The 144,179-nt window shown below is 35.4% G+C and overlaps 1 protein-coding gene across 2 annotated transcripts; it reads left to right on the forward strand.

Moving 5' to 3' along the window:
* Positions 1-11,953: 11,953 nt before the first annotated feature.
* Positions 11,954-112,716, forward strand: LOC148949007 (epimerase family protein SDR39U1). 2 transcript variants are annotated; one of them, XM_089094172.1, is made up of 5 exons: positions 11,954-12,042; positions 56,558-56,664; positions 57,168-57,375; positions 76,179-76,325; positions 112,206-112,716. In XM_089094172.1, exons 1-5 carry the CDS (start codon positions 12,015-12,017, stop codon positions 112,634-112,636), a joined length of 921 nt encoding a protein of 306 aa, XP_088950298.1. In that variant the 5' UTR covers positions 11,954-12,014; the 3' UTR covers positions 112,637-112,716. The 2 variants fall into 2 exon arrangements, with proteins under 2 accessions (XP_088950298.1, XP_088950297.1); XM_089094171.1 differs by lacking the exon at positions 11,954-12,042 and adding an exon at positions 26,424-26,563.
* Positions 112,717-144,179: the final 31,463 nt, after the last annotated feature.

A 144,179-nucleotide genomic window follows, 5' to 3' on the forward strand; every position in this document is an offset into this window, starting at 1 on the left:
TTGTTCATTTATTTACGTGATGTGGACTTTTATTTTTTTTTTAGAAGGAAAAATTTTGAAATAGAGATTATGGTGTTATTTTGTGAATTTATAATTTAGGACATTATTTTGATAATTTTATTTGTATACACGATTCCTTCCATAGTTGTCTGTATTTAGTTTGAATATTGACGTATCTCTCGGTAATACGTTACGTGTTTATAAAAACGCTAGCATAGTATTAAGTCGATGAACTTCCCATGATGACACATTTGTACTGAAGAACTTTAGTTCAAACACCATGTTATTTTCATTATTCCTATCTGTGTCTAAATGCATCAAATAGACCAACAGCTCATTCGGAAGGTCCAGGTCTTTTAATGTGTTCGGTATATCTCTCTTTTGCATATTTTCACGAATTACTTTGCGACACTGTTCAGCTGAGGAAAGTTGATTATTTATGACTTTTACTACTCTAAATTAATTGTATATGCGACTCATTACAACATTTTTGTTCACGTACAATAATATCAAAACCAGGGAATACTTTAGATCCAAAATTTTCATCTTCTTCAAAGAAGTTTAATGTTATCTTTTTTATATCGTTATAATCTCGCGCGGTAACTTCGAATGTGCTGGATTTTGTTTCTGGGTTTATACCATCAAAGTTCCAGGAATTTTTATACAGCTTCTTAAGAAAATTTCCTCCATTTAGTAGGTTGTATCCTTGATCTATTAATAGTGTCAGGAATCGAAGGGGCCAAATGCTAATAATACCATCTGTATCTTGAAATTGCCGAAGATTTTCTGCGATAAATTCAGCAATTAGGGTATATTTTGACATTGGAATTTTTTGTATTGAATTTTGAACGCCATGTTGGCCGCTAATCTTGTGCAATAGGGTGACGTTAACATCTCCCATGTACTAAAGTTGCAATATACTAAGCTTGCTACTACTCTTAAGATTACTCTATCTTCCAGGGGACTTCTAGGTGATTTTAGGAGGAAATGTAGTGTGGTGAAATTTAGTTCTTCCACTACTTTTACTAATACATATTTGCTCAATGCTTTATTTATGTTATTCATACTATGACATTTTTTATGCGCAAGAAAACACTGTGGGGACATAAAACGTATATTTTCTGATGTTAGGTCTGGTTTATATAATTGTGGAAAATTAGGGAATTTTATCATGTTGTATTTTTTTGTTAAAAAGTTAATTTTCTACCTAGTGGAGTTAGTAACGTTCCTTGTAGGTTATCTCTTTCCGATTTTTGCCGGGCCAGCAATGACTATACGCGAGAGGTCGTCAGAGGTCAGTTTATATTTGGAAATACGTGATTTAAATTTTAACGAATGATGCATTTTAGTAGAAATTAAGATAATTTATTATTATTGAGGTTCCTAAGGGGATTATAATTTTTGGAGCATTGGCTTTCATTTCATTTTTTTTGTTAGGTTTAGAGTTTAGAATCTTCTTTTAATTTTCTTGTTATTATCTTTATAGGCTTCTCTTTTTTTGGTATGTTTCCATACGCTTCAGAAATTATTTATTACCTAGGGATTGGTATTCCTCAGGTTCAAGGTCGAATAAAATTTGTTTATAATATTTGATTTCCAACAAGGTAGCTGCTACGTATATAATGCTCTCCTTTGCGTTCGCTATTTGTATGCTATTAATATAGATGTGATTAGGTTTACCTCACCCCGTGCTAAAAATATTCCGTTTCGATAATTACGCATTTTTTACACCAACAATTTGTTGTAATATTATCTATATAAAGTTGTGGGATAATGACCCAAAACGGAACCAACGTTATCCTGAGTCAAACCTCACCCAAAACCTACTACAACATAGGGTTTATCACTTTAATTTTAATGACATCACGCGATAAGGAAGGGGAAAATGGGCCTCATGGGTCACTTTTTGTAAAAATGTTTGGTTGATTTTCATAGAGGAGTTTAGGCACCGTCTTTCCCAGGCACAGGACAAAATATCGCTTATTGGCGAGTCGGAACACAAGCTTCCCGCGAAACAGAATCCGTGTATTTAATTTCAACATACCAGGTTTATTCTGGGTTGTTATAATGATTGAGTAACACATATTTGTAGTTGGAGTAATTGGGGGAAGGGCACTCGTAATTTACTTTTGTAGAGGTATAGTTGTTTCTCACAAGAAAACTACCCGTTAGGCGGAATGTTCCAAATAGGACTTTAAACACCAATTGTCATCATCAGCCGACCACGCGCTTCCTACATCGGACCTTTCTCATTAATCACTAATGTTTTGATATCACCTGTATCCCTTTATGTTCGCTAATATTGATTGGGTGAATTTACTCGTGTGCTTTTGAACTTATTCTTGTAGGTTATTTCTGTAGACCTATAAGTTAATTTTCACAATGAATTTAAAACCCACCTCCGTCAACTAACGATAAAAAAAAACTATTCGTTGATGGCTCTGGGCACAATCTTCCTACGACAAGAATACGCAAGCTCCCGTGGCAATAGCATTTTTGATTTTGCATTAACTAGAGGTATTTCCATCTGTCAGGTTTTCTAATCGTTCTTCCCGATTGTGTCGTTACTGTTTCCTCGGTTTCTTGCGGTTTTTTCTTTTTAAGTTTTGCTAGCGATATAAGATCAAACTTTTTGTATTGTTTTTTAAAGAATTCCTGTCCTTTTAATTTTGTTTGTTTTGCATGCGTGGTCACTGAGGTTGGTTTTGATTTCCCTGTTTCTTTGACTGTCATCTGGTCTGATTTACCGTCAGACTCTTCTGTAATGATTTCCGATGAGTCCGCATTAGAACTTTTAAAAGTGGCACTTTGCGATTTTGAGGCAGAAACTGCCCTTCCTTCGTTGATTTCTACTCCTCTGGAAGTAGTAGGTTTATTCTCCCAATCCTCGTTTTGAGTTCTCAACTCAGGAGACTTGAAAGACTCTTGCGAGCTCTGAGAGGAATCAAAGGTTTTTGCAGGGTTCCTCCATTGTTTAAATGTCATGTCTTCAGGGGGATGAGTTATTTTTTGCACTAGTGTTTCCCTCCACGAAGACCATTCTTTAGGCTTAACCTTGGATACGGTTATGTCGTGATACTGTCCTTGCTGGGTAACCTTGGGAGTTTGATTCCAAGGCAGTGTAATTTCCCTCGTTTTTATGGGTAAATTTATTAAATCCATAGCTTCTCGCAGATTTGTTTTAATCGAATCTTTGGGAGGAATTTTCTTTATAATATTGCCCGGAGTTTCTACAGCTCTGTTTAATTCCTCCTGTAGCGATAAGGAAATCTTTTGGGGGGATAAGGGGTCGAAATTATATCAGGAAAAAAATGATTTTTTGGAGATAGGGTATAATCTAATTCTCCCGCGCTCTCCGATGATGAACTTTTTGGACTTTTTGGCTTTTTGTTCTCACTGGTATTGTTCTCACTTTTGGAAATAACTAGGTTTTTCATAGCTATGATTTCTTCAAAGTTTTCCTCGTCACTATCATTTTCAAAATAATCTTGCTTGAAATTAAAAGGTTTTAACTCGGCTAACCGTGACCTAGGGGGTTCACCTTCCGCGTCGGACGAATACGCAGATGAGGGTCGCAATACCCATCTTTCTGGAAATTAGGCTCTTTTTATTCGACTAACATATGCCTTATAAGTTCTTCCATTATCGGGGTTTGCCATTTCACAAAGAAAACCGTTATCGTATTTTTTTATTATTCTATACAGTCCAGAGTATTTTATTGGAAAGTTTTTTGCCTACCATCTTTGACTCATTCTTTAGGTAGACGCAATCTCCTATCTTAAAATTTATTTTCCCCTTGACTTTGGGTAGGTTTCTTAGCTCTTGGCTTATTTTACATTTTTCCAACTCTTGCCTACCTATCTTGAAAGTTTTCCTCATCCTATTTATGAACTCTTGTTTGCAATCATCAGTGTTATTATAATGTTGTCGGGACTCAACAATATCATCATGCAGTATTCTGAAGTCGCGACCAAATAACAAATAAAAAGGACTTTCTTTAGTGGTCTCCGAAAAAGCAGTATTTATTATGTTGGTCAAATAAGGTAGGAATTGATCCCAGTCATTCTTGTTGTCTTTTGTACAAATTCTTTAGATAATAGAAAATATTTTATGTCAATTTTAGGTTTTAACAATAGCTTTTGGGTGATAATAAGAAGTCACCAATTTCTATATGTTAAGAAAACTCATTAAATCTTTTGTTACCTAAGAAACAAAACTACTTTCGTTATCGCTTATAACCTTGTTAGGAATACCAAATTTTAAAATAATTTCGTTAACGCTTTACACGTGGCGTACGCGCCTTGATTTTTTAAAGCTTTAGCAAAAGTAAACCTAGAAAAGTGATCTATAACTGAAAGAATACAAGTATGGTCCCTTTTGGAAACAGGTAAGCCTCCAATAGTTCCGTTTGAATCAAATGAGATAATATCGAAGGGGAACCTCGCTGTTGTGACTCTTCCCATTGGGGGGTTAGGATAAGCTTGGGTTTTTTTTCTCAAGCTACACGCTTTGCATGTACTTACAAAGTCTTTAAGTTTTGTTAATGCCGACGGGACACAGAAATATTGTTTTAGTTTATAGAAGGTTTTAATTATTCCAAAATGTTCACCTATGTCTGAATGAAAGTATTCAAAGGCAGGTATTATTAAGTTTTTGGGTAATACAGGTATTACTGAGGTTTGGTTTCTATTTGCCTCAGCTGTCTTAACTCTGCATAAGATTTCTTCGTCAATATCATAATAAAAATTATCTATTTCTTTTCTAAGAGTTTTGAATTTATCTGGTAACACATCATCGTTCACAAAATAATTAATAAGTGCTTGACATATTTCATCATCATTTTTATTTCTTTTTATATTATCCAAGGATAAGGGACAATAGTTGTTCTTATTTTCTTTTATTCTGTCTTTGACTTTGTTTTTCTTGTATTCGCGTTCACTCTTAGTATTGATAGCATTAATTTCGTCCTGCTCGGCTTCCGACGGAATATTTTCTGGGAATCTACTCAAGAAATCACAAGCTGCATTTTGTTTACCCTTTAAATATTCAAATTCGTAATCTAGGTCTTGATTTTCATAATCCATCTAGCTAGAATTCCAGTAGGGTTTTTAAAATTGCGCAAGTATTGCAGGCTTTTATCGTCTAAGCATAGCTTAAATTTTCTACCAATTAAATAGTGTCTAAATTTATCCAAGTGGTGGATTATAGATAATAGTTCTTAGTTTTTTGGTGGAATAATTACTTTCGCCTTTTGATAAAGTTCTGCTCGAATAGCATATAACTCCTTTTTTTGATTAGACGGTTCCTGTAGAGGGTCAGGGTTTTCTACCGGAATTATTTGAGATAGAATAGGACCAATCCCTTTTGAACTGGCATCAGTTGTAACCGCGAATTGTCCGTTTTCGAAATCAGGCAACGATAATATTGACTCAGAAGTGAGTGCGTTTTTGAGATGGTCTAGGGAAGTTTGAGCTTCCTGGGACCAGGTAATATTTTGGGAACTATTATTTTGATTTTTCCCTTTAGTTAATTCTGTTAGGGGGTTCACAATTTGGGCATAATTGAGTACTAATTTTCTGAAGTAGCCAAAAAGACCTAGAATTCCTCTTAATCCCTTCATAGTTCGAGTGGGTTTAAGATTTTCAACACATTTTATCTTGTCAGGGTCTGGATATATCTCTCCTTGAGACACCACTACTCCTAAAAATTTAATTTTAGGTTGAAATAATTTTACTTTTTCAGGCTGGCATTTTAAATTGCTTTTTCTGAATTTCTTAAACACTTTAGCTATTATTGCTAAATATTTTACTGCATTTTCAACTGCGCATACCACATCATCAACGAAGTGAATAATGTTTTTTAATCCTCTTAATAGGTGTAATAGGGATCTACATAGCGCGCTTGAACTTATTTTAAGTCCAAAAGGTACTATTAAGTATTCATAGGAACCCAATTCGGTTGTAGAAAACACAGTTTTATAGACATCTTCCTCTGCTATTTTTACTTGGTGATAGCCTTGGGTAAGATCTAAGGAAGTAAAAATTTTGTTTTTACTTGAGATAGAGTCAAGAATTTCGTCTATTCTCGGTAAAGAAAATTTATCACTGACTACTTACTTGTTAAGGGCTCTATAATCTACTACAAGCCTCTGGTCGCCATTCTTTTTTTGCACTAAGATGACAGGAGCGGAATACGGACTTATACTGGGACGTATAATATTATTTTTTTCTAATTCGTGAATCTTATTTTTCAACCACTCTTTACGCTTGTACGTTATATGATATGGCTGTTTCGCAACAGGATTACCGGTCGTTAAGGTTGAATTTTAATAGAACGGTATTATTCCGATGTCGTCTTCAGATGCGGAAAACATATCTTTAAAATTCCATAATAACTCGCATAATTTTTCCTTGAGTTCCAAGTCATTAATATGATCCATATTAAATTTGTTTAAAAACTGCGACTTAGTTAGGGGATATTTGTTATTTGAGGTATTAATGCCTTTAATTAGGTTTCTTTTAGATTTATTCCACTTATGTAAATCATTTTCCGAGGTAACTCGGATCTGAACTAGACATATTCCCGTTTTTATCGTAATCGTATCATTTTCATGATTATTAGTTACCCAAATAAAACTTTCTCCTTTTTCGTAAGATATAATCTGTTCTTCGCATAACAGATTTTCGGGAATTCCGTCGTACGGAATCGCAAAACATATTTCGGATTTGCAATTCACGGGTTCGATCATTTGTGATATTTGAATTCTTTGCATCGTTTTAGGAGGGATTTTTGTTTTTCGGATTGTGAACCCGTAATATATCTCTTCACTTTTATTGTCTATTAAATTTAGACTGGCGCTGTGTTTCTTCATGGCTTCCGCCAATAACGTTGGTTGCGCATGAACCGTGTTGGGGTTTACTACTTTTTTCCATAATTTCACTATTTCCTTGAGTTCGTTCGACCTATATCGTCACATATCTCCTATTTTTATTTTTCCAGATTCAATCCATTTATTATTTAAATTTACTTCCTTATTCTGGGAGGAGGGCAAATTTCAGGCAATACAATGTCCTCTTGGTGGCGAGAAATGAGGTTCAAAAGATTGTATTCTATTCACTGTTACATTCTCTTCCCCTACACTATTATCCTTTTTCACACCGACGGGTGGGGGAGAAGATTTTGCCGGGTATAAAAGCCTTTAATTCGCTACGTCTAAAATTACTTTATTTGACTTTAAAAAATTAGCGCCTATAATGGCTTCATACGGAAAATTTTTGCATATTATAAAATTTGTCGGAAAAAACTATTATCCTTTTTCACATATAGGCTAATTGAACCTTTTGCATCCAATTTATGCCCTGTTACACTAGTCAAATTGGGATTACTAAAATTCTTCCGTCGCTTAATATGCAGAGATAACTTATTAAATACGCATGAGTTTATTATGTTAACTGTTGCGCCATAGTCGAATAGTGCTTTAAAGTAAATATTTGCCACACAAAAATCATTGAATATAGGTAAAATATTATTATTATCACTAAAGGACGATACTATTATTGGGTAGGACCTATAAGAGATTCTGGCTCCCTTCTGGGTCCATTTTATTCTTCTGAGGGACCTGACGCGTTTCCCTGCGGGTTTATTTCATATGTTGGTGCTTGCAATAGAGATTCCATGGGCACTTCACCGGCTAATTGATTGACATTTGTCTGCTGATGTTGCCATGTATTATTACGGTGGTTCCGATTTCTTCCCAACCCGCATATCGTCTGTTCGTTTTGCGTTGTCGAAAAATTAGCATTTTCCGTCGGCATGTTTTCTGTATTTCTATTGAATCTCGTAGGATATACGATTCTTGCCCTATTCTGGTTTTGCCGAGTCTTTGAGTTTTGGAATCGATAATTATTTTGTCTGTTGGGGGGAGGGTTCGTGTACATTTGCCGGTTTGATGTATACAAATTCTGTTGGTACGCATTGTGAGGTAATGTTAGGTGTAATCCTCCACGCCTATACCCTTGTGCGCCACTGGCATTTAAATTTGTTCTCCCGAACAAATGGTTGCCATAATTTGGTGCCGTCGGGAATGACGAGTCAGTTACGGTCCTGATCCTAGAAAGGCACTCTCTTGCGATATGCCCGGGACGATTACAAATATAGCATTTTATTACCGTTGGATTGTTTCAATAATTAATTGGTTTAGTGGGCTGAAAACGTACTGTTTTGTGCCTAGTGGGTTCTTGTGTTTTATTTTTGTGTGGCACTGGCGAATTATCCCTTGAAAAGAAAGTTGGGTAAATCTCGTTTAACGGTCTTGCGGTTGATTCGCCTATGCTATTTATTCTTGATTTATTGTGGTTTGCTATAATCGTGTCAATTTCAATCATTCGTTTGACCTCCTGAACTGTCAGGTCTAACGTTTGAATATTTTTGGATATTACCATTCGATATAATTTTGGGGTAAGCCTTTGTAAAAAGGCATGTAATATAATTTTTTCATACATTTCTCCTGAACCTTTTCCAAATTTTGCTTCGGCTGAAACCCTTACACTATGTTTATATTCTCTCACATTTTGTGTTTGGTCAAAGCATACTGTCCCGTGTTTTAATTTATTTGTTGAACTTGTTTCAATAAATCTGTGTCGGAATGCTTTTAGTAATTTGTCAACCGTATATATTGGTATATTGTCATCATCCCCTACAGTATTTTCAATTTGCTTTAGGAAGGTTAAAGCCTATCCTCTTAATCTTAGGAGGAGCATGCTTATTAATGTTTTTAGCTTTGTTTTAGTTATCTCTACAAATTTGGCCAATTGGATATTAAATTAATCGACATCTGATTTTCCATCATATTGAGGAATAGATTTTGTTATTTCAACATTTTTCGCGACTAGTTTTTGCGCAATTACTAGTTCACTTATTTCCTCTGACATATTTTCAGTTTTTTTTAAATAATTAAACCAACTTTACAAAATTACACAGTCACAATTAATTGACTCTTTTCACTTAACCTATTCAGGGGAGAACTACTTATCTCCATATGAGATCTACTAAGAGGGTGTCTCTATTCATAGCTTAGGGGTTCTAGGCTTAGACTTTTTTTGTTATAAGTCTGTATCTATCCATTGATTTAAAATGAAAGAAAAAAAGTTTCTGTAGCATAACTAGTTCGCGTGATTCCTCCAAGCTTACGACCACGCCACTTGTAGTGGGTAGCTTTTTTTATTTGCTACGTGTAATTTGGGAGTAATAGTTCAATGAGGAATTAATTTGGATTGGGGAACCATCAGTCTAAGAGCGTAATCACATTTCCTAGGGTTATCTCCTCGTCAAGTACCTCTAATGTTGCGTAGAAATCAAATTCCCTGAGAGAGCGTTTTCCAATGGAGTACAGATGAACTAGTTACCTACTTTGCAGTGAGATACAGACATATATAAAGAACAAATGCAAATATAAAAGTAATAGATTTATTGAGACTTACATCTGGGTATACAGCAATGTACGAATATAGACAAGCTTCAAATCAATCGTTGCATACAGAATAATCTTTCCTCAGTCATTTCTATATTCTTAATGATCTCCAAATAATTTCTACATTCATTATGATGCCGAAAAACACTTTTTCCTACCATATAACACGGGTTCTGATTCTGAGCATTAATCACTATTTCACGATTGGCCCAACTCCTGTTGGAGGATTTCCCACCTTATTCTTATGCTTACAAAATACGATTATTATGCTGTCTGAAAGTCCAATAGTTTATTCGCAATATTTTGATCATTGAATGCTCACACTCCTAAGAGAACTTCAAACTTTGTGTAAAACAATGTCGTATGATTTTTGTCAAGTATTTTCGTGAAATTCAAAACCTGTCTCATTTGCTTTGTACCGCAATTCAACGAGCAGCTTTTTACATCTGTCTAGAGCCTTTGAGAATACCTCTCTATTGTTCTGTAAAACAAAGCGTGTGGAATGCTGCGAAGTATTACTATGTATTTTTGGAATTTATCGAGCTCTTATGCGAATATAATCATCTTTTTTTACTTGGTACCTTAAAGGGATATTTGGCTGAGAATAAAATGAGGTTTTCTTTTCCTGATTAGGAATTCAGACGAAAGTTTGAAATGGGATTTAAACTCAATTAGGGGAGTTTAATTTATATCGGAAGCATTTTTAAAAGGAAATAAGTTTTTCATATTTTAAGTAAATATTACATATTACTCACGCTACAATTGCAGATGCACTATTTTGATAAACTGGAATCACATAATATCTTTTGATTTAATTGAACATTTCCCTCAACATTCCTTGAAGTTTCAACTAAATACTCCGAGTCGTATCCGATCCAAATTCAATATGCGCTTTTTGACAACTTAGATGCATATAGTGCGCACATACGTTATTTTGACAGCATAAATATGCATAGCCTCTTTTGTATTAGATCAAACTACCCCTCACCATGTCTTGAAAATTTTAACTTAATACCCTTAGCTACTCGTGAGATGTTGTAGATACGCCTTTTTGAAAACCTGAGTACACATCATGTCTTTTGATTTAATTCAGCATCTCTCTGAACATTCCATGAAGTTTCAACTAAATATCCTTAGCTATATTTTAATGGATTTCAATGAGCCCTTTTGACAACTTGGATGAACATAGTGCCTTTTGATTCACTTCAACATTTTCCGGAATTTTGTAACTTCATGCTGTTAGCCGTTCTTGAAATATTGCACATACGCTATTTTGACAACATAGATGTACATAGCTTCGTTTGATTTATTTCAACCTTGCCCTTCCCATGTCCTGAAAGTTTCAGCTTAATACCCTTAGCTTCTCCTAAGATTTTGTAAGCAAGCCCTTTTGACAACCTGAATGTGCTTGGTGTCTTTTCATTTGGTTCAATGTCTCCCTCAACGTTCCTTGAAAGTTTCAACTGAATACCCTTAGCCATTCCTAAGATGTTGCAGATATGAAATTTTGACATCCTGTATGTGCAGAGTGTCTTTTGATTTAGTTCAACAGCCACCTGAACATGTGCTTAAGAATGAAACTTAGTAGCCTCTATTATAAGAATTTGTAACTAAATAATCATAGCCGTTCCTAGGATATGGAAAATATGCTCTTTTGACAAACAAGATACACATAGTATCCTATGAGTCATTTTAATATCCTTCTTGACATCACTAAAGTTTTAAAATAATAACCTCAGTCTTCTCAGACACACTCAGGATCAAACATCCTCCTTCCTAATAATAAATCTTGTGTGTCAGCAATGGGTGGTGTGCATAATTTATAACTCTTGTTACAGGGCTCTAGTGATTTCATCATCCCTTAGGGTATAGTAATTGGACACTATGAATATTTTGAACAAAATAGCAAATTCAAAATTTTTGAGTAATGTTAAAGGGGAGGCAGTTAAAAAAGGCGACAAGGGAGGCTGGTTGCCCGCCAGTCACTTTGTACTCTTTAAAAAGCCACTAAAACTTTTAATTTAAAATCCAACAAGCCCCCCACCAAAAAGCTTGTTGGATTTTCAATTAAAAGTTTTCGTTTCAAAACAAATATTCGGCAGCACCAGGATACTCCATCCCGAAGGAGTTAGGACTTCGTTTTTTAGTACAGATATTGACAAGGTAGTTTTCGGAAAATGCACAAACAACATCAGATTTTTGGCGTGCTGCCCATCAGATTTTGGTGGCGCGCCGTCAAAAATGTTTTCGGCTCTTATGTGCCAAATATTGCAGGGTGACGCCTGTGAATCAGAATTGTTCCAGGAACTTCCAAAAAAAATTTCTCCAGGTTTTGGAGATTATTTCTATGACTAGTCAGCTTAAATTAATCCGCTAAACAGCACCAAGATTTTGTTAGATTTGAGCTGATAGGGCACATTGATTTGAGTGGGGCTGTCACCTTATATCGGGCCCGCTGATAAGTTCTTCAGGTGAGCATTGGCAACTTAATAAAACCGATTTAAATATCGGCAAATGTAGCTATTTTAGCGAAAAATAAATTCTAATGCAGAAGAGTGGGCTTGTGCTAATAGGTATTTTTCTAAATTATTTAAAGCTCTGTTAAAATTGAATCAAAATAGTCTATTCTTAATCAGATTATTAAAGGGCAGAGTTTTTTATTTAGAAGCTCTATGTTATGTAATAAAAGATAAGCTAGCCTACCTAAGCTGATGAGTTGCTTCTCAGACCCTATGTTTCTTATCTTTCTTTTAAATTCAAATAAGGAACAATATTTTGGCTATACTTTTGTACATTACCTGTTTGGAACTCTAAGAATGAAAGAAAAATAGCCTGATTTAACTCCTATCTGATTTTCAGTTTTGAAATGTTGGCTAGCCTAGGCTAATGGTAACCAAGGTAATAGGGGCAGATCCAGGATTTTCTGGTAAAATTCTACTTTAGCTACTTTTGGCTATCTAGGAAAGGGGCTAGGTTAGGAAAATGAAACTTTCAGGGATGGGTCTAGATGGTGAAGTATGTGCCAGGAAGGTATTTTCAAGTAGCCTACCTACCTCAACTCCTCCCTCTAGAGGGTCCTGAAATTTGCCCACATGACAGGTCTATACCTAGCCTATTGAAATTTTGACAAAACAACATTTTACCTTAATTTTCAGTTATCAGTTTCTTTTTCTCTGGCTTTAGTTCTGAAAATGCAATTCCAGATATTTGAGTAGCCTAGAATTTTAAGCCATATCAATTATTTTTTTCAAAATTCAGGAAATGTTCTGAATATCTTTAAAACCTTATAGCCTAAATTGGGATTGAGCAAAGTTGTGAAGCTGAAAACAATTTTGATCTACTTCATTCAAGCAGAAGATCTATTTTGCAAAGTTTTACTTTATAACACACGGATTTTTAAAGGTCATCAAAGGTCAGGACCCTCTAGAGGGAGAAGGAGTGGAGGTAGGTACTTCTAAATACCTTCCCAGGACATACTTTAGCCTTTAGGCCCATCCCTGAAAGTTTCATTTTCCTAACCTAGCCTCTTTCCAAGATAGCCAAAAGTAGCTAAAGTAGAATTTTACTCAATTTTCTTTAACAGGGGGCACATAATAGGTTGCTCCAATAAACTTGCAAACAAAGAAATACTGGTAATTTGAAGGGAATATCTACAATTGTGCATTGTAGGCAGCCTAGGGAGCAGTAATACTAGGCTTACTGCTAACAGCTCATTGCAGCACTAAGCCACCTGAGGCCAACACCACTATGCACTCTCCTCTTCCATCCCTCTTTACTCCCTCCCAGGAAGTTCCCATTTCCTTTAAATCTTTCTTTTTGACATCCTCCCACTCCAACAGCAGACAACCTGGTTTCTGTTTAGTCCTAGATGGTTGGTCAAAAAGGACAATCTTAGGCAATTGGTCATCCTTCATCCACAGAATGTGCCCTAGCCATCTCAACCTTTCTCTCAATCTCAACCTTTTTGTACAGCCTACTATTTGAAATACAGTCAGTCATCTGGGTATCTGGAACAATTCATAGAGATATTCTCTAGAAAACATATAGCAAATCTTCATCTGCTTTTTGGTATGGTAGTGGAAATGGTCTTAAATTTAATCTAAAATCTGGTGAGGGTTAAGGTTCCGTCCCTTCCAAAAAATAGTAAGTTATAAAAAACACCCCACCATAAAAAAGCTGCTCACCCTTGACAGGAAAATATGATATTTAATATTTTCTGCATAATGTTTAGTATTTGCACTTCTGACCACTATAGTAAGTTAAGCTTTGTATTGTAAAAAAATGGCCTTGACCCATCTTTTAGAGTCATGCATTCTTTGTGACTATTTGTATTGGTCAATCCAATCAGCATCTCTCTTAACTATGTGGTATTGCTTTGTAAGTATGATGGTAACAAAGAGTAGGAAATGAGTACTAAGATTAAACTTGTATTCTTCAATGCAAGTATTTCATTTAATATTTTCAGCCCTAAAGATTCATTGCTTTGTCCAAAAAAAGATGAGAATTTGCAACATATTGGCTCAATCTTTGATTTAAAAGTTTGAAGATCAGGTGCAGAAATCTAAACTTCAAGGGAGTAACACATTAAGTGAATAACATGTCATTGATGCTTTTGAGAATCTGTTGGGCATGTCAGTAATAATGTAATACTGAATATAAACAGCTTTTTCCCAATAAAGGTAGACATTGTCTTGGTCATCTTGTGAGACAGTGGGGTAATTTGATTTTTTATTTTTTTTGCCAGTCATAGAATACAGAGTCATGTCCATTGCTTCCATAGCTTTCTCTGCATATTCAAATATAATCTGGAATACTTTATCATTCTCCCTCTTTTTATTTAAAAACTTTAGGGTTTTGGATATTTTATTTCTTTGGCTGAAAATAAATGTAATGTTTCAGTCTGCAGTAATCTGCTTAGTACAAGAGTTGTGCCAGTTATATCACTCAAATAGTAAACAGTAATAATAAAGTCAAAGGTTAGAATTGTGCACAGCAAGCAATTTGCTTTAGCTGATGAATAACTTTCACACCATGAAAACACAATTCTAAGAGCTTCAACTATTTTAGGCATATCATCTCTGAATTGCAATATACTTCTGTGACATTCAACCCAATGAGCAATCTTGTATATGATAACCTAAGACATTTTTAAGGACAAAATGTTGTTATGCTGATGCACTAAAAGAACTTGCAACTTCTTTAGTACCACCTACAGCATTCTTGACATTGGCTTTTAGTGCTCTTGGAAATCAATAGGTTAAGAGCATGATTTTTACAGCAACAGAGGCTGCTTCTTTTAGCAACTTTTTGGATCCCTGATACTGCCATTCACATTTCAGAAATATTGATACTGCATCTAGCACAGCTCATGACAACACAATTGTCAATTTTGATTATTCCAATGCCTTTCATTAGCTTGATGATTAATCCAATGTCTTCAATTAGCTTGAGCAAAGACTTGCCTAAAATTTCACCTGTAATGTTTGGTTCATGTTCAGTTATACCCTTATAGTTTGTTTTGGGAAGGTCCATAGATCCAACAAAGTCTTCTAAAATACTGCTGTAATTCACATAGTACAGAGAAGACTAAGTTGTGAGATATGTCATGTGTGGTAAGGTGATTCTTATGGTATTTAGGTGATGTAGTGGTAGATGTCTTTACTCTCCCTTTATAGGGGAGATAAACTCTGGCCCTAAGGTATTTAAGCTTTGATAGCGTGCCTTAGGCTATGACCAGACTAATGAGGCATACTAGCTGGGTATTTTCAAGAAACTAAATGTAGATTGTAGAGAGGTTGGCTGTAACACAATACTTTTATTCAGTTAACATATACTAATACAAGGTTTAATGAGATATATATATATTCTACTGGGACTGGTTGTCCCAAGTAGACCACAAGTCTCAGAAAACTATAATAATATATAATAAGATGCTTATAATAAGACACTTACAATAATCCGACAATATTCCAAGGTATTTCTAATAAGATAATAAATGGACAGAGATTCACCCTGCAAGTCAAAGAGTCCAACCCCAGTCTCAAAGATCTGAGTATATATATGAAAAACCAACCACATCCATCCAGCTCATTGACACACTTAGCCAGGAAATTGGTTATTGAGCAAGTTCCCTCCAAGCTTACACATTCCAGGATGTGTATCTTTATCTTAATAAAAAGTGGTATTTCGAAACTTTTGTATTTGCGTCATAATATTTTTACTAAATTCCAAATTGACTTAATTAGAAAGCTTTACCACAGATGAATCTGTGGTTTCATCCTATATCACACTATAAAATTGAGCTTTGTGGATTCTTTTTTTTTTATAGTACTTGAAGTTTCTTCAGCACAAAATTGTATCAAGTCATTTGCTGTCATCTTTCTAATATACCCCAACCCTGCCACTTCATTAGGGGGGAGCCCTCCCCCACCAACCTGGATCTGCCACTGCATTGTAAAGGTTTTTGACAATTCATCTTCAGTCCCCCTCTAATGGTCTCTTAATTTTTATATAGATTAGGGCTATAAAGGTCTAAAATTAGGACCATTGAGAAGGAAACATGTTAAGAAAATAATTCTTACTTCATATTATACAGATTAATTGTAACTAATATATTTTAACTACAGCTCCACTATACTTTACCCCTATCCCCCCCTCTATTTTTCAAATATATAGCCCAAATTATGTATTTCCAATGTTTTCTACCATGCATGTCTCTTGTTTCAACCCCTGTACCCATAAATTGAATCAACTGTGATGAAATAAGAACCAGAAAAAACAAGGGTGATGCATGGCAGAATCAAAGGGAAATATGTAATTTGGGCTATATACTTGCACATTTGGAGGGCTTGGGGATAAAGTGTAGTAGTGCTGCAGTCAAAACGTGTTAGTTACAATTTTTGTGCATATTATGATTTAAGAAGTCTTTTCTGTTTATGTTTCCTTCTCAATAGCCCTAATCCTAGACCAGTACCTTCAAGACCATTAGGCAGGGGGAGGGAGGGTTAGGGATGATTTGTCAAAAACACAAAACCATACACATTAGCATAAACTTGGCAATCTAAAAGTGCCTCTCTCTTTGTTCTAGCATGATTCCTTCTGAAGAGTGGCTATTCTAGACCTATACTGGTTACTAGCATGACAATTACATTCCAACCCTCCCCCATCCAACAGGGCTAGGTATAGCCATTTTATATCATATTTGTATGTTTTTTATCTTTTTGTGTTATTTTTTAGTATAAAAACTTTATATTTTAGCAATAAAATTTCACTGTCTTAACTTAAGGTCTTATCAATCATTTGATTTTCATTTTAATGGAAAAGCAGTATAGTCTAAGAAATCACTTTTTATTTTATTGTTTTTCCTTCTCTTTTCTTTTGTTTGTTTTTCCTTTCTTTTTTTCTTGTGTTAACATGTTTAATCTAGTTTTCTTTTCTCTCTCCTTTTTTCCTGTTGATAAAAACTTTTGAATTTTGAGCTGAACATTCAAACTTTCATATTATATTTATTTCAAGAAAATTTTGAAGTTCTTTTTGTGTTTTTTTCTCATTTTCTATGTTCCAGTACAAAGATTATGTGTAACTTGTAAAAATGGGAACTGACATCAAAACAAAAACTATCAATGTCATTGAGTATTTGGTGATACTTGGCATTTTTTCAGTGTAATAATAAAGATAGTCAATTTAATTAGTGTTAAAATTAAAGCAGTAATAATTGGTAAAATTAAAGCAGTAATAAGTGTCTGATCTCAGTTCCTAACAGACAAATGATTAAACAGCTTGAAAAAATGGCAAGTTTCACCAGACACTAGATGGCATTGATTGTTATTTTTTTGTTGTTTTTATACTAGTGCCAGTTTCCACACCTACAAGTTACCCATACTCTTTGTTCCAGTATGTGTTAACTTGTTTAATTGAATTAGTTTTTCTCCTTTTTTTCTATTGATAAAAGCTTCTAGATGGGAAATTGAATATTTAGACTTTCATTAGCATTTGTATGAAAAAGTTTTTTGTTTTTTTTTATTTGGGGGCAGGATTTTCATCTTTTTATGTTGTTTTCTAGTATGTTTTTGTTTTTGTTTTTCTTTTTCTTTTTCTCATTTATGAAGACTTGGCGCAAGGGGTTTCGTTTCTTCAATGGTAACTGTTTTAATTAAAAGCTTCACCTGTTAAACCTACCAGTACTATGTTTTATTTAATTTTAACTATAAAAATAGATAAGAAAAAAGAAGCACAGAAAAAGAATAAAAAAGAAAAAAAAAGCTATAATCTCCTAAGCTTAAATTAGGCTACCCAAAACATTCCAGCACAAAAATGATAAAGCATAAACTAGGTGAGGCCCTGTCTTTGGAAACTAGTGTTGTAACTGGTAAAATTGGTCACTGTAAAATTGGGTGTTTTGTATATTTTATTGTAATTTTATGGACCCCTGTAAAATTGGTATTTTACAAGTATTTTAATTATATCTTACATATTTTACTGAAATATTTTATAATGCCTTGCAATTTTCAGAGCACAAAAGCATGAAGAGGCTGGCAGAAAAAGGATTGAATATAATTTTGTTTTGTGTATAGCTGTTCCCTGGTTTAAAAAGCTGTCTGTCTGACTTAGGTCTCTTGTTATCAGAACAATAAAGTCAGGGCTGTAGAAAGGGCTATTGGAACGGTTGGGCCCAATCAGGCCCTGCATTTGAAAGGGTTCCGCGCCTCCATCAAAATGAACAATTGGTATTCGAAATAGTAAAATATTCTTGACAATTCCAGTAAGCACTGCTTCTGGAGAAGGATCATTTTCCAGGCTAAAACCAATACAAAAAAACTATGTGACATCAATAATACATCAGGATAGACTAAATAGTTTAGTAATCATGTTGACGGGAAGTGAAAAAACAAGATAAAATAGATCTTAAAACACTATTTTAGAAGCATTTGCAGAGCAAAAATTTAGAAATATGTAAATTTATGTGCCCATGTTCGGTGATATAAATTTCAAAAGGCATTTTCAGCACTTTAAAGGGTAGTAGATGTTATAATGTTATAAGGCATTTTCAGCAGTTTCATAATATCTAGGGAAGACAAACGTAAATTAACATAAGCACAAAATGAGTGCAAAAAAGAACAAAAGAGGACAAAAACGTAAGCTCAACATGAACAAATGGACCATCAAATGAGACAAGATCAAGAGGACGACCAGATAGATTAAAATGTATGGGTGATAATCAGCAACCTAGACCATCAAAAGTGACAAGACCAATCCAAGCAACTAAGACAAAAGGCACTAAAAAAATGTCTGAAGCAATGATAAACAAAAATTCAAACTTAAGCATAAAGGGCGATGTATTGAGGAGGGGGTATCTCCCCTCAGATACAGAATAATTTCTGTTAATTTTATTTCTAATCGTTTTTCAAACATTACCGGGAAATCCACCTCCCCCTCCAAGGGAAATTGCTTCCTGTATACCCGTTAATTTTATTTCTAATCGTTTTTCAAACACTACCAGGAAATCCATCTCCCCCTCAAAGGGAAATTGCTTCCCTGGAATTCCTCCATGAAATGTTTCTCCTGCATAATACCCCCTCCTTGGGCAATTCCATCCTTGCTGAACCCCCCCCCCCCAGAAATTTGTCTTGCAGAAAATTTGCCTCAAATTTCTCCTTTCCCTACTTTTATTTAAAAAAGACTTGGTTTTCATTTAGTTTCTAATTGTTTTTCAAATCATGCCAGAAATTCCTTCCTCTGCGGAATATTTTTCCTGGAAATCCCCCTCCAATGGAATAAACTCTCAGAAAATTCCAACCTCTTTGAAAATTTCCCCAGAACATCTTCAGATGTGAAATTGAGTCGGCAATGAGAAAATAGGATAAATAAAATTAATTTCGTGTAGGAATTTTGGCAAATCCCCCTGTAAAAGTTACCGTTGAAATTTCGTCTCCGGAAACTTCCGTCTCCATGGAAATTCATCTCTGTAGAAAATACCCCTACCCCTCCGCATAAAATTATTTTGCCCCGAAAATTGTCTGTTTACTTCCCAATAACAAATATTATATGTAAACAACAGGCAAATTTCATAGCTTGCAGCCCTTTATCCAGGGGTTGTAGGGGCTCATGTCATCTCCAGAACCATGGTTATTTTCATCATATTTTGTTATATTTCATTAGAATTGACCTAACTTTACTTCTCATGTGTGTACCATTATGTATACAAGTACCAAAAAAAATATTATGTTAGAAGAACAGCACCATCACAATCTGCAATACCAACAAATTGTGGCATAAAGCCCAGTAAAAACCTACAAAGATACTGTAAACTACCCAAGTGCTATTTGTAAGTCATTGGGACCCTTCAACTCCGTATGTGTTCACTGTGGAGTCCTCCAATATCCCACAGGAAAAGTAGCCAACAAAGATGAATTGCTTGGGGTCTGCTGCCTGCTTGGTCGAATTGCATTCCTGCATCAACAATTTCCAAATAAATTTGTTTGACCTGTTATAAGACATCACTGTCTCTCTAAAGAGTTCCACAAACAAATATGAAACTGGAACTCGTGTTTTGCTTTAGCTTCATTCAACGTTTTTGTCAATATTTTTGTCAGGGACTTCTGCTCAGCCGTCTTCAGTGCTCAAAAAAAATAAAGGAAAACTATACTTTTGAATTATCTTTAACTGAGCAGAAGAAAGACTGTTTGATTGCCTTCCTAAAATAATGTATAAAACTCTTTCCTTCAAACATTAAAGTTGCCTCATCAAAAGAACTACACGATCTGGATTATCAACAATGTGGAGGGCCAAAGTAGAATCAATATCCTCATTTTTATTCTAGATTTCACATCTTAGAGAAGTTTTGTATTCATGACTTCTTTTCTCTGGGAGTGGGCGTTTAACCCCCCCCCCCCCACACACACACAGACACGCACTGAAAATACCCCCCTCGGAATATTCGCCCTGCCCCGCGGAAAATTCCCCCCCACCTATTTTCCCCTTGGATAATTCTGGATTTTCATTAGAAGGGTATTGAAATTTCTACTCTCCTGTTTAAGTCAGGGGCAATCGTATTGCATGACATATAGTAAAAACCCATAAGGGTTCAATGTATTAATATTCGTTTGTTTGTTTTTTCCCAGCGTGTGGAAGGGGTAGTTGAATTAGCTTTGAAGGGGGCTTGGTCAATTGGAACTTGAAAGTTTCAGTGCCCTTTTCTAAGGTTTAGCCTGCTTATCAACCAATTGCTACCAAATGAGTTGTTACTGACTAGAGCGTCTTCAGATAAGTACAGAGTTAGGTCTATGGGAGGTAGAAATTGATATATAATCCTCAAGGCCTTATCTAAAACTTTGGTTTGGGGATGGGGGAGGGAGACTTTGGAACAGGCACGGTCACCTGAATCAGAATCTAAGACTGGAGGAGAGGAACTAGATTTGCTAGCAAATCCCATTAATGACAGTCTTAATGACTGTGAAAGGGACTGAATGTTCTGCTATTATGATCCTGTACTTAGTTAATCTAAGTCATCAAAGTTTTAAAAACCTCTTTTTTGCTTGTATTCGGTACTTTTATAAACAAATGAAAAATAGCATGTATTTGATATGAGGAATGTGGCTGAATACGGCTATTTAATATATGCAAGGCTGTTAGGGTAACAGTTCTTAGGTTTAAGTGTAGAAAAGAATTACTACCATAGTATGATTTTACTCCTCCAAATAATAGTAATTTTTTTTTTTTTTTTTTTTTACGAAATGAATGTCCGAAATCAGGAAATGTCCAATTGTTGAGGTATCATTCTAGGCACAAGATAACCAAAGGGATAAACTAGACAGTTGATTAAATTGATGAAACTCTAGATGAAGGGGCATTATCTTTTTTAAGCCCAGGAAAATCAGTATCATTAAAAAATTCTATTAAAAGCTGTAAGTGGTGCTGAAAAAGAAATGCTCAACTGTGTTGTAGCTACAGGACAACTCTGAAATACCAATTTTACCCTGTGTTTCCTAGGAAGTATCTTATTTTACCAATTTCACCTTGTTTTACCAATTTTACTTACCAAATTTTTATTTTACGGCAATTTTACAACACTATTTGAAACCACTGTTACTGTTGTTATCAGGGCTGTCATGTATGCATCTCATATATACCAAATAAGGAAAGTGGATAAATGACCCTCCTTCCCCTTGGATTTTGGAATATACCTGTTTTTATCTTAATTTATTCAAAAATCCATGTCCCCGTATATTATAGTCAACTAGCACCACTTAGTATACTGTGGCAAGATGCAATCACTGTTAAATATCAGTAAATATCAGAGTTTAAATATCAGTCTGTTCTGCAGAGACTGAACAAAATGAGTTAAGGGACAACTAAAAAGATAATTAGTTGTTTATCCTCTCATACATGGCTTGATAAATATCATTATGATTCACTGTCTTATCCATATTCAATATTATCTGAGGGATATCCAGGGCTCTGGCTCTCTATGGCTCCTGGGATCTTATCACACTTGTCAGTTTAGGTTTCTGTATGCTTCATGTCGATGTAAGAAAACATTTCAATTGAATTTGAGGCTAATTTGGCTTAATTTTTCAAGTTCCGTTTAGTGCAAAGAAGATGTTTCAGTTTTTTTTAATTAGGAAGCAATTTTTGGGATCCAGTCATGGACAGTGGAAACCTATTTGATGTACAAATGCAGCCCCTGATGTGTAAATTTTTAAACTAGGCTACTTCTTTGCATTTCCAATACCGGTACTTGCAGAGTGATTTTTTCTTTCTCTGCGTTGTTTTGTCTTATAATAAGTTGTCTTTTATGCATACTGATTTAAGAAGACGAAATCTTTCTTACAGAAGAAAAGAACAGAGCTTTTAAAACAAGCAAAATTATGGGTTGGCACAAGATATATTATGGCACAATTGGCACAATTGTGGTTGGCACAATTATGGATTGCACAAGATATATCTACAAAAATGGCTCAAATAAACTGACTTGTGGCAGTTTCCAATATCTGTAGAACTGTAAAAACTAGCCCTTTACAAAAAACACAAAATAGGCCTAGGCCCTGAGACAAGGTCGTATCCGGGGGAAGGTACTAGGTTTTAACCCCTCTGAAACTATTGTATGGCTCATAAAAAATTAAAAGAATGCATATGAAGAAATTTTTGATATCTTTTTTTTAAAGTTTTTTTTTGTATTTCTACCGCAATCAGAATCCCGGATACGCCCTCGCCCCCAGAATATAGGATATTCTCTTACGAGCAGAAAGTTCTATGACAAGGCAACACAAAACATAGTACAGCTTTTAGTATAGAAATTAAGTTAAAAAACAATTTTTTCAAATAAAAGTAAGGAGCAAAATTAAAAATTATCAGTACCTCGCTCTTTAAACTAAAGTTTGACTTCTTTCCCAATTCTTTAGGAGGGCTGCTGAAACACAAAGGCCGTTGAATTGGAATAAGAAGCTTTTTTAAAGCATTAAAAAACTTTGGCCATATTTCGTATGTGGGGGAGAATACCCCCTCCTCAGTACCTTGCTCTTCACGCTAAAGCTCTTTTGTAGTTAATAAATGCTTCTTATTCTAATTAAACGGCCCTTGTATTTCAGGTGTCGCTCTTAAAGAATTGAGATTAGAATTCAAACTTTAGCATAAAGGGCAATGTATTGAGGTGGGGGTATCTCCCCTCAGATACAGAATAGTTTCTGTTAATTTTATTTCTAATCGTTTTTCAAACATTACCGGGAAATCCATCTCCCCCTCCAAGGGAAATTACTTCCCGAATACTCGTTAATTTTATTTCTAATCGTTTTTCAAACACTATCGGGAAATCCATCTCCCCCACAAAGGGAAATTGCTTCCCTGGAATTCCTCCATGAACCGTTTCTCCTGCATAATACCCCCTCCTTGGGCAATTCCATCCTTGCTTAAAATCCCCCCCCCCCCCATAAATTTGTCTTGCAGAAAATTTTGCCTGAAATTTCTCCTTTCCCTACTTTCATTTAAAAAAAGACTTGGTTTTCATTTAGTTTCTAATCGTTTTTCAAATCATACCAGAAATTCCTTCCTCTGCGGAATATTTTTCCTGGAAATCCCCCTCCGATGGAAAAAACCCTCAGAAAATTCCAACCTCTTTGAAAATTTCCCCAGAACATCTTCACATGTGAAATTGAGTCGGCAATGAGAAAGTAAGATAAATAAAATGAATTTCGTGTAGGACTTTTGGCAACTTCCCCTGTAAAAGTTACCCTTGAATTTTTTCTCTCTGGAAACTTCCGTCTCCATGGAAATTCATCTCCGTAGAAAATACCCCTACCCCTCCGCAAAAAATTATTTTGCCCCGAAAATTGTCTGTTTACTTCCCAATAACAAATACTATATGTAAACAACAGGCAAATTTCATCTACAGATTTAGAAATCTTCTTCAGATTTGCTAAATATCTCCTACATTTGACCGCTTGGACAAGAAATCATAAAATTGTTCGATTGTATAAGCTATCTGACCATAATTTTAGCATTAATAAACCTGTATCGTATTTTCAAAGTATGTTCCATCATTCATGGTCACCAATTTGTTCATAATAGTTTTTTTATATTAATGTAATGCATATAGTCACTGTTCGTATTAATGCTATGAAGAGTTTTCTTTTGTCAGGTGGTTGAATTTTCAATGTGTGTTTGTGTCCTTCTTCTTCTTTTTTCTTTCTTTTTTGTTTTCTTTAGTGATTACTCTGTCTACTGTACCTTTTGTACCTTTTTTTGACGGGCAATAAATGAATAATAATAATAATAATAATAATCTTACAGCCCTTTATCCAGGGGTTGTAGGGGCTCATGTCATCTCCAGAGGCATGGTTATTGGACATTTCAACTGTGCTGAACAAAATGGCTGTCTCGAAATTTTGGATGGATTACTTTGAGGAAAAAGGGTGTTGGAGGGGGCTAGTTGCCTTCCAATCGTTTAGGTCGCTTAAAAAGGGTAGTAGATGTTATAATTTCCGTTCAACAAGCCCTCTCCCGGTCTTCTAGGACTAGTGGTTCGATACGATCACCTTAGCGAAAAACAAATAAAACAAAAATAATTATGCATCCGTGATCTTTTTGCTGGCAAAAAATTCAAAATTCCACATTTTTGCAGATGGGATCTTGATATTTCTATAGTAGGGTTCTCGAATATGCTGAGTTTGATGATGCGATTTCCATTAAGATTCCTTGAGTTTTAAAGGGTGTTTCCCCCTTTTTTTTAGAAAATCAAGTAAATTTTCTCAGGCTCATAGCTTCTGATGGCTATAAAAAGAAACTCAAGCAACCTCACCTTTCAGTAAAGTGCTTCTTTTAGAATTTTACAAATATTTGAAAATATTGCGAGTCAGTTTATTTGAGCTAGTTTTGTAAAATATCTTGTGAAATCAGCATAGCAATAATTTTTGTTCGTTTTAAGTTCCAACGTCGCTGTTTCCTTCCATAAGATTTTTTTTAGATATACGCAATAAGCTTTAGTAAATGATGGGTTTGTAAGGGCATTAGATATAGGTTTTACTTCTTACATCTTTTAAATTTTTGCGCTAGATATGTGCAACTTTGCCATGTAAAAAAAAAACTCGAAGGGATTTCGTTTTCGCTTTATTAAATTAAAAAAAAATTTCAACTGAAAGTAAGGAGCAACATTAAAACTTAAAACGAAAAGACATTAGAAAAAAATTCAAACATGAAATTAAAAAAAATCAAACATTGGGAAAATGAGCGTGGGAGGAGGCCTAATTGCCCTCCAATACTTGGATCACTTAAAAAGTGCACTAGAACTTTTAATTTCCGTTCGAATGAGCCCTTTCGCGATATTGTAGGACCACTGGGTCGATGCGATCACCCCTGGAAAAAAACGCGCATCCGTTATCTTTCTTATGGCAAAAAATACAAATTCCCCATTTTTGCAGATAGGAGCTTGAAACTCCTACGGCAGGGTTCTCTTATACGCTGAATCTGATGGTGTGAATTCCATTGCTATTCTATTACTTTTAGGGGTTTCCCCTTTTTCGAAAATAAGGCAAATTAGCATAAAATTACGATTTTTTTTATGTTTTGGTATCAAAATTCCGTCTTTTAAAGTTTTGGTTACTATTGAGCCGGGTTGGTCCTCACAATTTTCAGAATTCACTACTAAAAATTTTCGACTCAAAAAGAAAGATTTAAGGATTCATAGCTATATTTTTGAGAGCATAAATACAAGTGAGATCATATTTAGTGAAGTATGTTAAGCCACATTTACCCTTCAAGAGTCGAGAACATTCAAATCTAGAACAAATATGCGAAGAAACACACTTTTTTTTGTCTAAAAAAGAAAGAAAGACGCCTGATCAATATCCTCCCCACTCAAGACTCATTCCTAGATCTTATCCTAGATGTAGCTAGACGTCGCAGTATCCTAGACGTGGTAACATTTCGCTCCCACGAACTGTTTGATTTAAGACTTTGCAAATAAAAACTCAATTATTTTCATGGAAATGAACAGATGCCATTTTATTCATTAAGTAGCTTTTTCCCCCAAAGCGTGTTTTTTAGTTATCACTTTCTAAGTGGATTGGGAGAGGGAGTATACAAAAAGGTGGATTGCAAGCCTCCGGTTAAGGATGTTCGACCAAGGTAAATAAAATAGTACCATCGCCATGCATCCCAGCCTTTCTGATCTGGGAAAAGCCCCAAAAAGTGCCGTGTGACAGTAGGGGACTTTATGAAGGAGTTATGAAGCTGAATTTTAGCTTTGGATTAAGCCAATAAACTTATCTCACCAATCTTTGCGGTAGCCTGCTATTCATTGCGGAAAATTTCAGACCTGACTAACTGTATAATGCTAACAATTATAGTACGGTACGCATGCGCTGTTCGAACACCTAGCTTTGTTATTCGAGATAATTTTGTTCCAACAGTATGTCCTCAAATCACTATGGAAAGGACTAGTTATATTTGCGCGCATAAAGAATAACCCAATACTGTGCAATTTGTGTAGACTTATAACCATATACCATGTTCTTAGCAAGTTACTTGAAAAACTAATGTATCAATTTCTGCGAGATGAATGTGATTTTGGGGACTATCAATTTGGTTTCAGACAAGAATTAGGTATACAAATTATAAATTCTGTATTTTGTCTAAAATTAAACGACATAAGATGATGAAGAAGAGTCTACGTATGCGTAAATCAATAGCCTACGTAATTAACCTACGTATGCGTAGTTGACATGTCTAAAGCTTTTGACTCCATTTTACATTCACAATCATTAGTTGCTTTATTAAATAGTGGAACTAGTGGTTTTATGTGTGCGTGCCTTTGGAATAGGTACCAGAATTCGATAGTCCGGATCCGTTCTCGTGATGGATTGGAAAATCCTATTCCCGTGAAGCGTGGGGTAAAGCAATGCTTAGTCTTTAAGTCCATTAATTTTCAACAACGCACTTAAAAAACAGCGACGAGAAATATTCGACCCTATATCAGGGGCGCCATTTGGGGGGGGGGGCAGGGGGGGCCATTGCCCACCCTAATTTTGCTGGGGGGCCCAAGCTTCTTCCCAAAAAGGCCTTTTTTTTCTTTTACAAAATATACAGGAACAAAATTACAATTAGCAATTAGTCAAAATTTTGAATCTGTTACATTTATATGTAGATTAACTTAGATAATAGTGTGATTAATAGTGCAACTGGGTCGTGCAAGGGTTGAAGTGACAGATCAGTGTCTGATTTTATTGATTCAACATCTTTCCTATGTGCTATCATGAGCATTGTTTCCACTTTTACTTATTTTGGTAGTAGAATACTTATTTTTGGACTATTCTGCTTCCAAATATTAAATCTACTTATCTACTTATTTTTGGAGGCTTAAGTTTTCTTGCCGGCCAAGTATTTCGGTTTTGATTCCGTTGAATTGTAATCCTATAATGTCTTATAGAATGGAAGGGTGAAATTGTTTCTAGAAGCGGCATCTTTGTCGGGAGTGGAATCTTTGTGGGGAGCGGCCAAAAGGAAATTTGAGAGATTATAAAGATCAGTTTAAATGAATGAATTTGTTCAAAACTGTAAGACCATCCATATATAACCCATGTATTATTCGCCCAGTTCGCCAGTTTACTATCTTATATCATTAGTTGAAGAGCCATTGAGAATTCATGAGTTTGCCAGGAGCTCAAGAACGTAAATTGGCAGCAGTGAAGAAGGAGACAGAAGCAGAAAAGCGAGTTTCTCTGAACAGATGGATTAAAAAGCAAAAGCCAAGTGAAACAGCTGGGCAAGTAAGTAACCTAAAGTATTTGTGATTTATTAAGTCGTTTGTTTTTTTCCACTATATTTTTGACCAAATTTTATATTCTGAAACGCGTTGCGTATTTTATATTGTGTTAAGGGGATGCGGTACCTTAAATGTTCACCCTATCTCGCCCATTATAGACTTTTTTAGTTTGTCTGGCCAAACTATTTAGAATTGATTGGGCAGTCTTGTCCTGGCTTGTGGAGCTGTGATAAGAAATTCGAATAATTCCCAAAAAATTAAAAGTCGACACCTACTTTCCCAGATACCTTTGAAAACCCATTTCAATTCTAGCAGTTTTTCCCGGAGATAGAGGTGTTCAGTTTTAATGAAACATAAATAATCGGAAAGCCTATCCTATATTTTTTCTATTAATCAGAGTAAATTTTCTTCTTGAAGTTGAGGAAAGGAGAGTTCCTCAAAATGTTCCAGCATACCTGCTAGGAAAACGCCGAAAATCACCTCAAAGGGATTATCAGTTGACCAGCTTGGTCCCTTTGGGAACTCCCTATGGCGCTAAAAAAAATCTAATTCTTTTTACTGTTGTAAAAAAGCTAATTCAGAAGTTAGGTAGCCTCTTTTACTTTCTAGTTTTCTCCTTAGATCTTTCCTTTTTTTCTGCCATTTAATTCTTCTTTAATAAAAGAAAAATTATAGCCCCTCAACCAATGCAGTATAGTTATCTTTAAAATTAACTAGCCTTTTAATGAAAAATAATAAATACAAAATAATATTGGATATGCAGTAGACCTGGTTTCCAATAAATTAAATAAAAAAACAAGTTTTTTAAACTGAAAGTAAGGAGTGACATTAAAACTGAAAACGAATAGAAATTGTTCCGTATATGAAAGGGGCTGTCCCCTCCTCAACGCTTCGCTCTTTACGCTAAAGTTTTTTATTGTTTAAAAAAATAAAGTTGTGAGACAGAGTCAAACTTTAGCGTAAAGAGTGAGGCGTTGTGGAGGGGATAGCCCCTTTCATATAAGGAATAATTACTGTTGATTTTAAGTTTTAATGTCGCTCCTTACTTTCAGTTTAAAAAAACTTGTTTTTTTTTATTTAATTTCTGATCGTTCTTTAGTCAATGCAGCTTTTATTTTAGCTCACCGTCATTAAATAAGTAAACAAAATTTGCATAAAAATTTTACTTTTCTTTTGCTAAATGGATGTCTCTAAATTTGGTTATGACGTAATTTACAAATTAACTTACGTAACTAACTTCTATATTCGTATATTTTTCTTCTGGCAAAGAATACAAAGTTGCAGATTTTTGTAGATATGAGCTTGAAACCTATGTAATAGGGTTTTCTGATACGCTGAATCTGACGGTGTGATTTTCATTAAAATTTTTTCACTTGTAGGGGATGTTTCCCCCCTTTTTAAAAAAATCGGGTAAATTTTCTCAGGCTCGTAGCCTTTGATGAGTAATACTAAACTTAATAAAATTTATATATTTAGAATCAGCATTATAAACCCATTATTTTGATACATTTATTTACATCAAAATTCCATTTTTAAAAGTTTCGATTACTATTGAGCCGTATCGCTTGTTTTTTTTATTGTTTTTTTTATTACGGCTATGTTATTACGTATATGAGGGGGTTCTCCCCTTAGTCAATATCACGCTCCTATGTTAAATGTTAAAAAAATTTTAATTCACAAACCCTTGAATCACAAAGGCCGTTTAATTAGAATAGATAGCTCTTTTGAAAGTACTAAAAAAAACTGTAGCGTAAAGAGCGAGGTATTGACTTGGGGGAGAACCCCCTCATATACGTTATAGTTTCTGTTCGTTTTATGATGTAATGTTGCTTCTTACTTTCAGTTGAAAAAACTTTTTTCTTAATTTAATTTCTGATCGTTTTTTAAATAATGCTTGGAAATCTGGCGCTCCCTTCACAGAAATGTCCCTTACCCCAAAGAAACATCCTCCTCGGAAAGATTCTCCCGAGTAACCCCCTCCTCCAGCCCCCCCCCCTCCAGAAAAAAAATCCTTCCTGAAAATGTCTGTATACTTCCCAATAACCAATAAATAATGCTGGCAAGTCCAGCGCCCCTTTCATGGTAATTTCCCTTCCCCCATAAAAAATTCCTTCATGGACAGATCCTCCAACATAACCCCCGACCCCCCCCCCATTACCAGAAAAAAACCCTCCTAAAAACTTCTGTATACTTCCCAATAACCAATACTATATGTTAACATTGGGTTAAGTTAGTAGGGACCTATCATGAGTTCCTAGATACACTGCGTGCTGCCATCTACAATTTATTCTAATGCTGACAGTACATAATTTATGCATATTTTTATGGTTTTTGTCACTGAGAATGAAAAAACAGGGTTTTTCTCACTTTGGTGTATTTTCATGGTCGATTTATTTGTTGTTGTTCGTCCAGGTGTACGCTAGGGGGAATTTTTTTCTATGGTTTTTGTCACTGAGAATGAAAAAACAGGATTTTTCTCACTTTGATGTATTTTCATGGTTTCGTTCTGTTTGATGGTTAAGATACAGAGGGGAATGCATATGGCTTCACTTAGGGGAAGAGATGTATTGATCTAGGACTCGAGGGGGAAGTGAATATCCTAGAACTTTATTTGCAAAATCGAGGGGAATTATTGATTCACGAAAGAGGAATTAATTTGTTGTTTCTAAGGGGAATTATTGATTTACGAAATGGGAATTAAGAAACAAATACGGCTTCTTTGATCTTAGGTCTGAGGGATAAACGATCTTTAGGTCAGAGATAAAAATTTATATTCTATTTTTAAATATGGGTTCATTGATCTTTAGTGTAAGGAATTAGAAATGACATCACTTGTTATCTTGGAATTATGTGAGAGTCTCAAGAGATAAATTAATATTCTATTTTTTTAATACTGTTTCTTTGATCTTTAAGTCAGAGGGATAAGTTGTTATTCCATCAAAACCTTAATAGAGTAGGTAGGAATATCTAGAGGATGAAGCGATTAACGTTGGGAAGTGTTTACTAGGAATTTCAAATGTGAAAGCGCAGGGAAGCCAAAACAAAAGGAACACACAGAAATTACTTTTAGGGGATTATTTGGGTGAAACCGTTTTGAGACATTTTAGAAAATGATTTGGGCGAAACCGTTTGAGCCATTTTAGAAGATAATTTGGGGTGAAACTCTGTGGCCGTTATAATATACAAGTTCTATTTGAACAGTGTTGTGAGGTCCCCTACCTTAACAACCCCTAACCCCAAAGGGCCCTCCTACCCCAACCCCAAAGGGCCCCCCCCCAACCCCAATGTACCCCCCGAGCCCCCAAAGGACCCCCGCACCCCCAAAGCCCCACCGAGCCCCTCCCTTCCTCCCTCCCTTATTGATTTTTTTTAAGTTTTTTCGGACTGAATTTTTAAGACTTAGAAATTATCCAACATTTTTCCGGGTTTTTCTTTAACCTATTGGCATAGAGTTTTAGCTTAGAGTCTTAGCTTAGAGTTTTTGTTAGAGTTCTAGTTTACTTTAGTTTTAGTTAAGAGTTTAGAGTTTTACCTTAGAGTCTTAGCTTAGAGTTTTAGTTAGAGTTGAAGTTTACTTTAGTTTTAGTTAAGAGTTTGGAGTTTTAGCTTAGACTCTTAGGTTAGAGTTTTTGTTAGAGTTCTAGTTTAGTTTAGTAATAGTTAAGAGTTTAGTTTTTAGCTTAGAGTCTTAGCTTAGAGTTTTAGGAGGAGTTGAATTTTACTTTAGTTTTAGTTGAGAGTTTAGAGTTTTAGCTTAGAGTATAGTCTTAGAGTTTTTTTAGAGTTATTTTTTAGTTTAGTAATAGTTAAAAGTTTAGTTTTTAGATTAGAATATTTGCTTATAGTTTTTGTTGAAGTTCTAGTTTAGTTTGGTTTTAGTAAAGAGTTTAGAGTTTTAGCTTAGAGTTTTACATAGAGGTGAAGTTAAGTTCAGTAATAGTTAAGAGTTTTAGCTTTGAGTATTAGCTTATAGTTTCAGTTGAAGTTATAGTTTTAGTTAAGTTTTAGTTAAGAATTTAGAGTTTTACCTTATAGTCTTAACTTAAAGCCTTTGTTGGGGTTGTAGTTTAGTTTAGTTATAGTTGAGAGTTTAGAGTTTTAGCTTAAAGTCTTAGCTTAGAGTTTTGTTAGAGTTCTTGTTTAGTTTAGTAATAGTTAAGAGTTTAGTTTTTAGCTTAGAGTCTTAGCTTAGAGTGTTCGTTAGAGTTCTAGCTTAGTTTAGTAATAGTTAAGAGTTTAGTTTTTAGCTTAGAGTCTTAGCTTGGAGTTTTAGTTAGAGTTTAGAGTTTTAGCTTAGAGTCTTAGCTTAGAGTTTTTGTTAGAGTTCTAGTTTAGTTTAGTAATCGTTAAGAGTTTAGTTTTTAGCTTAGAGTCTTAGCTTAGAGTTTTTGTTGAAGTTCTAGTTTAGTTAGTTTTAGTTAAGAGTTTAGAGTTTTAGCTTAGAGTTTTAGTTAGAGTTGAATTTTTGTTTAGTAATAGTTAAGAGTTTAGAGTTTTATCTTAGAGTCATAGCTTAGACTTTTAGTTAGAGTTGTAGTTTTAGATAAGAGTTTAGACTTTTAGCCTAGAGTCTTAGCTTAGAGTTTTTGTTGAAGTTCTAGTTTAGTTTTAGTTAAGAGTTTAGAGTTTTACCTTAGAGTCTTAGCTTAGAGTTTTTGTTAGAGTTCTAGTTTACTTTGGTTTTAGTTTACAGTTTAGAGTCTTAGCTTAGAGTTTTGTTGAAGTTCTAGTTTAGTTTAATTTTAGTTAAGAGTTTATAGTTTTTACCTTCGGGTCTTAGCTTATAGTTTTAGTTAGAGTTGAAGTTTAGTTTAGTTATAGTTAAGAGTTTAGAGTTTTAACTTAGAGTATAAGCGTAGAGTTTTAGTTAGAGTTGAAGTTTACTTTAGTTTTAGTTAAGAGTTTAGAGTTTTAGCTTACAGTCTTAGCTTAGAGTTTTAGTTAGAGTTCAAGTTTAGTTTAGTTATAGTTAATAGTTTAGATTTCATCTTAGAGTCTTAGCTTAGAGTTTTTGTTGAAGTTTTAGTGTATTTTAGTTTTAGTTAAGAGTTTAGAGTCTTAGCTTAGAGTCTTAGATTATAGTTTTAGTTAGAGTTGAATTTTAGTTTACTTATAGTTAAGAATTTTCAGTTTAGCTGAGAGTCATAGCTTAGAGTTTTTGTTAGAGCTCTAGTTTAGTTTTAGTTTAGATTTTCGAGTTTTAAATTAGATTACTAGCTTATACTTATATTTATAGTTCTATTTTAGTTTAATTAAGAGTTTAGAGTTATAGTTAAGAATTTAGAGTTTTAGCTGAGACTCCTAGCTTAGAGTTTTAGTTAAAGTTGTAGTTTAGTTAAGTTTTAGTTAAGAGTTTAGAGTTTTAGCCTAGAGTCTTAGCTTAGAGTTTTAGCTTAGAGTTTTTGTTGAAGTTCCATTTAAGTTCTAGTTAAGAGTTTAGAGTTTTAGCCTAGAGTCTTAGCTTAGAGTTTTTGTTGAAGTTCTAGTTTACTTTAGTTTGACTTAAGAGTTTAGAGTTTTAGCTTAGAGTCTTAGCTTAGAGTTTTTGTTAGAGTTCTAGTTTAGTTTTAGGTAAGAGTTTAGAGTTTTTAGCATAGAATCTTAGCTTAGAGTTTTTGTAGAAGTTCTAGTTTAGTTTAGTTTTAGTTAAGAGTTTTAGCTTAGAGTCTTAGCTTAGAGTTTTAGTTAGAGTTGAAGTTTAGTTTAGTAATAGTTAAGAGTTTAGAGTTTTAGCTTAGAGTTTCTTAGAGTTCTATTTTAGTTTTAGTTATGAGTTTAGAGCTTTACCTTAGAGTCTCAGCTTAGAGTTTTAGTTAGAGTTGAAGTTTAGTTTAATTATAGTTACGCATTTGGAGTTTTAGCTTATATTTGTATCTTATACATTTAGTTAAAGTTGTAGTTTAGTTAAGTTTTAGTTGAGTTTAGAGTTTTAGCCTAGAGTCTTAGCTTAGAGGTTTAGTTAGTGTTGAAGTTTAGTTTAGTTATAGTTAAGAGTTTAGAGTTTTTAGCTTAGAGTCTTAGCTTAAAGTTTCTGTTAGAGTTCTAGTTTAGTCTAGTTTTCTATAAGAGTTTAGAGTTTTGCCTTAGAGTCTTAGCTTGAAGTTTTAGTTAGAGCTGAAGTTTAGTTCAGTTCAGTTTTACTTTATAGTTTTAGATTAGAGTTCTAGTTTAGTTTAGTTTTAGTTGAGTTTAGAGTTTTAGCTTAGAGTCTTAGCTTAAAGTTTTAGTTAGAGTTGAAGATTAGTTATCGTTATAGTTAAGAATTTAGAGTCTTAGCTTAGAGTTTTAGTTAGAGTTCTAGTTTAGTTTAGTTTTGGTTATGATTTTTAGCCTAGAGTCTTAGCTTAGAGTTTAGTTAGAGTTGAAGTTTAGTTATAGTCAAGAATTTAGAGTTTTAGTTTAGAGTCTTAGCTTAGAGTTTTAGTTAGAGTTGAAGTTTAGTTTAGTTATGGTTAGGAATTTAGAGTTTTTAGCTTAGATCATAGCGTAGAGTTCTAGCTTAGAGTTTTTGTTAGAGTTCTAGTTTAGTTTTAGTTTAGAGTTTTACCCTAGAATCTTAGCTTAGAGTTTTATTTAGAGTTATAGTTTAGTTTAGTTTTGGTTAAGATTTTTATACTATAGTTTTATCTTAGAGTTTAGTTATAGTTGTAGTTTATTTATATTTAAGAATTTAGAGTTTTAGCTTAGACTCCTAGCTTAGAGTTTTAGTTAAAGTTGTAGTTTAGTTAAGTTTTAGTTAAGAGGTTAGAGTTTTAGCCTAGAGTCTTAGCTTAGAGTTTTAGCTTAGAGTTTTTGTTGAAGTTCTATTTAAGTTTTATTTAAGAGTTTATAGTTTTAGACTAGAGTCTTAGCTTAGAGTTTTTGTTAGAGTTCTAGTTTAGTTTAATTTTAGTTAAGAGTTTAGAGTCTTAGCTTAGAGTTGTTATTGAAGTTCTAGTTTACTTTAGTTTTAGTTAAGAGTTTTAGCGTAGAGTCTTAGCTTAGAGTTTTGTTGAGTTCTAGTTTACTATAGTTTTAGTTAAGAGTTTTAGCGTAGAGTCTTAGCTTAGAGTTGTTATTGAAGTTCTAGTTTAGTTTAGTTTTAGTTAAGAGTTTTAGCTTAGAGTCTTAACTTAGAGTTTTAGTTAGAGTTGAAGTTTAGTTTAGTAATAGTTAAGAGTTTAGAGTTTTAGCTTAGAGTTTTTTAGAGTTCTAGTTTAGTTTAGTTTTAGTTATGAGTTTAGAGCTTTACCTTAGAGTCTCAGCTTAGAGTTTTAGTTAGAGTTGAAGTTTAGTTTAGTAATAGTTAAGAATTTAGAGTTTTAGCTTAGAGTAATATCTTAGACTTTTAGTTAAAGTTGTAATTTAGTTAAGTTTTAGTTGAGTTTAGAGTTTTAGCCTAGAGTCTTAGCTTAGAGGTTTAGTTAGTGTTGAAGTTTAGTTTAGTTATAGTTAAGAGTTTAGAGTTTTTAGCTTAGAGTCTTAGCTTAGAGTTTCTGTTTGAGTTATAGTTTAGTTTTAGTTAAGAGTTTAGAGTTTTGCCTTAGAGTCTTAGCTTGAAGTTTTAGTTAGAGTTGAAGTTTAGTTCAGTTTAGTTTTACTTTATAGTTTTAGATTATAGTTCTAGTTTAGTTTAGTTTTAGTTAAGAGTTTATAGTGTTAGCTTAGAGTCTTAGCTTAGAGTTTTAGTTAGAGTTGAAGTTTAGTTAGTTATAGTTAAGAGTTTAGAGTTTTAGCTTAGAGTTTTAGTTAGAGTTGAAGTTTAGTTTAGTTATAGTTAAGAGTTGAGAGTTTTTAGCTTAGAGTCATAGCGTAGAGTCTTAGCTTAGAGTTTTTGTTAGAGTTCTAGTTTAGTTTAGTTTTGGTTATGAGTTTTAGCCTAGTCTTAGCTTAGAGTTTAGTTAGAGTTGAAGTTTAGTTATAGTTAAGAGTTTAGAGTCTTAGCTTAGAGTTTTAGTTAGAGTTGAAGTTTAGTTTAGTTAAGAGTTTAGAGTTTTTAGCTTTGAGTCATAGCGTAGAGCCTTAGCTTATAGTTTTTGTTCGAGTTCTAGTTTAGTTTAGTTTTAGTTTAGAGTTTTACATTAGAGTTTTAGTTAGAGATGAAGCATATTTTATTTTTGTTTAGGACGTTAGAAACTCAGCTAAAAGTTTTAGTTATAGTTCTAGTTTAGTTTAGTTTAGTTTAGGCTAAGAGTTTTAGAATGGAGTCTTTGCGTAAAGTTTAGATAGATTTGAAGTTTAGTGGCAGTCAAGAATTTAGAGTTTTAGCTTAGAATTATAGTTAGAGTTGAAGTTATTTTAGTTATAGTTATGAGTTTAGAGTTTTTAGCTTAGAGTCATAGCTTAGATTTTTTGAGAGAGTTGAAGTTTAGTTTAGTTTTAGTTAAGAGTTTAGAGTTTTTCCTTTGGGTGTTATAATAAAGTTTTATTGAGATTTTTATTTTATTTTTTTGGTTTTTATAGATTTGTGTATTATCTTAGAGTATTAGTTTGAGTTCTCCTTTAGTTTAGTTTTAGTTAATAGTTTATAGTTTTAGATTATATTTTTATTTAAATTTATATTTTAGTTTTATTTAATATTTTATACTTTTACCTTAGAGTCTTAGCTTAGAGTTTTAGTTAGGATTGAATTTTAGTTGAGTTATAGCTAAGAGTTTAGAGTTTTACCTTAGAGTCTTAGCTTATAGATTTTTCTTAGAAGTAACAATTTTTTCGTTTATGAGAGCAAGTTTTCTGTCAGAAGTAGCAATTTTTCCTATCACAATAACAAATTTTCTCATCAAAGTAACAATTTTTTCCTTAACACTAACAGAGTTTTAGTAACACTAAAAAATTTTCTCATCGAATCAACAACTTTTTCCTCAATACTAACGAACTTCTACTTAAAATTATCAAATTTTTATTAGAAGCATAATTTTTTTTCCGTTGATGATAAAAAGTTTTAAGTCAAAAGTAGCAAGTACTTAACACTTAAAAATTTTCTTATCAAAGTAACAATTTTTTTCTTAACACTAACGGAGTTTTAATTATAGCTATCAAATTTCCCTTAGAAGTAATAATTTTTCGTCAGTGATAACAAATTTTCTGTTAGAACTAACAAGTTTTATGACAAAGATACCAAATATTTCGTCAGTGATAACAATTTTTTGATTGTGATAACAAGTTTTCTGTCAGAAGTAGCAAGTTTTCTGTTAAAGATACCAAATCTGTATTAAGATTAACGATTTTTCGTAATTTATTACACAATTTCTGCTAGAACTAGCAAGTTGTCCAGGAAATATAAAAATTTTTTCATAGAAGTAGCGAATTCCTTGCACCAGCACCAAATTTTCTGTCAAAGATTACAAATCTTCTCTTCGAAGTAACAACTTTTTCTTAATACTAACAAACCTTTACTTAACACACCCAATTTCTCTTGGAAGTTACATTTTTTCATCAGTGATAACACGTTTTTCTGCTTGAGCTTGCAAGTTCTCTCTCAAAGATACCAATGTTTTTCATAGATGTAGCAATTTTCATTATGATGACAAGTTATCTGTTAGAAATAACAAGTTTTAAGTCAAACATACCAAATTTTTTTTGGAATTAACAATTTTTTCGTTGATGATAACAATTTTTTCTGTCAGAAGTAGCAAGTTTTGCTTAACACTAACAAATCTTTGCATCGAAGTAACAACTTTTTCTTAATACTAATAAACTTTTACTTAACACTATCATATTTCTCTTAGAAGTAACAGGTTTTTAACAAGTTTTCTTTCAAAGTTAGCTTTCACTACGTTTAAGTTAGGTTCATCTAACCTCCAAAACCATAGGTTAGGTTAGGTTGAGTATAAATAAATATTAATAAATAAATATAAACATTTCATCATGTTTAATTTAGGTTAGGTTAAGCTTATCATGAGCGCTCATGATAAGCCAACCAAACCTAACTTAAACATGGTACAAAGTCGACCTGGGGGGATTTTCCGGCGAGTATGGTTAGGTTAGGTTAGATTAAGTTAGGTTAGGTTAGCCTACGTACTAGCGCGTACGTAGGCTAACCTAACTTAATCTAACCTAACCTAACCATACTCGCCGGAAAATCCCCCCGGTCGACTTTGTACCTTGTTTAAGTTAGGTTAGCTTATCATGAGCGCTCATGATAAGCTAACCTAACCTAACTTAAACATGATGAAATGTTTCTATTTATTTATTAATATTTATTTATACTTAACCTAACTTATGGTTTTGGAGGTTAGATGAACCTAACTTAAACGTAGTGAAAGCTAACTTTGAAAGAAAACTTGTTAAAAACCTGTTACTTCTAAGAGAAATTTTATAGTGTTAAGTAAAAGTTTATTAGTATTAAGAAAAAGTTGTTACTTTGATGCGAAGATTTGTTAGTGTTAAGCAAAACTTGATACTTTTGACAGAAAAAATTGTTATCATCAAAGAAAAAATTGTTAACTCCTAGAAAAATTTGGTATGTTTGACTTAAAACTTGTTATTTCTAACGGATAACTTGTCATCATAATGAAAATTGCTATTTCTAAGAAAAAAATTGGTATCTTTGAGAGAAAACTTGCAAGCTCAAGCAGAAAACGTGTTATCACTGATGAAAAAATGTAACTTCCAAGAGAAATTGGGTGTGTTAAGTAAAGGTTTGTTAGTATTAAGGAAAAAGTTGTTACTTCGAAGAGAAGATTTGTTATCTTTGATGGAAAACATGGTGTTGTTAGAAGAAATTTGCTACTTCTAAGAAAAATTTGTTATCTTTGCTGGACAACTTGCTAGTTCTAGCAGAAATTGTGTTATCAGTGACGAAAAATTGTTACTTTTAAGAAAGAATTGGTATCTTTGACACAAAACTTGCTACTTCTGACAGAAAACCTGTTATCACAATCACAAAATTGTTATCACTGACGAAAAATTTGGTATCTTTGACATAAAATTTGTTAGTTCTAACAGAAAATTTGTTATCACTGACGAAAAATTATTACTTTTAAGAGAAATTTGATAGCTGTAATTAAAACTCCGTTAGTGTTAAGGAAAAATTGTTACTTTGATGAGAAAATTTGTAAGTGTTAAGGAAAACTTGCTACTTTTGACTGAAAACTTTTTATCATCAATGGAAAAAAAATTATGCTTCTTAGAAAAATTTGATATCTTTAAGTAGAAGTTTGTTAGTATTGAGGAAACAGGTGTTGATTCGATGAGAGAATTTTTTAGTGTTACTAAAACTCTGTTAGTGTTAAGGAATAAATTGTTACTTCGATGAGAAAATTTGTTAGTGTGAAAGGAAAAATTGGTACTTCTGACAGAAAACTTGCTCTCATAAACGAAAAAATTTTACTTCTAAGAAAAATTTCTAAGCTAAGACTCTAAGGTAAAATTTTAAACTCTTAACTAAATCTAAACTAAACTAGAACTCTAATAATAACTCTAAGCTAAGACTTCAAAATAAAACTCTAAACTATTAACTAAAACTAAACTAGAATTCTAACTAAAACTAAGTTCAGACTCTAAGGTAAAACTCAAAACTCTTAACTAAAACTAAACTAAAGAAGCCCTCTAACTAAAACTAAACTAAACTAGAACTCTAACTAAAACTCTAAGCTAAAACTCTAAAATCTAAAATATAACTAAACTAAACTTCAACTCTAAATAGAGCTTTAGGCTAAAACTGTAAGGTAAAACTCTAAACTCTTAGCTAAAACTGAACTAAAATTTAACTGTATCAACAACTATAAGCTATGACTCTAAGCTAAAAACTCTAAACTGTTAGCTATAACTAAACTAAACTTTAACTCTAACTAAAACTCTAAGCTAAGACTCTAAACTAAAACTCTAAACTCTTAACTATAACTAAACTTCAACTCTAACTAAACTCTAAGCTGAAACTCTTAACATAAGCTAAAACTAAAATAGAACTTTAACTAAAATTGTAGGCTAAAGCTCTAAAGAGTTAACCTAAACTAAACTTAACTTCTATAGTCATTAAAACTATATGGTAAAACTCTTGGCTAAAACTCTTAGCTAAGGCTCTACGCTATGAATCTAAGATAAAAACTCAAAAATCATAACTATAACTAAACTAGACTTAAACTATATCTAAGACTTAAAGCCAAGAATCTAAACTCTTAAATATAAATAAACTTCAACTCTAACTAAACTCTAAGCTAAGACTCTTGGCTAAAACTATTAACCAAACTAAACTAGACTAGAACTCTTAATTATACTCTAAGCTAAAACTCTAAATCCTTAACTATAACTATAACTAAACTTCAACTCTAACTAAAACTCTAAGCTAAGATTCTAAGCTAAAACTCTAAACTCAACTAAAACTAAACTAAACTAGAACTCTAAGCTAAAACTATAAAGTAAAACTAAACTAAACTAAAATTCAACTCTAACTAAAACTTCAAGCTAAGACTCAAAACAAAACTCAAGGCAAAACTCTAAACTCTTAACTAAAACTAAACTATAACTCTAACAAAAACTATAAGCTATGACTCTGATCTAAAAACTATAAACTCTTAGCTACTATTAAACTAGACTACAACTCTAACTAAAGCTCTAAGCTAAGACTCTAAGGTAAAACTCTAAACTCTTAACTAAAACTTAACAAACTACAACTTTAATTACAACTCTAAGCTACTAATCTAAGCTAAAACTCTAAATGCTTAACTATAATTAAACTAAACTTCAACTCTAACCAACACTCTAAGCTAAGACTCTAAGGTAAAACTCTAAACTCATAACTAAAACTAAACTAGAACTCTAAAAGACTCTAGGCTAAAACTCTAAACTCTTAACTATTACTAAACTAAACTTCAACTCTAACTAAAACTCTAAGTTAAGACTCTAAGCTAAAACTCTAAACTCTTAACTAAACTAAACTAAAACTTCAATAACAACTCTAAGCTAAGACTCTAAGCTAAAAACTCTTAACTAAAACTAAACTAAACTAGAACTCTAACAAAAATTCTAAGCTAAGACTCTAAGCTAAAACTCTAAACTCTTAACTAAAACTAAAGTAAACTAGAACTTCAACAAAAACTCTAAGCTAAGACTCTAGGCTAAAACTCTAAACTCTTAACTAGAACTTAACTGGAACTTCAAAAAAAACTATAAGCTAAGACTCTAGGCTAAGACTCTAAACTCTTAACTAAAACTTAACTAAACTACAACTTTAACTGAAACTCTAAGCTAGGAGTCTAAGCTAAAACTCTAAATTCTTAACTATAACTAAACTAAACTTCAACTCTAACTAAAACTCAAAGCTAAAACTCAAAACTCTGAACTATAGCTAAACTAAACTTCAACTCTAACTAAACTCTAAGCTAAGAATCTAGGCTAAAACTCTCAAATCTTAACTATAACTAAACTAAACTTCAACTCTAACTAAAACTCTAAGCTAAGACTCTTAGCTAAGACTCTAGGCTAAACCTCTTAACTATAACTAAACTAAACTTCAGCTCTAACTAAAACTCTAAGCTAAGACTCAAAGCTAAAACTTCAAACTCTTAACTATAACTAAACTAAACTTCAACTCTAACTAAAACTCTAAGCTAAAACTCTAGGCTAAAACTCTAAACTCTTAACTAAAACTTAATTAAACTATAACTTTAACTAAAACTTCAATTTATGATTCTAAGCTATAACTCTAAATATTTAACTATAACTAAACTAAACTAAACTTCAACTCTAACTAAAACTCTAAGCTAAGGCTCAAAGCTAAAACTTCAAACTCTTAACTATAGCTAAACTAAACTTCAACTCTAACTAAAACTCTAAGCTAAGACTTTAAGGTGAAACTCTAAACTCTTAAGTAAAACTTAACGAAACTACAACTTTAACTAAAAGTCTAAGCTACTACTCTAAGCTAAAACTCTAAATTCTTAACTATAACTAAACTAAACTTCAACTCTAACTAAAACTCTAAGCTAAGACTCTAATGTAAAACTCTAAACTCATAACTAAAAATAAACTAAACTAGAACTCTAAAAGACTCTAGGCTATAACTCTAAACTCCTAACTATTACTAAACTAAACTTCAACTCTAACTAAAACTCTAAGTTAATACTCTAAGCTAAAACTCTAAACTCTTAACTAAAACTAAACTAAACTAGAACTTCAATAACAACTCTAAGCTAAGACTCTATGCTAAAAACTCTAAACTCTTACCTAAAACTAAACTAAACTCTAACAAAAACTCTAAGCTAAGACTCTAAGCTAAAACTCTAAACTCTTAAGTCAAACTAAAGTAAACTAGAACTTCAACAAAAACTCTAAGCTAAGACTCTAGGCTAAAACTCTAAACTCTTAACTAAAACTTAACTAGAACTTCAACAAAAACTATAAGCTAAGACTCTAGGCTAAAACTCTAAACTATTAACTAAAACTTAACTAAACTACAACTTTAACTGAAACTCTAAGCTAGGAATCTAAGCTAAAATTCTAAATTCTTAACTATAACTAAACTAAACTTCAACTCCAACTAGATCTCTAAAATCAGATTCTCAAAACTTTTATCTATAGATAAAATATACTTCAACCGCACCTAAATTTTGAACTAGTACATTAGGCTAGAACTCTCAACTTTCAAATATAGATAAGCTAAAATTGAGCTCTAAATAAAACTATAATCACAAACACTATGCTAAAACTCTCAACTCTTAACTATAACTAAACTAAACTTCAGCTCTAACTAAAACTCTAAGCTAAAACATCAAACTCTTAACTATAACTAAACTAAACTTTAACTCTAACTAAAACTCTAAGCTAAGACTCTAGGCTAAAACTCTAAACTCTTAACTAAAACTTAATTAAACTATAACTTTAACTAAAACTTCAATTTATGATTCTAAGCTATAACTCTAAATATTTAACTATAACTAAACTAAACTTCAACTCTAACTAAAACTCTAAGCTAAGACTCAAAGCTAAAACTTCAAAATCTTAACTATAGCTAAACTAAACTTCAACTCTAACTAAAACTCTAAGCTAAGACTTTAAGGTGAAACTCTAAACTCTAAAAACTTAACGAAACTTCAACTCTAACTAAAACTCTAATCTAAGACTCTAAGGTAAAACTCTAAACTCTTAACTAAAACTAAACGAAACTACAACTTTAACTAAAAGTCTAAGCTACTAATCTAAGCTAAAACTCTAAATGCTTAACTATAACTAAACTAAACTTCAACTCTAACTAAAACTCTAAGCTAAGACTCTAAGGTAAAACTCTAAACTCATAACTAAAACTAAACTAAACTAGAACTCTAAAAGACTCTAAGCTAAAACTCTAAACTCTTAACTATTACTAAACTAAACTTCAACTCTAACTAAAACTCTAAGTTAAGACTCTAAGCTAAAACTCTAAGCTAAAACTCTAAACTCTTAACTAAAACTAAACTAAACTAAACTAGAACTTCAATAACAACTCTACGCTAAGACTCTAAGCTAAAAACTCTAAACTCTTAACTAAAACTAAACTAAACTAGAACTCTAACAAAAACTCTAAGCTAAGACTCTAACTAAAACTCTAAGCTAAGACTCTAGGCTAAAACTCTAAACTCTTAACTAAAACTTATCTAGAACTTCAACAAAAACTCTAAGCTAAGACTCTAGGCTAAAACTCTAAACTCTTAACTAAAACTGAACTAAACTACAACTTTAACTAAAATTCTAAGATACTACTCTAATCTAAAACTCTAAATGATTAAATATAACTAAAATAAAATTAAACTCTAAATAAAACTATAAGATAAGACTCTAATTTAAAAATATAAACTCTTAAATAAAACTAAAATAAAATATAAATATAAAAGACTCTAGGCTAAAACTCTAAACTCTTAACTATTACTAAACTAAACTTCAACTCTAACTAAAACTCTAAGCTAAGACTCTATGCTAACAACTCTAAACTCTTACCTAAAACTAGACTAAACTAGAACTCTAAGCTAAGACTCTAAGCTAAAACTCTAAACTCTTAACTAAAACTAAAGTAAACTAGAACTTCAACAAAAACTCTAGGCTAAGACTCTAGGCTAAAACTCTAAACTCTTAACTAGAACTTAACTAGAACTTAAAAAAAAACTCTAAGCTAAGACTCTAGGCTAAAACTCTAAACTCTTAACTAAAACTTAACTAAACTACAACTTTAACTAAAACTCTAAGCTAGGAGTCTAAGCTAAAACTCTAAATTCTTAACTATAACTAAACTAAACTTCAACTGTAACTAAAACTCAAAGCTAAAACTCCAAACTCTTAACTATAGCTAAATTAAACTTCAACTCTAACTAAACTCTAAGCTAAGACTCTAGGCTAAAACTCTCAACTCTTAAATATAACTAAAATAAAAATCAACCATAACTAAAACTATAATTTAAGACTCTAGTCTAAAACTAGTAACTAAAACTAAAGTAAACTTCAACTCTAACTAAAACTCTAAGCTAAGACTCTAGGCTAAAACTCTAAACTCTTAACTAAAACTTAATTAAACTATAACTTTAACTAAAACTTCAAGCTATGATTCTAAGCTATAACTCTAAATATTTAACTATAACTAAAAAAAACTTCAACTCTAATTAAAACTCTAAGTCAAGACTCTAAGCTAAAACTCTAAACTCTTAACTAAAACTAAACTAAACTAGAACTTCAATAACAACTCTAAGCTAAGACTCTAAGCTAAAAACTCTTAACTAAACTAAACTAGAACTCTAACAAAAACTCTAAGCTAAAACTCTAAACTCTTAACTAAAACTAAAGTAAACTAGAACTTCAACAAAAACTCTATGCTAAGACTCTAGACTAAAACTATAAACTCTTAACTAAAACTTAACTAGAACTTCAACAAAAACTCTAAGCTAAGACTCTAGGCTAAAACTCTGAACTCTTAACTAAATCTTAACTAAACTACAACTTTAACTAAAACTATAAGCTAGGAGTCTAAGCTAAAACTCTAAATTCTTAACTATAACTAAACTAAACTTCAACTGTAACTAAAACTCAAAGCTAAAACTCCAAACTCTGAACTATAGCTAAAATAAACTTCAACTCTAACTAAACTCTAAGCTAAGAATCTAGGCTAAAACTCTCAACTCTTAACTATAACTAAACTAGACTTCAACTCTAACTAAAACTCTAAGCTAAGACTCTAGGCTAAAACTCTAAACTCTTAACTATAACTAAACTAAACTTCAGCTCTAACTAAAACTCTAAGCTATGACTCAAAGCTAAAACTTCAAACTCTTAACTAAAACTAAACTAAACTTTAACTCTAACTAAAACTATAAGATAAAACTCTTGGCTAAAACTCTAAACTCTTAACTAAAACTTAATTAAACTATAACTTTAACTAAAACTTCAAGCTATGATTCTAAGCTATAACTCTAAATATTTAACTATAACTAAACTAAACTAAACTTCAACTCTAACTAAAACTCTAAGCTAAGGCTCAAAGCTAAAACTTCAAACTCTTAACTATAGCTAAACTAAACTTCAACTCTAACTAAAACTCTAAGCTAAGACTTTAAGGTGAAACTATAAAATCTTAACTAAAACTAAATTAGACTATAACTCTAACAAAAAAACTCTAATTTAAGACTAAGCTAAAACTCTAAACTCTTAACTATTACTAAACTAAATTAGAACTCTAACTAAAACTCTAAGCTAAGACTCTAAGGTAAAACTCTAAACTATTAACTAAAACTAAACTAAACTAGAACTTCAACAAAAACTCTAAGCTAAGACTCTAAGGTAAAACTCTTAACTATAACTAAACTAAACTACAACTCTAACTAAAACTCTAAGCTAGGAGTCTAGGCTAAAACTCTAAACTCTGAATTAAATTAAACTAGAACTCTAACTAAAACTCTAAGCTAAGACTCTAAGGTAAAAACTCTAAACTCTTAACTAAAACTAAACTTGAACTCTAACAAAAACTCTAAGCTATGACTCTAAGCTAAACTGTAAACTCTTAACTATAACTAAACTAAACTTCAACTGTAACTAAAACTCTAAGCTAAGACTCTAAGGTAAAACTCTAAACTCTTAACTAAAACTAAACTAGAACTTCAACAAAAACTCTAAGCTAAGACTCTAAGCTAAAAACTAAACTCTTAACTATAAATAAAATGAGCTTCAACTCTAACTAAAACTCTAAGCTAAGATTGTAAGTTAAAACTCTAAATTCTTAACTAAAACTAAAGTAAACTTCAACTCTAACTAAAACTCTGAGCTAAGACTCTAAGGTAAAACTCTTAACTATAACTAAACTAAACTTCAACCCTAACTAAAACTCTAAGCTAAGACTCTAGGCTAAAACTCTAAACTCTTAACTAAAACTAAACTAGAACTTCAACAAAAACTCTAAGATAAGACTGTAAGGTAAAACTCTAAAATCTTAACTAAAACTAAAGTAAACTAGAACTCTAACAAAAACTCTAAGCTAAGACTCTAAGGTAAAACTCAAAACTCTTAACTAAAACTAAACTAAAATAGAACTTCAACAAAAACTCTAAGCTAAGACTCTAGGCTAAAACTCTAAGCTAAGACTATAAGCTAAAACTCTAAACTCTTAACTATTACTAAACTAAAATTCGACTATAACTAAAACTCTAAGCTAAAACTCTTAACTAAAACTAAACTAAACTAGAACTTCAACAAAAAATTTCTAAGGTAAGACTCTAAGCTAAAAACTAAACTTTAAACTATAACTCAAATGAACTAGAACTATAAAAAAAACTCTAAGCTAAGACTCTAAGCTGAAAACTCTAATATATCCAGTATAGCAAAATTAAACTTAAACTATAACTAAAAATCTAAGCTAAGACTCTAAGCTAAAAACTAACTTCTTAACTATTACTAAACTAAACTAGAACTCTAACAAAAACTCTAAGCTAAGACTAAGCTAAAAACTAAACTCTCAACTATTACTAAACTAAACTAGAACTCTAAGTGAAACTCTAAGCTAAAACTATAAACTATTAACTAAATTCAACTTCAACTCTAACTAAAACTCTAAGCTAAGACTCTAAGGTAAAACTCTAAACTCTTAACTAAAACTAAACTAAAACTACAACTTTAGCTAAAACTCCAAGTTAAGACTCTCAGCTAAAACTCTAAACTCTTAACTATTACTGAACTAAATTTAAACTCTAACTAAAACTCTAATCTAAAACTCTAAACTCTTAACTAAATCTAAACTAAACTAGAACTTCAACAAAAACACTATTCTAAGATTCTAAGCTAAAAACTAAACTAAACTAACTAAACTAAACTAGAACTCTAACAAAAACTCTAGGCTAAAACTCTAAACGAAGCCGGTGGCCCTTTGGGGGCTCGGGGGGCCCATTGGGGTTGGGGGGGGCCTTTGGGGTTGGGATAGGAGGGCCCTTTGGGGCTGGGGTAGGGGGGTTGTTAAGGTAGGGGACCTCACAGAACTGTTCAAATAGAACTTGTGTATTACAACGACCACGGAGTTTCACCCTCAAATCATCTTCTAAAATGGCTGAAACGGTTTCGCCCAAATCATCTTCTAAAATATCTCAAAACGGTTTCGCCCAAATAATCCCCTAAAAATAATTTCTGTGTGTTCCTTTTGTTTTGGCATCCCTGCGTTGTCACATTTAAAATTCCTAGGAAACCTTTTCCCACGTTAATTTCTTAGTCCTCTAGATATTCCTACCTACACTATTAAGGTTTTGATGGATATCAACTTATCCCTCTGACTTAAAGATCAAAGAAGCAGTATTTAAAAAATAGAATATTTATTAATTTATATTTTTAGCCTCCCTCATAATTCCAAGATAACAAGTGATGTCATTTCTAATTCCTTACACTAAAGATTAATGAAGCCATATTTAAAAATAGAATATTAATTTTTCTCTCTGACCTAAAGATCGTTTATCCCTCAGACCTAAAATCAAAGAAGCCATATTTGTTTCCTAATTCCCCTTAGAAACAACAAATTAATTCCCCTTTCGTGAATCAATAATTCCCCTCGATTATGCGAATCAATTTCTCGGAAATTCACTTCCCCCTCGAGTCCTAGATCAATACATCTCTTCCCCTAAGTGAAGCCATATGTATTCCCCTCTGTATCTTAACCATCAAACAGAACGAAGCCATGAAAATACATCAAAGTGAGAAAAATCCTGTTTTTTCATTCTCAGTGACAAAAACCATAAAAAAACATTCCCCCTAGCGTACACCTGGACGAACAACAACAACAAATAAATCGACCATGAAAATACATCAAAGTGAGAAAAATCCTGTTTTTTCATTCTCAGTGACAAAAACTATAAAAATATACATAAATTATGTATTTTCAGCAATAGACTTAATTGTAGATGGCAGCACGCAGTGTATGTAGGAGCTCGTGATAGGTCCCTACTTAAGTTCATAACTTTTAGCCCTTCCCCCGGGGACTTCGGGGGATTAAGTCATCCTAAAAGACATAGTTATCATATTTTCGACCATGCTGAACAAAATGACTATCTCAAATTTTGGTCGGGTGACTTTGGGAAAAAAATGAGCGTGGGAGGGGGCCTAGTTGGCCTGCATTTTTTTTGGTCACTTAAAAAGGGCACTAGAACCTTTAATTTCCGTTCTAATGAGCCCTCCCACGATATTCTAGGACCACTGGGTCGATACGATCACCCCTGGAAAAAAAAAACACGCATCCGTGATCTTTCTTATGGAGAAAAAAATGCAAAATTCTACATTTTTGTAGATAGGAGCTTGAAACCTCTACAGTAGGGTTCTCTGATACGCTGAATATGATGGTGTGATGTTCATTAAGGTTCCATAACTTTTAGGGGTCTTTTCCCTTTTTTTGAAAATCAGCCAAATTTTCTCAGGCGCGTAACTTTTGATGGGTAGAACCAAACTTGATAAAAGTTATATATTTGAAATCAGCATTGAAATTTGATTCTTTTTATGTACCTATTGGTATAAAAAACCCGTTTTCTAGAGTTTCGGTTACCATTGAGCCGGGTCGCTCCTTACTTACAGTTCGTTACCACGAACTGTTTCGTTAAGATTACCTCTATGTTGTTTTGTTTTGTTCTTTTTTCTTCTGCAAAGCACTTTTAATTTTATGGATAACAATACTCCAGGAGTTGAGGTGCATAAGTCAAAGATTGTTGTTTTTTTTCTTTTCTTTCTTTTTTTATATTGATGGAACCCCACAGTTTGTCAGTGCTGATAATTTTATGGATAACAATGCTAATAGGATTGAAGGAGCATAAACCAAAGATTGTCGTTTTTTTTCTTTTTTTTATTGATGGAACCACAAAGCTTGGCAGTGCTTAGAGCATTCTATTTGATACAATGCCGACTGGTGATATGAAGCCGCATTCGATTTGCTGTAGTCACGCTTCACGTTTTGCCATTCGGTCCAAAATTATGAACCTGTTTGGTGATCACATTATCAGTAGTTCTTCAGGCTAAATGGGAAAACGTCGCAGAAAAAATGCAAATAAGCCCACAACGGAGAAGGACGTGACTGAAACTACAGCAAATCGAACGCGCCTTTAGCTTATTTGCGATGTCATGACACCCAAATCATTCGTTCAAGGACTACTGCAAAAGCTTTTTGCGATTTGGGTTGCTATTGCATTAAGTCCAAAATTTCTATTATTGTCTTTACGGGTAGATAAAGATCAACGCATGCATAATCATCCGAAAAACGCCCTCTCTGGCTTTGCTGAAATTTCCTGTTTTTTCCGAATTTTGACATACTTTAGTAAACTGTCACACCATGGAGGAGTTCTAGCACTATTTTTCCCGAACTGCTGTGCCAAAAGCGGAAACTGCTACGCAGTTTAGACTTAACATACTAAAAAAAAGCAACTGTTTAAATGTTGAAAATGAGTTCAATAGTGCTTCAAAGGAACAAGAGTGGCTTTTAACCTTTGTTTATATCTTTCAGGTGCCTCACTCAGCACTCGAACAATCCATTGCCGTCGCTTTGGGTCCTTCGAAGGACGTGGTGGTCGGTCAGATCGAGCTAGTAGAAAACGAGGCGACTCAAAGAGACACTGCACCAGTCACTGCTCAAGAGGCACAATCTGCACGAGATACGACTCGAGATGAAGAACACCATCGTTCAAGTGGTCCTACTGATATTTCTTCATCCTCCCACGACCATCCATGTCAACCACAGCTACTACGGTACCCTGCACAGGTTTCAGCAAACGGCAAGCTAAGACGGTCATTTAATATTTCGTATTATGGAAAGTATCCTTGGCTTGAGTACTCAGTTAAGGAAAATTCGGTTTTCTGTTTCTGCTGCACACATTTTGGCGGCACGTCGACCCTTCGCGGACAGAGATACGGGGCGAGGCCTTTCATCGAGACCGGTGTTAGAAGATGGAAGGACATCTCAAGCGTTCTAGAAGAGCATGTAAAAAGTGACCGCCGCAGGGACAGTGCTGTTTCGTGGACGAAGTTCAAAGCTATACAAGCCAAGGAGATGCAACCCATCGAATCTTTTTTGTCAACGAAAATTATCAAAGATACTAATGAAAACACGGAATGTGTAAGTAACCTAACAACAGTAAAAGCCCTGCTTAGGTAACAGGATACAGTTTTTCATAGCCGCGATGGGACCGGCTCTTCGGCACTAAAAAGAAATATCTTTAAAACTTTCAATAATCTCGTTGATTCTTATTCCACGCTTTTCAACAAGCTACAAAGATGATACGGCCACTATACGTCCCACGAATTCCAGAACGATCTAATTTCAGTTATCGGATCTAGGCTTCGGTCTACAATAGTGCAAGAAGTTAAGCGTGCCAAATACTTTACTGTTCTTGTCGACGAGACAAAAGATAATTCGAAGAAAGAACAGCTCGACATTCTTCTGAGGTACTTCGACGAGGGAAAAGCACGAGAAAGGCCAATAGGATGCTACCATATGAAAAGCCTGGATGCTGACAGTTAAGCTAGCTTCATTCACGACACCGTGGTAAAACTTGGTCTCGACTGGAACTATTGTGTTGCTAAGTGCTACAACGAAGCAAGTGTAATGAGTTGGCCCTTCTCTAGTGTTCAAACGCGACTGAGAGCGAAAGCGCCACAAGCAATATACATTCATTGCCATGCGCATAGACTAAATTTGGTCCTTGCAAATTGCGTTGAAGGTGTTGGGACTGTTGGCCCATTTTTTTTCGTTACTCCAAAATCTTTACACGTTCATTTCCAGCAATAACCCCAGACATCAGTTGTGAGTTAAGTCTCAAAAGGCTACTCAACTGCCAGTCCTGGAATTAGAAAGGAGTGCTGTGACGAGATGGTCATACTGGCATCGATAAATATCGAAGATAAGGCTCCGATATGAATGTATTCTGGATTTACTGTCTGCAGTGAGTGAGGGAGCTGATAGTGAAGCTCGAGCAGAAGCAGCTGGGCTCCAGAGAAAAATGGAATCTTTCACAGTGATATTCCAGTTGCTCTATATGGAAGCAATTCCGAGGACGACAAACTCCCTTTCTGAGCAGCTTCAGGCAGTTGGTCTGGTAATATCTAGGTCCCGCACCTTGATTCAAGCAACAAGGAAGGAAATAGCTGAACTGCGCTCTGACACTTCATTTGCATCGATTTTGGAGAAGGCAAAAGAGTTTGCTGAAGGTCTTGAAATTGAAGTACATGACGTGAATGGACCCGCGACCGGATCCTCCTCTGCGGGTCAGAAGGGACGACCTAGAAGAACCCAAAAAATTATCAAACACCTGAAAGAAATCATGACCACTTTGACGTTAGGAAAAACTTTGTTGAATCCGACAATAGAGCTCCAACTCTAGCGGAAGAACTGAAAAGAGAATACCTGGAGACTTTCGATCGTCTGAGTGCGGAATTCGACAGACGGTTTACAGATAACCTTCCAGTGCTCAGTACACTCAAAGCTCTGGACCCCAGCTCTACCAAGTTCATGGATGCAGGGCTCCTCAAGCAATTCTCTGAACTTTATTCTGAAATGGACATTGACCAGATATTTCTTGAGGCCCAAGCTGGTATTGCCAAACGGTTTTTGCTCGAGGAGGAGGTAAAGCCGAAGAACTTCATGGACGTCATCGATAATATCGAGACACTTCCAGTGGCCTATTCAGAAATTATCAAAGTTCTTCATATTACTGCCACACTTCCTGTCACGACAGCCAGCAATAAACGCTTGTTTTCTGGGCTGGAAATAGTGAAGAACTATCTGCCCTCGACCACAGGAGACGATCTTCTTAGTCACCTGCTTTTGATATTTGCAGAAGGATTTAATTAAAAACTTGGATTTCGACCAGCTTGTTGACGACTCTGCGAAGATGAAACCACGACGGTTCCCCTTGTTGCCTTGAGTTTTCACTGATCTGTTTCAAAATTTTGTTGCATTTTTGATTTTGTAAATATACTTGATTGAGCAAAGTTTTGCATCAACATAGCCGGAGCGTGACTGACTTGGACTAAAGTATTTACTGTAAGCAGTGAACTAAAGAATTCGGCTACCGAATATACTTTAGTCAAAGCGTGAGTTTTTACAGAGGTTCGGCTTTCGTCAAGTTATAGGTTCTGAAAAGTGGAAGATTCCCAAACGGCTGTTTTTATAACATCCCACATACCGTTTCCGCATTCTTCAGATATCTGGCCTTTTCCGAACCTATGGCATAAGAGCGAAAGAAGGAAAGGCAAAGCAATTGAGACAATTTCCTTAATTTTTACGGTAACTCCCACGGAAGGCAGGTTTTTCCGGATAAAGCTAGAGGCAATTCTTTTTTTTTTATACAAGCCTGCTTCGGGGCCCATGTCGATTGCTTGCCCACCCTAAGATTTGGCTGAAATGGCGCCTCTGCCCTATATTGTTGATATTAGTCACTGTTTTATGCAGATGACATACTCCTTCTCGCTGGACTCAGTCGTCAATGGAAAGAGCTGTTGAGCTGAGACTCTTCGGAGTAGTTTGTCTATGACTGGCCTTGCTATTGAATCGTCTAAGACAGAGTTTATGATTGTAAACCCGAATGAAAAGCCACAATCAGAGTCGCTTAAAATATCCTCGATTACTGTTCCTTGATCGGAGTCTCTGGATTATTAATGAGTTAAAAAAGAAACTCCATAAAACATATGGTCTGCTGGCAAAAATTAAAGGGCATTTTGACAAATATACGTTAGGAAAGCTTTACAACACCATATTTGCACCGCATCTGTCTTTTTTATCAATTCGTTTTGGAATCTGTTCTCTATAACTGATAAAAAAGAACAATTAGGTTTTATGCTAATGTTTTAACAATTAGGTTTTATGCTGTTTAGGTTTTATGCTAATTAGGTTTATGCTAAGTATTTTATTGGTAACCCTCTGTGGTTCCGAAATTCATACATTAGTAAAACAAAATACCGTTGTTTTTTATATCTGTGTGAAGATGGAGGAATTGTTGGCTCGTTTTGAAGATCGGTGCAGGAAAATATAAATTTTCCACTTAACCATCCATTATTTTAAATAAAAAAAGTTTAAATATAAAAAGTTTTTTCAACTGAAAGTAAAGAGCGATATTAAAACTTAAAACGAACAGAAATTATTCCGTATATGAAAGGGGCTGACGCCTCCTCAACATCTCAATCTTTACGCTAAAGTTTGTTAATGTTTCAAAAAGTAGAGTTGTGATAAACAGTCAAATTTTAGCGTAAAGAGCGAGGCGTCGAGGAGGGGTTTCCCCCTTTAGATATGTGATATTTCCTGTTCGTTTTACTTTTTTTTTTCAATATGGTTATACCTAATGGCTCAAATATTTTCTTTATTTTTATAAGCCACTTTTTTTGTAAATCTCCGAATATAATTATTATTGCAATGCTCCACTTTTTCTTGGTTAAATAATTTATCAGTCTCAAACAACTATTTAGAATCCCAGTTCTGTACTTTTCAGTGAAACAACTCAATGATCAGTGTATAGCAAAGTATAATCACCTACGAAACAAGTACTGACAAAACTCTCCAAAAGTGACCCCGCGTACCTCAGCGCCTCTAGACGTAAAATGTTGTACTACTTAATCGCTCCGAGCCAAAGTACTTTGCTCCGGCCAATCAAACAGTTCGTGGTAACGAGCAGTAAGTAAGGAGTGACCCGGCTCAATAGTAACCGAAACTCTAAAAGACCAAATTTTGATATAAGTAAATACATCAAAATAATCAGAATTTCGTTTTTGTTTCAAATATATAAGTTGCATCAAGTTTAATCTTAATTAACAAAATTTACACACCTGAGAAAATTTGGCTGATTTTCGAAAAAAGGGGGAAAGACCCCCTAAAAGCTATAGAACCTTAATGAAAATCACACCATCATATTCAGCGTATCAGAGTACCCTACTGTAGAGGTTTCAAGCTCCTATCTACAAAAATTACGGAATTTTGCATTTTTTGCCAGAAGAAAGATCACGGATGCGTGTTTATTTGTTTTTTTGTTTTTCTTTTCTTTTCCCCAGGGGTGATCGTATCGCCCCAGTGGTCCTAGAATATCGTGGGAGAGCTCATTGGAACGGAAATTAAAAGTTCTAGTGCCATTTTTAAGTGACCAAAAAAATGGAGGACAACTAGACCCCCTCCCATGCTCATTTTTTTCCCAAAGTCACCCAATCAAAATTTTTAGATAGCTATTTTGTTCAGCATAGTCAAAAATTTAATAACTATGTCTTTTAGGATGACTTAATCGATCGAAGTCACCAGGGGGAGGGCTTAAAGTTATGAACTTTACCCAATGTTAACATATAGTATTGGGTATTGGGAAGTATACAGACGTTTTCAGGGGGATTTTTTCGGGTAGTGGGGGGGTGGGGGTGGGTCGGGGTTTATTTGGGAGGATCTTTTCATGAAGGAAGTTTTCATGGGGGGACATTGCTAAGAAGGGGCGCCGGATTTCCCTTCATTATTAAAAAAATCAGAAATTAAATATAAAGAAACAAATTTTTCAACTGAAAGTAAGGAGCAACATCAAAACTTAAAACGAACAAAAAAATATTAGCTATATGATTGGGTTCACCTTCTAGTCAATGCCTCCCTCTTTAAGCCAAAGATTTTATAGTACTTTCATAAGAGCTATTTATTCTAATTAACGGCCTTTGTGATTAAGGGGTCATTTTTAAAGAATTGGAACAAAATTTTGTTTACTTATTCAATGACGGTGAACCAAAATAAAAGCTGCATTAACTAAAAAATGATCAGAAATTAAATTAAAAAAAATAAGTTTTTTAAACTGAAAGTAAGGAGCGACATTAAAACTTAAAACGAACAGAAATTATTCCGTATATGAAAGGGGCTGTCCCATCCTCAACGCCTTGCTCTCTACGCTAAAGTTTGACTCTGTCTCACAACTTTATTTTTTAAAACAATAAAAAACTTTTGCGTAAAGAGCAAGGCGTTGAGGAGGGGACAGCCCCTTTCATATACGGAATAATTTCTGTTCGTTTTAAGTTTTAATGTCGCTCCTTACTTTCAGTTTAAAAAACTTGTTTTTTTATTTATTTAATAATTATGCTAGAGCGTGATTCAGGCGACGAGTGACTGGGATGAATTGTGTAAATATGGTTTTTAGTTGCCAGGTTCGCATAGGTATACAAAGGGTCACTTTTTTTGTGTGGAGAGGATAGGTTTCGTCAGTACTTGTTCCGTAGGTGATTATACTTTGGTGTATAGCTAATCGTTTCAGCCAAGCTTCAATCGAAGCATACCATGTATTTAGTAGGCGAATCGAGTTAGGCAAAAAAATCGAGAACAGGCAAAAAACAAAATCAAAATGACTGTAGAACTTTGTGAGAGAGCTAAAGAAACGAAAACTGCTGCCACGGAACATCGAGAAAAGAGGAAGAAGGCTATATAAACAAAATCAGAGTAAATTTATATTCAAGGGGGATGTAATATACTTTGTTGGGGATCTAGTTAAAAAATAAAGTTAAAATGATTGTAAGGGCCCTAGTAACCCTTTACATTTTAAATCAAGACCATCAGTTAATTTTACTCTATAATAGTTACAATGTGATTATTGAATTGAATTTATATATTCCCCGTTGTAAACACAATAACAAACGGAGTATAAGAGAAGAAAAAGACAGACAATGACAAATGAAATTCATAAAATAAGCACACAAGCGCAATAATTAAGTAAATGATAACACAGTTTACATAAAAGGCGCAATAATTAAAAAAAAAAAACAGAAAGAAACAAAGAGATGCGATACTGTTAAAAATAACAGTAAATGGGATGTTCCCATTTACTGTTTTAAAAGGAAACACCATGGGTGTTTGGCTCCGTTACTCTCTATAATACCGTGTCTCCTATTGACCCAAGAATTACTTGCCCAAGGGGCAGGCCGAGGACATATTTAGCATACCCGTAATAAATTCGCCTCGCCGGAGTTGCTTTAGTTCCATTGCCGAAAATGTACGCCAATAAGGTGACGGTGTAATGTACAAAAATATATATTAAATTTATTAAAATTAATTACTATATTAAATTTAATTATAGTATGTCTATTAAAATTACTTTTTCCTTTTTATACATTTGTAAAGATTTTGATAATTTGTTTTGAAAAACTGCTGTTAAGTTGTCCATACAACAAGTTGATGAATAATCGCCTAAGATGCAGTTTTCTCCTATATTATTCTCCTTTTAGTAAATTGCTCATCACTCTGCCCCCTAAAGGTAGGGCCTTTGTATACTTGTAATTTAAATTATTTATAAACTTGGATAATTAATACAAATTTAAAACTTCTCCTGTAATTTCTGTTCTAAATTTATTCACTGGGTCAGTGTAAAAATTGACTTGTAATAAAGCTAATCTGGTCGTTTGGTCTTTTTTTTTTTTTTTAATTTAACTTCTCTGTTACTCAATTACAGGTGGTGGAAGTGGTTTCATTGGAACTCAACTGCAAAAAACCCTTAGAAAGAAAAATTATGATGTCATAGTTGTGTCTCGGAAGCCAGGAAATCAACGAATTTCATGGGTATTTCTTTTTGTTTAATTTAAGCGTTTTTTTCTGAATATTCCTATTTGATTATTTATTTTAGTATTTGCTTATTTTTCCATTTTGGTTAGGTTGCTGATTGTTACTAGAGCCTAAAATGCTCTCTCTCTCTCTCTCTCTCTCTCTCTCTCTCTCTCTCTCTCTCTCTCTCTCTCTCTTTCTCTCTCTCTCTCTTTCTCTCCCCTCCGCCTCTCTCTGTTCCCTTTGTCTGTCCCGTTGCAGTAATAGTTTATCTATAACCCAGTCTAAAATTCAAGTAAAAATGGAGTAAAGAAATACAGAGAAAAAAGGAAACAATATAAACAACTAGTTGAAAACATGGGAAGAATCCAAGATTTTGGTGAAATCGTAGTGAAGTCGGCAGAGTTGTGACGTGTTGCGTCGCAGTCTATATGAATTTTTTTTTGTTGATCTTCTCATTTATTTCTGCTAATTTTGCTTGTTCTATGAAATTGAACAGCAGATAAGAATGATATTTTCAGGGTGACTTGTCAAAATGCGGATTGCCAAAGGGTACAACAGCTGTAGTTAACCTAGCCGGTCAAAATGTCTTAGATCCAATGCGTCGGTGGAGCCCTGGTTTCAAGCAGAATGTTTGGGCGAGTCGTGTCAATACAACAAAATCATTATCGAAGGCCATTCTAGAAGCTGAAAAAAAGCCGAAAGTATTTGTTTCACAATCTGGTGTGGGTATGTTAATATTCTTCACTGTTATTCTAAAACTAATTCAAGACGAATGTTGTTCTATTGCTGTTCTTTGCTGTTCACTTCAAAGCGTTTCTAAAATTAATTCAAGAAGGGTACAACACAAGGTTTACTTGAATAAAGCATTCGCTCACGAAGCCGGTATTTCTATGTAGGGATTCTAATTGGAGGTTGTTTGGGAGGGAGAACAAGCAAAGGGATGAAGACACAATTAGTTTTTAATAGTCGCTTTTTTGTCAAAACTCTTTAATCGCAAAAACAAGTTGTTTTATTTTTCGTACTGTCATCATTGCCTCACAGAAGCTCAAAATTCAATGAGAGAAGTCAAGCATTGTCAAGATTATGATAAGAAGTCAAGATTATGATCGCCTTTTGTCAAAACTCTTAAATCACAGAAACAAAAAGTTATCTTTCTGGATATATAAATTAGTTTTATAACCTAAAAGGATTAGCTTGGAGTAATTAACTTGAATAGTTTCTTTGATTTAATAATTATAGTTAACTAAATGGAATTCTTTTATAGTAAGGTCAAGACTTGAATGTTGTAGTAGTCATTATGGAGTGAGAGTGACAACTTTTGAGTTCCTGTCTATTCTGAATGATTTTAGCGTATTTTGTATTTAAATTCTCAATGAACGAAATTTTATACTTGTGGTGCTTCAAAGAAAGCATGTTTCTGGTACTTTAAAAGAGTAGGGTACGTACCAGTCTTCTTGGACTATTGGGCTTCACTTTTAGAAGATAAAAGTATATTTGGACGCCTGGACTTAAACCAGAAAAAAAGGTTAGTCTTAGGTAGACATGGTTCGTTTGGAGGCATTTAAGTTCAAAGTTATAAACTGAAATTGATTGACACTGCCAACCAATTTCAGGGCTGTGGAGTCGGAATCGGAGATTTAGTAAATTTTTGCTGAATGTAGTCGGAGTTATTTATGACTTGTAAAATCTAATTAAATAAAGGTTTAAAACAGGGCTGTGGAGTCGGAGTTTTAGTAATTTTTTCTGAATGCAGTCGGAGCTGGAGCCAGTATATTGAAAATGCCTGGAGTCGCAGTCGGTAATAACTTGTAAAATCTAGTTAAATTAAGCTTTAAAACAGGGTTGTGGAGTCGGCGTTTTATTAAATTTTTGCTGAATGGAGTTGGAGTCGGTATATCGAAAGTGTGTGCATTCGGAGTCGGTTATAACTTCTAAAATCTAGTTAAATAAAGGTTTAAAACAGGGCTGTGGGGTCGAAGTTTTAGTAAATTTTTGCTGAATGGAGTTGGAGTCGGTATATCGAAAATGTGTGCATTCGGAGTCGGTTCTAAATTCTAAAATCTAGTTAAATAAAGGTTTAAAAAAGGGCTATGGAGTCGAAGGTTTAGTAAATTTTTGCTAAATGGGATCGGAGTCGGTATATTGAAAATGCCCGGAGTCGGAGTCGGTTATCATAGGTACAGCAATTCATAGGCAGAGAAATAGCGCTGCTTAAGTAAAGAACGATATTGGCACAATGTATTTTTTTTTTTTTTTTTTTTTTTTTTTAGACCAGGGCACTTCGTATCGAAGGAGTTGTGGTAGAAACTTCGAAAAGGGCTCATTCGATTGGAAATCGGGAAGGGTTTGTGCTCTTTTTACTAGTCGAAAGTGATTGGAGGAAAACTAACACCCCTCTCACACCCACCGTTTCTCCAAACGCATCCAATCAAATTTTGAGATAGCCATTTTGTTCAACGTAGTTGAAATTTTTGGCAATTTGGTCTTTGTGGATGCCCCCCCCCCCCCCCCCACAGCTCTCGGTGCAAGGGTTGTAAGTTATGCCCTGGGGGCATATAAGGTTTTTATAGAAAGGCAGAAACTTAAAAAAGGGTTCACTCGACTGAAAATTGAAAGGGCTAGTGCCCTTTTCAATAGTCGAAAGTGATTGAAGGGCAACTAACCCCGCTCTTATGCCCACCATCTCCCCAAACACATCCAATAAAAATTTTGAGATAACCATTTTGTTCAACGTAGTTAAAAGTTCTGGAAATTTGGTTTTTGAGGATGACACCCCCCCCCCAAAAAAAAAAACTCAGGGCAAGGGTTGTAAGTTATACCCTGGGGGCATATAAGGTTTATATTGAAAGCTTTGTCGTAGCAACTTCAAAAAGGGCTCATTTGGTTGGAAATTGAAAGAGCTAATGCCCTTTTTAAAATTCGAAAGTGATTGGAGGGCAACTAATCCCCTCTCACGCCCACCATTTCCCCGAACACATCCAATCAAAATTTTGAGATAGCCATTTTGTTCAATGTACAGGGTGGGCGGAAAGTAACTCCCTATTTTGATTAATAAAACAATGTACATTATATTTATTTATTCTCAAAAAAATTAATCATACAAGGTAGGCATAAATGGTAAGTTATCTCTAATATTCAATATGTGCCCCAGATCTTTCCACCAGCTGCTGCAAACGTTCAGGAATGGCATCCACTGACTTTCTCAGAAACTCCGCTGGGATGGTGGACATGACTCCCTTAATTCGATCCTCCAGTTCTTCGAGTGTCTTTGGTTTGGAGCGGTAGACTTCTTCCTTTACCCAACCCCAAAGAAAAAAGTCGCAGGGTGTCAAATCTGGGCTCCTGGATGGCCATTCATGTGGACCACGACGTCCCAACCAACGCCCCGGAAAGCGAGCATCCAGCCATTCGCGGAAAACAAGAGCAAAGTGTGGTGGGGTGCCATCTTGCATAAATATCAACTCGTCGATGTTCTCCCATGTGCTGACAACTGGCCAGACTCTATCACGCAACATATCAAGGTATCGTTCAGCATTCATGGCGTTGCGCAGAAGAAATGGGCCCACAACCTGATCTGAGGTGATACTACACCACACCGTTACTTTGGGTCGATTTTGCTGTTTTTCAACTGTCATCATAGGATCCTCTCCTGCCCAGTAGTGGCAGTTGTGACGGTTGACAAAGCCTCCGACGTGAAATACAGCCTCATCAGTCCAGAGGATGTTGCGGAAGAGATGAGGCCACTCTTCATGCCCAGCCAGCATGATTTCTCCGAACTCCTTGCGAATGTCACAGTCCTCATCCGAGAGTGATTGGCAGTAGTGCGGCTTCCACGCACTCCAGTTCAACTCTTTCTTGAGCACAGTTCGCACTGTGTAGCGGGTGAGTCCACTTTCCCGAGCTGCCTGGCGAGTTGACTTTCCTGGACTACGCTGGAACATTGCTTGGACTGCGTGCACTGTCTCCTGGGTCGTGGATGTCGAAGGGCGTCCACTTCTGCGAACATCTACCACAGATCCTGTGGTCATGAGCTTCGCGTGATAGTTTCTTATTGTTTTTGGTTCCACTTGGGCACGTGGTTCATGAATAGTCCGCCACCATCGTTGAACTCGTACGACAGATTGCCAAACTTCATATCGTGACGCCAGCTGGGCACGCTCCTGAAGTGTTAACTGCTGAGCCATGTTATGGTTTTATCAGAAATCAAAAACAAAACTATCAATAAAATTGTACCATTTGAGAGAATTAATCATAAAAATATGACAAAGCAGTAACAAATTATATACAATTTATAAGTAATTTAAAATAGGGAGTTACTTTCCGCCCACCCTGTAGTTGAAAGGTCCGGAAAGTATATCTTTGAGGATGACAAACCCCCCATAGCCCCCAGGGCAAAGGTTGTAAGTTATGCCCTGGGGGCATATAAGGTATTTATAGAAAGCTTTATCGTAAAATTTGAAAAAGAGCTCATCCAATTGGAAATTGAGAGGGCTGTTGCCATTATGAATAGTCAAAAGTGATCGGAGGCTGGAGGCCCCCCTCCCCACGCCCATCATTTCCCCAAACACTGCCGATTAACAATTTTTATATAGCCATTTTGTTGAACGCAGTTGAAGGGTCTGGAAATTATGTCTTTGAGTGTGACTACCCCCCTTCGCCCCCTCCCATAGCCTTCAGGGCTAAGATTGTAAGTTATGCCCTTGGGGCATATAAGGTATTTATAGAAAGTGTTATCGTAAAAAAGGGCTCAGTCGATTGGAAATCGAGAGGGCTATTGCCCTTTTAATAGTCGAAGGTAATCGAAGGGAGAATCACCGCCTCCCACAGCCCCCAGGGCAAAGGCTGTAAGTCATGCCCTGAGGGCATATGAGGTTTTTATAGAAAGTGTTGTCGTAGATACTTCAAAAAGAGCTGATTCAATCGGGAATTGAGCGGGCTACTGTCCTTATTAATAGTCAAAAGTGATAGGAGGGCGAATGCCCCTCCCCCCAGGCCTATCATTTCTCCAAACATTTCCGATCATCATTTTGATCTGGGCATTATGTTCAACGTAATTGAAAGGTCTGGAACTTATTTCTTTGAGGATGACCCCCCCTTCCCCATAGCCTTCAGGACAAGGGTCGTAAGTTATGCCCCTGGGACATGTAAGGTTTTTATAGACAGTTTTGTTGTAGAAGCTTCAAAAAGGGCTCATTTAATTGGAAATAGAGAGGATTAGTGCCTTTTTTATTAGTTAAAAATGATCCGAGGGCAAATGCCTCCACCCCCACGCCCATTATTTCCCCAAACACTTCCAATCAAAATTTTGAGATAGTCATTTTGTTTTACGTATTTGAAAGGTCTGGAAATTATATCTTTGAGGATAACAAAGCCCTCTAGCCCTTAGGGGAAGGGTTGTAAGTTATGGCCTGGGGGCATATAAGGTTTTTATAGAAAGTGTGGTCTTATAAACTTTGGAGGGGGCTCATTGGATTGGTAATCAGACGCTCTAGTGCTCTTTTTAAGAGTCAAAGTGATTTGAGGGCAGCTACCACCCCCCCCCCCCACATACACAGACGTCGTATTGCCCCGAAATGCATCTAATAGAAATTTTGAGATAGCCATTCAATTTGATAAAGTCTAAATATCATATAACACGGCTTTTGGGGTTGAAACAAACCCCAGAGATTTGGGGCAAGGGTTGTATGTTATGCCCAGGGGGTATTTAAGGTCTTTATGGAAGGGAAGGTTGTTTAACTTTAGAAGAGGCTAATTTGGTTGAAAATTGAAAATTCTAGTCCCTTTTTAAGCATGAAAAGTTTTGGACGGCATTTATCCCCCCCTTCTTCTACAATCCCTCCTTTCACCAAACGCGTCTGATTGAAATTATGAGATAGCGATTTTTTTTCAAAATAGTCCAAAGAACATATAATAATGTCTCTTGGGAAGACACAACCCCCAGCGCCCCTGGGATAGGGTTTAAGTTGTTTTATGAGGACATACTATGTTTTTACTGAACGGGCTGATGTGTAAACGTCAAACAGGGCTTATTTGATTTGAAATTGAAAGCTAAAGTGGTCTTTTTAAGAGTCAAAGTAATTTGAGAGCAAACAGCCCCCTCCACGCTCATCATTTGCCTCAACACCACCATTCAAAATTTCGAAATAACAATTTTATTCATCGTAGTTGAAGGTTTCGGAAATTATGTCTTTGAGAAAGACAGCCCCCCTCCCCTTCCCCCCCGCCCTACAGCTCTCAGGGAAAGGGTTGTAAGTTATGCCCTTAGTCATATAAAGTTCTTATAAAAGGGTGGTCGTATATGCTTTGGAGGGGACTCATTGAATTGGTAATCACAATTTAAGAGTCAAAGTGATCAGATTGCAGCTACCCACCACACACACACATACACACAAACACGTCGTGTTTTCCTTAGATATATCCAATAGATATTTTGAGGCGTTTCTTTTATTCAAAATAGTCCAAATATCATATAACAAGGCTTTTGAGGTTAATACAAACCACCAGAGCTTGACGAAGAGGTTTGTAAGTTATGCCCCTGGGGCATTTAAGGTTCTTATGGAAGGGATGGTTGTATAAGCTTTAGAGGTTGCTCATTTGGTTGTAATTGGTAGATCTAGTTCCCTTTTAAGAGTCAATACTGATGGTGGTCAAGTAGTACCCCCCACCCAAATACCCCTCTTTTCACCAAATGCATCTGATCGAAATTATGGGATGACAATTTTTTTTAAAATAGTTCAAAGAACATATAACATATGCTTTCAGAGTTGGCACAACCTCCAAGAGCTTTAAGTTATACCCTGGGGACATATAAGGTTTTAATGGAATCGGTGGTTGTATTAAATTCAGATGGGACCTATTTGATGTTAAATTGGAAGTCAGAGTGCCCTTTTAAGAGTAATTTGAGAGAGCCTTCCCCCCCCCTCCCACGCCCATCATTTCCCATAACAAATATCTAAACACAGTTTTGAGATATCAATTTTTTCAGCATTGTTGAAAGGTCCAGTACTTATGCGTAGCAATAGTTGTAGTACCTTTTTTGTACCTTTTTTTCAACATCCCCTTCAATGCGCGAAGGGATTGTTTACTTAATACCGTCAACCAGTACTGAACTATGGTTTATACAACTTCTCGACACCTGTTGTTGGTACAATTTGTTTCGATCTATTTTAATACAATTACAATATTGGCCAAAATTTTTGCCTGAATACCCTTAAGTTTATTAGTTGTAGTAGTAGCAGCAGTAAATATAGTAGTAGCAGTGGGAGTACAGTTAATAGTAGTAGTCTTAGCTTTAGTAGCAGTAATAGTAATATTAGCAGTAGTTGTAGGAGTAGAAGCACTAGTATTATGATGCATATATTGTCTTTTGGTTAGTTCAACGTACCCCAGGTACAACTTGGCAGGTACAACGTACCTGCATACGGATGGCAGGTTGTCATCGGTTAACAGAAATATTCTCTGAAAATTTCACCTTCATATCTTTATAGGCTGTGGGTTTTTAGCTAGCCAGAAGACGCTTTATGTATTCATTTAATGCTGCTTCTACGGTTACTCTAACTAATGGCACTAATGGCATTAAGTTGAAACTTTTAGGAGTGTTTAGAAGGAGTTTCAATTAAACGAAAAACCTATATGCATGCAGGTATTAAAAGGGCGCTGCAGGGCATATAAGGACATAGGCAGTGATGCTCTATCATAGCTAGTAATATCATCGATATTTTAAAGGAGCTAATTTGATTGAAAATTAAAAGTTCTAGTGCCCTCTTAAGAGTCAAAAATGATTGGAGGCAATCAGCCCTCTTCTTTACCTCATAATTTTCCAGACACTTCCAATCAAAATTTTAAGACAGCCATTTTGGTCAGCATAGCTGAATGGTCTTGTCACTATATCTCTTGGCTTATTGGGAAGGTCAGCCCTCCATAGTTGTGTAATTTGCCCATTATTCTGAAAAACTAAATTCTGTTTTAAAATTAAATCTTAGGCCGCCGTTTGTATTGTGGTTGCCAATAAGAAATCTCAGCAACATATCAAGAACAACCGAGGGTATTAAGTTCGAACTTCCGGGGCTACTTCTATTATTATTTCTGGTATCGAAATTTTATTAAATCAAAAGAGTGTAATTGCATCCAGGCTGCGAAAGAGCATAGATATAATTTTTTGGAGTGGTATTAGCTTTTATTTATCAGGTCAACTAGAGGATGTATATGAATAAATTAAACAGTACTATTTGTGTCATAATTTCCAAAAGAGGTTATGTTGTTAAAAATTGCTGAAAAAGTTTGTCCAGCATATAAATAGCAGGTCAAACTATAAATTCTTAAAAAAAAACCTGAAGGATTCAAACTACGATATGATTTGCTTATCCCTGAAAAAGACTATGTCAATATAAAACGAACAGAAATTAACTAAAAAAACTTTCCACTAAATAAGTTTTGTTTTTAAAGTAAAGAACTCCATTAAACCAAAAATGAACAAAAATAGAAACAAATAATCTACCAAACATACAACCACCACAAATCAATATCAATAAATAAATGAAACTCAAAACGAACAGAAATTAAAATAAATAACTCAAAACGAGTCAAACTCAAAACGAGCAGAAATAATATGAGTAGGGTCCAAAACACCTATGCTTTCTAAAAGTTACTTACTTAGAACTTATGTCCTCCTGAGCTATCTGTGGTGCATAGGGCATCGATGGAGCCTCGGTAAACGTCACGTATCAGCGCTGTGGCGAGTACATCCTCCCACTTGGGTTGTAGTGATGGGTGAGCACTGCGTATATCACGATCGTACGTGCGTCTGAGCGTGTTTCTCGGTCTTCCCCTTAGTCGACGTCAACGCGGTCGCCATTGTTGAACCTGGTACGGGATTCTGGAGGCCTCCATCCGAAGGATGTGGCCAATATAGCTCGTTCTTAATCACTTCAGTAATAAGTGACTGGCCAGTTCTTCTGCGGACCTGGATGTTGCTGACTTTTTGACTTCAATCGATATTCAGCATGCGTCTCAAGCACATATTTTTGAAAGCTATAAGTCTTTTCTCTGTCCTAATATCTATTTTCCAGCACTCACTGGCATACAATAGCACGGACAAAACGTTGCTATTAAGAAGTCGCATCTTCAGTGCAAGCGAGTACTTCTTTGATTTCCATACTGGCTTAAGTTTGTTGAAAGTGGCTCTTGCCATGCCAATTCTTCTCTTGACCTCATTTAGCACCTCTTCTGTGTAATTAACCCAGTTTCCTAGGTACTTAAATTCATGGACTTGTTCGACTTCGTGATCTTTGTACAGAAGCTGGACTGGCGAGCCGGATGTAGCCATTGATTTAGTCTTGTCTATGTTGATGTTTAGGCTGACTTTTTCCGCTTTAACGATCATTTTGTAAAGGAGCTCCTGGAGTCGCTGCTTTGTCCTTTCCAGAAGTGCCACATCATCCGCAAGGTCGAGGTCCGAGAGGATTTTATTGTCGTCTACAAATAAAAACGATGACAAAACGCATCCCTGTCGCACTCCTGACATAATTTTGAAGTATCTAGTTGTTCCGTTCTCTGTATTTACGCAACATTCGTTATTTTCGTAAAACGCCATGATCAAACTTATTATTTTCTTGAAGACACCATAATACTGTAGAATTTGCTGCTTCTATCACAGTCCTGAGCGTGAACATGAGGTCTGAACAAGATCTACCTGTACGAAAGCCATGTTGCCCATCTCTCAGATACGGATCGAGTGTTTTTTTTTTCAGGCGTGAGAGCATTAAAAGCGCTACGGCCATACTTGGTACTGATATTAGGTGTACACCTCACCAGTTATCGCAGTGCATCACCTTTCTTAAATATCTTAACAATTATCGCTTTGATCCAGTCGCCAGGGACCTTTTCGGACTTTCAGACTGTTGCAATCAATGTTATCCACACTGAGAGGCATGTCCTCACTGATGCCTTGATCATTTCCGAAGTTATGCAGTCTTCATCAGGCGATCTTTCATTCTTGAATTTCTTCACTGCAACAAGTATTTCCGCAGATGTGGAGCGATTTCCGTCAATTGTCAGATTAAGAAATGGCGTAGAAAGGATGCTGTCTCGGTCAGTTGGTCTTGGTCTATTTAAAACCTGTTCGAAGTGAGATACTCACCTCTTGTCGATTTTCTCAGTTTCGGTGAGAACACTCCCGCTCTCATCTTTGACTTAGCTGGATCTGCTGGGTAGCTTTCCTAGCATTTCAATTGTGAGCCTGTAAACTGCTTTGGAGCCTCCTTTTCTAGCTGCTTCCTCTGCTAGTCTTGCCTTCTCTTCTACAGATCTCCGCTTGTCAGCTTTTACCGACTTTTTGATTTCGTTATCCTATATTCTATACAGGACATTTGCGAAGACCGAAGGTCTGTCACCACCAGCAGAGAGAATTTGCTGTCTCAGGTCATTGCACTCATCGATTAGTTTTCAAGTTTCTTGTGATATTCATCTTTCCTTCAGTTTCTTCTTATATCCGAGTACATCCTTAGGAACTTGCTTGTATGCCTTCATTTTAAGCCATGCTGTTTCCGGACTGTTTCTGCAGTTTTTTATTTCAAGCAAAGTGAATGAGTTCTTCAACTCCATACAAATGTTTCTTCGGGTTTCTTGGTCATGTAACTTATCTACATCATAAAGCTTTGTAGAATTCGATTTTGCATTTTTGTGCGCTTTCAGCTTGACTTTCAATTTTGTTACCGTCAGGATGTGGTCCGACTGGGCATCTGCCCTCTGAAACCACGTACGTCCAGAAGAATTGTCCGCCATCTCCTTGAGATTAGGAGATGATCTATACGGTTCTTCGTCCTGCCGTCTGGCGATATCCATGACTGTTTGTGGATGGTTTTATGTTCAAACTGAGTTGTGCCGACCATAAGATCATTACTCAGAGCATAATCTACCAGGAGAGCTCCATTTTCGTTCATTTCACCTAGGCCATGTCTCCCTAGGACTTGCGGACAGTAGTCTCTTTCTGCTCCGGCCTTTGCATTGAAGTCTCCAACTGCACAATGAAGGTTATGTGATGGTACTTCTGATATCAATGACTGAAGAGCTTTGTAGAATGACTCCTTATCAGTATCTTCTGCATCATTCGTAGGAGCATAACATGCAATGATTGAGATTCTCAGATGGGTGGTTACAAATCTTGCAAGTAAGCACCTCTCACTGACTGGCTTCCATTCAACTAGTGCTTTGGTGGCCTGGTCAGTCAGCATTATCCCAACTCCAGCCTGGTGCCAGGATTCATTTCCGCTGTAAATTAGTGAGTAACCATTTCCTAGTTGTTCGTGTCCAGATCCAATCCACGTGACTTCACTCAGAGCAATGAGATCTAGCCTATACTTCTTCATCTCTCTGAGTACTTGTTCAGGTTTTGTCCGCTGGTTTAGTGTCCTTACATTCCAGAATCCAAGTTTCGTCATAGTTTTCGCTGTCATAAACCGTGTCCGTGTGCGTGCTGGGGTCGTCGTCGAATGGTGTAAATCATGATTGCTAAACTGAAATTTACAGCAAGAGTCTAAAGGCTTCTTATTATGTACTTAAAGAAAATATGTCGATTTCCTGCTACGTTTCCCAGAAGATGGTATCACTGTCTTTTTGTGTATGTCTTATTGCAATTACCGTTGGTAAGATTAGACAGGAAACTTCTTATTTCTTAGTGCTACAACAAAAAAAATCTGACGGCAGCACCTCTTGAAGCTGTTGGGAACCACCAAATCCATTCTGGAAACTGTTACACGTTAGATATGCTGGACCGATTGAAATTTCAGTAGACCAACTTAATTGTGCAGCCTGGTTTTGCCACCTTATTTTCCCAGAATGCTAGATTGTGCAGTTTTTTTTCGTTTTTTTTAGTTTTCTATGCTATTTTTTGAGCAAAAGTAGAAGGAAAAGAGAAAGTCAGAGAATTTCGGTGTAAGGATTGAACAGGGCATTTATATAAAACACTGATTAGGCCGTTCTTGAGAATTGACCTTAATCAAAGGTATTTTGGAAGTATACTACCACTATTGACAACCCATTGCAGTACGAAGTCGCCTGAGTTCAGTCGTCGACGTATGCTTTCCCTCCAACCCAATTTGATTGAAGGTTTGCTATATACTCCCTCTCTGAAGTTCGTATTTCATTCTAAAAAAATTCTATAACTCCTTTCTACTTGATTCGAGAACGACCTAATTTAGTTTGCCACACTGTTTGATTGCTAAAAGCCTGATTGTTGGAAATCGGGCTAAAAGCCCGATACGTGTGATCTTCTATCCGTAAGACTTGAAATGAGTTTATGAGAAATTCATTGATTTTTCACTGAAGGCTCATTCACTATGAGATTTTACCTACACCGAGTTTTTGTCTGCTCCAAAACTCTGTATCGATAATTCTAGCCGCAAGAGTCGGGTATTTATTGAAAACTTTGAAACTTAGCTTAAAATCATATCTGAACTTTAAAGATGCTAGCCAATCACTGTTTTCTGAAAACTATTCTGGTTGGTCAGCTTCGACTACGCTGGTTCAGAATCGGAATAGGGTTCGGAATAGCGGTTCAAACTAGTGTGAACGGGGATCCAACTGTTTCCAAACCTATGAGAAATATGTTTATGTCGAAAGTCACAACTTCCAGTAATCATTTAGTTTTTTGTTTTTGTTTTTTTTTGGGGGGGGGGGTGTTTTCTCCTGAGTTATCTATTTTGCGGGGAAAATTGCGAGTTTTTTTTTTATTTCTGAGGGAAGGGTAACTTCTGAGATACTTTTTAGGGAGACTATTAGTCTTCGTAGACACCTGTACCGTTGATTTTTTTAAATCACCAGCTCAAATAAACACCAAACCCAATCCAGAGACTTGAACCCTAGGTGAAACTAAAAGAAAAAAATTGGTTGTTAGGTAGCAATCCCCTACCATTCTTGATACCAAACGAGTGGCAGTTTCGTGTAGATTCTTGGAGCGTGTTTCAGATCATTTTACAAGCTATCAAAGGGTTGAAGCCTGACTTCACTGACGGAGTTTGAGGAATATGTAAATTGTTCAAAGTGCGGAAACAATAATTTGATTGATCAGAAATAAATGATTATTATTACATAGTGCAGGATCAAATTTAGCAGATCAAAAAGTTGTTTAGATTTTTGGATTTTCGGGCAGTATTAAAATTAAAATCTATAAAGTAGAATTGATTGGCGGACGAGTGCTCGCAAAATAAATTGTGTGAAAATTTAGCAGAAGATCTGAAATCAGAAGACATGCAAATTTAAAGTTAATCTATATTGTTGTTTTTTTGCTAAAAATTTTGTGATATCGTTATATTTTTATATCGAAATCTGTTGTAACAGTATATGAGTTTGCGCGTTTTGGGACTAAATTGCTCCGTTTAACGATATCTTTTTTTACGGTTTTGTGTAAATTTCATCTCAACCCAAAGTAATTTTTGATGAATATATTGGGTCTTTTTCAAGTGCATATTCATCCTTAACATTTTTGCTCTCTTTTGGTATAATAGGTTACGTGACAATATTAATAGCGAAACAAGCCTCCATTCCCGAGAGAGGATATTTTCTTCTATCGTTTCAAAAAATCTAATTTTAAGGCCACATTTTTTGTTGATTTTGCTATTATATTGACTATTGCTTTACATGACAACCCTTAATCGCTATAAAAAGTTCCAGTATTACCAATGATTGACAAGATGTGCCAAGAATGATTGGCAAGATAGTATCATTGACTACTTTAATCAAAAGTATAATAGTATTTTAGTGCTTGGTTTAAAAAAAAAACCTTAAATAAACGTTACATTGTGGATCTAGAAAGCGTACTCCTCTTTTGGGCCCTTGGAAAGTTTCATCTTCGCCTGCAAAAAACGCCTGTTAGTCTATTTAAATTTTGAAATTTTATTATTAAGAGAAATTGGATATTCTTTTATTGTATTGTACTTTGAGGCCGCTAAAAAAAGGTGGTACCATGACGAGACAAAATGCTTTCACCTACAATGTTTATTTTACCAATTTTGCAGATGTTTTGAGGTGTTGCAGATGTCATCATTGTATGTGTGGGTTATTAATGTATATACAAATGAGCATATGTATTTTCCTTAAAGCCTTAGTTCTTAAGTATTCACAATAAGGGTTATTTGACACTATGCCGTAGAACCTTTCACGCTAGCCTAACTTAAGACTTAACGTTACGTTATGTCTTCATTACGTTACGTCATAAGAGTAAATTTTGTCCTTAACGAAGGCAGTGTCAATTTTGAGTTCTAAATAGATAGAGCACGAAAAAAGGCGTTAAGTGATTTATTCACTTTCTTCCTAGCTAAATTATGTGAATATGCATGAATTTCCCAGTAGCAAACATTATAGCGTATTAGGAAAGGATATTGTGGAAAGTTTTAAACGCAGTGATTGGACTTCTGTCGGTAGTATTCCAAAAAAAGCTGGATTGATTATCATAAAGTGGTTTTCGTCGCCTGACTTTGTTGCAGAAATTAAATATGAAAAAGAGCTCGGGTTCAAATTGAGCAGCTTCTAATACCCACATATACACAAAACCGCAGAATCACTTAAGACTAGTGTAAATTTAAAAGCAAAAAGCAAAATACCGTAAAATAAAACTACATAGAAAATTAAAGAGACTTAATTTTCTTCCCGAATGAACCGGAGCCAATTGTATAAAGAGTTCTGGTATTGCAATATGTTTGATTTACACTCCGTCACAAATTCGTATTGCGTTATAGAAAATTCAGTATAGCAGAACAAAATAGAAGTTCCGGATGAAAATTAATAAATTTTGAAAATCAATTTAATAGGCTTTTCCTATAGTACAGGCAAAGTAGGCAAAAATATGGGTCGACCCCAAATAAAATTGAAACAGAAATAGTTTTTATACCATGTTGTAGAGAAAAAAAACTCAACAACATATCCAAAATTGCACATTCTACGTCAACGCAAAACTATTTTTATTTTTCCTTTTCGTGTCAATTTTTCCGTTTTTTCTATAAAAAAAAATGAACTGTCGGTAAATGTTCGTTTTTCTTTATATGAAGTACTGTCCCGATGTAAAATGAAGAGCTGAACCCAAATTTGAAAATGAAAACAAATTTGATGTACAATATACCAGAATAAAGTTTGGTAATCATCAATATGTGATTTTACCTATCGCATCGTTGTGACCTCTTTTTGACCATACTATCAGAAGGCAACTATTCTGACATAAAATGATGAGCTGGGTCCGAAAATCAAATTGATCTGATGTAGTGTTTACTGGAAAACCCGTTTTGTATACATGAATATGCACTTTTTATTTTCATTTGGCTTATTTCTGTCATCACTTATTGTCCCCAAGTTTGTCTATTGTTGGTAAAAAAAAGAAGAAAAAATAAGTGGGCTGATATAAGATGGTTGGCTCGTTCAGGAGACCCGTCAACGTACAGAAGGTCAGTAGGCCGCTTTCATTATGTTCGTATGCAATAAATTATATCGACGTTTCGTCCCAGGCTTTGTCCAAATGATTTCTCGGATAAAGCCGTAAGCTAAAAAGTCACAATTGAAAATTAGCCTGAGTAATCATTTATTAAGTCATGTTAATGCCCGTGTTTGATATCTTACCTATAGATACATCTATAGATACAAAAAAGTCATTCAATATATCCGCCACCTAACAAGCTGCTCTAGTACAGAACCTCGAAACTGTGGTTCCAATACTCCTATATGGTATCCGTACTGCGAAATCTGGGTTATGGGATCTCCACTTCAAATCAGTTTCTGACATGCTACCTTATCTCGCGGCATCTGGGCACAACAATTACACAAAATCCTGCCAGCTTTACCTCCAGCGAATGGTCAAGCTCCATGAAACCCATCCTGCCGTTTATCAAGACTTTTCGAATGGGATGCATGTAATCAGACGTTCTGATAAATTGTGGGCCTGACTCTCCACGGATCTTGTCGTTGAGTAGGAGCTCATGCCTTGTCTCAAAATGGCTGGTGGCCTTGCCGATGGAAGTGGTATGACATAGGTTCAAAGGTCTTTATGGGTTCTTTCTCGACCAGTCTGCTCAGTACTAAGTCTTCTGATCGAGGGCATGTCACAGGATTTCTATGGAACCACTGAACAACATAAGGAAACGTCCGAGCCGTGTCAGTTAAAAAACTGCAAAGACACCCAGATCTTTAATCGATTTCCTAGAAAAAAGGATCACCATTTAATAGGGATCTTCAACTAAGGAACATCACCAACGGTCTGACAGCCTACGAATCTGCCAACGTTGCTTCTGCTGGAGATTTAGGCCTAACAATCATTGACTCCATGTCTGGAAAGCTGGTCGCTGATTTTGTGTTTCGACGAAAACAACAGGCAGTTCAAATTACTACAAAGCAGAATCCAGGTGGAGATTGGAAAAGACTGGACTCCACTCTCCTTTTTCAGAGGTTCATCACGCTAGCAAAGAGGATCAATCTCACTGAATCTGAGTACTTTCAACATGAACTGTATTCCTACCCGGCATCACTTTTTGACATTTCTTTCATGCTCCGGTCTCCGAACAAGCCAGAGTTCGCCAAGGCTATAGCACAGGCTTGCAATCTTGAGGAGCGCTCTAATCCCCCTCCAAGAGGTATTCGATATATCATCGACGGTGGAGCTCTTCTGCACAGAATTACTGGGCCAAAAACTAACGATACTCCAAAATCCTTCACCTTTATGCTACTTACATGACCCAAAAGTATCCATCTGCCACTATTGTGTTTGACGGCTACGATGTCAGAGCTACAATAAAGGATATTGCCTAGTCGAAGAGAAGTCGTATAATTGGCCGTGAGATCTTCTGGACAACAAATATGCAGCTGAAGGTAAAAAAGAATGAGTTCTTGTCCTGTAAGAAAAACAAGGCCAGAGTTTATCTGCATGTTGGCTGTTTATCTCCGACCAAAGGGCTTCTTCGTAGTCTAGGCACCAGGTGATATAGATGTCCAAATTGTGCAAGCCGCTGTTGATTCTTTTTGGTATTACGACACTGCCGTCATTGGAGATGTAACTGACATTTTGGTTCTATTGTGTTATCATGGTGACCTATCAAGCAAAAAACTATTCTTTGCACATGAGCTAAAGTCGAACAAAGCTCCCTGAATATGGGATATTCACTAATTGAAAGATAAGATGGGCCAAGAGACATACCATCTGATTCTTTTTGCTCACGTCATCTTAGGCCGTGAGTCTACTTCACGGATCGACTGTGTGGGAAAAGGCTTTTCTCTGAAGAAGCAAATGGCAAATGCCGATTTTCATACATCAGCTGCAATTTTCACGATGAAGTAAGTTTCGAAGCAGGAGGAAGGGTTTGTAGTGAAGACACTCTGTTCATGATATAAGGATTATCAAAACGGGAAATTCTTAACAAACTCCTCAGGCAAGTTCTTAAAAAGAAGGTGACTACTGCTAGCATCTTCATCCACCCAGAACAGTTACCACCAACTTCTGATGCGGCTAATTTCCACAGTTACAGGGTTTTCTACCAAGTTCAGGTATAGAGTGGAGATCCTGATTCTGAACTTAAAGCCGAGGAGTGGGGTTGTAAAAATAAAGATGACTTCGGTATCCATTGACTACTGACGTCCTACCAGCCCCTCGTCTGCTTCTGAAAATCGTGAAGTGCTCCTGTCAACTGGAATGTAGTTGTAGTTGGAATGTAGAAAGGTAGTGTCAACTGCAATGAGATGTAGCTGCTTTAATAACAGCTTAGTTTACACTGTAGCGTGTAAAACGTGCGAAGGGGCTGCATGTTCTAACTCTCCCAAGAATCGAAAGTTATAACGATGAGGACAACGTCGAAGCTTAGATATCTCATTCAAAAGATTAAGTTGTGAATACTAGTCAGAGTTCGATTCTGTCTTTCAAATGTTCATGAAGTTGATTCGATTATTTTATGAGTTGTGAAGACTAGTCAGTGCGTTGATAATAGTTTATTCTAAGAGGGATTTTAAATGTCGGCCGCTGAAAACTAGTTTCATAGATGATTTCCCTTTTCTAATATATTTAATCTTTTAATAAACATTTTACAATCACTTTGTTTAGGCCGACCCAGGTGATGAAGCCAGCGACGATCACTTTCAGGCAAACTAGTTATTAGATCTCAAAACCGACAATTTAGCCAGCGAAAGATGGTCTGGTAAAAAAAAATGGGGGTCACGACGACGAGAAGCGTAAAAATCTCATATTGATGATTATGAAACTTTTTATACCGTACCCCAAGTTTGACTCCATTTTCACACTCATCTCTTCTTTTTATATCGGAATAATAATTCAGTTAAAGAAAAACGAACAATTACCGGAACTTAATATTTCTGTTAGGAAAGTGAGAAAACTGCTACGATACGAAAAAAACTAGTTTTGCGTTGACCTAGAATGTGCAACTTTGGATATGTTGTTCAGATTTTTTTGCTCTATAACATGGTGTAAAAATCATTTCTGTTGCAATTTGTTTTTACCAACAATCGACGAAATGAGGGACAATAAGTGCTAAAAGAAACATGTCAAATGAAAATAAAAAAGTGCACATTGATGAATATGAAACGGGGTTTCTAGTAGACATCACATCAGGTGAATTTGTTTTTTGGGCTCAGCTCATCATTTTATGTCAGAATAGTTGCCTTCTTATAGTATGGTGAAAAAGAGGTCACATCGATGATAATTGTAAAATCACATGTTGATGATTGTGAAACTTTTTTCTGGTACATTGTACATCAAATTTGCTTTCATTTTTTTTTTAGAAAAAACTGAAAAATTGACACGAAAAGCAAAAAAAAAAACTAGTTTTACGTCGACCTAGAATATGCAATTTTGGATATGTTGTTCAGCTTTTTTTTTCTCCGGAACATGGTGTAAAAGTCATTTATGTTGAAATGTGTTTGGGGTCAAACTCTGGTTTGCCTGTACTACCAGTAAGCATCTAACTCTCGATCAGAGCTTGAATCTCCATTCCACATTTTTTTCGAATAGTTTGCTTATGATGATTGTGATGATTTTATACGATGGTTAAGAGTAGATTTTGTCCTTAACGTAGGCAGCGCCAAGTACAATTGAGCTCTACTTAGAATTTTACGTTGCGCGAGTTCGTGCTACGTTATGAAACATTCAATATACCAAGTATAGCTACGTTTTATTTTGAAATATCCAGTTATAATCATGAATGAAATGCAATCTGTGATGTAAAGATTAATGATCATGCGCTCAGACTGGTTATTATTATATAATATAAAAATTTATCTACTTTGCCGTTGTGCACCTACTGTCTCCAGCCCAAAATTATACTTTATACCTAAAATCCAATTGAATTTTCGAAACTTACTTTACTTAGGTTGAAAGCGCGTTTTAGTCTCAAATTTTTCGTGGCGGGGGGGGGAGCAATCGGGACGTTACGAGAATTACGATTTTTGTAAATATTAAGCCTGTTTACTGTCTGGAAATTATTCGGTTAGTGCTCAGGAACTGAGGTTTCCTCTTTGCCTTTTTAGTATGGTAAAGAAACTCTTTATAGGTTTCTATCCACCGTCAGAGACTACGGTGTATACTGAGGCATCAAATGGAGGCTCAGGTAATTTTATTGCAGAACTGGCAAAAGATTGGGAAAGTGCCGCTCAATTGCCTCCTGAAGCTGGAGTTAGAAACGTAATCATAAGATCTGGTAAGTTGCTTTTTCTATTCAGGACTTGCAAATCAGATTCACAGTTTTTCAGGACCAAAGCTCCGTGGGATTTAGAAAATAATGAGAAGTAATAAAGTCGCTTGGAGCAGCTTAGAGTCTTTACTCCCCATTTCTAGGAAGAGGCACGATATGGACTGAGTCAACAAATGGGCTTCTGGTGACATCCTTATCCCTAATCAGTCCATCATCCATCACAACCGGTAATTTTGTTTAAAAACACCCCCCCCCAAAAAAAATAGTTGAAATGGAGGGGGGGTATAAAATTAGTTTCTTTTCAGTTTTGACCCCTTCTCCCTACGAAAATCCTTTGGATATTAACTATCCCTAAGGCTAGGGCAAAAACAAGGATGTGTAATGGAAACTTCTGAAGACAGTCCATTGCCTCCGGATATGTCCACCATTCATATTACAGCTTCTGACACTAGCCCAGGGGAGAGTTGGTAACCCGAACCTCACGGCCAAAGTCTTCTGACTTTTCACACGTTTTTCGTACATGTCCCCTGTTTCTTACTATTTAGAGTAAGTTGCCCCAGCCCTCTCACCAAGATTTGGGCTCCTCCTGAAATAAATGCCTATGATTGTGCCCATATTGCATGCTAGGTTTTCCTGGGAAGAATATTAGACTGCAGAACAAATCCTTTTTATATCAAGCCTAGTGAAAGGGGGACCTCGAAGGCTTAGACATGTCGGTAGGTTGGAAACAGACCGGGTACCAAGAATGCAATCTAAATATCAGTCCGCGTGAGGGAAGAGAGGATTAACAGAACATCCAAAATTAATTTGTGATAAGGTCTTGAAAAAACAAGCTATATTTCTCGGAAACTTCAAGGGAGTTTGCCAGCGCAGTAGCTTTGATTCGAGTGTGGTGGCTTTTAACTCGTAGTTGTATTATTTAAATAAGAAAGAGCATATCACCAGTGGGTTTCGAACCCATGAACATGAACTTTCATATGGGGGGGCAGATGGGGGCTCCAGCTCCCCCTGGCTGAATGATGTTGCCTTATATTTTTAGATTTTTGTTTTGAGATTTCTATTATACAGAATTTGAAGTGCCAATTAGACCAGGTAAGCCTCCTCTAAAATTCAGCTTTTGGGGGTCCATGACCATGACCTATTACAAGTTCAGTTGGCGTTTTAACTTACTAGATCCCTAAGGTGTGTGTCAAATTGATGGCTGTCTTTGCCAAAGTTTGTTTTTTCTTTTAGCTCATTTGGACTAAGCTTCTGACTTGTCAATTTTCTGTTAGTCGTTCCTCACTTTACACCTGGTTTTATTCAATTTTAAACCGTTTTAACAGTGTTTTACCGCATTTACATTTTCTCACAGTTTACGCTAAGTTTATAGTTTTAGTCCTTTTGTTTTTATCAGATTTTAGCGGTTTTAATAATGGTCTAATTAAGATTGCCTTGAGTTTTTACAACTGAGTAAATAAAGCAGTGTCGGTGGTATTTTAACTTTAACAAAAATGTGTTATTAGGCTGAAAGTGTTCTGGGGAGGATGTATCTGTACGTGCGGTTTCCCTAATTATTTTCTTGACGTATTTTTGTATAATATAGTTTGTGGGTAGCGAAATAAAAGTGAAGACGTCCCAGTGGCAGCCAAGACTCCAAAAACAAGCGAAATAAATGAAAGATCTAAAGCCAAACTGGCAAGCCATGACGCAAAAAAAGAGAAAAAATCTCAATATGGAGGAAATAAACGGACTATGGCCAGTGGAAGGAAAAGACATACTAAAACGACGCGGATATTTCGCATGAACGTATAAAACAAGGCGACTTCAACGCTAAAAACAAAGCTATTTTAATAGAGTTACTTTAATGAGAATACTGAAACGACTGAAGTGAAGCGAGTTGGTGTTCAACCAAAGTAAAAGAATACTCTTCTGACATTTTTGCTCTGTCTAGTTTTTTGTATAGTAATACAGAAAGTTTAAATACGGATAAGATTATTGAACTGGAGAATTTAGCTCAAGTAATTGGGGCCTCAATAGTAGCGGTAACGGAGGTTCATAGGCAAAATCGTGATTTAATCAGTTATTCCGGTTATAATTAAATGATAAAGCTACGCCCAGATGACTAATGGCTTGGAAAAAAGGACGAGGTCTTGCAGATTATATTAACAAGAAAATTCCTACTTTTCAGATAGAGGTACCCGTGCTTGATGATTATACTGAGATTCTTTGGGTATTTACAAAGTTCATAAGTTTATTAATCCACATTCACTAACAAATAAATAAATTAACAACACTTTCGCGCTGGAGAAAACCTATGAAGGTTTGGGATCGCGCGAAAGTCCACGTAACTACTTACCTATTAACTCAACTATTTGCATAAACCTCAACTATTTAATTAAAACTATTATAAATAAACTAAAAATAGATAAACTATAACCTATATATATGAAAAAAATATACATAAATAAATAATTGAATTTAAAATAATAATAGATAAATAAAATATAAAAGAACAATAATACTAACAAATCCATTCACCATCACTCTTAATACTCAACTCCCCTCCCCCACCCTGCCCTTTCAACCTTAACTTATCCCCAATCTACCCTTACCTTCCCACCCCACCCTTAACTCTCCAGCTCCTCTTCCTCCCCTACCCAACCTAACACCCATAATAAAATTTAACAAAATTACCCCCCAAAAATAATCTTTTAAATTCTTTTTAAATTGAGGTACGTGTTCCGCCGCTCTAATGCTCAATTATGCAGGTCATTATTAATTTGGTAAAAATTCTCAAAAACATCAGGGGTTAAACCATTCTTACACTGAAACACAAATACTGCAGCTTGGTAATCTCTTATCTGACCTACATTAAGGAGCTTCAGGGACCTAACTATTTTGCACTTTAATACCAATATAAGAGAAAAAAATACCAAACTCATTTGCAATTCCAGACTTATCATCAGGGTCGAACCCTTCAAGTTGTACTTCATTACTTCCAAGTTCAGCATTCCCATTGGTCACTTCATTTATCAGTTTCCATGTTTCTTTCATATTTCCTTTACTATTTGAAAACTTTCTATCGTAATATTCGGCCATAGCTTTGCGACGTAATTTGTTCACTAAATTGCGCTGTTTCTTGAACAATTCATACGAAACATCACTTTTATCATCTAGATATCTTTGATAAAGCTCAATCCTTAGCTTTCTTTCTTCCAGTATTTCACTCGTTATCCATGGCTTACGGAGTTCCGGTTTCTTCAATTTCATTACCTTAATAGGACACGCATTATCATAAATGGGTAGAATAACAACATTAGATTATCAAGTGCTCTCGTAGGAAATTCTTCTTCAGAAACACAGGGGTCCAATCGATAACACTAACTTCGTCCACAAACTTTTGAAGATTCCCTTTTTTCATTAACCTTGTCATTATTTTCTTTTTCTTTGGTCAGTGCAACTGACACTTCATAACACTCATCAATGGAAGATGTTCAGGACCATGAAAAGCCACAATATCACCAAAAAAAGCTTCAAATTGGCGGAACAAACGAAAATATTATCAATTAGGGTTGCACTCTGTCCAATAATCATCGTGGGTACGCTTACAAGCGGGTATAGATCATTCGATATTGAAAAAATTAAGAAAACAACATAAAGATTAGCCAAATCAAGCAGGTTAAAATTAAAATCACCCATAATAATATGACTAGCTCCAGACAGTACCTTTGAAATCAGCTAACTCATGCCTCCACAAAATCCTACAGGTGAGCACTGGGCGACTTTTGCCAGTTCTCAAAAAGCTTTCCAGGAAAACCTTCAATTAAGCGCTGACTACGTACAGGGTAAATACCATACGGGTGGTATGTTCCTGCTTAGTGACGCTAACGAGCTACGACTTGAGTCTTTGGAAGCAGGATTAGGTCTAAAACAGTTAGTTTGTTGCCCAACAACAAAAGGTGATACGTCTCTGGACCGCATAGCTACTAACATGTCTCGATTCTATAGGAAACCCTCCCCAGGCCCCCCAATAGGAGGAAACTACCACTTTACCCTTGACGTACACCCTACAAGAAAGTCCGGGTCACATGCACTACAGAAACAACTACAAGTCAGTCAATCACAAATGGCGGATTGTTTGGTTTCAGCAGTTAATTCATGACTGAAAACTGGGACGGCATAATTTCTAGGGCTAATGCTGATGAAATGGCCAATACTTTTCACGAAAAACTTCTCGGCAAGTACCATTTCTATTTTCCTGAAAAGGTTAACAAACGTTTTTCAGCAGATCGTCCATGCGTTACAAAAGAAATCAAAGCGCTAAGCAGGAAAACGAGACAACTTTTCAGGGTAAAAAACACAAACAAGTGACTACCCTGAAGAATAAAATCAGAGGAGTAACCCGCCAGGCAGCGGCAACGTACTACCAAAAGGAAGTACATCATTTATTGGATTCTAAGCCTGGACAGTGGTACAAAAGGATAAAGCAAATGACTGGTAAAACACAGACTGGAATGGAATTTGCCTATGATGAGCCGGACAAAGAAAGTGCAGATCGCCTAAACACTCACCTGGCGCCAATTGTTCAGTAACTTCCACCTCTAAACTCTGAGGATTTTCCGCATCCATCTCCAGATTTTGTGGATTTCCCAATCATCACAGAATCCCAAGTTCGCCTCTGATTGATGAAACTAAAGAGCACTAGTATTAGAGTACTCGATACCTATTGACCTCATTAAGGCTTTCCCTGAATTTTTGAGCGCTCCGTTAGCTTTAATATTCAACAAGATTACAATGTCAGTATCCGTAAAATAGGAAAAAGGGATTCGTAACCCCTATCCCCAAAAAAGGAGCCCCCTGTGATTTTACTGGTGTGCGGCCTATTATGATATTAAATAAATAAAAAACAAGTTTTTTTAACTGAAAGTAAGGAGCGACATTAAAACTTAAAACGAACAGAAATTATTCCGTATATGAAAGGGGCTGTCCCCTCCTCAACGCCTCGCTCTTTACGCTAAAGTTTTGCATCGTTTAAAAAAAAATAGTTGTGAGAAAGTCAGACTTTAGCGTGAAGAGCGAGGCGTTAAGGAGGGGACAGCCGCTTTCACATACGGAATAATTTCTGTTCTTTTTAAGTTTTAACGTCGTTCCTTACTTTCAGTAAAAAAAAACTTGTTTTTTTTATTTAATTTTTGAACGATTTTGAATAAATTCAGGTTTTGATTTTGGCTCACCGTACATGAATAATTAAAACAAAATTTGCATATTAATTGTAATTTTATTTGGTTAAATGGCTTTCTCGAAACTTGTTTAATTTTATTTACGAACGTTTTTAGTTGTAATAAATATACGTAACTTACGAATTAACTTACGGAACGAACTTCTATATTTATATATTTTTAATACGTATATTAGGGGTTCGCCCTTGTCAATACCTTGCTCTTTAAGCGAAAGTTCGAATTTTGTTCCAATTCTTTAAAAATGACCGCTTAATCACAAAGGCCGTTAATTAGAATAAATAGCTCTTATGAAAGTACTAAAAAATCTTTGGCTTAAAGAGCAAGGTATTGACAAGGGGGTGAACCCAAGCATATATGTAATATTTTCTGTTCGTTTAAAGTTTTGATGTTGCTGCTGTTGCAGTTGAAAAACTTGTTTTTTTATATTTAATTTCTGATCTTTTTTAAATAATGCTGGGAAGTCCGGCGTCCCCTTCATAGCAATGTCCCTTTCCCCATGAAAACTTCCCTCATGGAAAGATCCTCCCACATAACCCCCGACCCCCCCCCCACTACCAGGAAAGATCTCCCCTGAAAACGTCTGTATGCTTCCCAATAACCAATGCTATATGTTAACATTGGGTAAAGTTCATAACTTTCAGCCCTCCCCCTGGGAACTTCGGAGGATTAAGTCATCCTAAAAGACATACTTATAATATTTTCGAACATGCTGAACAAAATGGCTATCTCAAAATTTTGATCAGGTGACTTTGGGAAAAAATGAGCGTAGGAGGGGGCCTAGTTGCCCTCCATTTTTTGGTCACTTAAAAAGGGCACTAGAACTTTTAATTTCCATTCCAATGAGCCCTCTCACGATATTCTAGGACCACTGGGTCGATACGATTACCCCTGGGAAAAAAAAAACAAATAAACACGCACCCGTGATCTTTCTTCTGGCAAAAAAAGCAAAATTCCACATTTTTGTAGATAGGAGCTTGAAACGTCTACAGTAGGGTTCTCTGATGCGCGGAATATGATGGTGTGATTTTCATTAAGGTTCTATAAATTTTAGGGGGTCTTTCCCCCTTTTTTCGAAAATCAGCCAAATTTTGTCTGGCGCGTAACTTTTGATGGGTTGAATTAAACTTGATGAAACTTATATATTTAAAATCAGCATTAAAATCTGATTGTTTGATGTATCTATTTGTATCAAAATACCGTTTTCTAGAGTTTCGGTTACCATTGAGCCGGGTCGCTCCTTACTTACAGTTCGTTACCACGAACTGTTTGAAAACCTATTTTTAGCATGAAAGTGTTTATCAAGTCTATGAAAGTGTCATCGCTGGGTGGCTAAAAATTTTTATTCTGCATAAAATTGACCCCCGATAATTTGGTAATATTTCCAAAAGCTCGACAAGCCATTAGCTTAGTTAGATTGCTTGATAAGATTTTAAAGCATCTAGATGAACCGGAACGCTGGGTCAACCTCATCGCAATTGACCGAAAGAAAGCATTCTATTTTATCTGTCATAGAACCTTTATCCGCAAGCTATTAACAAATTTTGATGTTGATGCATATTTGGTAAGAATAGTTGCAAATTTTCTTTCAGTTAGTAGTAAAAAACTAAGTATAAATCAGCCTATTCTGATTCCCAGCCAATCTACTATGGAGTTTCCCAGGGAACAATTTTCGGCCCTCTAGTTTTTTTGGTTATGGTAAATGAGTTGGCAAAAGATGAGTCGGATCGCTTTAAGTTCGTTGATAATTTATCCGTATTGGAGCTGGGTGAAAAGAGTGTTTCAAGTGAGGCAGACAAAATAATGGCGAGTTTATCACACCAAGCTGAGGAGGGCCAAATGATCGTCAATCATGATTTTAACTGTTTCTTTTCTGAAAGACAACTCATCCCTTGCTTTACAGAATGTTTCAGTTTGCAGCGTCATGAGTATTAAACTCTTAGGAATATATCTCACACAAGACCTGAAGTAGGAAAAACAGACACAGGAGATGATCAAACTGGCAAACCTGGATATCCTTTCTTTAAAACTCCTTGCTCGTCATGGTGTCCCAACCCCCACCTATTGTGTATTTTTCTTACATTTGTGAGACCGCTGGTAGAATACGCTTGTCCCGTTTGGAATTACGGCCTAACTTCGGACCAGAAGGACCGCTTGGTCCAATACCGAGCTCTTCTTGTAGTGTCTTAATCTCCCTAAGTCCCTTATTGCTCCCTTTTAAAACAATTTTCCCTTAGAACTGTTTCGAAACGCCGTGATGAACTGTGTTTTAAATTTAATGTCGGTATTTTGTAAAATCCGCGGCTTCGTGAAATCCTCCCCCTAAGCATCTCCCTTCGCGCCAACGGCTCCCGCGACAAGTAGCTCAACCGGTACCAAAAAGTCAGCCGGTACCAGCGCGGCATATGCGTTACACAAGTAGTTTTGTTCCCTCGTTCGCCAAGGTTTTTAATATTGGACTCACTTGTCAATAATTGTACATATTTGTTTGCTTTAGTTCATTATTTTTTTTATTCATTGTGTTTTTTAAAGTTTTTTTCTTTAATAGTTGGTTATTTCAATGTCTTAGGTTTTAGTTTGACTGTGATATTTTGAATCAACGCATAAATTTAAATGACGATGGCTGTGGCTGTGATTGTTATATGTTTAGTGCTTTATATTTTATTATGACAAGAGTGATCGGCATGACCGTGTAAGGCGTTTGATAATAAAATCGTTTTATCGTTTATCGTGTTCTCGTTGAAGTAACTCTATTTAGCGTCTGTGGTGCTCAATCACAACAGCGCACATCACAGGTACACAATCACAATTGTATATTGTTTTTTTTTATTGCTTGGTTTCAGATTTTATTTAATTTTAGGTTTTAGATTATGTTAGATTTTATCTTTGTTTTTAGCGTTGAAGGCAACTTGTTTTACACAAGCGAAATGTCCGTGTCGTTTTATTTATTCTTTCCATTCTACATACTGTAGCAGTTGAAAAACTTGTTTTTTTATATTTAATTTCTGATCTTTTTTTAAATAATGCTGGGAAGTCCGGCGTCCCCTTCATAGCGATGTCCCTTCCCCCATGAAAACTTCCTTCGTGGAAAGATCCTCTCACATAACCCCGCCCCCCCCCCCCCAATACCAGGAAAAATCTCCCCTGAAAACGTCTGTACTGTATACTTCCCAATAACCAATTCTATATGTTAACATTGGGTAAAGTTCATAACTTTCAGCCCTCCTCCCGGGAACTTCGGGGGATTAAGTCATCCTAAAAGACATACTTATCATATTTTCGAACATGCTGAACAAAATGGCTATCTCAGAATTTTGATCAGGTAACTTTGGGAAAAAATGAGCGTGGGAGGGGGCCTAGTTGCCCTCCATTTTTTGTCACTTAAAAAGTGCACTAGAACTTTTAATTTCCGTTCGAATAAGCCCTCTCGAGATACTCTATGACCACTGGATCGATACGATCACCCCTGGGAAAAAAAAACAAATAAACACGCACCCGTGATCTTTCTTCTGGCAAAAAATGCAAAATTCCACATTTTTGCAGGTAGGAGCTTGAAACCTCTACAGTAGGGTTCTCCGATACGCTTAATATGATGGTGTGATTTTCATTAAGGTTTTATATCTTTTAAGGGGTCTTTCCCCCTTTTTTCAAAAATCAGCCAAATTTTCTCATGCGCGTAACTTTTGATAGGTAGGCCTAAGATTAAACTTGATGAAACTTATATATTTGAAATCAGCATTAAAATTCGATTCTTTTGATGTATCTTTTTGTATCAAAATACCGTTTTCTAGAGTTTCGGTTACCATTGAGCCGAGTCCGAATAACCAATACTATATGTTAACATTGGGTAAAGTTCATAACTTTCAGCCCTTCCCCTGGGGGCTTTGAGGGATTAAATCATCCCAAAAGATATAGTTATAATATCTTCGACCATGCTGAACAAAATGGCAATCTCAAAATTTTGATCGGGAGACTTTGGGAAAAAAATGAGCGTGGTAGGGGGCCTAGTTGCCCTACATTTTTTTTTTGTCACTTAAAAACGGCATTAAAATTTTTAATTTCCGTTCCAATGAGCCCTCCCACGATCTTCTAGGACCACTGGGTTGATACGATCACCCCTGGGGGAAAAAAAAACACGCATCCGTGATCTTTCTTCTGGCAAAAAATGGAAAATTCCACATTTTTGTAGATAGGAGCTTCAAACCTCTACAGTAGGGTTCTCTGATACGCTGAGTGTGATGGTGTGATTTTCATCAGGTTCCAAAATCCTCTAAAGTGTCTTTCCCCCTTTTTTCGGAAATCAGCCACATTTTGTCAAATTCGTACAGTGTGATATGTATGATTGAGATCTGTGAAAATTATACATTTGAAAACAACAATAAAATTCAATTCTTTTGTCGTGTCATCTATTATGAATACCACGTTACCACGGTTCGTTACCACGAACTGTTTGATTTGTTTTTGTCATGACTGGCCAGTTCGGTTTTAGATCTTTTAACTGTAAGTTTTCCTCTGTTCGTTTTTATCAAAATAAATGTATAAGACTCTCGAAATAAATGTATTAAAAGGCTCTCCTTTTACGGTCATTCCAAATATATAACATCTTTTAAATTTAGAATTGTTCATAAAAAGTTATGAGTCTGAGAAAATGTGCTTAATTTAAGAAGAAGGGGGGAAAGCCCCGTAAAAGAGGTATGATATTGATGGAATTTGTGCCGCCATATTCATCATGTCCAAGAATCCTATTGCATATGTTAGAGCTCATACATGCAAAAACACAAAAGTGTATTTTTTCCGAGAAACTCGGTAATGCATGTGTGTTTATTTGTATGTTTTTTCCCAGGGATGATCATATTGAAGTTGTCGGTCGTAGAGTATCAGGGAAAGACTCATTCGAACGCAAAAGTTCTAGTGCCCTTTATAGGTAACGAAAGAGATCGTGCCGTGAAAGAGAAGTGTCAAATTCCGCCATTGTATGCCGCAAAAAACTTGTCCCGATCTAGGCTAGAATGCTAAGATTGTCAATCGGTTTAGAATTATTGACAAGGTATATGCAAGCCTATCTGTTTAAGGTCTTAAAATAACAAAGCACTGAATTTGGATTTTTTGTGCTGCAAGACAGAAATTTTGGACTGGATAGGGCCAAACTGTTATCGAGCGAAAATTCTTGATAGGCAACCGGCTTAGAACTATCGAAAAGCAACATAAATATCCTCCAGGTCCTATAGGTTATGCTGCCACGTGGTGCCCATTCGTCCCTAAACATATACACAGTCTGCGTGTATTAAGTTTTTATTAAAAACGTATATTAAGTTGGTTCTTTCGCCTTATATTGGCGTCTCTCAAGAAGTCCTATAAGAGATGCTAAAGTCAAACGGAAGAGACGCTTTAAGAAAACCCGTCTCTACAATACTATTCAAAACCCTACCGAGAAAGATACTGTGTTTAGCGTGGCTTTAAGATATTTAAAGCGCTGTTCTTTGGAGTTCAGATGGGGAAAAAGGTACCTAGGTTAGGTTAAGTTCCGTGTATAATGTATGCAGTACTTTTACCCCCACCCCACCACTTATGTGCAAATATATAGCCCAAATTTATTTCTAAAATATTATATAGTCATCCTATTTTATTTTATTTCATTATCATTAACCAAACTTGACTTTTTAGAAAGGCCCATATAATGTGAAAGTACCATTAAGTTTTACTAACCGCTTTACAGTATTGTTTTGTCTGAATCCTCTAAAGCTGCCTTTTTAGAGCCAAATTTCCCACTTTTCGTGACAGGTCCTTTTGATTGCTGTGAGGAGGGAAATTGATCTCTAACATCCCCTCCTTTGGAATACCATATTTAAATTGAGTATGTAATGCGGATGGTTAGGAAAGAATGGAGCTCAATCATTGTAGAAATATTTTTAATGTGGAATAAAAGATTATATTTCCGTGATATCATTAATACGGACAAGGTTGAAAATTGTAGTGCTTTGTGTGCTGGTTTTGCGTAAGTCTATTTGTGTTCATAACGTATTATTTATTGATTATCTTTATCATTTTGTTTGTTTAAATTCCCCGTTGGCTGTTTTTATTAATTTATGACTTATCATTTGCTTGCTTAAAAAATGTGGAAGGGGAGGAGGTTCTCCTTATATTTAGATTACACCGAATATGGTAAGCAAACAGACATTAGATTTTTAAAGAATCGGTGTTTTTCTCAAGTGGAAGTTTGGGAACTTTCTCAAAAGGCCGAGAGCTAAGCATCAGTTCTTTACGAAAATTACGCCATCAGATTCAGCGTATCAGAGGATTCTATTGAGGCGGTTTCAAGCCCCTATCTACAAAATTATGGTAAACCTTCGTTTTTTTTTTTTTTTTAAATTAACAAATGGGTCACACAAAAAAAAACAACATACAAATCTCCATATAATGCTAACAAAACAAAACTGCATATAATACCAACAATATCAAAATAGGTCCCGACGCATATTAGCGTGTTTGGGATGACCCAATAAAAAGAACACTTCATCTACTTATACACTAGTACACTACCTCGGGGAAATAATACTCTCTGACTCCTCCTCTCCTCCCCCACCCCTACTAAACAAATAATCAACAATCTAAGGATAATACATTTTTTACAGGGAACTTAAAGGAAATCAACACTCATACTCTATGATTAATCATGCTTCCTTTCATATACCGACAATCACCTCAATCAACACACAAGAAAATTTTTTCTCTTATAACATTCACAAACATATACTCACTCCCATATCAATCTCCTTATCCGTGTCTACAATACTGGTTAAAACAAATACATCGCAAAGAAGCACGAAATTCCTCAAGAACCTTCTTACCTTTTACTTCCGCCGGAAGCCTGTTCCATACTTCAGGACCAATATACCTAATAGAAAATTTAGATCTGGTAGTAACTGGAACCGGCGTTCTAACCAATTCAACATTTCTAGTTTCATAACTATGGTCCCTTTCATTATAAAGTTTCGAAAAACATGCAGGTAACAGATTAGAAAAAAATTTATACATAAACAAATTTACATAAAATTTAATCAAACCAAAGAATGGTAAAATTTTTAATTGGTGATACCTCGATCTTACCGAATTCTGGAACAAGTCATTGGTCAAAACTCTTACAGCTTTATTTTGTAACACACGGAGCGGATATAAATGGCTAGTGAACGTCGACGACCAAACCGTTAGACATTACAACAAATACAGGTGAATAAGTAAAAAATACAACATTCTAATAACCTTTTTAGGAGAACAATTTTCAGTTCCCGTAGAGTTCCAAATTTTTTAGCTAATTTACAACTTGTAAATACCATATGATCTTTAAAACTTAGGCATTTATCTACCATTACACTAGGATACCTTACAGTACTTGTACGTTTTATGCTTCCATTTACTAACTCAATTTCTTCAATCCATGGATAGTAATTTGCACTTCTGCCATATAACATGAATATTTTTTTCTTCTGATTAACAAGCAGTTTGTTCACTCGCATCCACCTCTCGATTATCACCATTCCTTGTTTCATGCCATTTTTCAAATCCGCTTCTGTTTTCGCAGCCATTGTAAATTGAGTATCATCAGCAAAACTTGGAAGTATTGCTCGCACCGGACCATTACTGTACCTTGAAGTTGACAGTTGTTTGAGGCATCCATTTAGATCATTAATGTACACAAGAAATAGTATGGGACCCAACACAGACCCCTGTGGCACACCGCACTTTACTACCATCTCTTCTGACAGGACTGCGCCCAGTCGTACTCTTTGCGTTCTTCCTTCAAGAAATGAAGCAATCAATTTCAGATTTTTTAAACGAATTCCAGCATTTTCAAGCTTAGCCAATAAAATCTTATGATCAACACAGTCAAAAGCCTTCATAATATCTAGAAAAATTGAACCCACCTTTAAACCTGAATCTAGGCAATCGTTAACAAGTGCTGTCAAAAAATAATAAACATATTTTTTCTAAAACCAAATTGAATTGTATTAAAAAAACATCTTTTTTTCAAAATAATCCATCAGTCGTCTATAAATCAATTTCTCAAAAATACGAGAAATCACTGGAAGTAGAGATATCGGACGGTAGTTGTTCATATCTTCCTTATCACCTCCTTTATATAGAGGAATACAAAACCAAATTGAATTGTATTAAAAAAACATCTTTTTTTCAAAATAATCCATCAGTCGTCTATAAATCAATTTCTCAAAAATACGAGAAATCACTGGAAGTAGATATATCGGACGGTAGTTGTTCATATCTTCCTTATCACCTCCTTTATATAGAGGAATAACCAAAGCACTTTATCTTTGGCACTCTTTTATTCTTGGTTTTTTTTTGTCTGGTAAAATTCATATTTCATATTTTTTTTGTCTGGTAAAATTCTTTTTTTTTTTTTTTTTTTGTCTGGTAAATTCATATTTGTCTGGTAAACCAGACAAATATATTAAAGTGATTGGTGCTATATCGTCGGTGTCAAGCGACTTGTTTTGGGAAATAATGGGTGTAGAGGAAGGGGGGCCTCCAATCACTTTTTACTCGTAGAACCTTTTAACGATGTTAAAACTCTTCCTTCAAGTTTCTTAATGCTGACTCCTACGCCAAACAGCACGAAGTATCAAATAGTCCTGAATGAGCATCTCTTTGTCTATTTTGAGATTCTAATTAGCTTCTTGTTCTTCTATTTCTGTATGTGGCGTTTTCATTACCTAAAACTGAACCACTTGGCTTCTGTAAATACCATTCAATTCATATTCAATTCGTGTTTACTTTTATGACTTGGTTGCGCATGCCTAAACTGTGAAAACTCAAGTCCAGCCGTCAAGCGTTAAAACTTGTTAAGGTTCACACACACAAATATACTGAACATGTTGACACTATGGTGAGAATACGTCAGAATGTGACTTGACGATTTTATGAAATATTTGGGTCCTTGTAGGATGATGACATTATTTAGTAAATATGTGCTAGGTGATGGGAAATCCTACCGCAGTCTTTAACGTTTTGCGGCGCTGTCCTTTTTAAATTTATCTTGTAGTTTATATGGTGTAAAATTTATGATTTTATGCTCTTGTAAAATAAAAATAATGATTATCACGAAACTAGGCAACTGGAAAGTCAATACAAAACAATGAAACTCTAATCTTCGCGATATTTAAAAGTCACTATATTCAACCCCCCCCCCCCACAAGCTTCGTGGGAAGGATTCATCCCATGGATAAATGTATTTTGGGTCTATAAATGTATTTTGGGCCTAAAATATCCTTTAGCATGTCTTGAACCCTTCCCATGTGCCTGGCAGCATTCTTGATCGCCCCGGCCCCAATCCGAGGAAAAATGCTCGGATACAAATTGCTGGATTTTTGTAGTATTAAATAACACAAAAGCTTTTCAAGTGAAAGTAAGGCAACATTAAACCTTTAAACAAACAGAAATTATTCCCTTTGTGAGAGGGTTGCCCCCTCCTCAATATCTTGCTCTTCACCTAAAGTATTTTAGAACTATAAAAAAAACTTCTCATTTCAATTAAACCGCCCTTGTGTTTCAGGAGTCGTTCTCAAAGATTTGGGACAAAAAATCAAACTCTAGATCCCCCCTCCCTTCCCATGGAAAAATCATCCAGACAATTCCAATCCCGCTGAAAATTTCCTTCGGAACATCTCCACATGTTAAATTTAGTCGGCAAAGACAAAGTAAGACAAATGAAAAGAATTCCGTATAGGAATTCTGGCAAATTGCCCCAGTGTAAAATTTTCCTCGGAAAACTCATCGTCACCACAAAAAATTCTCACCGTGGAAAATCCCCCCCCCGAAAAAAAAATGTCTCTGTACTTCCATATAACATATACTATACGTAAACAATGTATAAATCTTGCAACTTACAGCACATTCCCCAGGGGTTGGGAGGGGGTCATATTATCCCCAAAGGCATTGTTATTGGACCTCTCAGCTATGCTGATAAAAATAGCTTTCTGAAAATTTTAATCGGACAACTTTGTAGAAAAGGGGGCCCCTGGAGAGGGGCTAGCTCCCTTTGATTTCCGATAAAATGGAACCTGTTCCGATCTTCCAGGGCCACCGGTTCGATAAGATCACTCCCTGGGAAAAAAACTCGCATCTGTGATCTTTTTTCTGGCAAAAAATATGAAATTCCACATTTTTATTTATAGGAGCTTGAAAGCTCTACAGTAGGGTTCTCTTATATGCTGACGGTGTGGTTTTTATTAAGATCTCTTGACGTTTGGGGTTGTTCTCCCTTTTTGAAAAAATTACTCAGGCTCGTAACTTTTGATAGGCAACATTAAACTTAATGAACCTTAATATATTTTGAATCAGCATAAAAACTCAATTCTTTTGATGTATATTGTTATCAAACTACTACTACTAACAACTCACCGCAGCACCAAGCCGCCTGAGGCCAACACAGCTACCCACGCTCCTACTCCACCCCAATCTATTAAAAGCCTCCCTTTTTACACCCGCCCACGAAGTTCCCATTTCTTTTAAATCTTTCTTCATGACGTCCTCCCACCCCAGACGAGGACGTCCTGCTTTCCGTTTAGCCCTAGACGGTTGGCCGAAAAGAATCATCTTCGGCAATCTGTCGTCCTTAATCCGCACAGCGTGCCCTAGCCACCTCAACCTTTCTTTCCTTATAGCCCTAGAGAAAAATGTGGTATTGAACCACATTTTTCGTATAGCCTATTGTTTGAAATACGGTCAGTCAGCCGGGTACCCAGAACAATCCTTAAGCAATTTATCTGGAAAACATCTAGCAAATTTTCATCCGCTTGTCGGAGCGTCCATGTTTGAGAGCCATATTTGACCACTGTCATCACTGAAGCTTCTAATATTCTAATCTTGATTTGCAGACTTATCTTCCTATTCTTCCAAACTTTTTTTAACTGTGAAAAAAACACCTTGAGGCTCGGCTATTCTACTTTTAACATCTTTATTGCTCCCATCATCTCTACTAATAATGCTACCAAGGTAAGTGAAGCTGCCCACCTGATCAATTTTTTTATTACCCAACGTCACCTTTCCATCTTCACTTATACATAGCCTCAGTGACTTAGTCCTCGTAATATTTATTTTCAAACCTAATCTAGCACCCTGAACTCACAAAACCACTAAAATTACATTCATTTTGCTCATACTTTCCTCTAAGATTCTTAAATCATCAGCATAATCCAAGTCCAGGAGAGTTTTTCCTCCCCATTTGATTCCGTGGTCTCCTATTGCCTTTCCTGTGCTCCTTAAGACAAAGTTCATCAAAATAATTCACATTAAGGGGGATAGAACACAACCCTGCTTATATCTTGATTTAATACAAAACCAGCTGCTAACCTCATTTCCTACCTTAACCGCAGCAGTGTTATTCTCGTACATAGCACTAATCACTTTAGTGTATTTGTCTGGGATATCATACAAGGATAAAACATTTACTAAAGCTCTTCTATCAACAGAATTGAACGCTTGCTCATAATCTAGAAAACTGAGGACCCAAGGTGTTTGAAAACTCAGGCACTTCTCAATTATTAGCCTAAGAGTGAAAATTTGGTCGACACATTCTCTACCTTATCTAAAACCGCACTGTTCTTCTCTTAAAACTTTGTATACGGCATCTCTCAGTCTAAAAAGTATCATATTACTAAGTAATTTACAACCTACAAAGACAAGACTAATGCCTTGATAATTACCACACTAATTTTTATTACCTTTCTTATAAAGTGGCTTAGTTAAGGTTTTCCTGAAATCGTTAGGTACTTCCCCTTTTTAAAAAATAATATTCATAATCTTCAGTAACTTATTTCTAACCTCAGAGCCGCCATATTTAAGAAACTACTTTACCACCTTATCATCACTTGGAGCCTTATTATTTTTTAATCCTTGTGAAACTATCACTTAGCGCTTATTACAAATAAAATATTTTTTCACATCTACGTTATACTAATAATTTTCGTTTTCATCTATATCTTTTCCTATAGCTCTATCTTGGTTATGAAAACTCTGCAAACATTTAGACCATTTCTCTTTAGTTTTTTTCCTTATCGCTAATTGTGGTCCCATTACCATCCTTAACTGGGCCAAGCCCAGATTGAATACTCCCTCTCAATTTGTTAACATGCCAATACAATATTTTACAATTATACCGTCTAGCTGCATCTTCCAGATCCTCGGCAATTTTATCCGTGGCGTCCACTTCACACCTCCTTAGTTTATATTTTAATGCTTTCTTCTCTTTCCTTTCATTCCTTTTGTTTTCTTATGATCTATCACTCAGATAATTTTTGTGCAAGTCGTTTCTCCTTTCTACTAAACATAAAGTTTTTTTCACTAATATTCTTAGCTGCAGTATTCTTAGCTTAGCTGCAGCACAAATTATTTTTCTAAAATTATTCCAACCATCTTCCACATTATCCAATTTTAAACTCTTAAGTTCAACTGCTCCTGGAAAGTTTCTCTCAAATTCTCATCCTGGAGTCTACCAACATCATAACTTCCCTGGAGGTAGTTACCCTTCCGATATTTCTGCTTTAAATTAACCCTTGCTTCTACTAGATGGTGATCTTTACTTTTAACATAAATAACGGCACTCCCATATACCCTAGTATCTTGTATTGATCCTGCCAGTCTTCGGTTTACTATAACACAATCAATAAGGTTTGCTGTCTTACCATCACGTGAATACCATGTTAACTTATGAGCCATTTTATGACAAAACACCGTATTGGTTATAACTAGATTGTTATACCTACAAAATTGCAAAAGTCTATATTCAGTAATGTTCTCTTTTCCTAGACCAAATTTACCTAGGCTACGATACCACCTATTCCTATTTCTACCGACCAGGGCGTTAAAATCTCCCAGTAATAACATAATATTTCTACCTGGGACCCTATCTATTTGCTCCTGTAACTAAGTAAAATTCATCTGAGTCACTATTATCTCCGTCAGTCGGTTCTACAGGGGCATATACTACTATAACTGATACCTTGAAATTTTTAGTCATAAAATGATCAATTAATTTTCTATTATTAATACCTTCCCAGCCTAAACAAGACTTAGCAGCTTCCTTATTCATCATGAGCCCTACTCCCTGTCTATGTGCCCCATCCTTCCTGCCTGAGTAAACAAATTGTATATCACCTAATTTCATGCTTCCTACCCCTGTTATCAAATTGTTATCAAGTGTTATCAGATTGTTATCAAAAGTCTATTTTATTAGAGTTTTGGTTACTATTGAGTCGCGTCGCTCCTTACTTACAGTTCGTTACCACGAACTATTTGATATTATGTTGTATATATGTATAATATTTCTCAACGCTGTCCTTTTGAATTTTTTCCGACAGATTTTGTAGGCTACTGTAAAATTTTAATTTATTCAAAAAAAAAATATTACAAAACATTACAACTTGAAAGTCCCCAAAAAAAACGTAATGCTCTGACCGGTTGTGATATTTAATATTTTCTCTATTGAAATCCCCATTCAAGATGTTGTAAAGGCATCTACACAGAAAATTATATTTTTGGGCCTGGAAATGTCCTTTATTGCATTTTAAATTACTACCGCATGTGCCAAGTAAAACTCTTGTTACCATATTCCCATGATAACTCCTTCCATAGTAATTTGGGTTCTTGTAAAATGATGACATTATTTAGTAATTATGCTCTGCGTAATGGGGAATCCTTACACAGAATCTTGGACATTTTTACAATCCTAAACCCTGGACTGATATCAGTAGAAATCTCACATTTCATTCAAAACTGTCCAACTTTCATTCAATAGTTCAAAAGCATGTAAGGTAAAAACTGCTACCACAGATTTTCTATTAGGTTTCACCAGTTATCTCACTCCTTGCAAAATACAGGGGCCGAAGTTTTCCTCAATTACATTGGCTATCTAATAAAAATTAGCCAGCCCGCGCAATGTGGCGCAATGTCATTGGGTTGGATTGTATAACGCTCCACCCGCACATTGGATCACGCTCCGCCCGCACATTGGATCGCGCTCCGCCCACTTAGTGTCATTGGATATCGTCAACCTTTAGGAAGCCAAACCATCTAATCAGGTGGATTTTGAGGTTTACAAAAATGTTTAAGTGAGAAATCTGTGTAAGCATCAATAATTTGTGCTGCTACCTTCTCTTGCTAATTGATAAATTTGAGCCTTCTTTTGTAGACTGTTTTAGTAGCTTTCGTTTGTATATAGGCTATTTTTATGTCGCAAAGTAGACTTGGTATAGTACAAGTTTCCTCAATAAAACTAACTTTAGTTTCACAGAGTGTTCATATTATCCTCAGTGTTTCTTTATTACTGTCAAACATATTTATAGGATTTTTTTGGAGTCCTATCGGATAATACTTTCTTATAATTCCTTGATAAGAGGTGTGCTGGAAGTTCGTTGGTTTATGTCTGTGACATATTTCCGTAAGGCAATTAAATTATTCCTTAAGCGAATTCTAGAAAGGGAAGCCAATAACCCTGCCTACTCAAAACCTGATTGGTCCCTGTGTGAAAAGTCTGACCAGTAAGAAGAACGAAAAGTCGAATTCTGCCTGATTATAACGAGAATTTTCTCTCTACGTCTTTGTCTCTCTGTGGTCTAAAATTTTATCTCTCCTTCAACTTGAAGCTGTATTTTTTCCTCGGACAAACATGTCTTGTCAGGGAATGTCTTGTAACTTTGTTTCTGTAGGAGTTTGGGACAGTGTAGATACAGACCATGAGAGGTCATTTCCTTATTGAAGGCTATTTGTTTTCGCATACTAACTTGGAAGCCCTTGAGGAAAAATAAGGATTTATATTTACGTCTGTCAAAAAACGAAATAAATATCATGAAACACTCTCTGGAGGCTTGAGTCTTGTCACAGTAGAATACGATTTGATACTGCGCTTATGTACGGTACATGTCCCTTGAACTTTCGGCAAATCAAAATTGATGAATTTATTAAGGTTATGGAGGGAAAATCTTCTCTCCGTAGCCTACACCATTTTAAAAGCAAGTTTTCATAGAATTTTCTTATTTGCACTATATAGGAGGTTATGAGCTTCCATCTTGAAAAATCACAGCAAAGTGGCGTTGTTTGCCTTTTCGTGCCACAAAACTACATTTTTGGCCCAAAGAGGGCTAAAGTTCCAGGGAATGCAAATTCCAATAGAGCCAACCTGTCATGGTCTTAAACCTTAAGCAAAAGGTTTTGAACACCAACCCCCCCCCCCCTGTCTCGAAAAATTGCTGTAAGTTACGGCATGGATGCGGCAGTGAATTCCGTGTTTATTCATAAACCGTGGGGCGATGTTGACATGGAGGATACAGTTATTACCAAGGTTTTTGATCTGTTTTATTCGGTTGTCGAATTTCAATATCAAACAGTTCGTGGTAACGAACTGTAAGTAAGGAGCGACCCGGCTCAATAGAGACCGAAACTCTAAAAAACGTAGTTTTGATACCAATATATACACCAAAAGAATCAAACATTTACGCTAAATTCAAATATATAAGTTTCATCAGGTTTAGTCCTACCCATCAAAAGTTGAGTGCCTAAAAAAAATTGCCTTATTTTTGAAAAAGGGAGAAACAACCCCTAAAAGTCATAGAACTATAATGAAAATCACACCATCATATTCAGCGTATTAGAGAACCCTGCTATAGAAGTTTCATACTCCTATCTGCAAAAATGTGGAATTTTGTATTTTTTGCCAGAAGAAAGATCATGGATGCGTATTTATTTGTTTTTTTGTTTGTTTGTTTTTTTTATTTTTCCAGGGGTGATCGTATCGATCCAGTAGTCCTAGAATATCGTGAGAGGGCTCATTTAAACGGAAAATAAAAGCTATACTGCTCTTTTTAAGTGACCAAAAAATTGGAGATTAGCTACACCTCCTCCCACGCTCATTTTTCCCCGAAGTCACCCAATCAAAATTTTGAGATAGCCATTTTGTTCAGCATAGTCGAAAATCTAATTAATATGTCTTTGAGGATGACTTAATCCCCCACAATTAATAATATGTCTTTGAGGAAAGACATTAATATGTCTTTGAGGATGACTTAATCCCGCAACCCTTCCCGGGGGAAGGGTTGCAATTTATAAACTTTGCCCATTGTTTACATATAGCTTATTATTGGTTATTGGGAAGTATACAGGTGTTTTCAGGAGGAATTTTTTTCTAGTGGGAGGTCGGGGTCGGAGTAGGGGTTGGGGGGGAAGATATTTCCATGGAGAATATTTCCTTGGGGGAAGGAACATTTCCATGAAGGAGGTGCCAGATTTTCCAGCATTTTTTAAAAAACCATCAGAAATTAAATAGAAAAACAAGTCTTTTTCAACTGAAAATAAGGAGCAACATTAAAACTAAAGACGAACAGAAACTATTACGTATAGTAGAGGGTTCGCCCCCTAGTCAATACCTCGCTCTTTACGCTAAAGCTTTTTTAGTTCTTTAAAAATAGCTATATATTCTAATTAACCGACCTTTGTGATTCAGACGGTTGTGATTCGAACAAAACTCGAACTCTAGCGTAAAGAGCGAGGTATTGACCAGGGAGCGAACTCCCTAATATACGTAATAAAAACATACAAATATAGAAATTCGTTACGTAAGTTAATTCGTAAGTTGTGTCAGAACAAAATTTCGAGAAAGCCAATTAGCCAAAAAAGGAAAATTAATATGCGAATTTCGTTTCAATTATTCATGTACGGTGAGCCAAAATCAAAGATGCATCAATTCAAAAATGTTCAGAAATTAACTTAAAAAAACAAGTTTTTTTTAACTGAAAGTAAGGAGCGACATTAAAACTTAAATCAAACAGAAATTATTCCGTATATGAGTAGAGGTGTAAGTTATACTTTGCTTGCAGCTATAGGAATCTCCATGTTATTTGCTTGCAGCTATAGGACCATGTTATTTGGAGAACACGTTTCCGAGAAATTGTTTCCAGGCGAAGTCTATTATTGTATTTTATGTATTTCCGAGGAGAACTATTTCCAGGTAAATGTTTATTAAAGTCTTTGTAGTTCTTGCAGTAGTATTGTTTTTAGGCATATTTTTGGATCTTAGAAATGAAAAGATTAACGTAGGAAAGGGCTTCCTAGTTTTGTCAAATGTGACCGCAAAGAGATGCCAAAATCAAAAGGAACAAGTTGAAATTACGTTTATGGTTTATTTGGGTGAAACCGTTTTAGACATTTTAGGGAATTATTTCGGCGAAACAGTTAGAGACATTTTAAAAGATGATTTTAGAAGAGGATTTGAGGGTGAAACTCTGTGATCGTTATAATACACAAGTTCCATTTGAAAAGTGTCGTGAGGTCCTCTACCCCAACCCCAAAGGGCTCCGATCCCCTTACCCCAACCCCGAAGGAAGCCCTCGGCCTCCCAAAGGGCCCCTGGCGCCCCAAAGGTCCCTGAGCCCCCCATTTTTTAATATTTTTTAATTTGTGCATTTTGGGACACAAAAGGGTCCCACCCCCAACTTTTGACTCCCCCTCAAAACATTAGTGTTTTATCATGGTTTACCACGTCAGAGTTACATTCTCTTGATTTTTCAAAGTTCAGGTTGGATTTCTTTCGTTGAAATGCAAGAGTAGGAATATTTCAGAAGTGTTTTGTCATGGTTTACCTTGTCACAGTTACATTCTCTTGATTTTCAAAGTTCATTATGGATTTCTTTCATTGAAATGTAAGAGTTGGATTATTTCAGTAGTGTTTTGTCATGGTTTACCATGTCAGTTGCATTCTCTTGATTTTTCAAATTTCATTTTGGATTTCTTTCCTTGTAATGCAAGAGTAGGAATATTTCAGTAGTGTTTTGTCATGGTTTACCTTGTCACAGTTACATTCTCTTGATTTTTTCAAAGTTAATTATTGTTTTATTTCATTGAAATACAAGAGTTGGAATATTTCAGTAGTGTTTTGTTGTAGTTTACCTTGTCGCAGTTACATTTTCTTGATTTTTCAAAGTTCATTTTGGATTTCTTTCGTTGAAATGCAAGAGATGGATTATTTCAGTAGTGTTTTCCCATGTTTTACCTTGTCGCGTTTACATTCTCTCGATTTTGCAAACTTCTTTTGAATTTCTTTCATTGAAATGCAAGAGTTGGATTATTTCAGTAGTGTTTTTTCATGATTAAACATTTCACAGTTACATTCTCTTGATTTTACAAAATTCATTTTCGAATTTTTTCGTTGAAATGTAAGAGTTGGATTATTTCAGTAGTGTTTCGTCGTGGTTTACCTTGTCACAGTTACATTCTCATGATTTTTTAAAGTTGATTTTGGATTTCTTTCGTTGAAATGCAAGAGTTGGAATAATTCAGTAGTGTTTTGTCGTGGTTTACCCTGTCACACTTTCATTCTCTTAATTTTTCAAAGTTCATTTTGAATTTCTTTCGTTGAAAAACAAGAGTTGGAATATTTCAGTAGTGTTTTGTCGTGGTTTACCATGATGCAGTTACATTCTCTCGATTTTTCAAAGTTCTTTTGAATTTGTTTCATTGAAATGCAAGAGTTGGGTTATTTCAGTAGTGTTTTGTCATGATTTACCATTTCACAGTTACATTCTCTTCATTTTTCAAACTTTATTTTCGATTTTTTTCGTTGAAATGCACGAGTTTGAGTATTTTAGTAGTGTTTTTTCATGATTTACCTTGTCACAGCTACATTCTCTTAGTTTTTCAAAGTTCATTTGGAATTTCTATCGTTGAAATGCAAGAGCTGGAAAATTTCAGTAGTGTTTTGTTGTGGTTTACCTTGGCAAACTTACATTTTCTTGATTTTTCAAAGTTCATTTTGAATTTCTTCTACTAAAATGCAAGAGGTGGATGATTTCAGTAGTGTTTTTTCATGGTTTACCTTTTCAAAGTTACATTCTCTTGATTTTTCAAAGTTCATTTTTGATTTATTTCATTGAAATGCAAGAGTTGGATTATTTCAGTAGTGTATTGTCGTGGTTTACCCTGTCACACTTTCATTCTTTTGATTTTTCAAAGTTTATTTGAATTTCTTTCATTGAAATGCAAGAGTTGGATTATTTCAGTAGTGTTTTGTCGTGGTTTACCTTGTCGCAGTTACATTCTCTTAATTTCAAGTTCTTTTGAATTTCTTTCATTGAAAGGCAAGAGTTGGGTTATTTCAGTAGTGTTCTGTCATGATTTACCATTTCACAGTTACATTCTCTTGATTTTTCAAAGTTCATTTTCGATTTCTTTCGTTGAAATGCACGAGTTGGATTATTTCAGTAGTGTTTTTTCATGATTTACCTTGTCACAGTTACATTCTCTTGATTTTTCAAAGTTCATTTTGAATTTCTATCGTTGAAAAGCAAGAATTGGAATATTTCAGTTGTGTATTATTGTAGTTTACAATGTCACAGTTACATTCTCTTGTTTTTCAAAGTTCATTTTGAATTTCTTTCATTGAAATGTAAGAGTTGGATTATTTCAGTAGTGTTTTGTTGTAGTTTACCATGTCACAATTACGTTCTCTTGATTTTTCAAAGTTCATTTTATATTACTTTCGTTGAAATGTAAGAGTTGGAATAATTCAGTAGGGTTTGGTCGTGTTTTATCATGTAACACTTTCATTCTCTTGACTTTTAAAAGTTCAGTTGAATTTCTTCCATTGAAATGCAAGAGTTGGAACATTTCAGTAGTGTTTCGTCGTGATTTACCTTGTCGCAGTTACATTCTCTTAATTTTTCAAAGTTTATTTTCGATTTATTTCGTTCAAATGAACTAGTTTGAATATTTCAGTAGTATTTTGTCATGATTTATCTTGTCACAGCTACATTCTCATGACTTTTCAAAGTTCTTTTGAATTTATATTTTTGATATTCCAGATTTTGAATATTTCAGTTGTGTTTTGTTGTGGTTTACCTTGTCACAGTTACATTTTCTTGATTTTTCAAAGTTCATTTTGAATTTCTTACATTGAAATGCAAGAGTTGGATTATTTCAGTAGTGTTTTGTCGTGGTTTACCTTTTCACAGTTTAATTCTCTTGATTTTTCAAAGTTCATTTTGGATTTTTACATTCTCTTGATTTTTTCAAAGTTCATTTTGAATTTCTTTCGTGAAATGCAAGAGTTGGAATATTTCAGTAGTGTATTGTCGTGGTTTACCATGTCATAGTTACATTCTCTTTTTTTTTCAAAGTTCATTTCGGATTTTTTTTTCCTTGAAATGCAAGAGTTGGAATATTTCAGTAGTGTTTTGTCATGGTTTACCTTGTCACAGTTAAATTCTCTTGATTTTTCAAGGTTGATTTTGAATTTTTACATTCTCTTGATTTTTCAAAGTTCATTTTGAATATCTTTTGTCAAATGCAAGAGTTGGAATATTTCAATAGTGTTTTATCGTGGGTTACCTTGTCACAGTTACATTCTCTTGATTTTTCAAAGCTCATTTTGTATTTCTTTTCTTGAAATGCAAGAGTTGGAATATTTCAGTAGTGTTTTGTCGTGGTTTACCTTGTCATAGTTACATTCTCTTGGTTTTTCAAAGTTCATTTTGGATTTCCTTCCTTTAATTGCAAGAGTTGGAATATTTCAGTAGTGTTTTGTCGTGGTTTACCTTGTCACAGTTACATTTTCTTGATTTTTCAAAGTTCATTTTTGGATTTCTTTCATTAAAATGCAAGAGTTGGAATATTTCAGTAGTGTTTTGTTATGTTTTTCCTTTTCGCAGTTACATTCTATTTATTTTTCAAAGTTCATTTTTAATTTCTTTCATTTAAATGCAAGATTTGGAATATTTCAGTAGTGTTTTGTCTTGGTTTACCTTTTCACAGTTACATTGTCTTGATTTTTCAAATTTCATTTGGGATTTTTACATTCTCTTGATTTTTCAAAGTTCATTTTGAATTTCTTTCGTGAAATGCAAGAGTTGTAATATTTCAGTGGTGTTTTGTCGTGTTTTACCCTGTCACAGTTACATTCTCTTGATTTTTCAAAGTTCATTTTGAATTTTTTTCGTGAAATGCAAGAGTTGGAATATTTCAATAGTGTTTTATCGTGGTTTACTTTGTCACAGTTACATTCTCTTGATTTTTCAAAGTTCATTTTGGATTTCTTTCCTTGAAATGCAAGAGTTGGAATATTTCAGTAGTGTTTTGTCGTGGTTTACCTTGTCACAGTTACTTTCTCTTTATTTTTCAAAGTTCATTTTGAATTTCTTTCCTTGAAATGTAAGAGTTGGAATATTTCAGTAGTGTTTTGTCATGGTTTACCTTGTCACAGTTACATTGTCTTGATTTTTCAAAGTTCATTTTTTGATTTCTTTACTTGAAATGCAAGAGTTGGAATATTTCAGTAGTGTTTTGTCGTGGTTTACCTTGTCACAGTTACATTTTCTTGATTTTTCAAGTTCATTTTGGATTTTTACATTCTCATGATTTTTCAAAGTTCATTTTGAATTTTTTTCGTTGAAATGCAAGAGTTGGAATATTTCAGTAGTGTCTTGTTATGGTTTACCTTGTCACTGTTAATTCTCTTAATTTTTCAAAGTTCATTTTGGATTTCTGTCATTGAAATGCAAGAGTTGGAATATTTCAGTAGTGTTTTGTTGTGGTTTACCTTGTCACATTTACATTCTCTTTATTTTTTCAAAGTTTATTTTGAATTTATTTCGCGAAATGCAAGAGTTGGAATATTTCAGTAGTGTTTCGTCGTGGTTTACCTTTGCACAGTGGCATTCTCTTGATTTTTCAAAGTTCATTTTGGATTTCTTTCATTGAAATGCAAGAGTTGGAATATTTCAGTAGTGTTTTTTCTTGGTTTACCTTGTCAGTTACATCCTCTTGATTTTTCAAAGTTCATTTTGGATTTTTACATTCTCTTGATTTTTCAAAGTTCATTTTGAATTTCCTTCGTGAAATGCAAGAGTTGGAATATTTCAGTAGTGTTTTGTCGTGGTTTACCATCTCACAGTTACATTCTCTTGATTTATCAAAGTTCATTTTGAATTTCTTTCGTGAAATGCAAGAGTTGGATTATTTCAATAGTGTTTTATCATGGTTTACCTTGTCACAGTTACATTCTCTTGTTTTTTCAAAGTTTATTTTGGATGTTTTTCGTTGAAATGCAAGAGTTGGAATAATTCACTAGTGTTTTGTTGTGCTTTACCTTGTCACTGTTACATTCTCTTGATTTTTCAAAGTTAATTTTGAATTTCTTTCATTGAAAAGCAAGAGTTGGATTATGTCAGTAGTGTTTTGTCTTGGTTTACCTTGTCACAGTTACATTCTCTTAATTTTTCAAAGTTCATTTTGTATTTCTTTCGTTTAAATGCAAGAGTTGGAATATTTCAGTAGTGTTTTGTCGTGGTTTACCTTGTCACAGTTACATTCTCTTGATTTGTCAAAGTTCATTTTGGATTTCTTTCCTTGAAATGCAAGAGTTGGAATATTTCAGCAGTGTTTTGTCGTGGTTTACCTTGTCACAGTTACATTCTCTTGATTTTTGCAAAGTTCATTTTGAATTTATTTCATTGAAATGCAAGAGTTGGATTATTTCAGTAATGTTTTGTCATGGTTTACCATGTCACAGTTACATTCTCTTGATTTTTCGAGTCTTAGTTTACTTTAGTTTTAGTTTAGAGTTTTACCTTAGAGTCTTAAATTGGATCTTTTGTTAGATTTCTAGTTTATTTCTAGTTAAGAGTTTAGAGTTTTTAACTTTGAGTATTAGGTTAGAGTTTTTGTTGAAGCTCTAGTTATGTTAGTTTTAGTTAATAATTTATAGTAGTACCTTAGATTCTTAACTTAGAGTTTTAGTTAGAGTTGAAGTTTAGTTTAGTAATAGTTAAGAGTTTAAAGTTTTAAGCTTAGAGTCTTAGCTTAGAGTTTTTTTTGAAATTCTAGTTTAGTTTAGTTTTAGTTAAGAGTTTAGAGTCTTAGCTTAGAGTTTTAGTTAGAGTTGAAGTTTAGTTTAGTAATAGTTAAGAGTTTAGAGTTTTAGCTTAGAGTCTTAGCTTATAGCTTTTGTTAGAGTTCTAGTTTAGTTTAGTTTTACTTAAGAGTTTAGAGTTTTACCATAAAGTCTTAGCTTAGAATTATAGTTAGAGTTGAAGTTTAGTTCAATTATAGTTAAGAATTTAGAGTTTTAGTACACAACACAGAAATTTAATTCAGTAAATTATGAAAAAAAAAATTTAGATGGGGTTAACTGCGCGCACGTAACCCAGTCTAATTTTTTTTTTAACTTAACTTCAACTCTAACTATAACTGTAAGCTAAGACTTTATGGTAAAACTCTTAACTAAAACTAAACTAAACTAGAACTCTAACAAAAACTCTAAGCTAAAACTCTAAACTCTTAACTATTACTAAACTAAACTTCAACTCTAACTAAAACTACGCTAAAACTCTAAACTCTTAACTAAAACTAAACTAAACTAGAACTACAACAAAAACTCTAAGCTAAGACTCTAAGCTTAAAAATTTAAACTCTAAACTATTACTAAACTAAACTTCAACTCTAACTAAAACTCTAAGCTAAGACTCTAGGCTAAAACTCTAAACTCCTAACTAAAACTAAACTAAACTAGAACTTCAACAAAAACTCTGAGCTAAGACTCTAAGCTAAAACTCTTAACTAAAACTAAACTAAACTAAAACTCTTAAAATCAAGAGAATGTAACTGTGACATGGTAAACCATGACAAAACATTACTGAAATAATCCAACTCTTGCATTTCAATGAAAGAAATTCAAAATGAACTTTGAAAAATCATGAGAATGTAACTGTGAAATGGTAAACCACGACAAAACACTACTGAAATATTTCAACTCTTGCATTTCAATCAAAGAAATTCAAAATGAACTTTGAAAAATCATGAGAATGCAACTGTGACAAGGTAAGCCACGAAAAAACACTACTGAAATAATCCAACTCTTGTTTTTCAACGAAAGAAATTCAAAATTAACTTTGAAAAATCAAGAGAATGTAACAGTGACAAGGTAAAGCACAACAAGACACTACTGAAATATTCCAACTCTTGCATTTCAAGGAAAGAAATTCAAAATGAACTTTGAAAAATCAAGAGAATGTAACTCTGACATGGTAAACCATGATAAAACACTATTGAAATAATCCAACTCTTGCATTTCTCGAAAGAAATTCAAAATGAACTTTGAAAAATTAAGAGAATGTAACTGTGAGATGGTAAACCACGACAAAACACTACTGAAATATTCCAACTCTTGCATTTCACGAAGGAAATTCAAAATGAACTTTTTAAAATCAAGAGAATGTAAAAATCCAAAATGAACTTTGAAAAATCAAGAGGATGTAACTGTGACAAGGTAAACCAAGAAAAAACACTACTGAAATATTCCAACTCTTGCATTTCAATGAAAGAAATCCAAAATAAACTCTGAAAAATCAAGAGAATGTAACTCTGATAAGGTAAACCATGACAAAACGGTATTGAAATATTTCAACTCTTGCATTTCATGGAAAGAAATCCAAAAAGAACTTTGAAAGATCAAGAGAATGTAACTGTGAAAAGGTAAACCACGACAAAACACTACTGAAATATTCCAACTCTTGCATTTCGCGAGAGAAATTCAAAATGAACTTTGAAAAATCAAGAGAATGTAACTGTGACAAGGTAAAGCACAACAAAACACTACTTAAATATTCCAAGTCTTGCATTTCAAGGAAATAAATCCAAAATGAACTTGGAAAAATCAAGAGAATGTAACAGTGACAAGGTAAATCATAACAAGACACTACTGAAATATTCCAACTCTTGCATTTCAACGAAAGAAATCCAAAATGAACTTTGAAAAATAATGAGAATGTAAAAATCCAAAATGAACTTTAAAAAATCAAGAGAATGTAACTGTGACAAGGTAAACCACGACAAAACACTACTGAAATATTCCAACTCTTGCATTTCAAGGAAAGAAATCCAAAAAATGAACTTTGAAAAATCAAGAGAATGTAACTGTGACAAGGTAAACCACGACAAAACACTACTGAAATATTCCAACTCTCGCATTTCCCGAAAGAAATTCAAAATGAACTTTGAAAAATCAAGAGAATGTAAAAATCCAAAATGAACTTTGAAAAATCAAGAGGATGTAACTGTGACAAGGTAAACCAAGGCAAAACACTACTGAAATATTCCAACTCTTGCATTTCAATGAAAGAAATCCAAAATGAACTTTGAAAAATCAAGAGAATCTAACTGTGACAAGGTAAACCATAACAAAACACTACTGAAATATTCCAACTCATGCATTTCAATGAAAAAAATCCAAAAATGAACTTTGAAAAATCAAGAAAATATAACTGTGACAAGGTAAACCACGACAAAACACTACTGAAATATTCTAACTCTTGCATTTCAAGGAAGGAAATCCAAAATGAACTTTGAAAAACCAAGAGAATGTAACTATGACAAGGTAAACCACGACAAAATACTACTGAAATATTCCAACTCTTGCATTTCAAGGAAAGAAATCCAAAACGAGCTTTGAAAAATCAAGAGAATGTAACTATGATAAGGTAAACCACGATAAAACACTATTGAAATATTCCAACTCTTGCATTTCACGAAAGAAATTCAAAATGAACTTTGAAAAATCAAGAGAATGTAAAAATTCAAAATGAACTTTGAAAAATCAAGAGAATGTAACTGTGACAAGGTAAACTATGACAAAACACTGCTGAAATATTCCAACTCTTGCATTTCAAGGAAAAAAATCCAAAATGAACTTTTAAAAATCAAGAGAATGTAACTGTGACATGGTAAACCACGAAAATACACTACTGAAATATTCCAACTCTTGCATTTCACGAAAGAAATTCAAAATGAACTTTGAAAAAATCAAGAGAATGTAAAAATCCAAAATGAACTTTGAAAAATCAAGAGAATGTAACTTTGACATGATAAACCACGACAAAACACTACTGAATTAATTCAACTCTTGCATATCAACGATAGAAATTCAAAATAAACTTTGGAAAATCAACAAAATGTAACTATGACAAGGTAAGTCATGACAAAACACTGTTGAAAACATCATAATCTTAAATTTTAAAGAAGAAAATCGAAAATGAAATTTGAAAGATCAAGAGAATGGAACTGTTACATGGTAAATAATGACAAAACACTACTGAAATAACCCAACTTGCATTTCAATGAAAGAAATTCAAAAGAACTTTGAAAAATCGAGAGAATGTAACTGTATCATGGTAAACCACGACAAAACACTACTGAAATATTCCAACTCTTGTTTTGCAACGAAAGAAATTCAAAATGATCTTTGAAAAATTATGAGAATGTAACTGTGACATGGTAAACCATGAAAAAACACTACTGAAATAATACAACTATTGCATTTCAATGGAAGAAATTCAAATGAATTTTTAAAAATCAAGAGAATGAAAATGTTACAGGATAAACCACAAGCAAACACTACTGAATTATTCCAAATCTTGCATTTCAACGAAAGAAATCCAAAATCAACTTTTAAAAATCAAGACAATATAGTTGTGACATAGTAAACCATAATAATACTCTACTGAAATAATCAAACTCTTGTATTTCAATGAAAGAAATTCAAGATGAACTTTGAAAAATCAAGAAAATGTAACTGTGACAAGGTAAAACACGACAAAACACAACTAAAATATTCCAAATCTTGCATTTCAACGATAGAAATTCAAAATGAACTTTGAAAAATTAAGAGAATGTAGCTGTGACAATGTAAATCATGACAAAACACTACTAAAATAATCAAACTCGTGCATTTCAACGAAAAAAAATCGAAAATGAACTTTGAAAAATCAAGATAATGTAACAATGAAATGGTAAATCATGACAGAACACTACTGAAATAACCCAACTCATTCATTTCAATGGTAGAATTTCAAAATAACTTTAAAAAAACCAGAGAATGTAACTTTATCATAGTAAAACACAATGAAATGTAAGTAAATTATTCCACATCTTGATTTGCAACTATTGAAATCCAAAATGAACAATGTAAAATAGGGAGAATGTAGCTGAGAAAAGGTAAACCAAGACTAAACACTGCTGAATTATTCTAACCCTTGCAACGAAGGAAATCCAAAATGAACTTTAAAAAATCGCGAGAATGAACCTATTACAAGGTAAACCACGACAATACACAACTGAAATAATCCAACGCTTGCTTTTCAACGAAAGAAATCCAAAATGAACTTTGAAAAATCAAAAGAATGTAGCTGTGACAAGGTAAACCAAAACAGAACACTACTGAAATAATCCAATTCTTGCATCTCAATGACAAAAATCAAAATGAACTTTGAAAAATCAAGAGAATGTAACTGTGACACGATAAACCACAACAAAACACTACTGAAATAATCCAACTCATGCATTTCAACGAAAGAAATTCAAAATGAACTTTGAAAAATCACGAGAATGTAACTGTGACAAGGTAAACCACAACGAAACACTACTGAAATAATCCAACTCATACATTTCAACGAAAAGATACGAAAATGAACTTTGAAAAATCAAGAGAATGTAACTGTGAAATGGTAAATCATGACAAAACACTACTGAAATAATCCAACTCTTGCATTTCAATGAAAGAAATCCAAAATGAACTTTGAAAAATCAAGAAAATGTAACTGCGACAAGGTAAACTACAACAACACACTACTGAAATATTCCAACTCTTGTATTACAATTAAAGAAATCCATAATTAACTTTTAAAATCAAGAGAATGTAACTGTGACAAGGTAAACCATGACAAAACACTACTGAAATATTCCTACTCTTGCATTTCAAGGAAAGAAATCCAAAATGAACTTTGAAAAATCAAGAGAATGCAACTGAAATGGTAAACCATGACAAAACACTACTGAAATAATTCAATTCTTACATTTCAATGAAATAAATCCATAGTGAACTTTGAAAATTAATAGAATGTAACTGTGACATGGTAAACTACGACAAAATACTACTAAAATATTCCTACTCTTGCATTTCAATAAAATAAATCCAAAATGAACTTTGGAAAATCAAGAGAATGTAACTGTGACATGGTAAACCATGACAAAACACTAATGTTTTGAGGGGGAGTCAAAAGTTGGGGGGTGGGACCCTTTTGTGTCCCAAAATGCACTAAGTAAAAAATATTAAAAAATGGGGGGCTCAGGGCCCTTTGGGGCGCCGGGGGCCCTTTGGGAGGCCGGGGGCTTCCTTTGGGGTTGTGGTAGGGGGATCGGAGCCCTTTGGGGTTGGGTAGAGGACCTCACGACACTGTTCAAATGGAACTTGTGTATTATAACGATCACAGAGTTTCACCCTTAAATCCTCTTCTAAAACCTCTTCTAAAATCATCTTTTAAAATGTCTCCAACTATTTCGCCGAAATAATTCCCTAAAATGTCTAAAACGGTTTCGCCCAAATAACCCCTAAACGTAATTTCAACGTGTTCCTTTTGTTTTTGGCATTCCTGCGCTTTCACATTTGAAATAACTAGGAAACCCTTTCCTGCGTAAATCTCTTCATCTCTAAAATCAAAACATTCGCCCGGAAACAATACTCCATGAAGAATTCCAAAGACTTTAATGAACTTCGCCCGGGAACAATTCTCCTTGGAAATACATCAAAGACATTAATAGACTTCGCCTGGAAACAATTTCTCGGAAACGTGTTCTCCAAATAACATGGTCCTATAGCTGCAAGCAAATAACATGGAGATTCCTATAGCTACAAGCAAAGTATAACTTAGACCTCTACTTATATGAAAGGGGCTGTCCCCTCCTCAACGCCTCGCTCTTGACGCTAAAGTTTGACTCTGTCTCACAACTTTATTTTTTAAAACAATAAAAAACTTTAGCGTAAAGAGCAAGACGTTGACGAGGGGACAGTCCTTTTCATATACATAATAATTTCTATTCGTTTTAAGTTTTAATGTCGCTCCTTACTTTCAGTTAAAAAAAACTTGTTTTTTTTTAGTTAATACCTGAAAGGAACGGATACTGACATAAATAGTGTCATATTAGAACAGTATAACTAAATGAATTGTCAAGTAAAATAAAGAAAATATTTTGTTTTCCTGGGAGACTGAATAGCAATTTGATAAAAAAAAAAAAAATATTAAAATAAGTCTTGTTTTTAGTGAAGTGTAAAGGATATTCTAGCCTTTAAGGGGGGAGTCTAATTGGTCTTCATTTTGATTGTTACTTATTACAAGAGTTGTTTTCACCTCCTTTGGAAGCTGAATATCGTCTTTATATTTTATTTATTGAGAAGCTCTGACTTTTTTTTATTTCTTTTTAAATCGTTGCAATTTAATTTTTGTTCATTATAACATTATGCCTAATTATTTTTGAAGCAGTGTTATTGATTGTTGTAAATATACAAGCCCTGTATCCAGTGCTATTTCCTTCGGCTCCACGGGTTTTATTGCCGTCTCCCTCTTCTTATATCCAACCTTTTCACCTCCATCTCGACAACAGCTATATTTGTCACTATATAATTCCATCTCAGTCCCCTATGGTCAGTGTCCCCATCTATTACATACCCCATGCCGCCTCATAAGCTTTTCTTCTATCTCAAAAAAAGATGTAAAAGTAGTGCCAAGTCATGAAATTCTAGAGGGGTACCCCTGAACATGTCTCATACGATTCATACTCTACATTTCAGAGCTATCACAGTTACTGTCTTGATGGTTTGAGGTATGGTGGTAAGGGCATTTTAGCCTTCTGTGATCCTTTTCATTGACGATTTTTCATGTGTTTTATTAACTACGCTCATTTTTGCCTTTGATATCAAAAACCCCCATCCTTGCAATACAAATTGGACAACTAAGCAGTTGACGAGGAAAGTTTTCTAAGAACAAGGTCGGTAGTTGCACTTCCATATGTTAGAGATTGTTCCAAGCCAAGTTGTAAGAGCTAAGTGGTGTTTGATGTCAGCAGTGTGGTAGCCATTTCAGGTCAGCTGTACGGCCATCTGGATAATGAAATGCATTCATTTTTTTTTTTTTTTTGGTAAAAGAAACACTAATTGCCACTTTTTGATATTAATCTTTATGGAATACCCTTGTGATTGTATCAAACAGCTCGTGGAAACGAACTATAAGTAAGGAGTGACTGGGCTCAATAGTAACCGAAACTCTAAAAGACGGAATTTTGATATCAATAGATACACCAAAAGAATCAGCTTATTAAACTGATTCCAAATATATAAGATGGAAGGATTTGTTTGTCCCAAAAAGCTTCTTAAAAAGGCTTCCTAAATTTTGACTGTTTGTCCCATTTTTTTAAGAACGGCTCCTGAAACACAAGGGCTGTTTAATTAGAATAGGAACCTTTTTTAAAAGGGCTAAAAACTTTAGCGCGAAGAGCAAGGTATTGAGGACGGGGACAACCCCTTCATATATGGAATAATTTCTTTTGGTTTTGAGTTTTAATGTTGCTTCTTACTTTCAGTTAAAAAAGCTTGTTTTTTTATATTGAAGTTAAAAGACAATCGATGGATTTAGCGCGAAACCCAAAAAGGGTAAAAAAAAAAGTGGACATAATCAAATTGACCTCTGAAAGGCTCAAATGATTGCTTGAAAATTAGAAAATGAGCTAGAAGATGCTGAATTTCAATGTAGCTGAGCTACAAATATAAGTAAATGTTTTCTCTTTTTAGGTGTTGTCCTTGGCCGACAAGGAGGCATGATAAAGCAACTTTATCCCGTTTTCTACCTCGGCGGAGGCGGTCCCATTGGTTCAGGCCGACAATATTTTCCTTGGATTCACGTTCAAGATTGTGTTAATCTCTTTACCCATGCCATTGAAAATGATAAAGTGTCTGGTGTTGTTAATGGAGTTGCTCCGCATATAATAACTAATGCTGAGTTTGCCAAATGTTTTGGAAGGGCCGTGTGGCGGCCTGCTTTTGTTCCCTTGCCCGAGTTTGCTGTAAATACTATTTTTGGCCCCGATAGAGCTATAATGATGCTGGAAGGACAGAAAGTTGTACCTGAGAAAGCATTGGAATTTGGATTTGAATTCAAGTATCCAACTATTGATAAAGCATGCGAAGAAATGGCACCATTGCTTCATCGAGAATCTGACTGAGCAATATCTTAAGTACTATTATTGACTTTTTGAATATAGAAATTGAATATATTGACTCCTTAACGGCTACTATTAAATAATCGGACGTGTCTTCGTTTTATCGTTACCTAACCTGCCTCTCGCTCAGACTATCTGTCTTGGTTTTACCTCCAATGCTTGATGGCTTGATGACTTGATGCACCATGGCTTAATGGTGCATTTTAAAAAATGCACCATTATCTGTGTGTGTTTTTAATTTAATCGGTGATGGTGGAATTTATAGGAAGGGCGTAGAAAGGGTATAATTGATATGAGGCGGGGGGGGGGGGCAACTGCCCCCTTCAGACCCAAGTTTGCTCCCCCCCCCCAGACCTCATTTTCTCCCCGGCTGAAATTTCGTTTCTGCAAAAAAAATCTTGTCAAAACTAAGATAAGCCTTCATAATTCAGGCATTCAGAGAAACAGGTCAGTTTTCTTTAGTATATCTTTGCCTTTATGGTAATATATGGCTCATTTTTTCATTTTTACTATCATTTTCCCTTGATTTGGAAAGATTGGATTCAACTTGGTGCAATTAAACTTGGTGCAACAGGGTGCAATTAAAAAATCAAATCCGTTGATTTTTGAATTCAAATCACGTTGCCATCAAGCCATGACTAATTGGAGAAAAAGCCAAGAGAGATAGTCAGTCTGACTGAGAGGCGCAGCTGGCATAGCCTTTTTCAGGATCGTATAAAAACGATGTCATTTTCACTTGTTGATAGATAGGCTATCATCCATCCATCCATCCTTGGGCAGATTTAAGGTAGATAGTCATAGAACTAAGTCGAATAGATAGTCAAATAGAAAATCCGACTTTTAATTATGATTCAGCATCAAATATTGCTGTAATCATTGAAGTTGGAAGACTTTTAAGTGTGAATAAACACAAGTTTCCAAAATGCTATTGTATAAAACTAGATCTTATTGACCATTTTTTACTGAAATTTAAGAGCACAAGCACAAATTACACTATTTAGATGAGACATTGATACTTTAACGGGTAATCGAAAACCCCACACGTGCATATGCATCTCTTTCAGAGGGCATGGGGGGAGCAAAGTAAAAATAAAATAGGAATTGTGCGAATACATAGAGGGTGGCCGGCGTTTGCCCCCCCCCCTCCCGGAAAATATCCCCCGTGGAAAATAGGCTTTCCAAATTTGAGAATTTGATTTGAATTTTGTTTTTTAAATTCCACAGGGGGAAGGAATTTTGGTACTTGTGTATTATCCACCACTCACTCAAGTTTATGCTGTGTAAAACTCGAGAACAGACTGGTTTTTCGTTAGTTTCTTCGTTACTTTAGAAATAAATTTGAGCTATAGATTTGCACCTAAGGGGAGGTGGTGGTAAAGTATAGCGGGTCTGCATGCAAAATGTGTTTGGTACAATTATTCTGCATATTTGATAGATAGATAAATAAGTAGGCTATATTTTACAGCCAAATATACGGCCATGAACACAGTAAAATAACAAAAATGAAAAGCACAAATAACATAAACTTTGATCAGCGATCATCATAAAACACTTAAATGAAACACTAGATTAACCTAATAATAGTACTTAATATTTGGAAAAAAGGTCATTGAAAAAAAAATTTAACGCTTCGAAAAAACACTTTAATGAAAAACTACATTTACTTTTTTTTTTTTTTTTTTTTTTTTTTTTTTTTTTTTTTTTTTAGTTAACAAAATTTCCAGATACCTCCCTATTATTCTGTAATTTTTTAGTGGTCATATACCTAGAAAGAATTGCTTTCTGACTTCAAACTATCCAAACACCTATGTGCAAATATATACCCCAAATTATATATTTCCAACATATTCTGTCACTTGTCTTTGTCTTGTCTCGCGCTAAGCTGAAAGAAACTAACGAAGAAACCGGTTTTGTTCTCGAGTTTTACAAATCCTTATTTTCCACGAGTAGGGAGGGGGGGTATTTTCCGCGGGGAGTAAACGCCTAGAACCACATACCGAAATGAAAGGCAAATCATAGAAAATTTGCAATTGCTGGAGCAGTGTGGGCCCAAAAGAACCTCCCCACCCCGTGCACATGTGTGGCATAGGCCTATCAAACAATTCTGAAGAACACACTTAAACTAGCTGTGGGCGTTGGATGGGAATAATATTCTGTGAGGCTTGTTTGTCAGAAAATGGAAAAAACAAATATTTTAATCTTAAGCTATTTTATATGCAAAAGAAAAAAAAATCTATTGTGTAGTTGTTTCGCTTTTTGCTTCCAGGGCTGGGATTTGTTACCTTAATAGATACCATGTAGTATATACAAATTATTGCAATATGATTGTGGGTGAGTTTTGGTTCTTTGTTTGACAAATCTTGAATTAGGCTATTCTTGCCAATGGGAAATAATCTTGTCTTATTTGGCTGGCAAGAATGGAACCTTTTTCTAGGCAATGTAGGATAATGGAGACAACTTTGAAATGTAAAATCTCTGTCTATTACAAACGCAGCTATGTCTATTTTAAATGAATGGACATGGACTAAGGCTTTTGACACAATTTCTAGCTCCATCTGTATATTGGAGCCTTAGCCCCCCCCCCCCAATAAAAGGAACAAAAACAGGTTGTTTATGGGAAACATGCAGTAATTTCATGGGGAGTCGGCTCTGATGCCCTTCTTTCCTGCGTACTTGACTTGCTTAGCAGGTTATCACTAAACATATGTTTGGGTACAAAAAACGTAGGGGTACAAAAAGCTTTACAAAACGCTTAAAAAATTTGTTTATATACATTTTTGTTACTTTTTTACAAATCGGGTAAAATTTTGGGGGAAGGGCTCAAACCCGATAACCCCCCTCCCCTGGATACAGGCTTGTACCACACATCATTTGTTTCCCTCAGTTGTTAATAAGTTTCAGCCTAGAATAGGCAAAAAGCAGGTGACTTCTGCTGACCTTTCTTACACACAAGAATGGTATTTCGTTGTCACGCCTAAGGATCGTATCTGACATTTTTAAGCTTCTGAGATGATTGCCAAAAACTATTTTCTGAGCTGTTTTCAAAGGGAGGATGAGCAGGGCAATGTAGAGCCTGAGGATTAAAGTGTAATTGAACATACATTGCCGAGCTGATCCTTCCTGTAAGGGTACTTATCTGTTAAAGACGCCTATATTAGGTTCTTCATCCAAGTAGAACCTGTTTCTCTGACTAATCCTAATGAAATTTCACAAAATATGATGAAAATATAATACTTTAGAAACAAATTTGGGCTATATATATATATATTTATTTATGCCCGCTTACAATGGAGAAATGGAGAAAAAAAAAACGGAGTACAAAATGAAACAAAAAAAGAAGAAAAACATGTTCAACACTAAAAATTAAATACAGGTATTTCATTCACTGAAACAGTTGAGTCAGCGGTGAGTCGTAGAGTTTACTGAGGGATCGTCTTGAGGCTCTCTGTTCTAGATCGTTCACCTTGGTTGATGGATCAATGATTCCATACATGGATGAGATCTCCGTGTTAGAAAATCTTAGTGGTAGTCTCAGCAGAAAATTTGAAAATCTGTATTGTGTGGTTTGTATTTTTTGACGCTAGGTGAGGGACATCATTTCCCACAAGTGTGATATGTACCAGATGGCGGTAGAGACGACAATGCTGAATAGTTTTGACTTAATAAATCCATTAAATGACCACTTGCATTTGACAGCTTTTCCATATGCTGAGCGGATAGATTTACAGACTGATTCAGCCAACAAGCCTCTAGTTGACCTAGGCGTCTGGCCATACGTGATACCAAGGTAATTTAGGGACTGGGACTGCTAGATTCCGATACCGTCAAGGACAAGATTGGAATCGGTCGAGTTGGTGCCACTAAAAACGATAAATTCGGTTTTCTCTATGTTGACTCGTAGTCCTATTCTTCTGTATAGGGTCACTAGAAGACGAAGATTCTCTTTTAGACCCCTCAGCGTGCTGCTTAGGAGCAACAAGTCATCTGCATAAGAAATGAAACTTAGATCCAAGCCCTCCAAAAAGAAGGTCCCACGAACTAATCTAGTTGCAGAGTAAATCGCAGAATTAAAGATGATAGGGCTTAGAGCAGATCGTTGCCGAACTCCTTTGAAGAGCTGAATGGGTTCAGAAAGCTTTTGCTTGCGGTGACCGGCGATTGTTTCCCATCCCAAAGCTAGACGAATATGCGTGTGGGAGTACCAGTCATGGAGAACAAGGACAATGCGGGGGTCGACTCCTGAATCCAAGAGGCACCACAGTGCCTGCGATTGGACAACAGAATCGAACGCAGCGGAAATGTCGACACTGCAGGCAAAGAATGGCTTTTTAACTAAAGATGTAGACCTCATTATTCTTCTTAGTAGCCGATGGGCGTGTCCACAGCCCAACCCATTTCTGAATCCAAGTTGTTTGTCTCCCATTAGAGCGTGCGACGTAATATGGGGCAACAGTACCTTCTCAAATACTTTGCTGATAACCGATGAAACTGAGATTGGTCTGTAGCTTTTACAAAGCAAGGGATCTCGATTCTTTTTCAGAATATTGGATGTGCGGCAACCATGAAAGTTGGCAGGTGTGAGGTCCTGCTCGATGCTCATTTGGAATAGTAAGGCTAAGTACTCATGTAGACGTTCTGTGCCGTGCTGTAAGTGCCTCGGAGTGATCCCATCGAGCCCTGGAGACTTGTTCTTTTTCAATTTTCTCACAATTATCTCAATATGCCATTTAGAAACAATGACATCAGTGCGGCGGAGTTTTGCGCTGATTAATTGCCTATCTAACTTAGATTTATATACGGAGTCCAGCTCGTTGGGTGGCGGCGCAAACACGTCCTTGTAATGGTTTACTTAACTTTCGTCGGGAATGGGACTTTGCACATCAGCGTCGGCCCTGTTAGATTGGAATCGCTTCCATAAGATGTTTGGGTCACTCCTACAATCACAAGACAACTTCTCCACTTGCCGGACTTGCGTATTCTCGACAGTACGTTTGAATTCTTTTTTGGCATGTCGAAAGCACTGAAAAACTACTCCAGAACGGGGTTTGTCGCAGTCCTTCCACAATTCGTACCAGAACTTGGATCTCTTCTTGCCAAACTTGATATTTGGATTATCTCATCCCTTTTTAAGAGTGTTGGGGTACACTTTTGCCACTGGAACAGCGGCAGATTTCGCAAGTTTCATCGAATGAAAAATTTCGGAGCAAAAGATGTTCAGGGCTAGTCTGTCTTCATTTTGGCCATGAGTAAGCATGTGGAACGGTACTATGATTTTAGCAAGAGTTGAGTCAAGAGTATCTTTGTACAAGGACTGATCTATCCTTCGCCATTCACTCTTGATAAGCCATGATTGCCCGGGGCACCGCTTGTAGGTGGAAAATGGTACCATTAAGCTAATCCCAAGGTGATCGCTACAATTGTGTTCCGAGTCAACAATGGCTTTAATCCCGGTCGGAAGTAGGAAATTTACGAAAAAGTGATCGATATCTGATGTAGCCAGGGATGCACTGTGGACAAACGTGAAGAACTGGGATTTTGGAACCGGGGCCATAGCTTCTGGCAGACACCCCCTTAATCTGGTGAAAAAATGATCATCATCCAGAAGCTGACAGTTGAAGTCCCCACATATAATAATTTTTTCTGACTTGTATTGTTCGGCCAACCTCCCGAGTCCCGCACAAGCCTTCGTGTAACGCCTTTCTGAGAGAACATCACGATAATTTGTGGGGAGGTACACTGATATGACTATAAAGCCATTTGGACCAGGAACTCTGATCGCAGAAAAATACTCGCATGAATCAATTAGCGTGCATTGCAAATTGGAGTCTGCAATGATCAAGATTCCACCACTCGACCTTCCAACTGAGCTGTTGCGGATAGCAGGCTGCAAAAAATAGTCCTTTCCTGGAAATCGGTCAAGGATTGCTGAATGATCGGATGTTATCAAATGTTCCTGAATGCATATTATGCTATGCTTGGTTACTAGATCACTTAAAAGAGACAGCTTGTGTGGAGCGTGCCCATTTATATTTCTGCTATAAAGCGAGATAGTTGCATTCATTGCTTACGTTTGTTTGAACTAGCCTGTAATTGTCTTTTATAAACCGGGCATTGCGAGCTATAACATGGATGCTTTCCAGAGCAATTAGCACATTTAGTGTCACGGACACATGGATTGTCTTTAGGGTTTTCGTGATCGCCGGAGCACCTGGAACACTTCGCATTGTTAGGGCAATCTCGTTGCAAGTGGTCAAAGTTTTGGCATTTAAAACACCTCGGAAGGGCGGCAACATATTTGTCCACCTTGATATAGCAATAACCAACGTAAACGCCGTATTTCAGTGCTTTTTCAAGAGCATCTTTGTCTCTGAATGTTAGCTTGATTGACTTGCTAGTACCATAGCGCTTCGCTTCTTGGATCCCTTTCATAACAGACTCAATCTCCTTGTTTGTCGTATCTTCAGGGATAAATTTAGCCACTGCCAGGAATTTTGGTTTATGGATTTTAACTACAGCCGCAGAATTCAATTTTATGCTATTAGCTATAGCTTCTGCATCATGCTCGGTTCTAACATACAACACCCGCGTATCGCTCCTCATAACTACTTTCTGTACTTTTCCGGATGCACCTTTGAAATCAAGAAATTATTTCTACTTTTTGCATGATTTATAAATTTTGGTTGGTGCTTCTTTTACGTGAAGCGGGGTACTTAGAGATTTGCTGGGAGTAGGCCACATTTTGGTGTCAAAACTGGCGTTGCATCGGTCTAGCCATGCATTCATTTTTTCACCACATTCGTTTAGTTTGCACGTTAATGAGGTAAATACATCGTGAGGTATGGAAGGAGTCTCAGATGGATCATAAATAGTGAATTTGAAAGGGAAATCACCCTTAGCGTCCAATTCCTTCATAGCATGAATCGCATCTTCTACAAAAACAGATGCATTTATTGTGCTTCTACGCTCTTTCAAAATGCATCTTTATCTAATTGATCTCGAATAAATCTTACGGCTTGTGTGACAGATTCCTTGTCAAAAAATCTCACGGCAGTGCTTACAACCGATTCATGGGGAATATCTTTGAAGTTAAGTGAACGCTGGATGAAATTTAAAAAAGGGCTATATAAATACTTGATTTTTGCCATTTTTCTTCGCTTATAATCTATCCAAATTAAGTCCAATCGTACCCAATGATGTCACAAAAATTAACAATCCAAGTCCTTAATCACATCCAAAACCGGTCCAGAAAGTAGTCGCAAAAATATACGTATCGCCTCTGGCTATTTACTCGTTTCTTGGGTGAATGAATGCTGAATGAACTACACAGAAAGAATGCTGACGAAATACAGCTAACAAAACCTGTGGGAAGTGCGTGTACCCAAATCGTCTTTCCCCAGCAGTTTAAGGATCAATATCCGGCCGGTACCGATACGGCTCTTGTGTTTGTTCCCGCTCTCTTCTGCACAGGCTGTCACTAATCAGCGAAAAAAATAATGAGAATTTGGCTACTAAACTATTTTTATTAGCCAAATAATCCTTTTTCTTTCTTTCCTTTTTCCTTTTCTTTCCCTTCTTTCCTTCCCCTTAAAATTTGAACTGTTGTTGCTACCGTATTAATAATCCAAACAAAGCAATTAGTCCATATCAATAAGTTTACCTTAGATTATAATCCGTAGCAGAAATAATCCTGTGAAATAATCCTCAAGGTCACTGAATATATTATAGCTCAAGGCACTGAATTAATACAATTTCACAGCTGGTTTTAAAGTTATTCTGCATATTATTCTGCATATTACGAAGTAAGAATTTTTTTCTAACTCCACACTATCCAAATATTTTACCCCATCCCCCCTAATGTGCAAATATATGTCCCAAAATAGATATTTCCCATCTATTCTGTCACTTGTCTTCATGCTAAGTCGAAAGAAACTAACGAAGCAACTGGTTCTACAGTGCGTTAATGGATAAAGAACTTAAAATAGGCGCTATAACAGGTAAGTACCAGAACATCTTAGCGAACGGTTTTTGTGTAGAACGATATGTGTCTTCTTTCTATGATGAAGAAGAAAATTTTTTGGTAGTAACTGAAAGTTTAGCTTCAGTGCGTAAGTTTAAGAAGTTAGCTCAAGCTCTAAGGTTTCGTTCTAGAAGTCAACTATCATAATTGATGATTAATTAATTATTATTATATGCATTACAAATCATCTGATAATAAAAAATATCTGTTCAAATCTTTCTATTATAGGTACACAGAGAACTAAAGTTTTAGCAACTTTTGGGTATTATGAGCATTGAGTATTACCAGGGGACAGAGCTTTTGCTCGGGGAAAAGGAAGACAGTTTTTCTAATATCTTTCGCAAAAACAACTTTTTTTTAATTTTATTTTATTCGCTTTAGAATGTAAAATCATTAGGGTTTTGGACATCAGGGTAATTGTGGCTCAATTGATATGAGAAATGTTTTTCCAAGATTAATTAAAACCTTAAACAGATTTTCCCTAAGTCGTGGCCTATCTAGATCGTTATTTCACACCGGATAACGAACAGTTGTTACGAAAAACCTCATTAAACGAACAATAATCACTAAGCGAAGCTCGCTCCCCTGGTATACAAATTGGCACAACGCAGACCATGGTCAGCATGCGAAAAAGTTTTTTAGGAAGTTTTTTTATTACGAGGAGAGGACAAGGCTGAAGAATTTACTAGAAAGGGGAAAAAACTCAAGAAGATTCTATTTTCAGCTATTTTCCATTTTTGGCACGTATTTTATGACTTTCTGAACCTCAGAAACTCACAGTTACACGGAAAATCCGTCCTAACTTGATTCCTTAGTTGTAAAAAATGGCATGGTAAAACCTTTTTTCCTTTTGTTGAGATTAAGAGTTGACGATCTTGAATAAATATATAGAAATTCAGATTATTTTTTGCCATCCTGTGTTTATTAAAACAAGGGCAATGCAGGCAGGATTGTTTGAAGACATTTATTGGGGGCCCAATTTTATTTTTATAAAGAATCGAAATAAGAGGTGCCAGGACTCGAGCCTCCCCTCCCCCCCCCCTTGAAGTACGTTTCAGCAGAGGTACTCAATCTTCTTGTTTTTGTAAACAGGTATGCATTCGATGGGGGATGTTTTGGGTGTGTGCTCACCCCCCCCCCAACCCCTAAGGTTTCAAAAAAATTTGAAACCTTAGGGGTTGTTGTTTGTCAGGGTAGAAAAGTTAATTTAACTGTAGTTTAGAAAAGTTCAGGTGACACTGCCCCCTCCTTTTTCGTGAAACAGCGTCCCTCGAGTATATATAAGTGAAGTTCCATCATTTATTTCATAATTCAAAGTTTTATTTATTGCAATTGAAAGGGCCACTTAAATATACGTTCTAATTGTATCTTTTCCTTGTCGTTTTTATTTATCAACTAACAAATGAAATGGACCCTGAATAGATTTTAATGGTGATATAATGGGCTTAGTTTTCTTTCTTCCTCTTTGTTTGTGTAAGATGGTAAACATTCCAATTCTGCCGTTATAGCTAAAAATTCCCTGTCTTTAAATTTTTCTAAATCGAGAGATTATTCTTTTCTTGCAAATTATGGTATAAGAAACATGAATATTGCAAAACCCAGTTCTGGTAATGTCTACGGGTAAGCAAATATTCATCACAATTGTGTGAAATCCATCACACATGTCCATAAATACAAAGATGCCGACATTGGTCATTCTTATTAGAACTAGCCAGTGATTTGCGTAAATAGTAATAAAACCCCCGGTGTTATTTTACTTCAGCTAGCAGAAAAACCTTTGTTAATGTTAAACGCCCTTTTAAGCCTTAAATTTAGTAAATGAATATCAAATAAGCTGAAAAACGACGCTTATTTGTTAGTAGAATGTGATTACGATTCAAAAGAGTTATATTGAGTGTTGGAAATGAAGTGAGAAGTAAAGCAATTAGAGTTGAACTTTTTGATAGTTGAAGACAATTCCAAAAATGGAATTTTCGGTCCCGGAAAGAACCGGAACTGCCACTCATTTGTATTTCTCCCAAGGACTTGACTTTTCAGCTCTGAGATTGAAACCTTGAAAAAATAAATATAGTAAACATTACCACCATAAAAAGTATTAAGCCTATATTTTATTTTCATTTTCAAAAGTATGGATTTTTTTTTTCAAACAATGGGATTGTTTGCAATCGAAAATTCCGATACTGTTAAATTCCCAGTGACATCCTCGACCATTTGAAATATGCTGCACCTGATATCATTTGTGTTACTTCATTCACATCAAGCTAATTATTGTATTATTCTATTATATACTTATGTCATTTCCCTAAATCAAGCTAAAAACAGCCCAAAACCGAAACAACGTAATTTGGATAGCTAATGCCAGAGAATGTGATGATTAATCAGTGCAAATATAAAATAAAGAATTTTGGAAGAAGAAATACAAGAGGCTATGGTAAAATTCAAGATAATTAGTTTTCACTATTTTGAGAAGTGGCCGCTGTGTGTCTCTGTGTGTGTTTTTGGGAAATGAACCTGTTAGGAATGGATCTAAAACCAAAATACTGTCTTGGGAAGGGTCTTTTGAAGCGTAAACCTCCACCCCTTCCCCTCCAGAGGACACTGACCATTGGTAAATATGGACAACCTTGTGTTTTGATGAGTGAAACTTTCAGAAATGGATCTACAGCGCAATGAGGCCCAAGGAAAGTGCTTTGCATATCATGCCTTCGAGTTCAGGATGACATGGTGGTGCCCTTCACCCGATAGTGCGTTCAGGGTTTTATTGGACCTTTGTTGTGGGTCATGTTTGGGTTTAATTCCTTTAAAAATGCGTAAAAAGATTTTTGTTGGATTTCAGTATCAGCAATCTCAGGTAGATATACTCTTTATTTGTTTTTTTTATATATATATATTTTTTTATTACTATTATTTGCCTTTGTAGTTGACCGTAGTTCTCGATGTTGGTGCATTTGTTTTTTTAAGATAAATCAAGTGGCAACAAGCCTTCTGCGATTTGCTTGGGTATTTGTCTATTATATTTATGTATGGGCATTTTTTCAGCTAATTTAAAATCCTGATTATAATGTTTTAAAGAATATTCAAAACTATTTCATAAATTTGAAAGAAAAAAAAAATCCAAATATAACAAAATCCTACTCAAATCATTATAGTTGTACTTTCAAGTATTAATATCGAAGAAAAGTAGACTCAAACCAAAAGTAAAGGCATTTCTTTTTTCAAGTTAAGATAGACTTGTCTTTTATGTAATCCTTAGAAAAACCTTAGAAATAGGAAAAGGAGCAGATATAAGAACTTGTAAACACATTTTCTGGCATAATCTGCATCTATTGCTGAGAGTTTCCTTTGCCTAAATCCACTCCTTTCCAAATAGCAAATAGCCAATCATCTCAAGTTGTACCTAGAATATTTTGTTTAATGATAACATAAGCAGAATAGAAGTAGAAGAATAAAACCAAATATTATAAAAAAAATGTATGTAGCTTAAATTTATTAGGCATGTACAGTTTCGTACATTCTATAATTACAATATTACTTTCAGTTAAATTTTGATTTCATAGGTCAGCTACGTGGGGGGGGGGGGAGTGAAAGTCCTGTAAAACTTCAGAGTGGTAAGTACCACAAGGCATTTAGTGGAGATGCTTATGAGGGATATCATCATCTTTGCCAAGGATTAGTATAAGCTTGTTGGCCGTTCCTTATCATACGAAGATTTGTTGTCTCTGTAGAATTGGGGTGTTCTGCGCGGGCCAACTACTCATACACTGGACAGCCAGTCCTGGATAATTTGTCCAAGATACTGAAATTCCATTCCGGAGCTTGGGATATTAGGAAAAGTGTATATATATATATATATATATATATATATATATATATATATATATATATATATATATATATATCTTTTTAAACAAGCAATGATTGTGTATATATGTATGTACATGAATATGTATTTTTTTCGAAAAAAGCTCCATATTATTTTGGTAAAATTGGCATCCTGGGATTTTCTGGCCCAAAACAGATCTATTTAGGTCAGGAGTTAAAAAAAATACCTTAAGAGCCTTAGTTTTGGAAGAAAAAAATCACGGGAGTGATGTCATATCTATGAGCACATTTCAAGAGAATAAATTACATTTAACGTCCAGCAGTGATCGTATCGTTTTTAGTACCTATGACGCAAGCAACATTACAAAACGAACATAACTAAATATGAAATACCAGGGGTAATGAGTCTATTTACAAAAGGTGTTTTAAGCAGTTTAATAATGCCTAAAGTGCAAACGTACAACCTAGACCATCAAATGTAACAAAAAGAATCCGAGCAGCTAAGGTAAAGAGTATTGACAAAATGACTAAAGTAATGATAAACGACAATGAAGAACAAAGAAATACACGGCTAGAATACTGGCGATAACAACATTTACAACGAGTCAAAATTGAAAGTGAAGAACGAAGAAATATCTGGTTAGAAGTTAAGCGACAGCGAGAATTAAAACGATTCAAAACAAAGTGAAGACCATCAAATGTAACAAAAAGAAATATGCAGTAAAATATATGCCACAGCGAGAATTGCAAGCGACAGCGAGAATTGCAAGCGACAGCGAGAACAAGAACGTGTCATAAATATTTTGGAAAAGTGGCATCTTTGTAAAAAAAAATTTACCTGCAAAAACGATCTACTTAGAAGTCTTAGATCATAGAGTTTCAGAAAATTTGTTTAGAGCTTTAATTTTGGAAACTACATAGATCATAGATCATAGAGTTTCAGAAAATTTGTTTAGAGCTTTAATTTTGGAAAAAAGTTCATATGAGTGATGTCAACGTTACAAAAGAAACATAGCTAAGTATAAAATACCAAGTGTGATGAGTCTATTTACAAAATCCATTTTAAGCAGTCTAGTAATACCTAGAGGACAAGTGAATAACCTAGACCAGCAAATCTGACAAAACCAATCCGAGCAGCTAAGGTGAAGGGTATGGAAAAAATGTCTCAAGTAATGATGAACAAAAATGAAGAACATAGAACTATATAAAGTTAGAATACTTGCATCAACAATAATTACAACGAGTAAAAAACAAAAGTGAAGAACAAAGAAATCCCCGGTTCGAAGATAAGTGGCAACAGGAATTAAAAAGAGTAAAAAATAAAAGTAAAGAACAAAGAAATATGCGGTTACGGGGCATGCGATAATGAGGAGCAGAACCAATTAAAAATGAAAGAGAAGACTAAAGAAATATACGGCTAAAAGATAGGCCGCAGCGAAATCAAAGAAATATACGGTTAGAAGGTACGCGGCAGCGATAATAACAAGCGACAGCGAGAATCAGAATGTGTCAAAATGAAAGTGGTAAGTCATTGGGACCCTTCAACATTGGATGTATTTCCTTTGGAGACCTCCATTTACCCCAAGAAAGAGAAGCAAACAGATGTGATCCATTTTGAGGCTGCTACTTACAACGAGAATCAATGCAGCCTATACAAGCCTGCCGCATGCCGAGTGCCGAGGCCCGGTCTCGAAATCGGCTACATAGTGTTTTTTTTTTTTATAGGTCACAACTTTAAGGTAGAAAATGTACTTTTCCCAGGGTGGTTGCATCGAGCCGTAGAGTGATACTCACTATAGAGTGATACTATGACATCAAGAAGAGGCTCTTATTGTCTGCGGTTAGAAGACAAGCAACAATGAGAACCACTATATACAAGCCTGCCCTGTAGCGGTGCTGGGGCTCGCCTTGAAATTGGCTACGTAGCTCTTTTTTTAAAGTGACATATTGACTTTTCTTGCCACAAATGATTTAAATAGGTCCTAATCTTAAGGAAGAATTTGTTGTTTTTTCCCCAGGGTGGTTGTATCGAATCTATGATGACGCCGTAACATCAAGAAAAGGTTGTGGTTAGAAGACAAATGACCACGATAATCAATGTATACCAGCCTGCCGCGAAGCCGTGGTAGGGCCCGGTGGCGTTGTCTCCAGGCTCCCAGTTCTATATATTCTTGAAAGCGGCTCCATTTTTTTTTTTTTTTTTTTTTTTTTATTGGCACCCGGGGATTTACTGACTTGAATAAACGATCTAGGTAGGTCACGAGTTCGAGAAAACTCATGTGAGTGATTTCATATTTACATATATTTCAAGAGCAAAAATTACACCGTTTTTCCCCAATGATTGGTCATATCGTTTTTAGCATCTATGACATGTGCAAAATTATATAAGAGGCCAAATTACTCTGAACAGCAAAAGAAAAACAGATGAAACAATAAAAAGAAAAATCAAATTGAATTGCAAACAAAAATCTTGCACAATGAAATCTGCGGTTTAAAAACAAAGTAAAATTACAATTGAATGAAGGAATGTTTTAGTTTAGCCGGCGTGAATCTGTGAAGGATAAACAGGAAGAAGGAATTGAATTTACGCCAGAATTAATTAATTCAACTGAAATTGCTGATTTTTACCCAAGAATGAAGAAGTGTTATTTTGGCGTCTGCAATGATACACAGGAAGGAGAAAATGAATTCACGCCTAGATTTCTTAACCACTCTGGAATGGAATGGAGTTATTTTGGTGTCTGTGAAGCATTAAGAGGAAAGAGGCATTGAATTCAGGCCAGAAAAAACCTTTTGAGTGACGTCATATTTACATACATTTGAAGAGACAAAATTACATAATTTTATCCCCAGGAGTGGTCATATCATTTTTTATATCAGTGACGCATGTAGAATTACAAAAGATGGCAAATGACTGAAAAGTTGAAGAAAAAGGCGTGGAACAATCTAGATAGGTCACGAGTTCAAGAAAATTCAATTAGAACCTTAATTTTGGAAAAAAGAAAATTCATGTGAGTGATATCACTTTTATATACATTTCAAGAGCAAAAAGTACATCATTTTTTTTCCGACGATTGGTCATATTGGTTTTATTATCTACGCATGCAAAATTATACAAGATGCCAAATTACACTGAGCAGCCAAAAAGAGGCTGGGAACAAGAAACAGCAAAAATCACATTGACTTGCAGACGAAAATATTACGCAACGAAATATGCGTTTAGAAAAAAAAATCAAAATTTCTATGCAATGAAGAAATGTGTTAGTTTAGTGTGTGTGAGCCAGTAAAAGTTGAGGAAGGAGGAATTGATTTTTAGTATATATGACCCATACATAATTACACAAGATGACAAAAGACTCTGAACAGCTAAAGAAAAAGGCATGGAACAAGAAACAGCAAAAATCGCATTGAATTACAAACAAAAATGTGACTTAAAACAAAACAATAACCCGATAATTTTGTCAATGCTTAATTTAGATATTTTAGATAGTATAGGCATTGAAGTATTCCTGGTTATTATGGTATTATATAACAACGTAATTAAAGCAAAAGAAAAAGACTGGGTAGAAGCAGGGAAAGACATTTTTTTTTATAGCGTCATGCAAAATTGCACATGCTTGTGAATGAATTCGAACAGCTGATGGCATGGAAGAATGTCCGAGGTAATGATGCATGAAAATGAAGCGCAACGAGATCTGCGGATAGAAGACATGTAACAACAAACATTACAACGAATCCGAATGAAAATAATGGACAAATAAATCTACATTTAGAAGATAAGCGACAGGAATGATCACATGGAATCGTAATAGAAATCCGTGGTTAGAAGAGAAGCAACGGTGAGAACCACAATGAGTCCCAAGACAAAACATAGTCTATTAAACGGACTATTCTTTGATGCATTAACAGGAAGGATGAATTGAATTCACAACAGCATTTCTTAATTCAATTGAAATTGCTGATTAGGTACCTCGTGACTTAAAACTAAAGAATAACGCGATGATTATGATAACATATAATTAGAGAATAAAATATATACAAGCCTGCCGCGTGCCGGGGCCTTTGCGAAACCCCAGTTCCTGGCTATATAGTTGAGTTTTATAAAAATTTCTCCTATTAGCCGCAGGGTTGCCAACTTGCACACTTTTCGTGTGAAATGCATTCTTTTTCCCCTCAGAGGAGGTGCGAAAGAGTGAACACTCTTTTTGGGTGTTAGTTCTCATTCACTTTGAACGTCAGTAGTTGGAAACTTCGTCAGAAGTGTAATTAACCCTAGCAACAGGAGTAGCCTACCAACTTGCATACTTTTTGTTTGAAATGCACCCTTTTATACCTTAGAGGGGATGCGCAAGCAGTGGCAGCCGTGCGCATGCAAATTTTTTATACTTGCACTTTTTTTTAGCAAAAATCACTCTCTTTTTTCCTTGATTTGCACTCTTTTTGGACGTTAGCAGTTGACAACCCTGATCAGCTGTACAGTCTTCAATGTGAAGTTGTTCGATTTAGTTCCGCTAAAAGGGAAAGGACGGAATTCGTAGAGGCTGCTATCCTAGGGATATATTATCCTAGAGATTTGTCGATAGTGAGCTTTGCTTTTTTTTTTACCTTTTTGGCATTTCTTGCATTCACTTGTATTTTGTAGCTTCAAAATGACTAGATTCGAGATTAGGCCTACTCCGGAGGGAAAAATTAAAATTTTGTAGCGAAAAGTTTTTAGTTCAGTATTTTTTCATGGTTTATGGGAAAACGAGAAAGGAAATTTACATAGACTTGCTGCGTCGCAAAATAAAAAAAATATCATATTTTCCCCTTAACCTATGCAACCTAATTAATTTATTTTTATTGTCTACTAAATTCTTAGCACAAATTGAATTCTTTGCCCGAATGCCCATAGTGAGTGACTTGAGAATACAAGAGTATTAAATTCCTTGCAAATTTAATTGAAACTCTTCCAAAATTATTCTGGAAAAAAACTTCACTTTTTTAAGTTGAATAGTCAATTTGCAATTTTTTATTTTTATTTTAATGGCTTTTCATGGCTCAGGCGAAAGTGGAAAAGGATTTTTATATAGATTAATTAAAAAGACTTTTTCCACAAAATAAGTTTTTCAAAGAAAAGTAAAGAACTCCATTAAACAAAAATGAGAAAAACTAAAATCAAATAATCTACCAAGCGTGAAACTACCACAAATCAGCATCGATAAATAAATAAAACCCAAAAACGTACATAAATTACAATAATTAACCGAGTCAAACTCAAAACGAGCAGAAATTAAAATAATTTGGGCACAATACCCCTATACCTTCCGAAGGCCAGAACAAAATTTGCACTCTACTGAAAAAATATAAATATTTTTACTTATATAAACTTTAACAAGTAAAATAATATTAAAATTTTGACTACTCAATATCAGTAGATGTATATTAAACTGACAATGCGCATTCATTTGTATTTTTTCAGTAAAGTGCAAATTTTGTTCTAGCCTTGGGAAGGCATAGGGATTTTGCGCCCAACTTATGTTAATTTCTGCTCGTTTTGAGTTTGACTCGGTTAATTATTGTAATTTTTATTCGTTTTGGGTTTCATTTATTTATCGAAGCTTATCTGGGTCGGCTTCAGGCTTGGCAGATTTTTCTATTTTAGTTGTCATTATATTTTGTTTAATGAAGTTCTTTACTTTTCTCTGAGCAGCTTACATTGTGGACAAAGTTTTTTTTAATTAATTTCTGTTAATTTTGTGTTGAAGTGGTGTATTGAGGAAAATGGTAAATAATGCTTAAATCTTTTCTTTTTTTAAGACTTTATAGTTTGGTCTGCTATTTGTATGCCGGAGAAAAATTTTCAGCAATTTTTAACAGCATACACCCTTTTAAAAATCTGGACAAAAATAGTACTGTTTAATTTAGTTTCATAACTCTTCTAGTTGACCTGTAATGGAAAACTTAACACCTTTCGCAAAAAAATCTGTTTGCTTTCTTTGATAGCTTGGATACACCTACGCTATTTGGATTTGGCTAAATTTTAAGAGCAGAAGTAGCCCCGAACGTTTGAACATAATACCCTCAGTCGTTCTTGGGATACTGCTGAGATGCCTTATTGGGAATTAGCATTATCACAGAGTATTTTGACTTAATCTTAAGTCAACATTTAGTTTTTAAACACATAAAAATTGGATTTGAGGACGACTAAACTCTATTCTATAAATCTTATGCAACAACTTTATATATAAATCATATATGCCCCCAGGGCATAGCTTACAACCCTTGCACTGACGGGTCTCATAGGGTTATCATCCTAAAAGACCTAATTTACAGAACTTTCAACTACGTTGAACAAAATGTATATCTCAAAATTTTGATTCGATGTGTTTGGGAAATTGATGAGCATGAGAGGGGCGTTAGTCACTATCCAATCACTTTCAACTATTAAAAAACCCATTTGCCCTTTCAATTTCAAATTGAATGATCTCTTTTGAATTTTCTACGACAACACTTTCAATTCAAACTTTATATGCCGCCAGGGCATAACTTACAAGCCCTGCCTTGAGGGCTGTTGGGGGATGGGTTGACATCCTTAAAGACCTAATTTCCAGAATTGTCCACAATGTCTCACAAAATGGCTATCTCAAAATTTTCAGTGTATGTGTTTTGGGAAATGGTGGGCAAGAGAGGGGGGTTCGTTTCTCTCAAATCACTTTTGACTATTAAAAAGGGTCTCAGTCCTTTGAAGTTCAAATCTAATGAGCCCTTTTTCAAGTTTCTACGACAACGATTTCTATAAAAACCTTATATGCCCCCAGGGCATAACTTATAATCCTTGCCCTGAGGGTTGTGGGTGAGTGTCCTCCTTAGAACATGTTTTCTACCTGGGAATAAACTACCCTGAACAAAATGGCTATCTCAAAATTTTTATTGGATGTGTTTGGTTGAATGATGGGTGTGGGGGGGGGGGCTAGTTGCTCTCCAATCACTTTCAACTATTAAAAGGGCACTAGCCCTTTGAATTTCCAGTCGAATGAGTATTTATTGAAGTTTCTGCGACAACGCCGTCTTTAAAAACCTTATATACCCCCAGGGCATAACTTAAAACCCTTGCCCTGAGGGATGTGGGAGAGTGTCCTTCTCAAAAAAATATTTTCTATCTGGAAATCAACTACGCTGAACAAAATAGCTGTCTCAAAATTTTGATTGGATGTGTCTGGGGGAATGAAGGGCGTGAGGGGGGGGGGGGTCTAGTTGCACTCAAATCACTTTTGACTATTAAAAAGGGTACTAGCGCTTTGAATTTCCAATCGAATGAGCCTGTTTAGAAGTTTCTACGACCATGCATTCTATAAAAACCTTATGTGCCCCCAGGGCTTAACTTAAAACCCTTGCCCTGAGGGTTGTGGGGGAGTGTCCTCCTCAAAAAAATATTTTCTATCTAGAAATCAACTCCGCTGAACAAAATGGCTATCTAAAAATTTTGATTGGATGTGTTTGGGGGAATGATGGGCGTGGGAGGAGGGGCTAGTGGCCCTCCAATCACTTTTGACTATTAAAAACGGTACTAGCCCTTTGAATTTCCAATCGAATGAGCCTGTTTTGAAATATCTACGACAACACCTTCTATAAAAACCTTATATGCCCCCAGGGTATAACTTAAAACCCTTACCCTGAGGGTTGTGGGGGAGTGTCCTACTCAAAAACATATTTCTATCTGGAAATCAAGTACGCTGAACAAAATGGCTATCTCAAAATTTTGATTGGATGTGTTGGGGGGAATGATGGGCTTGGGGGGGGGGCTAGTTGCCCTCCAATCACTTTCGACTATTAGAAAAGGGTACTAGTTCTTTGAATTTCCAATCGAATGAGCGTTTCTTGAAGTTTCTACGACAACGCCTTCTATAAAAACCTTATATACCCCCAGGGCATACCTTAAAACCCTTGCCCCGAGGGTTGTAGGGAAGTGTCCTCCTCAAAACCTTTTTTTCTATATGTAAATCAACTACGCTGGACAAATTGGCTATCTCAAATTTTTGATTGGATGTGTTTGGGGGATTGATGGGCGCGGGGAGGGGGGGATAGTTGCCCTCCAATCACTTTCGAGTATTAAAAGGGGCACTAGCCCTTTGAATTTCCAATCAAATGAGCCTTTTTTGAAGTTTCTACGACAACGCCTTGTATAAAAACCTTATATGCCACGAGGGCATAACTTAAAACCCTTGCCCTGAGGGTTGTGGGGGAGTATCCTCCTCAAAAAGATATTTTCTATTTAGAAATCAATTACGCTGAACAAAATGGCTTTATCAAAATTTTGATTGGATGTGTTTGGGGGTATGATGGTTGTGGGGGGGGGGGCTAGTTGCCCTCCAATCACTTTCGAATATTAAAAAGTACACTAGCCACTTGAATTTCCAATCCAATGAGCCTTTTTTGAAGCTTCTATGACAACACCTTCTATAAAAACCTTATATGCCCCCAGGGCATAACTTAAAACCCTTGCCCTGAGGGTTGTGGGGGAGTATCCTCCTCAAAAAGATATTTTCTATTTAGAAATCAACTACGCTTAACAAAATGGCTTTATCAAAATTTTGCTTGGATGTGTTTGGGGGATTGCTCGGGGGGGGGGGGGGGGCTAGTTGCCCTTCAATCATTTTCGACTATTAAAAAGGGCATTAGCCACTCCAATTTCCAGTCGAATGAGCCATTTTTAAAGTTTCTACGACGATTCCTTCCATACGAAGTGCCTGGGTATGGAGAAAAAAAACAAAAAAAAACAACACATTGTGTCCACATTGTTCTTTACTTAGGCAGCGCTAGCGCGATGCCTATGATCAGCTGAATTTAAAAAATTAAATGAAGTTTTTTTTTTCCCATAATCTATAAACCCTATTCACTTTAAAAAAAATATTTTGTTCTGCATATTATTTGCATATTTTCCAGGCTATTTAATTTATTCTTAGTTTCCAGCACATTTTTGTAAGCACATGCAGAACTCCTTTCCCGAATGCCCACTTTTGGGCGGAAATTGCCTATGAAATACGGTGGCTGCGAAGATAGAGATAAACTACTGAAGACTGTGGATATAATTTTGAAAAAAGGGGGAAACCTATTGATTTAGGAAAACTTTAATTAAACCTATTATAAGAAAGATGATTAGAGTGAACGCGGTAGTTATAGAGATGTTAGCTTGGTTTCTGCAGGAAGCAAATTACATAGCATGATGACACTTATTAGACTAAGAGAAGCTGTAGATAAACAATTTTGGTTTAGAAAGAGGATAGAATGGGCCTACCTAATTCTAATAGAAGTAAAGAACGAAGAATAAACTTAAAACAGACAAAAATGATTGCTTCGCAGCTAATGCAATACATATCTGCAATATTGGTTCAAATAAACTGACTCGCGATATTTCTCTAAATTTTGAAGAATTCTGAAAAGCTAGCGCTTTGCTAAAAACACAAAATCGACGCGACAAAATACGATAAGGAGCCGGAAAATCTTTAAATACCTTGCAGAAAATAAAAGACTAATTTATAGGCTCTGAATAACCCTTCTATCGGCCATGAAATCAGCAAATGTTAGTATACAGTTTTAATTCTCTCAGAACCTCAAGTAAGATAAGTTTTCAGTAAAGGGGTAGTTTTTCAGTAAAACGCGTATTTCCATTTCGATCCGACGCCATTTTCAAGTTATTTCAGGTTCTTTTTCAAAATTGATTAAAGACACTTTTTCCACAAAATAAGTTTTTCAAAGAAAAGTAAAGAACTCCATTAAACATAAAATGAGCAAAAATTAAATCAAATAATCTACCAAGCGTGAAACTGCCACAAATCAGCATCGATAAATAAATGAAACTCAAAACGAACAGAAATTACAATAAATAACCGAGTCAAACTCAAAAGAAGCAGAAATTAACATGAGTAGGGCTCAAAACTTCTATGCCTTCCCAAGGCTAGAACAAAATTTGCAATTTACTGAAAAAATATAAATATTTTTAGTTTTATAACTTTAATAAATCAAATAATATTAACATTTTGATTATATGTATATTAAACTGACAATGCACATTCAGTTGTATTTTTTTTCAGTAAAGTGCAAATATTGTTCTGGCCTTGGGAAGGCATAAGGATTTTGAGCCCAACTTATGTTAATTTCTGCTCGTTTTGAGTTTGACTCGGTTATTTATTGTAATTTCTGTAATTTCTTTATTCTTGCTCATTTTTTTTTTTAATGGAGTTCTTTACTTTTCTTTGAAAAACTTATTATGTGGAAAAAGTTTTTTTTTAATTAATTTCTGTACGTTTTATATTGACATAGTCTTTTCAGGGAAAAAGAAATTAATACTTTAAATCTTTTCATTTTTTTCAAAACTTTATAGTTTGTCCTGCTATTTGTATGCTGGAAAAAAATTTTCAGCAATTTTTAACAACATAAACACCCTTTTGGGACATAAATAGTAGTGTTTAATTTAGTTTCATACCTCCTCTAGGTGATCTGAAATGGAAAACTTGATACCATTCGCAAAAAAATCTGTTTACTTCCTTTGATAGCTTGGATACACTTACGCCATTTTGATTTGGTTAGATTCTATGAGCAGAAGTAGCCCCGAAAGTGTGAACATAGTACCCTCAGTCGTTCTTGGGATACTGCTGAGGTGCCTTATTTCGAATTAGCATTAAAACAGTGCATTTTGATTTAATCTTAAAGCAACATTTAGTTTTTAAACATAATGGGCACATGAGAGGGTGTGCGTGGGAGGGGGATTAGTTGCCCTCCAATCTCTTTCGACTATTAAAAAGGGCATCATCCCTTTCTATTTTCAGTCGAGTGAGCCTTTTTCGAAGTTCCCACGGCAACTCCTTCGATACGAAGTGCCCTGGTCTAAACAACAATAACAAAAAAAATAATACATTATACCTACATCGATCTTTACTATAAAAATATCAAGCCTTCCAATTATTTTTGACTATTAAAAAGGGCACAAGGCCTTTCGATTTCCAATCGAATGAGCCATTTTTGAAACGACAACGCTTTCTATAAACACCTTATATGCCAGTAGAAGTGACCCTAAAGCTCGTGACCCCACACCATATATGGGCATAGAACCACGTGGTTCTGTCGGCATTTTTAATGCTGACGGGAGTCCTAATATGGGCATAGAGTCATTAGGGAGAAAGATTGCGTAATGGGGTCAATGACCTCTTTTTCCAAGATCGATTTATTTGATTTTTCTATGTGTAATAGCTCCGGGGCGAAGGTTGCACATGCGCATTGAATTCTAACGGGAACAATGTTATTGATCTAGGACTCGAGGGGGAAGTGAATTTCTGAGAACTTGATTGCGTAATCAAAGTGTGTCAACAACAACAACAACGACCTTGACATTCGCTGAGAGCGTGCACTTACAACAACATCGACCTTGGAACACCTGTGCAGTCGACCTCAATTCACCTATCGTGAATCAATAATTCCCCTTAGAAACAACAAATTAATTCCCATTTCTTGACAGATCAATCAATCAATGACATCATCTGTCAGACTTTAAAAATTTCCGCCTAGAAACATTTCTCCAGGAATAGATCCATATCATTAATGTCTTTGCCTCGGGAACAACTCTTTTGGTCGAACTCCAAAGGATATTAATAACCACAGGCCATGGAAACAATTAGGCAAGAAACATCTTAGCGATGAATTGTTTTAGCGCGCGAGAAGGTTTCCTATTAATTTGAAATGCGTTAGCACAGAGATGCCAATAACAAAGGAACACGCTGAATTTCCGTTTAGTGATTATTTGGGCGAAACCGTTTTAGACAGGTTATGGAACTATTTCGGCGAAACAGCTAGAGACATTTTAAAAGATGATTTTTGAAGAGATTTTGGAGGAGGTTTTGAGTGTGGTCGTTATAATACACAAGTTTCATTTGAACAGTGTTGTGAGGTCCTCTACCCCCAGCCCAAAGGGTTCCAATCCTCCTACCCCAACCCCGAAGGAAGCCCCCGGTCCTCAAAGGCCCCCCAAGCTCCCAAAGGCCCTCCACCGGTCCCCAAATGTCCCCCCGGCCCCCAACTGTCCCCCCGGACACTCAAAGGCCCCCCAAGCTCCCAAAGGGCCACCGGCGCCCCAAAGGCCCACCCAGACACCCAAATACCATCCCCGGGCCCCCCAAAGGCACATCGAGCTCCCAAAGGACCAACGGGGTCCCAAAGGCCCTCCACCGGTCGCCAAATGTCCCCCGGGCCCCCAAAGACCCTCCCGGCGCCCCACAGGCCTACCCAGACCCCCCAATGCCATCCCCGGACCCCCAAAGCCCATCCCCCAGTCCCCAAAGGTCCCCCCGAGCTCCCAAAGGACCACCGACCCTCAAGGGACCCACAGACCCTCAAAGGCTCTCCCCGAGCACCCGTCTTTCGTTGATATGACTTGTCTGAAACCTATGATTTGTGATGTGTAGTCTGCTACTTCAGGCTTTTCTTAGCTAAGGTTTCCTAGTATTTCGTAGGTGAATGTTGTCTGAAACCAATAGTTTGTGATGAGTAGTTTGCTATTTCAGGCTTTTATGAGCTAGGTTTCTTAGCATTTCGTTGGTGTGTGTTGAGTGAAACTTATGATTTGGGATATGTAGTTTGCTTTTTTGACTTTTGTGAGTTGGATTTCTTAGTCTTTCATAGGTGTGTGGTGTCTGAAACCTATGATTTGGGATGTGTAGTTTGCTATTTTCGACTTTTCTGAGCTGGATTTCTTAGCCTTTCATAGGTATGCGTTGTCAGAAAATTATGATTTGGGATGTATAGTTTGCTATTTCAGGCTTTTCTGAGCTAAGGTTTTCTAGTATTTCATAGGTGAATGTTGTCTGAAACCAATAGTTTGGGATGAATAGTTTACTATTTTTGACTTTTCTGAGCTGGGTTTCTTAGTCTTTCGTTGGTGTGTGTTGACTGAAACCGATGATTTGGGATATGTAGTTTGCTGTTTTTGACTTTTCTGAGCTGGATTTCTTAGTCTTTCATAGGTGTGTGTTGTATGAAACATATGATTTGGGATGGTTGTATTGCTACTTTTGACTTTTCTTAGCTGGATTTCTTAGCATTTCATAGGTGTTTGTTGTCTGAAACCTATAGTTTGGGATGTGTGGTTTGCTATTTTTGACTTTTCTGAGCTAGGTTTCTTAGCCGTTCATAGGTGAGTGTTGTCTGAAACCTATGATTTGGGATGGTTAATTTGCTATTTTTGACTTTTCTGAGCTAGATTTCTTAGCCTATCATGTGTTTGTCCTTTCAGAAAATTATGATTTGGGAGGTATAGTTTGCTTTTTGGACTTTTCAGAGCTAGAATTCTTAGTCACTCATAGGTGTTTGTTGTCTGAAACTTCGAGTTTGGGATGAGTAGTTGGCTATTTCAGACTTTTCTGAGCTAAGGTTTCTTAGTATTTCGTAGGTGAATGCTGTCTGAAACTTATGATTTGGGATATGTAAATTACTATTTCGGGCTTTTCTGAGTTAGATTTCTTAGTCTTTCATAGGCGCGTGATGTCTGAAACCTATGATTTGGGCTATGTAATTTCCCTTTCTGACTTTTCATAACCGGATTTCTTAGTCTTTCGTAGGTGTGTGGTGTCTGAAACCTATGATTTGGGATGAGTGGGTTGCTATTTTTTGACTTTTCTGAGCAGGATTTCTTAGCCATTAGTAGGTGTGTGTTGACTGAAACATATGATTTGTGATGGTTAATTTGCTATTTTTGACTTTTCTGAGCTAGATTTCTTAGCCTTTCATAGGTGTGTCCTTTCAGAAAATTATGATTTGGGAGGTATAGTTTGCTTTTTGGAATTTTAATAGCTAGGATTATTAGTCACTCATAGTTGTTTGTTGTCTGAAACTTCGAGTTTGGGATGAGTAGTTGGCTATTTCAGACTTTTCTGAGCTAAGGTTTCTTAGTATTTCGTAGATGAATGCTGTCTGAAACTTATGATTTGGAAGATGTAAATTACTATTTCGGGCTTTTCTGAGTTGGATTTCTTAGTCTTTCATAGGTGTGTGATGTCTGAAACCTATGATTTGGGATGTGTAGTTTGCTATTTTCGACTTTTCTGAGCTAGGTTTCTTAGCCTTTCATACGTATGTGTTGTCAGAAAATTATGATTTGGGATGTGTAGTTTGCTATTTCAGGCTTTTCTGAGTTAAGGTTTTCTAGTATTTCCTAGGTGAATGTTGTCTGAAACCAATAGTTTGGGAGGTGTAGTTTGCTTTTTGGACTTTTCAGAGCTAGGTTTCTTAGCCGTTCATAGGTGAGTGTTGTCTGAAACCTATGATTTGGGATATGTAATTTGATATTTCAGACTTTTCTGAGCTAAGGTTTCGTAGTATTTCGTAGGTGAATGCTGTCTGAAACCTATGATTTGGGATATGTAAATTACTATTTCAGGCTTTTCTGAGTTGGATTTCTTAGTCTTTCATAGGTGTGTAGTGTCTGAACCCTATGATTTGGGATGTGTAGTTTGCTATTTTAGACTTTTCTGAGCTATGTTTCTTAGCCTTTCATAGGTATGTGTTGTCACAACATTATGATTTGGGATGTGTGGGTTGCTATTTCAGGCTTTTCTGAGCTAAGGTTTTCTAGTATTTCGTAGGTGTGTGTTGACTGAAACCAATAGTTTGGGATGCGTAGTTTGCTATTTTTGACTTTTCTGAGCTGGATTTATTAGCCTTTCCTAGGTGTGTGTTGACTGAAACCTATGATTGGGATGAGTGGTTTGCTATTTTTGTCTTTTCTGAGCTAGATTTCTTAGCCGTTCATAGGTATGTGTTGTCTGAAACTTCTGATTTGGTATGAGTAGTTTCGCTATTTAAGGCCTTTCTGAGCTAAGGTTTCTTAGTCTTTCATAGGTGAATGCTGTCTGAAACTTCTAGTTTGGGATGAGTAGTATCGCTATTTCAGGCTATTCTGAGCTAAGGTCTCTTAGTCTTTCGTAGGTGAATGATGTCTGAAACCTATGATTTGGGATATGTAAATTACTATTTAGGGCTTTTCTGATTGGGATTTCTTAGTCTTTCATAGGTGTGTGTTGTCTGAAACCTATGATTTGGGATGGGTGGATTGCTACTTTTGACTTTTCTGAGCTGAATTTCTTAGCCTTTCATAGATGTTTGTTGTCTGAAACCTATAGTTTGGGATGATTAGTTTGCTATTTTTGACTTTTCTGAGCTAGGTTTCTTAGCCGATCTTAGGTGAGTGTTGTCTGAAACCTAGGATTTGGGATATGTAAATTACTATTTCGGGCTTTTTTAAGCTAGATTTCTTAGTCTTTCATAGGTTTGTGTTGTCTGAAAGCTATGATTTGGGATGTTTGGGTTGCTATTTTTTTACTTTCCCGGGCTGGATTTCTTAGCCGTTCATAGGTGAGTGCTGTCTGAAACTTGTGATATGAGATGGTTAATTTGCTATTTCCGGCTTTTATTAGCTAGGTTTCATAGTCTTTCATAGGTGTATGTTGTCAGAAAATTACGATTTGGGATGTGTAGTTTGCTATTTGAACTTTTCAGAGCTAGGATTCTTAGTCCATCATTGGTGTTTGTTGTCTGAAACCAATAGTTTGGGATGACTAGTTTGCTATTTCAGGCTTGTTCATTTTGAATTTCTGTCATGAAATGCAAGAGTTGGAAAATTAGGGTCTTAGTCCACCAGCTCAGTATTAGGGTCCCAGTTCACCAGCCTGAACGGTGGAAATTCACTAGCTCAGAATTGGGGTCTTAGTCCACCAGCCTGAATGATGGAAATCCACTAGCTCAATATTGGGGCCTCAGTCCACCAGCCTGAATGGTGGAAATTCACTAGCTCAGAATTAGGGTCTTAGTCCACCAGCCCGAATGGTGGAAATTCACTAGCTCAGAATTGGAGTCTTAGTCCACCAGCCTGAATGATTGAAATTCACATTACACGACACAAAAACTTACACACACACAAAAACTTACACACACTCACAAAAACTAACACACACACACACAAAAAATTACACACACACACACACATTAAAACTTACACACACACACACAAAAACTTACACACACACGACGAAACTTACACACACACACACACAAAAACTTACACACACACACACACACACACAAACTTACACATGCACACGAAAACTTACATGCACACAAAAACTTACATGCACACAAAAACTTACACACACACACACACACACACAAACTTACACACACACACACAAACACGAAAACTCACACACACACAAAAACACTGACACACACACAAAATCTTACACACACACAAAAACTTACACACACACACACACGCACACAAAAACTTACACATGAACACAAAAAAAAACTCACACACACATGCACAAAAACTTACACAATTGGAAATACTCGCCGGAAAAGGTTAGGTGTCGTCTCTTTGTGTGTGTGTTGTCCCTGTGTGTTAGTCGTCTCTCTCTGTGTGTGTGTGCGCACGTAACCTCGTCTAATGTGAATTTCAACCATTCAGGCTGGTGTACTAAGACCCCAATTATCAGCTAGTGAATTTACAAAATTCAGGCTGGTGGACTATGACCCTAATTCTGAGCTAGTGAATTTCCACCATTCAGGTTGGTGGACTGAGACCCCAATAGTGATCTAGTGGATTTCCACCATTCAGACTGGTGGAGTATGACCCCAATTCTGAGCTAGTGAATTTCCACCATTCAGGCTGGTGGACTGGGTCCCCAATTCTGAGCTGGTGGACTAAGACCCCAATATTTCAACTCTTGCATTTCATGACAGAAATTCAAAATGTACTTCGAAAAATCAAGAGAATGTAACTGTGAGAAGGTAAAGCACAGCAAGTCACTACTGAAATATTCGAACTCTTGCATTTCACGATAGAAATTCAAAATGAAATTTGAAAAATTAAGACAATGTAACTGTGATATGGTAGTTTTCGTGTGTGTGTATAAGTTTTCGTGTGTGATTGTGTGTGTAAGTTTTTGTGCGTGTGTGTTAGTTTTTTTGTGTGTGTTAGTTTTTGTGCTTGTGTGTTAGTTTTTGTGTGTGAGTTTGTTTTAGTGTGTGTGTGTAAGTTTGTGTGTGTGTGTGTGTGTGTGTGTGTGTGTGTGTATGTTTTGTGTGTGTGTGTGTGTGTGTAAGTTTTTGAATGTGTGTGTTAGTGTTTTTGTGTGTGTGTGTTTAAGTTTTTTTGTGTCTAAGATCTTGTGTGTGTATGTTTTTTAGTGTGTGTGTAAGTTTTAGTGTGTGTGTGTGTATAAGTTTTTGTGTGAATGTAAGTTTTAGTGTGCATGTGTAAGTTTTGTGTGTGTGTGTGTGTTTTGTGTGTGTGTGTGTAAGTTTTTGTGCGTGTGTGTAAGTTTTTGTATGTGTGTGTAGGTTTTTGTGTGCATGTAAGTTTTTGTGTGCATGTCAGTTTTTGCGTGTGGGTGTTAGCTTTTGTGTGTGTGTGTAAGTTTTTGTGTGTCTTAGATTTTGAGTGTTGATTTAAGTTTTTTGTGTGTTTGTGTTATTGTGTGTGTGTGTGTGTGTGTGTGTTAGTTTGTTTATGTTTTAGTTTTTTGTGTTTTTGTGTTTTAGTTTGTGTGTGTGTGTGTGTGTGTGTTTGTGTGTGTGTGTTTGTATTTTTTTGTGTGTTTTTGTTTTTGTGTGTGTGTTTGTTTTTTAGTGTGTGTGTTTGTTTTTTTTGTGTGTGTGTGTGTGTGTGTGTAAGTTTTTTTGCGTGTGTGTTTGAGTTTTTTTTTGTGTTCATATGTTAGTTTTTGTGTGTGTGTGTGTTTGTGTGTAATTTTTTGTGTGTGTGTAAGTTTTGGCGTGTGTGTGTGTAAGTTTCTGTGTGTTTGTGTGTGTAAGTTTTGTGTGTGTGCATGTGTAAGTTTTTGTGTGCATGTAAGTTTTCGTGTGCATGTGTAAGTTTTCGTGTGTGTGTGTGTGTGTGTAAGTTGTGTGTGTGTGTGTGTGTGTAAGTTTGTGTGTGTGTGTGTGTGTGTGTAAGTTTGTGTGTGTGTGTGTGTGTGTATGTTTTGACGTGTGTGTGTAATTTTTCGTGTGTGTTTGTGTAAGTTTTATTGTGCATGTGTTAATTTTAGTGTGTGTGTCAGTTTTGGAGTGTGTTTGTTAGTTTTCGTGTGTATGTGTGTAAGTTTTGTGTGTGTTTGTGTTTGTGTAAGTTTTTGTGCGTGTGTGTGTGTGATTTTTTTTTTGTTCATGTGTAAGTTTGTGTTTGTGTGTTTGTGTGTGTTTGTGTAAGATTTTTTGTGTGTTTAATTTTTTGAGTGTGTGTGTGTAAGTTTTAGTGTTTTTGTGTGTGTAAGTTTTTGTGCGTGTGTGTGTGTGAGTTTTTTTGTGTTCATGTGTAAGTTTTTGTGTGTGTGTGTGTGTGTGTGTGTTTTAGTTTTTTTGTGTGTGTTTGTTTTGTGGTGTGTGTGTGTGTTTTATTGTGTGTGTGCGTGTGTGTAAGTTTTGTGTGTGTGTGTGTGTGTGTGTTAGTTTTTGTGTGCATGTAAGTTTTTGTGTGCATGTTAGTTTTCGTGTGCATGTGTAAGTGTGTGTGTGTGTGTAAGTTTTTGTGTGTGTGTGTGTGTATGTTTCGTCGTGTGTATTTATGTTTTGGTGTGTGTGTGTGTATTTGTTCATGTGTCTGTGTGTGTGTTAGTTTGTGTGTGTGTGTGTGTTAGTTTTTGTGAATGTGTGTAAGTTTTTGTGCGTGTGTAAGTTTTTGTGTCGTCTAATGTGAATTTCAACCATTCAGGCTGGTGGACTAAGACTCCAATTCTGAGCTAGTGAATTTCCACCATTCTGGCTGGTGGACTAAGACCCTAATTCTGAGCTAGTGAATTTCCACCATTCAGGCTGGTGGACTGAGGCCCCAATATTGAGCTAGTGGATTTCCACCATTCAGGCTGGTGGACTAAGACCCCAATTCTGAGCTAGTGAATTTCCACCGTTCAGGCTGGTGGACTGGGACCCTAATACTGAGCTGGTGGACTAAGACCCTAATTTTCCAACTCTTGCATTTCATGACAGAAATTCAAAATGAACAAGCCTGAAATAGCAAACTAGTCATCCCAAACTATTGGTTTCAGACAACAAACACCAATGATGGACTAAGAATCCTAGCTCTGAAAAGTTCAAATAGCAAACTACACATCCCAAATCGTAATTTTCTGACAACATACACCTATGAAAGGCTATGAAACCTAGCTAATAAAAGCCGGAAATAGCAAATTAACCATCTCAAATCACAAGTTTCAGACAGCACTCATCTATGAACGGCTAAGAAATCCAGCTCGGAAAAGTCAAAAAATAGCAACCCACACATCCCAAATCATAGGTTTCAGACAACAAAAACCTATGAAAGACTAAGAAATCTAGCTTAGAAAAGCCCGAAATAGTAATTTACATATCACAAATCATAGGTTTCAGACAACACTCACCTGAGAACGGCTAAGAAACCTAGCTCAGAAAAGTCAAAAATAGCAAACTAGTCATCCCAAACTATAGGTTTCAGACAACAAACACCTATGAAAGGCTAAGAAATTCAGCTCAGAAAAGTCAAAAGTAGCAATCCACCCATCCAAAATCATAGGTTTCAGACAACACACACCTATGAAAGACTAAGAAATCCCACTCAGAAAAGCCCGAAATAGTAATTTATATATCCCAAATCATAGGTTTCAGACATCATTCCCCTACGAAAGCCTAAGAAACCTTAGCTCA

Source organism: Artemia sp. Qi Xiang Cuo, chromosome 9 (assembly GCF_049724085.1).
Source record: "Artemia sp. Qi Xiang Cuo chromosome 9, ASM4972408v1, whole genome shotgun sequence".
Classification (NCBI taxonomy): Eukaryota; Metazoa; Arthropoda; class Branchiopoda; order Anostraca; family Artemiidae; genus Artemia; species Artemia sp. Qi Xiang Cuo.

What these genes read in the sequence shown, in the direction of transcription:
- LOC148949007 (XM_089094171.1), top strand. Translation starts at nt 26,497, where the DNA reads ATGTATCAATTTCTGCGAGATGAATGTGATTTTGGGGACTATCAATTT. An exon ending in GAAATCAACGAATTTCATGG is followed by an intron (nt 56,665 to 57,167) that starts GTATTTCTTTTT and finishes TGATATTTTCAG; the next exon opens with GGTGACTTGTCAAAATGCGG. An exon ending in TGTTTCACAATCTGGTGTGG is followed by an intron (nt 57,376 to 76,178) that starts GTATGTTAATAT and finishes AACTCTTTATAG; the next exon opens with GTTTCTATCCACCGTCAGAG.